At 41.8% G+C, this 126,678-nt stretch overlaps 4 protein-coding genes across 6 annotated transcripts; 2 read left to right on the top strand and 2 right to left on the bottom strand.

Annotated features, from left to right (window-relative positions):
• Positions 1–25,076: 25,076 nt before the first annotated feature.
• LOC139653221 (ral guanine nucleotide dissociation stimulator-like) lies at positions 25,077–69,666 on the top strand. The gene is given in 21 exon segments (XM_071530199.1): positions 25,077–25,167; positions 25,170–25,190; positions 25,193–25,263; positions 25,942–25,967; positions 45,283–45,585; positions 46,952–47,026; positions 48,007–48,200; positions 49,170–49,294; positions 50,502–50,717; positions 51,638–51,741; positions 52,735–52,819; positions 58,272–58,349; positions 60,880–60,966; positions 61,330–61,362; positions 61,697–61,818; positions 63,312–63,407; positions 64,441–64,645; positions 65,936–66,010; positions 66,937–67,221; positions 68,029–68,143; positions 69,491–69,666. Coding segments are annotated over 21 exon segments (2,583 nt in total).
• Positions 69,667–77,088: 7,422 nt separating this feature from the next.
• Positions 77,089–86,246, top strand: smarcb1a (SWI/SNF related BAF chromatin remodeling complex subunit B1a). 2 transcript variants are annotated; one of them, XM_071530195.1, is made up of 10 exons: positions 77,089–77,187; positions 77,700–77,811; positions 78,269–78,295; positions 78,680–78,809; positions 79,850–79,987; positions 80,496–80,623; positions 80,797–80,963; positions 81,688–81,878; positions 84,610–84,741; positions 85,733–86,246. In XM_071530195.1, exons 1-10 carry the CDS (start codon positions 77,104–77,106, stop codon positions 85,770–85,772), a joined length of 1,149 nt encoding a protein of 382 aa, XP_071386296.1. In that variant the 5' UTR covers positions 77,089–77,103; the 3' UTR covers positions 85,773–86,246. The 2 variants fall into 2 exon arrangements, with proteins under 2 accessions (XP_071386296.1, XP_071386295.1); XM_071530194.1 differs by lacking the exon at positions 78,269–78,295.
• Positions 86,247–87,649: 1,403 nt separating this feature from the next.
• derl3 (derlin 3) lies at positions 87,650–94,706 on the bottom strand. 2 transcript variants are annotated; one of them, XM_071530196.1, is made up of 7 exons: positions 94,586–94,706; positions 92,985–93,050; positions 92,715–92,788; positions 92,043–92,136; positions 90,385–90,580; positions 89,771–89,861; positions 87,650–88,537 (listed from the first exon to the last, which is right to left on the bottom strand). In XM_071530196.1, the coding sequence occupies exons 1-7, from the start codon at positions 94,673–94,675 to the stop codon at positions 88,429–88,431; spliced, it is 720 nt and encodes a 239-aa protein (XP_071386297.1). In that variant the 5' UTR covers positions 94,676–94,706; the 3' UTR covers positions 87,650–88,428. The 2 variants fall into 2 exon arrangements, with proteins under 2 accessions (XP_071386297.1, XP_071386298.1); XM_071530197.1 differs by having other exon boundaries at positions 94,589–94,675.
• A 1,113-nt stretch (positions 94,707–95,819) lies between these two features.
• Positions 95,820–122,042, bottom strand: mmp11a (matrix metallopeptidase 11a). Its single transcript, XM_071530193.1, has 8 exons — positions 121,943–122,042; positions 108,566–108,804; positions 105,644–105,787; positions 104,423–104,556; positions 103,158–103,384; positions 102,006–102,210; positions 100,430–100,690; positions 95,820–98,658 (listed from the first exon to the last, which is right to left on the bottom strand). Exons 1-8 carry the CDS (start codon positions 121,988–121,990, stop codon positions 98,540–98,542), a joined length of 1,377 nt encoding a protein of 458 aa, XP_071386294.1. The 5' UTR covers positions 121,991–122,042; the 3' UTR covers positions 95,820–98,539.
• Positions 122,043–126,678: the final 4,636 nt, after the last annotated feature.

Here is a 126,678-nt window from a genome sequence, read left to right as displayed (position 1 = left end):
GATGCAATTTATGAATTCCTTATGGCAAATACTAACTCCTAGAATTCCTTATTAATGTAATTATTATCCTATAGAAAGGTTTCTGAACGGTGCGCCCAACTTAAATGTTTTTTTTTTTTAAAACGTCAAAGAGATACGTCAAATCCCTTGCTTTAATAATAAAAAAAAACGTGTATTTTCAAAGGAAGGATGAAGGTTATAATTCCCTTAAATCCCTCTTTTATCCAAGATTATGTGTTATGACTCACACTTGATTTTCCCCTTTTCTTCTGTATTATTGTGTATGTATTTGTTTACTTTTTTCTTTCTTTACTTATACCACTTATTGCATATGGTGCCCAGCAAGCATTAATGATGTTTAACTGTTTATATTGTACACGATTGCCTTTTGACTGTACATTTACAAATTATTAAAATAAAAATAAAAAAATAACTCCACTCTCCGAGGCGTAGCGCCGCGTCGTGCTGCGTTCAAGGCCGTCGGTGTTCTGAGACGCTGTGGAGCTTTTCCGACCGCAGCAGCAGCAGCAGCAGCAGCAGCAGCAGCGTCTTGGTGAAGGCAGAGGATACCCAGCCAGCAGCATCCATTTAAGCATCAATGTTACAGCGATCAAATCTCCACATCCACCCCGACTGACCGGGACTCAACGGGATGTCGTGGAAAAACGGATTTTCCGGATTTTCCACGGAGAGCCCGCGCAAGACGACACCTTCCCGTTTTATCTCCCGACAGGAAGGGAGCGAGCCAATGATGAAGGCAGAAGACAAATAAAATTTTTGATAATCGCTGGATTGAGCTGGCTAACGCTAGCTAGCTGGCTAGCTCGCTCCCAGCTAGCCGTTGGTTGTTTTTTTCCTCCCCCTGCTCGGTGTTTCCGATGATTCCCCCCGAATAAACAACACTAATGCTTTTTTTTTTTTTTAAATATTGATGCCAAGACATGCTGGAGTCAGAGAGGACATTTCCCTCAAGGAGAAAGCACAATAGCTGCCTACTAGCCTCCCACCGTTGCCGTTAGCATCAGTGATTTTTTTTATTTATTTTTTTTTCTTGCTAATCCGTGAAGAAGATGCTGGCAGAGCAGGAGAGAGTCTAACCTGAACTCTGTGGATTCACACTCCATGAAGGTCATGATACTGAGAGAATGATCATGCTGGAAAAACAGGTAAGAGCATTTAAAAAAAATAAAATAAAAAATTAATCGCTTCATTTCAGCCTGGGTGATGCTGTGTGGGTGTAGGTTTGGGAAGGTGCTGATGGAGGACACCTGAGCCGGTTGTCTCATTAGCATATCGGTTAATTACACCGTTAATTAGGCCGTAATAGCATCCACACCAAATGCAATCAAGTGTGCCGACGTGCATCAGCGGTTATGTTTAATGCTGAGGCTGATTCCGCAGGTGATCAATACCTTTCTAATGATGAACCCTGCAGCAACACATTTCCGTGACACTAACCTTGCTGCCAGGTCTCTCTCTCTCTCTCTCTCTCTCTCTCTCTCTCTCTCCCTGTGTGTGTGTGTGTGTGTGTGTGTTGTTTCCTTCAGCATTGGGCTTCATTAACAATAGCCTCAGTGATATTCTTGGCTACAGAAGGGGAAACCCTCTAGGAAATGTCCTTCGCTCAATATCCTTCACAGCCTCCAGTGTCCAAGAACTATGGCTGGCTGTGTGTGTGTGTGTGTGTGTGTGTGTGTGTGTGTGCTGCTTCCCCTTGTTTACCTCCTTATCCATGTCGAAGGCCATAAACAAAGCCGAGACGCTCCCTCATCAGCTTCAAAGATCTGTTTTTATTACATGTTGAGGTAATATTTGTGTTTGGGGAGAGCAGGGCGGAGGGTTATGTGAGATTTTGAGAGGATGTTTCTGAGTCGATCCCCTCCAGGAGGTCATGAGGTGATTACGGGAAATGGTTGTAAGATGATTTATGGAATATATGACACAAGAAACATGTTTAAAGCTGCACTAGGCAAGATATTTCTGTAAAAACACGCCCGTTTTATCTGATTAAATCTGGAAGTGGAGCTACAGCAGAGAAGAGCGTGCTGTAGATTCTCGCTATTTGCCAAAATGAGATTCTGGCGTCCGGTATGAACACTTCTTGGCCCACCGGAAGTGACGAATCGAGGCTTCAGAGTGAAATCCACAGTGTCTCCTAAACCAGCGGTTCTCAACGTGGGGTCCGGGGACCACCAGGGGTCCTTGAGGGAGTTCCACGGGGGTCACTTACAAGAACTTAACACAATTAGAGAATGTAGAAGAATGACTATTTTGATCTTAGTTTCTCTGTTATCTCTCTACCTACAACACAGATATTCATGGAATTCTGGACAAAATCATATCTAGCAATAAAAATATTCTCAGATTTGGGTCTAAGAGACAAAATCTCATCAAATGGGGGTCCGTGGCTCTAATGTGGACTGAATTAGGGGCTTCTTTATATGAAAAAGGTTGAGAATCGCTGTCCTAACCAGCAGCAGAGAAAGCTGGACTCAGCAGCGTTAGACCTTCTCCTCTCTCAGCTCTTTGGTTTCCTTTGGTGTGAAGCATCACAGACCGGCCGGCTGGTGAACAGCTTACTGACGTCATGTGACAGGATGTCTGTGAATTGAAGTTCAAAGTTTTCTGATGTGCGAAGTTGCGTACTATCGCAGCTTTAACACGCAACTTTATTATCTTGCTTTTAATCTTGTGAAGGTTTGAGAATGTTTGTTGTGAGAATGTTTTTCTAGTGAAATATATTGGTTATTTCGCAAAAAGAAGGTTTATTCCAGTATAGCTGACCGAGTCTAAACACGGTTCGTTTTGGGTTCACCGTTCTGCGTGTCTTAGATGGCTGTGAGCCGAACAGGATGAGCGCCGGCTGGTTTAGGATGCAGGGCTTCCCCACTGAGTCCACACACACACACACACACACACACACACACACACACACACTCTCTCTCCCAACAGCACGGCCTAAACTTCCCAGTAAACAGTCTCTCCTTTGCTGTGTTGCTCCCTGCAGATCCCGTTTCCCCTCGGTCATATTCCTGATGTTTATCCTCTTTTTAAACATGTGTTGTGGGTCCGGTGTGTGTGTGTGTGTGTGTTGTGGGTCTGGTGTGTGTGTGTGTGTGTGTGTTGTGAGTCCGGTGTGTTGCAGATGAAGCTGTGAGTCTTTCTGGTTCGACCCGGCATTCCATTTTCCGCACAGCGCTCAGAGAAAGCTCTCCGTTCTTGAAGCTTGACTTCACTCCAAGCATATCTGACTTCTTTGTCTGATGGAATGTGACAAGAATCAGAGATTTTTTTTTTTTTTTTTTGTCCCGAGGGGGATTTTTTTTTTTATCGCGGGCATTAGTTTTGTGTGTGGAGGAAGGGATTGTCCTTGAAATTTCTCTTGTATCTCTCTTGTTTCGGTAGAATGAGCAGCAGTGTTTCACTATGGAGAGAGAGTATGAACTGTGCTGCAGAGTGCAAGAAATGTAACAGAACTAATATTTTGACTTGTTGCAAAGACTTTTTTTTTTTCCCCCTGCCTAGCCTGGCTTTGGGTATTTTCTCATTTGATTTTGATTCGTTTTTTAAAGTGTCAAACACACAAGCTGCCCGGCCCACATGGACTTACATGACACTACCACTTAGTTTTTAATTTTATTGACAAAAATAACAATACAACACAAAACACACAGAACTGACACAGAAACATAAACATGTGGAAACATCAGAAAAGAGAAGAACACTGTAAATAACTGCTTAACAAAGTATATTAACAGCAGAATGGAGATCACAGCCTGGTTAGAAACAAAATAAAAAAGGTAGAGAAAGTGTGGCCGATATATGCAAATGCAGGTACAATCATATATGCATATATAAACATACATAAAGTTACATAAAAGAACAGAAAATAGTAAAATATATTATATATTATACGCTCCTTTTACAATCTTTATAAATATAATAAAGGCCAATAAAAAAAGACAGAAAAAGTGGAAAAAACAGGAAAAGAAAAATACAAAAGCAAATATGAAGAAATATGAAATGACATTAGCGCTTAGTTACATGGGTGAACAACATCATAAAAACAAGAAAAGATTCAGCAAACTCACACACACACATATCACACAAACAGAATATCCTGCTATTCTTCCCTCATGCTTTAAAAAAAGAGGCGAGCAGTATGGAAGCTTCCCTTTCTAAAACATAATTCAGGTTTTCAAGACACAAGTCATTTTGCTATATAACACAATTCTTAGATCAACATATTTCAGACAGTAGAACATAGAGTGAATCTCGTTGTCAGTTTCTACCTGATCACAAAGTAGACATGTTTTTTCATCTTCTGTTTTCACTGTCAGACTTTGATGCTCTGATTCTGCTTTCTACCTTTCCTCTCCTCAGCTCTGTGTGTTCAGGCAGCAGGCCAGGCTCATTTGTTTTTCAGATCTGACTGTCCACACTGTAATTTACCAGTGACCGGATCAGATCTGTGTGTCAGACGGTATAATCGCTTGCTGGCTGAAGGTGCGCTTCCTGTCCGGTGACTCTGCCTGCTGTCAACAAGCCGCTAACATGGAAGTTTGCCCGTTGCTTATTCGTTCTGTTTTTATGAGGCGTTTTCTATTCGTGGAACGGAACGAGAAAACGTCAAGAGCAGAGGAGGCAGAGAGATCTGTTCTCCCCCTGCTTCTCCTCCATGTTTCTTCTTCTCTGCTCTTCTTGTTGCAACATGCGATGACAAATATGTGTGAAAAAAAAACACTTGAAATCTGATCTGAGTTGCATTTTCAGAGATGCGATTAGAATCATATAGGGCTGCAACAAACGATTATTTTCATTATTGATTAATCTATCAACTGTTTTTTCAATTAATCAATTAGTCACTAGTAGACTGCTTACTCAGTCTGACCAGCAGCCAAAAACACCTAAAGCATTCATTTTATAATAATATGAAAAGCAGCAAATCTTAGTGTTTGTGAGGCTGGTATTGGTATTTTTACTTGATAAAAAAAAAAAAAAAAAAATTCTTAAAAAACAAAATTATATACTGCTGGTTTAGAAAGTGTAAGGATAGTTTTAAACACAAATTACAGCATCTAAAATAAATAAAATGAAATCAAATCATGTCGAATGAGTCTCAAAAAAAGCCACCCAGCCAGCAACATGAAAATATCATTTTGAAGAAGTCATGGTAATAAAATGGTAATAATGGTAATAAATATCCCAGCAGATTGGAGGCTATAATGATGAAGAACAAAATAAGAATATTATTATTTAGGCTATGTTAGTAGGCGATGGAGTTATGGCTCGTAAAATCCTGCCACATTCTCAGCTCGCATTCTCATATTCTCATATCCGACTGAAACAACGTATCCAAACTCCAAAGGAAATGAAACAGGCCTGTTGTTGATCAAGTGGGTTAGGGTGGGAGGCATTTCTTTCAAGTAGCCCTCCACTTCCGTTTCATGGTCATTTGTGCGGTTGGACTAACCGGCTGTGATGACGCAGTTCAAAAAGTCGTTTAAGTCGTTAAGGTTAATCGACTTTTCGCGAACATCCCTGTGAGAGCAGAATGAGAAGAGAGTGAGAGCAGAGTGAGAGCAGAATGAGAAGAGAGTGAGAGCAGAATGAGAACAGAGTGAGAAGAGAGTGAGAGCAGAGAGAGAACAGAGTGAGAGCAGAGTGAGAAGAGAATGAGAAGAGAATGAGAGCAGAGTGAGAAGAGAATGAGAGCAGAGTGAGAGCAGAGTGAGAAGAGTGAGAAGAGAGTGAGAAGAGAGTGAGAGCAGAGTAAGAGCAGAGTGAGAACAGAGTGAGAGCAGAGGCAAAGTGAGAAGAGAGTGAGAGCAGAGTGAGAAGAGAGTGAGAGCAGAGTGAGAGCAGAGTGAGAAGAGAGTGAGAACAGAGTGAGAGCAGAGTAAGAGCAGAGTGAGAACAGAGTGAGAGCAGAGGCAAAGTGAGAAGAGAGTGAGAGCAGAGTGAGAAGAGAGTGAGAAGAGAGTGAGAACAAAGTGAGAGCAGAGTGAGAAGAGAGTGAGAAGAGAGTGAGAGCAGAGTGAGAACAGAGTGAGAACAAAGTGAGAGCAGAGTGAGAGCAGAGTGAGTGCAGAGTGAGAACAAAGTGAGAGCAGAGTGAGAGCAGAGTGAGAGCAGAGTGAGAACAAAGTGAGAGCAGAGTGAGAAGAGAGTGAGAGCAGAGTGAGAAGAGAATGAGAGCAGAGTGAGAGCAGAGTGAGAAGAGAGTGAGAACAAAGTGAGAGCAGAGTGAGAAGAGAGTGAGAGCAGAGTGAGAAGAGAATGAGAGCAGAGTGAGAGCAGAGTGAGAGCAGAGTGAGAACAAAGTGAGAGCAGAGTGAGAAGAGAGTGAGAGCAGAGTGAGAAGAGAATGAGAGCAGAGTGAGAGCAGAGTGAGAAGAGAGTGAGAACAGAGTGAGAGCAGAGTAAGAGCAGAGTGAGAACAGAGTGAGAGCAGAGGCAAAGTGAGAAGAGAGTGAGAGCAGAGTGAGAAGAGAGTGAGAAGAGAGTGAGAACAAAGTGAGAGCAGAGTGAGAAGAGAGTGAGAAGAGAGTGAGAGCAGAGTGAGAACAGAGTGAGAACAAAGTGAGAGCAGAGTGAGAGCAGAGTGAGTGCAGAGTGAGAACAGAATGAGAAGAGAGTGAGAGCAGAGTGAGAACAGAATGAGAGCAGAGTGAGAACAGTATTTCCAGGCTGATCTCTCTGTCATGGCTGGTGGATGCAGTGTGTGTGTGTGTGTGTGTGTGTGTGTGTGTGTGTGTGTGTGTGTGTACCTGCACCACCCTGTCCTGCCTTTGTCTGAGGCCACAGGAAGCCGACCTGCAGGTTGCAGTCTGGCTTCCTGTCCTGGCTGGGCGTCGGTGGGAGGAGGGGGGGTGGGGGTGGGGGGGGGATCTTCTGTAGCCCTGTAAGGAGATGGCTTTGCCTTCCAGTTTCCATGACAACTGCTCTTCTACAGTATTCAGCTGTGGGACGGCCTCTGCATCTGAAAGCAGTTCCCAGTGTGTTTTCAGCCCCTCTCTCTCTCTCTCTCTCTCTCTCTCTCTCTCTCTCTCTCTCTCTCTCTCTCTCTCTCTTTCTCCAGCAGACACACATTCTCTCCTACCATCTCTGTTTTTTTTAAAGCAGTAACGCTCCATCTTCACTCAGTCGCTGCTGTACTTTAAATCTTGACGTCGAGCGTTATTTGCATGTGAATCATGGAGGAATCCTGTGCTTGTTCTTGTTTAAATTCCCCCAAGGCCTTTGACTCAGAGCCAACACACACACACACACACACACACACACACACACACTGGTAAATATCTGGCCTAGACAAATATTAGCCATGTGAAAAAGAAGGAAAAGATTTTAAATGTGGAGTGAGCGAGTACGATGCGGTTTGCTCCAGGGCTGCAACTAACGATTATTTTCATTATCGATTAAGCTATAGATTATTTTTTCACTTAATCGATTAATCATTTAGTCTATAAAATGTCAAAAATAATAACAAATGCCTGTCACAAGTCACCAGAGCCCAAAGTGATTCTTCAAATGTCTTCCTCAGTCTGACCAGCAGACAAAAAACCCAAAGTATTCATTTTATAACGAGATGAAACAGAGAAAAGCAGCAAATCTTTGCATTTGTGAAGCTGTAACCAGCAAATGTTTGTTATTTTTACTTGATAAATGAGATTGGATTGTATGATGATGATGATAAAACGATTAATCAATTATCAAAATTATAATCGATTCATTTTCTGTCAATCAACTAATCGATTCACTAGTAGTTTGCTCACATTGCTGCATAGCGGATCAGATTTTTCTCAGAGGCAGGACTATTATACAGTATATTATTTTGCATTAGTATTTCCCAATAGTCATAGTTAATAGTTACATACTGTGGATGTTTACACTGAAATGAGGTCACTTGATGTGATAAAAGAAAGAGAGAAGAAGAAAAACCTCAGATTTGTGCAGGTGAGATAAAAAACCTCAAGGGGCTTTTAAGAGTAAAGATAAAACACAGCCATGTTGTCAGAGCGCTCCGTGGTTTTTACAAGCTGTTTTCAGGTCAGAGCAAACTTTCTGTCTGTCAGGCAGAAGAACAGCTTCAGCCATTTGGGGTAAAAGCTGTGTGACCTACATATGACGAGGTTCAACATCAGGTTGGCTCCAACCTGTTTTGGAACGTTTCGCGGCCACAGAGGGACGGACAGGAAGATGTTCGGTCCTGTAGTGTTTAGTTGATTGGGAAAAAAATATCAAAATGTCAATATGGACTCGGGCTGTTCAGAGGGAAAGCTGCTTCAGACTGAGATGCTGTGCTGCTGTGGGGAGTCCCTGACCTACAAACCAAGTTGCATGTCAGAGAAAATCTTTCACTTTATTCAGACTGAACAAATCCTTCTCATTATTATTTCATTTTCTCCCCACCCACGCAATTTTGTGAGCATTTTTACAAGTGTCCACATGTATCTCAATATTGCGGTAATGCTGGAAACGGGGTTCTTTACTGGGATTATTGGGACCACAGTGCTGCAGCTGAGTATCAGGTTACTAACATGTGTAGGAGAAAGACAGACAGGTCACTACTGGCTCCCTGCTTCAATATTCAACAATAAAATCACAAGATGACTTTTTGTCGATAGCCATATTTTTGGCAGGGACAATCTATTGACTAGCTTGTCATTTTATGAGGCGTTTAATATTTGTGTGATATTACACAGTGGACAGAGACAACACATGAAATTCAGCCCAGTCCACTCCTCCACCAGAACGCTGCGATCCGGTAAAGTAATAATCTGTAACATTTTCATGTGAATAAATATGTATTTTGCTATTCTCTATCACCGATTGCTCTGATACAACAGTGATCCAACCTATATCCAGTTCATAAATCTTCTCCACTGTCTGTTCTAAACAGCCGGTGTCTGGTAGCTCTTTCCTGGGAAAAATCCTCTGATGCGTTTTACGTTTCCCGTTTGTTTGGAATAAACAGCAGAAGAAGAACTGGGTAGTTAGCATGAGCAGCGATAGCCACCATGGCTGAACAGACAAAGAAAAGAGAAACTCAAACTGCAGCAACAGAAAATCCAAGCTCCGCCCACACTGTTTGATTGACAGGTGATCTGTGGGAAGTGCAGTGCAGAAACACCACAGTGAGGCTGAGCAACAAAGATGGTGACTAAATAAATAAATGAGGCTTTCACAGATTACTACTTTAAAGTTTTTTTTACATGCAGACTCCTCCTCTCTGCAGGACTCATCTTGACTCGTGAAGAGAAAAACCATAGAAACGGCTGCAGCACACAGCTGTGTAATCTATAAGATGTTGCTATAATGATAACTAGCTACCTAACGTTTGTGTTTCCGTAGCCACATATAACTATTAAATTGTAATGAATGTACCTGATGCACCTGCTCCTGCACCCACACTTTGCCATGCAAAGGCTCAGTAATGTCGCAGCTGATTAGAAAGCAGCCATGAAGTTTGAGGAAATCACAAAAGGCAAGAATTTACTGTTTCCTGTTTTTCAAGTGAGGCGTCCACTGTGCAAAAAAATTGATACAGCTGAGTATTGCAATATTTTTTTCTATGATACTGTATCGATTTTCCAGCCCCTCATATCGATACATTAAAAAAAATTATTAATGTTTTAAACGGATTTAACATGTCCTTAAATTTCCCTCAAATCCCTTTGAATTAAATAGTTTTGACTCAATTGAGTTATCAATATAATGTGATGTACATATTAGACTACCCAGGTGGTACACAGCAAGTTGTATTTTCAGCTCTATTTTAAAATTTTCAGTAAATTATGTAGAGTATTGCAATGTATCGTGATACAGTTGTATCGTGAGGTCCTTGCCAATACCCAGCCGTAGTTGTGTGGTGAATCTCCTCATCACCGTGTCAGAAAGTTGCAGACAGCTCAGCTCTGAGCAGGCGGCCGTGTGCGTGACACCAACACCAACACCAACACTGCCAGCCAATCCGCCGCTCCTCCGCCTCTCTCCGCACACCTCTCATTGAAAATGAACGAGGACCGGGCGACTGTCACGTCCCGAGTACAAAGCCCGGCCGCTTTCACCGTCTCACCAGATCATTAGAAGAGAAAACGATGTTCGGATGCAGGTTGGTAACCTGCCAAAGCGTCTGATCCAGCAGCAGTTTCTCCTCATTCGGCCGGTGGCTGGCAGTCCGCTCCTCTCCTGAGGCAGAGGCTGATTCATACATCAGACGCTTTCATGCTGCTTCATCTTTAATAAGTTTACACAGACAGTCTGGCACTGCAGGAGCAAATCAGACCATCTCTCTTTTATTTATATATATATATATATGCAGTATATATATATTAAGTCACTGCAGCATAATGAACCAGAAGGGAATCAGACAGCAAATCAGAAGCTTTCTGTGTACCTGCAGCAGTTCATTTGGCAATTTTTCCTCAGCCCCTCCTTGAGGCGGACTTATGCGGTGCTGTGGCGAGTCTGAGTGCTTCAGAGTGTTACAGAGAGGGGGGGGGGGGGGGGGAGGTGTGTGTGTGTGGGGGGGGGGGGGGGTGTTGTGGCATACAGCTGAGAGATTGGGCAATACCTACACTACATCTACTGAAGGGAACAGAAGACCGAAAGACAAGAGAGCAGCTGCTGACAGTTCAGACATTCCCTAGTGAGGGAGGCGCTGGAACAAAAAGAGAAGAAGGGGAGGAGGAGGGAGGGAGGGAGGGAGGGAGAAGGAAACGAGGGGAGTGGAGGGTTGTTGGTGTGGGGGGGGAGGAGTGAGGAGGGGAGGGAGGGTGTTCCTCTTTTTCTCTTTCTCCGAGACGGATTCCTCCCAGTCTTCGGCGGAGCGAGCGAGCGAGCGAGCGAACTGAGCACAGCCAGCCTGGAGTTCCTGGTTTAAGTGTGTCTGTGTGTGTGTGTGTGTGTGTGTGTGTGTGTGTGTGTGTGAGTGTGTGTGTGTTGCTGCTGTGTGTTTGATGCTGCAGCATGGAGGCCAAGTCTCTGTTCAGCCTGCACAAAGCGCTGGCTCAGCCCGTCAAGATGTGCATGTTCGATTTCCCCGTCACCATCCTGGACGACCTGGTGAGAACCCGACGCCTCGCTTTCATGACGCTGTCGCAGGGCAGTGTGTGTGTGTGTGTGTGTGTGTGTGTGTGTGTGTGTGTGCATGTATGCCAGTATATGTGGTGTGTCGGTATGTGTGTGTGAGTGCTTGCAAGTAGGTTTATATGTGTGCGTGTGTGTGTGTGTGCATTGGCAAATGTGCATATAGGCCAGTATGTGGTTGTGTGTGTGTGTGTGTGTGTGTGAGTGTGTATGTGCGAGAGTGTAGCCTACGTGTGTGTGTGTGTGTGTGTATACTGTATGCCAGTATATGTGGTGTGTGAGTGTGTGTGTGAGACTGAGTGCATGCAAGTAGGTTTATATGTGTGCATGTGTGTGTATTTGCAAGTGTATGCGCATATATGTATGTATATGTGTGTGTGTGTAAGAGTGTGAGTGTGTGTAAGCAGGTTTACATGTGTGTTACATGCGTGTTTGCATGTAGAACACACACATACACATACAGAGTGTATGTGTGTGTATGCATGTGTGTTTCTGCACACCCATGAATATGAGTGTGTGTGTGTCTGTGTGTGAGAGAGAGAGAGAGTATGATTCAAGGCAAGCAGGTTTATGAGTGTGTGTGTGTCTGTGTGTGAGAGAGAGAGAGAGAGTATGATTCAAGGCAAGCAGGTTTATGTGTGTGTGTGTGTATGTGTGTGTGTGTCCGCGTGTTCCACATGTGTGCATCTTTGTGCACGCATGCAAGTATGTTAATGTGTGTGTGTGTGTGTGTGTGTGTGTGTGCACGAATATGTGTGTGTGTGTACATGCCTTCAAGTATGTTTGTATGCGTGTGTGTGTGTGTACATGCCAGTGTGGTTATGTGTGTGTGTGTGTGTGTGTGTGTGTGTGTGCAGGCCTGCAACTGATATACTGCATAAACTTGTGAATGTGATCTGTGGTGTGGTTTGTTTTCTTTCTTTCTTTCTCTTTCTTCTTCTTGGTCTGAAACCAGAGTTGAAAAGTTCAATTACAAGGCAACCAGGGCTTCTAAACAAAAGTCACATGACTCACAGGTAGCTTGTTTATTGGACAGAATTTTGGAAACTTGAAAATCCTGCAGGTTAGAGATTTTGGCAGCAGGGGGAATCACTCTCTGTAATTTTATCTATCTTGTATGTCTCTTCTTCTGTGGTGTTCATACCAGTTAAGAACACATGAAGAAACAGCTGAATATGAGCGCCGGTCCAGACTGCGATTTGTCCTCGGTTCATTTTGTTATGCTAGGATTTCCAAGCATGAGGAACTGCTGGCTGATGTCAATATACCCATAAAACCTTGAATTTTATGATCATTTCCTGTATTTTGTTGGATTATATTCTCACTCCTAACAAACCGCATCGCAGTTCTCTCGTTAGAGGACTGAGACTCATAGTTTTGGTTATTTGGTGCCACCAGTTCAGAGTTCAGATGACATCGCTCTCACCTGGCCAAAACGAACTGAACTAAAGCAGTGAACACACAGAGTTAAAATAAACCGCTCAGATCATGCTTCCTCACTCCAGCTGTGTGTGTGTGTGTGTGTGTGTGTGTGTGTGTGTGTGTGTGTGTCAGGCTGCCACCGACCGACCGACACACACACACACCCAGGCAGCGGCTCCCTGTGGAGGACGCCATTCCTTTTGATGTTCTGACATGTTTGGTCATGCCTGGAATAATCCCACAGCGCCTGATGGATGTGTTGCTGCGTCTCTCTGTTGGCTTGGTTATAAATCTCCATAGAGAGGGATGATTTTTACTGTGTTTTGCTGTTGGGGGGGGGGGCATTTGATGGCTGTGTTGTTGAGGAGTGGAGGAGTTTTACGGTCCTGTAGTTTAGTGGCGGAGCAAGGCACTAACACTGCCATTTATTTATTTACTTACCTGCTTTGCTTTGGATGTGTTTTGGATAAAAGCGTCCATGTTAGGGTTAATAGAGACTCTTTGACCAGGGTCCAAAATTAAGTTTTTGGCCCATGTGGCAGGTAAACTCAGAAAATTTAGCAGCAAAAAATATTTTTTACCAGCCATAAATCTACATCATGCCAAATTTCTTAAAAAATTATTATCTTAAATTCTTAGTATGCAAATTCATGTTATCCTCACTTTAAGGAGACCATTATGAAAAGTTATATACAGAAATATACAGCTTTTATTCATATCTTTTTCAGTGAAAGATCAACAGGCATGTTGCACCTTTAACTCATAGTACTTTTGGTACTCTGGTACTCATAGTACCAGTGCTTGGCACAAAAGTACACACAGTGCCACACACACACACACACACACACACACGGGGCTCATGTATTGTTCTGACGCCACCTAGCTGAAATCCCCTCTGTGACTTTTCTCATTGTCTATCTCTTTATCTTCATTCTTTCTTTTGCTGATTTAACACTGGCGATGTGTCTGGGTCAGTGAGGGTCTTATCAGTCTCAACCGGTCTAAGCACATGGATACAGTGTTGTAAACCCGGCCGGTGATCCCATTTTATTTTTCCGCCAAACTTACCCGCATTTGGCGCTTGGCGGTGCATTTTGGACCCTGTGACTTTGACAATCTACTCCTCTGAATAAGTCAGCGTGTTCTTCTGTCCCTTTATGATCTTGGTTATCTCGGTTCTCTCCTTCATGACCCTGAACTATTTTTAACCCTGTCTGTAAAGCACTTGGGGTTACGTTGTTGTATGAAATGAGCTCTATAAATACAGTTTGATTTGATTTGATACTCCGCTCTGCTCTGCTGTCAGTGTGGGAGGTGGAGCTCTGCTGTCAGCTGTTTGCTGTTGGCTTTCCTTCTCTCTCTCTCTCTCTCTCTCTCTCTCTCTCTCTCTACCTGCTGTCAGTGGCACTCGGCCCCAGCAGGTGATTGTATTTCATGTAGCCTAAATACTTCTGGGGCCAACCGAAGCCGCTCTCCCTCCAGACACTTTGCTGTTGCCTTAAAGTAACAGTTCACCCAAAAATGAAAATCCTGTCATCATCTCCCCACCCTCATGCCAAATGAAACACAGGTGAAATTTGTTAGTCCATATAACACACAGGGAGGCTGCCAGCACAACTGGTAGCAAGTTACATACTGTAGGTCTTTTTAGAACTGAAGAACTGGTCCCCACTGACTTCAGTTGTTTTGGAGAAGGCTGCTATGGAGTTGTGCTGCAGCCTCCCTGTGTGTTATATGGACAAACTTCACCTGTGTTTCAACTGACATGAGGGTGAGTAGATGATGACAGGATTTTCATTTTTGGGTGAACTATTCTTTTAAGGCAGAATGTTTACGGTTAAAATGATAATTCTGGTTACAAAAAAAAAAATCAAAATTGCAATGTGATCTTTCCCCGATTTTCCTGCTTATATGAACATGCTCATGACTATTTTCTGTACTGCAGTGAACATTCCACATGAAATTCAGTATTTATGACATGACATAGTTTTACGATTGTACTCACGGAAACTAAAATAGCGGCATATACGATTATACTGCTGTCGTTACTCAACATTATTGCCAGATTGCTTCATGCCATTTATGCAATTTGGTGGGCAGTTCAGCTCCTAACAGTACCATAACTACACCAACTTTGCATAGGCAGTTTTGTTTGTTTTGTACAGTGATAAATCATAGAAGCAGTTTGATTTTAAAAAAAGCAACAACAGTAATGAAATACAATGATTTAGGTGAGATAAAAAAAAAAACATGGGACCTCAAGGGAAGCAAAACAAAGAAAGGAACAACCAAAAAAACAACCATAAAAATCAAGGCACAATGGAAAGAAAATTGGATTTGAGAACAGACTTTAAACAACATGATGGGAAATGGCAGAACAATCAGTAAGATCCATAAAACAATTTCTCTGACAAGATAATTTTCAGAGAGAGACGGGTCGCCGGAGAGACCGAGTGCTGCTCTCTCCCAGTTGGCTGCAGTTGGCATGAGAAAGCATTTCTAAATGCCAGGACCTTGCAGCTAGGAGGAGCACCTGAATGGGTCTGCGGCTGAAATAATGGCAGGGAATAAATCCAGAGAGTGTTCAGAGCGGCCAGCAGACAGGCAGGCCGGCCTCTCCGCTCTCAGGAGCCGCTTCACCGGCTGTGAATGGGAAGCTTCTTTCAGAGCCGCGTCTCCGCCTGTCACTGGGAAACTCGCTTATGGGGGGTTTTTTTTCCTCCCACTGCAGAAACAGGGGAATCCGCGGGGTCCTTAAAGGGGAAAATCCCCCCCCTGGGATCCTCTTACACTGTTAGACCTCATCAATCTGTGATGTTCAACAGTTGTTTTGTGATGAAGTGTTGCAATTTTCTGTTTCGGTGAACCGGCTTTCCCTGCAGATACTGTGAGAGACGTCCGGTGCCAAACCTTTAGCAGCACTATGTGGTGAGCTGTTCAGTATATTTGTTGTCCCAAAGGGAAATTGGTTAGACAGTCAGGTAAACACAAAGGTAAAAACAACATGGAACAAACACTGTCAATACAAACCGAACACATAAAAACAAAGAAGCAACAGAATCCCTAAAATAAGATAATTTATCAGTAGTGATGGACGATCTGCTTCTCACGATTTGATATGCGATAGTTCACAATTCAATACAAACGCGATACGATGTAATAAATAAAAGGTCAGCGACAACAAAGTCTGACTGTGCAGAATTGTGTTTGTTTCTGAGACACAAATCTTTCTAGCGATGCCATTGGCTGCTAGAATGTAAACAACAATTTAAAAATGTAGTAGCTCTCAGCAGGATGAGCTCTGCAGGCCTGTGTGTGTTATATCTTCAGTCCTTATAGACCGGCCAGGAGACTTTCATCTAACACCCAAAGTGAATCGAGGAGTCCAAAATTCACCAGACACTTTCTGCTAGTTTACCAGCCGAATGTGACTTTTTTTTTTGAGTCAATTTCCTGCTAAAGTTGACCTGTAGAGCAGGAGAACTTACCAGCCTCTGCCAAAATCTACCAGTATTTGTCTGGGGCTTGGTGGTAGTTTCCCACCCTGGATGTCAGAGTTCAGTTTGATTATATGATTATATACGTTAAAGAGTAGAGTTGTTGTTGTTTCCTCTGCTGGCTGTGAAAGTGTTTCAACTGATCTGGGAATTCCCTTTGAATTTCTTAGCTCGTGTGTTGCTTTCATTTTCTGTTCAACTGTCATAAAGTGTCCTAACGCCACAGATTCACACTATTGTTGTTGTTTAGGTTGTTTAGGAGCTATTACTGACAGCCCATCTCACTCTGGACAGACATGGACCCACCTACTGAGCCTCAGAACCTCTTTTTTTTTTTGTCTTCCAGTAAAAGTTAATTTTTTCTAGTGTTGTTCCTCGCGTGTTGACTCAGCTGGTAAAGTAAACATGTGTTGGGACAAACGTTTGAGTGGTTCGGCCAATCTGTGAGAGGGGAGTGGGAGAGCTCCGGCGGACCCGTGTTCTTGGGGGTTTTTTGTTGTTTTTTTTTTGCTCCAAGACCCATTTGCTCATCCTGGGTGCCGGTCCGGTTCTGAGCGAAGCCGCGATGTGGAGCTGGACCCAGTGGACCTGCGGACTGCTGGTCCGGCCGGGACGCTATTACGACGAGGGTTATTATCGTGTCAGGCTGACTGGCAGGAAGGCTCACAGACAGGTCGGCTTCACTGGCTTTTTCCTTATGTTTTTAGGCATTTAGCTGACACTCATATCCAAAGAGACTTACTGTAAAGTGATCAAGGAGGTAGGAGTTCAATAACTATGTTTACATGGACAGCAATAATCTCACTATTGGTCTTATTCTAAATAAGACAATATTCAGATTAAGCTGTTTCCATGTGTTGCTTATAGAACTATTCCATTCATATTCCTGTTTACAAAGTCCGATCAGACAGATAGATAGATAGATAGATAGATAGATAGATAGATAGATAGATAGATAGATAGATAGATAGAGTACTTTATTTATCCCCAAAGGGAAATTACAGTGTTGCAGCAACACACAATAAGGTAGGTAAAAAGTCAGAACACGGAATTACAAAATATATATTCAGTACTGTGCAAAAGTCTTAGGCATATGTCAAAGATATCCATAAAGCGAAGATGCTTTCAAAACTAATGAAATGAAAAGTTTCTGAATATCAAAAATTTACAATAAACAGCAGTCTAATGACACACTAAAGCAGCAAACAAATAAACATCTAAGACTTCTAAGAAATGTATATAAAAAATCTAGGTATTGTATATACACAAAATTACACTACAGCTACTATAAACTATACAACTACAACTACTATATACTATACAACTACTATACTACACTACACTACAACTACTATACTAGATAAACATAAATAGAATAGAAAGTAGAATCAACAGGACAAAGTAGTTTTTGGGTCATTGGACAGACAGGATTGAGATAAAACACATTATTACCCTTTTATAGAGATTTAGCTTATAAGAAAAAGGCAGAAAACCGAGTCACTCTGCTTTAAATTTCTGACATATTAGTATTTATAGCTACAGTATGTTCAGTATTGTGATACTTTGATGAAGTACTGTGTTTTAGCCTGGCATCGGCCTGATATCTGGTCCCCATATCGGTCTGGCACCTCTCTGTGTTCATGGTGCATCAAGTGTTAAAGCGTAGCTGAGCTTCATTAAGTGTGTTGATCCTTTCCCCTTCATCACGCTTAATCCGTGATGTGTTCATGTTGCTGAAAACTGTGCAGTAGTGTTAACACAAGGATCCCATGGCTGCTGGTGAAACCGATCCGCTGTCGTCCTTATTGATCGTCGTGTTACAACATACGTTTTTGTGGCGACTTTGATTCACTGGTGAAATATTTGCATCTCCAAAACATCACAGAGAGCTCGTAAAAAACCCAGAGGGAAACAACATCAGTTTATCTCCAGCATGCATAATCTGTGTGTGAAGTAGAATAAACACAACACACACAGCTCCTGCATCACAATACGACCCATCTGCAGCGGTAATGGATTCTCACATATTAAAATGAATGAGTGAATGTTCTCCAAACAACAGACCGGACGCATTAAGTGTCATTAAAGAGTTTTATTTAGCCAGGAGGCGCTGATTTCAGCATGACAGTCTTGTTGTTTTGCAGCAGACTGACCTCACCTGTCTTCTCCCGTTGACTCACACACCTGTCTGATGCAGAGCTGCCGGCCTGAGCTGAAGTGGGACAGGAAGACGACTCTTTCTGCCCACAGTGGCCGTCGGATTCTAAAAATTCAGGAGCCAGTTGAAATATTTTGCAAGTCAAATTAGTTTTTAAAATAGAAAACGAGCCCCAGGTGATAAGTCTGGCTCCATCTGGCTCCTGGCTACATCTCAGATCTGTTAACCCCGTCTGAGCTGGATGCAGACTGAGATCCTCGGGGTCCTCAGGTAGGGAGGGACCTGCTGCTCGTCCCAAAGGTCTGGACCAAAAGACCCGAGGTGGCTTCTGGGTTTTGGGACGACCTGCCTGAGGAGTTTAGCCTGGAAAAGTCAGTGGCATCTTTTAAAGGAGGGGCTTCCCAGGATGTGGCAATTCCTAATATTACTATAATAATAATAATATAACATGCTTTTCTCCTTGAGGCAGGAAGTGTGTTGTTAGTCCCGCCCTCCTCTACCCAGCTGGTCAAGTTTGAAGCTGAAACGATTAGTCGATCGACAGAAAATTAATTGTTTATAACTTTGAGAGTCAATTAATCGTTTTTAGTCATTAATCAAGTAAAAATACCAAACATTTTCTGGTGGCAGCTTCACAAATACTAAGATTTGCTGCTTTTCTCAGTTTCATATCAATATAAAATCAATACAGTTAGGGTTTTTTTGGCTGCTGGTCAGACTGAGGAAGAAATTTGAAGAGTCACTCTGGGCCCTGGTGACATTTTATAGACTAAATGATCAATCGATTAATCTGAAAAATGCTCATTAGATTAATCAATAATGAAAATAATAAACATAAATAAACAGGGAGTTGAAAACGTGTCAAAAAAGTTTATTGCATATATTGCAGCTTTAAATCACTTCTTAAAACACATTTTCACAGGCTGGCTTTTATAGAATTTTTTTTTCAAATTAGCTAATTGTGTTCTCCTTGTATTCGCCTGTTTTGTTCTCCTACGTAACCGTTTTGCTCAATCCACGTCTGGCACTCTTCTTTGTTTGTCTCGGTGGTTTTTATTTATGATGGGTTTAATGTTAGTGGAGTTCTGGGGAACAGAGTGCTCCTGGCAGCGGGCCCGTCCCGCCACAGACTGCTGCTGCTGGAGCGGTTCGTTCACTCCCCTGCCAAGGTTTCCCCCAGCCGGGAATCAAACCAGCAACTCTGCCCCAGCAAGCACAGTGAGGCTGAATAGATGTAGATCTGTCAGTCTGCACCAAAGTGGAAAACCAGTGTAGATATCGCATTGAAATGAAATAATAATAAGTAAGTAAGTAAAGCTTTATTTATATAGCGACTTTTTAAAACACACAGATTACAAAGCGCTTCACAACAAGAGGATAAAAGAAAAAGACACGAAAGACATAAGTTTAAGAGAAGACAGGCCCATAAAAGCATCATAAAATGACAATCATACACACATAAAAACACATGAAAACCTACACAATACACACATAAAATCATACAGAGAGGAGAGACAAATAACTTTATTTGTATAGTGCTTTTCTAAAAACAATGTTAACCAAGTGCTTTACATATGAAACACAAAGAGACACAGTGATGTAAAAGCAAAACAGTTAAATAAAATGGAGTTGGATTAAAAAACGTACATAGTCGCCCAAAGCTGCTGCCTGCTTCATTCTGTGATATCAGGACCTAAATATCCTCCTGGTGTCAGTTCCTAACAGTTTCCAAAGCGGATTTAATATGATTTTTTTTTACCGTGCTGTTATATCATATCATATTGTGTGTGTGTGTGTGTGTGTGTGTGTGTAAGCGGGCGGTTAACGTCACCCTCCCCAGAGAGCAGTAAAATGTGTGTGTGTGTGTCTGCCAGAGCCTCCGCAGCAGACCAGCTTCCTCTGCTATTGATTTCCAGCAGATGGAGGCAGCGCTTCTGTTAAATCACATAGCATCGGCAGTCCCTTCACGCTCTTAGAGAACTAATATGGGTTTTGGAAGGCCGATAATAACCAGTACTGATTTTTGTATTGAAGATATTGTGTGGCACTGATGTTTAATATCTTTAAATTTGACTGTTTTTATGGCAAAATATTCCAAATATTCTGTGTTTCCCCCAGAATTTTATTCTCGAAAAGCCTCAGAAACAGCACAGCAAAGATCCATATCGGTCAAAACGTAGTTCAGTCACCCCTCCCTCTATCACACACACACACACACACACACACACACACACACCCACACACACAAACAGGCTGTGTCTTATTCTCCAACAGCTGCAGATTTCTGAGTTATGAAGCATAGCAGCTCGGTGATGTGAAAGGCCAGTGAGGTCAGACACTCATCCTCCACTGGTGAAGCAGATGTGAATTTACTAAATCACTTTCACACCTGTTGTTCCTGTTATTTTTTGGAAGTTTTTTGTTGGTGTTTTCCTGCAGTGAACCGCTAGATTTCTCCTCCAAAAACGCAACATATCTATTTTGGAAATAAAAAATTACTCCCTGAAATTCATCATTCAGTATCTGTAAAATACAGAGGATCCAGTCTGTAGAAGAGTAAACTTTTTGTCTACTAAGCACTTACGTTGCCTGCTACCCATTAAAAGTACCAGGATTTGTTTTAGGTTTGGGTTTGCATCGTTTATAAGGCTAAATGTCACTTTACTCAAATGATAATGATAACCTGATGGTGGAGTGAGCCTGGTATTTGTTCCCAATAGTAACCAGTAGGAGGCAGTATAACATGACAAATCCACAGAGGCTCTATAGGCTTTTCTCCTCCAAGGCCCTTGGCTGTCTTTTACAGTAGAAGCCATTGGAAATCTCCCCCATCATAATAATACTTTATTTTACTTTATTTATATAGCACTTTTTCCAAACAAATGTTACAGAGTGCTTCACATAAACAGATCAAGACAAAAGATGATAAAAGCAATGTGAAGATAAAACATAAAACCATAGTCACACCAAATTCATCGGATAAAATGTCAGATAAAACAAGTTTACATGAAAATAAATAAATAAAATACAAATACAATGGATAAAAATAGGTTTTCAGAAGGAGCATCATGCATCTTAATGTCAAGTCTCAAGTCTAAATGTAGAACAGCAAGTCAAGTCAGAACAAATCAAGAGTCCAGTATCAATTTAATATCTTAAAGAAAACGAAATATCTAGGACTTTTCAATGCAATATGGTTTTAATAGGATAAAAACTTGGTAAGAGCATCATGAGTTTGATTTCTATAATCAGTTTCAACTTCAATAAATTCAATCATTCCATACAAATTCAGAAAACAGAATTTAAATTCAGTCGTCTGCTGGAACAAATCTCATCACTTTCAATCTGAGTCATTTACACAAACACAAGATCTCAAGTCAAGACTTTAGAAACCTTTTCAAGTCATCAGAGTACAAGTCAGAGTCGAGTCCCAAGTCACCAGAACCCAAGTCAAGTCAAGTCTCAAGCAATTGAAACTGTGACTCCAAGTCACTCGAGTCCCCACCTCTGGTTGGTGTACATCTGTAATGCAGTTTTACATGCAAATCACCATTCCCAACGTGTCTCTATAGTAGTCAGTACTCGTCAGTCGTCGTCTATAATTAACATTACTGCCTGAGCTCTAAGTGTTTAGGTGGCTTAACTGGTCTCACTGGGTGATTTCCCCCCACACACACACACACTCACACACACACACACACACACACACACACACACACACTTGTTACACTTGATCCTGGAAAGAGTTAAGCTTCACTGTAGTATAAGAATAGTTTAAACTCTTATGTCAGCAACTTAAACTTTTACTTAAGTACTCACTCAAGTTACTGTAACTGAGTAGCTTTTTGTGTACTTGTACTTTTTTTGAGTATTTTTCTTAGCTTGCACTTAGCTGCGTTTTAAATCACATCCATTACAGCAGTGATTCTCAACCTTTTTCATATGAAGGACCCCTAATTTAGCCCACATTAGAGCCAAGGACCCCCATCTATTTTGATTTTGTCTCTTGGACACAAATCTGAGTATACTTTTCTTGTCAGATATGATTTTGTCCAGAATTCCACGACTATCTGTATTGTAGGTAGAGAGATAACAGAGAAACTATGATCTTCTACATTTTCTAATTGTGTTAACTTCTTGTAAATGAAATAATAGTGAAGTTTAACAATTCATCAATTTGCATGGGGACCCCCTGGAACCCCCTCAAGGACCCCTGGTGGTCCCCGGACCCCACGTTGAGAACCACTGCATTACAGAACAGATTTTGTGTCTCCATCAGCGACAGAAACTGGAGAGAAATTGGCAAACTGTGGAGAATTTCAGATAGCGAACTATCAGTCAGCAGAACGATCTGACTTTACTTTGTTTCTGCACTTTATTTTGTCATTTCTAATGTTTCCAGTAAGTGAAAAGAATCTAGTTTGAACTCTGTCCTCTCTCCTTTTAGAATCACATGGGAAAGATCACAGCTGACAACGTTCTCTGTTCTAAAGAGGAACTCAGGAACTTTTACTCTGAGGACATTTTAAATCAGACACTTCTTACTTTTACTGAAGTAGATTTTTACACCAGTAGTTTTACTTCTAGTAGTAGTAGAACATCAGCAAAGTAACAGTACTTCTACTTGAGTAGGACTTTCTAGTACTCTTTCCACCACCACCACGGCCCTGACTTACATCAATTTACATCCTCCTTGACTTCCATCTGCTCCGGCTGACCTCAGATCTGCTGTCTGTTTCCACCAGTAGACAAACAGAAACAGAATATGGCCATGTATTTTTCCCCCATACCAGCCTGCCTGCTGCCATAGTGAGAAAATAGCAACAGACAACCATCATTTCCCAAAGGCATGACCTAAGGCCGTGGGAGGAGCAAGAAAAAAACCCTCCAGAGTTTAGCGCTGCCTTCAGGGTCTCCTCGTAAACTTGTACTTCTAGGATCGGAAGATGTAAACAGCACCTGTCACGCATTTGAGAGAGGTTTTGTTTGGAAATAAAAACAACATGGGCCCTGAAACAGAAATACTTACTTTGCTAGCTGTTTAATTTTAGTACAAATGAATGGTTGCCACACTCTCTCTACTGAACGTGTTTATTCATTTAGAGAATATTAAACACATGACGTTTCAGCCAAGGAGACTGTTGTCTGGTGAGTGTCTCCTTGGCTGAAACGTAATGCTTTTGCTATTTTCTAGATAAATAAACTTTACTTGTAATGGAGACAGTGTGGCGTGCGTCCATACTGCACTAGACAGTGTTTGTGGTTCCCCCTCTGCTCCTTGGTTTTTCCTTGTTGTTTTATTTTAGGTATTTTAGATCTTATTTTAGATTTAAATGAAGTGTATGTATAGGTATAGGATGTATAGGTGTATTTAGTATCGAAAAAACTAGATATAGACATTTAAGAAACAGAATTTGACTGTTATTTCACTCCCTAGAAGTGAGAAAAATCAGGATGACTCAGGTTTCACTCCACCTGCAGTACAGACAGTTATTCAGTTCAATACTGAATTTACAACAACAGAAATCCTCCCATGTTGAGGTTATTGTTATTATTATAAGACAGAATCTTATCCAGTGGGGGTCTGTCCAGTTAAAATGTTTGAGGATAGCTGGTCTGTTCAGCTTATTGCAGTTATGCTTCGCGTTGTGTTTAGGGACCCAGAGTTGTAAATAGCTTCTACATTATATTTCTAGATATTGTTGCTGGATATAGGCAACAAAAAAGAGATGTAGTGGAGGGTAAAGCCACCAAGACTTACTTTACCTTATTTTTTGGCTGACATTTAGATCTTATTTTAGATTTAAATGAAGTGACACAGAGCTGCTTTGAGCCACAGAGGCAGAATGAAAAGGAGAAAATGTGCATCGGACATGTAGTCAGATTTTGAATTCTAGGTGTTCACTAAAATGCATGACAGTGAAATGTTGAACAAAGAGTGAAAATAGAAACATACAGCAAAGGCAATTATTTACACATAATGTCAAACAGTAATTTATAACAGTAAAATACATCAGTTGTTAGCACGGCTTTCATGCTCTCCGCCTGTAAACACCACATCATTTTGTTGATCACTTATGACTTATTGATCACTTAGGATCACTGATGTAATGGGAAATAAAAAAGTGTGTAAGCTATGATCTCCAGTCAGTAATCATCATAAGGCAAAACAGCAACCAGTATTAACAAAATCCAACTGTTCAGAAAAGCACTTTTTGCGCTTTTTTCCAGCCTCAAAAGACCAGATCAGTTTGATGCAACTTACTATGATGAATACACTGATTTTATGTAATTTAAATTGATGTGGGTCTAATACAGGTGGGTCAACTATTCCGCAAACAAAAAGCTTGGTAAACCGAGGTTAGATGTTTCGTTTAACGGAAAAATAGAGTCCGCACACTAGATAATGCTCCCATGTATTGGTATACCACCATGTTAATCTAAAAAGGTGGTAATATTAAATGAAACAATACCACAGCAATGGAGAGATAGAGCAAAAAAAGTATATAACCCACAAGCTGAATATAATATATATAATATAATGTCAACATCAACATCAGAGCAATTGTAAAAAAACAGGGCATATCATAAATCCATACACACACCTGGTAAATAGAGGAGACTGGCCAGAGAGAGCCAGCTAGATGTTTCGTTTACCTTCCACGACAACGTGCGATTCCGATATTTCCTACAGCACTTGAATGCAGCACAGTCCCGGAGGCGGAGCGTAAAAAAAAAAAAAAACCCCAATCTGAGTCATGGTTCTCCAGCAGAGAGAGGAGGGATGACACACCAGAGCCGCTTCAGTAACCCACTCAACCTGTGACAGTGCGTTTAGTTTAGTCTCCAGAAACAACCGAACAAAATGTCTGTCCGGCGCTGTGACTGAACACCGGGCCCCGGCACCCATGGTCTATTCTTCGGGGACGCAATCCGAGGCGCACAGCCTCAAGCCGGGACCGCTGGATGAGATGTTCGACGCTTCGTGGAGGGTGCGGAACATTGGGACGGGGTGAGGCTGGAGCTGCGGAGGACCACAGCCCGGTGGTCCTGCACAGCTTCACCCATCTGGACCCCGACCTGCCGCTGCTGGAGGTGAGGAGGAGGAGGAGGAGGAGGAGGAGGCCGGGGGGGACGGGCGGGCGGCTGATCCGATAAAGGGTGAAGTGGAGGCGGGTGATGCGAGGCGACGGTTATCCCGGTCCACTGATGGGGTTGTGTTGTGATTACCGAGCCGCGCGCGTTGTAAACAGTCTGTAAGAGAGGTGAGGCAGGGGCGTACAGGCTGGATCCGGGGGTCCTTGGAGGGGGCTGGTTTCCAAGGGGCCCCCACCAAAATGATGAATTACAGATTTATAATAAGAATCACTTTTATTGGCTAAGAAAGGTTCCACATACAAGGGATTTAACTTGGTGGTTTGTTCCTATAAAACGACACAAAAATACAGTAAATTAACTGTTACATAAAAATTAGAAGTACTAACTGAGTGTTTATCTCTCATATCCCAGAATCCTTTTGGTCATGTATTGCCCACCTTTAGACCAAGCTGTTAATACATTATTATATACTTAAGCATTGCATAATCAGCTGTAAATATCCAAAATATGCACCAGAGAAGTCGATGTAATAGGTCTCGTTATATGGCAGTAAAGCACTAATATGTATAGGTGTAAGTAGTATGTAAAAAAAACTAGATATAGACATCTAAGAAACAGAATTTGACTGTTATTTCACTCTCTAGAAGTGAGGAAAAATGTATTAGGATGACTCAGGTTTCACTCTCATCACCCCACCTACAGTACAGATGCTTATTCAGTTCAATACTGAAGTTACAACAACAGAAATCCTCCCATATTGAGGTTATTGAGACAAAACCTTACCCATATCAGTCTGTGACAGGAAAATGTCTGAGAATAGCTGGTCTGTTCAGTTTATTACAGTTATGTTTAGCATTGTGTTTAGGGACCCAGAGTTTTAAATAGCTTCTACATTATATTTATAGATATTGTTGCTGGATATGGTCAACAGATGTAGTGGAGGGTAAACCCACCTAGACTCAGTTCACTTTTTTTCTTTTAGGCTGGCATAGATCTGTATCATGTAAATGAATAGTATACATACATAAATAGTATTTAACTGATGTAAGGTATATGAAGGTGGGGTCTTTTATGGGAAAAAGTATAAACCGATGCATTTCTGATAGTATAGTGGATTTTTGTTCATATTGGTGCCTGTTTGCCTTGTCGTCATCACCCACTTGAGGTCATTTTATGCCAATTTTTATACCCAACTTCTTATTTACTGCTACATCAACTCTAAAAGATCCTTTTTATATTCGTCTGTAAGGACCCGGTCATGGTTTGAGTGAAGGATTCTCCACACAACACGCTCCTTACATCTCGTACATTCGACCGGCTAGAGCAACAGGGATGAGTAATCATATGTAATGGTCTTATATAAAGCCTGGGATCAGACGAGGACGGAAGTGTAACTGATAGCACACGGAGATAGCCAGGGCCGGGCTGGGCCGGGCCGGGCTGGGCCGGGCCGGGCCGGGTCCACTCCAGCAGGAACACCGACCTTCTTTCTGTTGGTTTTTTTGTCGACGTTCCTAATGTAATCAAACCCGTGCGGATGGATATCACAAGCAGATTATTAAAGCCTGTATGTTTCTGAGCTTGAAGGGCAGCGCTGGTCTCTTCTCTCCCCCCCCTACACCTCCCTCTCTCTCTCTCTACCTCCGTCTCTCTCTACTCTAATCTAATCCTCTCCTCTAACACAATTACCTAATGCTTAATCCCTCTCCTTCAGAGGCGAGGGGTTTCCTCCACAATCGCCGCCTTTCTTTCCCTGCTGGCGTAAAAGCTGAGGTGAACGTTACATGATGCTTTGGTTGTGTTACAGTATGCCGAGTCACTAGGCCTGGCAATGCTGCTGATGGGGGGGGGGGGGGGGGGGTCATTTGTTGATCCCTCCGGCTCCCACAGCAACACTTAGCCTATATATATCATATAGCCGAGAGGATCGTATGGCTATGAAACAGGAGTTTGCCAAGAGATCGAGTAACTGCTGTGTTATATCACCGCTATAAAAATGATGATGTGTGGCCGTCCTTTCTTTTTCTTTCTTTCTTCCTTTCTTTCATTCTTTCTTTCTTTGGATGATAGAGAACGTCACCCAGGATGTGAAATTGATACCCAACAAGTATCAAATGGCAGTAAAATTTGTCATACGTGGATAAATCCATTAGGGTCACTGCCACACTGAGCTCTAACCTTTAGAGACGACAACATTTGAACGCCTCTGTTACGTACAGTCTTTGGTGTTTGTCTGTTGTCAAACTTTGTCCCTGCTGGCCACCGTACGCTCTCTCTGGTTGTAGCCAATCAGATATAAGCAAAACAATGGTTCTATATCAAACAGGCTCCTGATTGGCTGCCTGTTGCGCTGCTACACAAAGCAGTAGAACTAAACTTCTGTTTGTCTGCTGTCTGGACCGTTAACTAGCTTAAATAGCACAAAATAGCATAGAATTTTAATCATATTTCTATGAAAAAGTATCGCAGTTATTTTGGCAGATAATGTTTTTTATTTTATTTTTTAGAAGCTAGGTCAAACTCAATGTGAAAAACTGGCATTTATCTTTTATTTCGTCTTTGTTGCTCATCCTCATCACTGTGGTGCTTTTCCCACAGATCACCTGTCAATCAAACAGTGTGGGCGGAGCTTGGGTTTTCTGTTGATGCAGTTTGAGCTTCTCTTTTCTTTGTCTGTTCAGCCATGGCGGCTATCGCTGCTCATGCTAACTACCCAGTTCTTCTTCTTCTGTTGATTCCAAACAGTATTGAGACAGACATTAAAGCTGCAGCCAACCAACACACAACAAAGCAGCCTACAAAATTCACTATAAGCGGGCTCTGAAGGTGACAGTCCAGTAGCAGACCAGCAGGATCAGCCAAGTCTCTAGATCCCAGCCTGCTGCTTTGTTGAGCTCACCTCAAGAGGCTTCATAAGCAGTTTAAACTCACCAAGAGAGAGCAGCTCATTCACTTTCAAATCATTTTGTAATGCGCTCCAAGCAGAAAACATAAAGAATGTGTCCTGCTGAACCCACCGGACTGCCAGAGCGGTGAGGAGCGCTGAGGACCGGAGCTGCAACAGAGCTGCTGTTGTCTCCGTGGCTCCGTTCACACCACAGGCTGAACTGCTGCTCATATCTGATTGGTTTTGGATGACTGTTCTGATATCTATTCTGGGATGTGACCCATATTCCATTACCAATACGAAGTGACAGTGATGTAGGGCTGAACAATTAATCAAAATTTTATTGAATTCGCAATATGGCCTACTGCAATTTTCAAATGGCAGGAGGCGCAATATTTGTTAAAGGTGAAATGTGTCAAAATACCATTTTAAATTAAATATTGTGGTGCTGCAGAGATGTCCTGGCCTACACATCATATTCTACAGACTTAAGAAAACATCTTTGTTTGGTACAGATCCCCGCAAAAATCACACCATAATCATTTTAATATGTTTTTCAATGAAAATAATAATAATGATGTAAAAGTTATCATTCCCTCTAGTATCGCAAATCATATCGCAATTGCAATATCAGTCAAAATAATCGCAATTAGATATTTTTTCAAAATCGTTCGGCCCTAGCCCTCCCACTGATGTGGAAAAGACACGCGTGTACAGAGCAACAATACCAAAAAACGTCCCATCACATCAGAGATGTGATGATATATCGAAATTTAATTTATCACAATACAAAAATGTGACGATACGTGTCGTGGGTCAGAAAAATGAATCGCGATATCAGCTCCATGTTATTCTGCTGTAGTAATCACTAATGAGACGCTTGACCATCACAGTTTCACAAGCTCTCCATCCACATTATATTATTGTCACTTTGTAACGACATTTTTAAACTGTTGTTTACATTCTAGCAGCCAATGGCATCGCTAGAAAGATTTGTGTCTCAGAAATAAGCAGAATTCTGCACAGTCAGACTTTGTTGTCATTGAACTTTTACTTCTTACATCGTATCGTGGTTGTGTTGAATCATGAACCACATATCATGAATCATATCATGAGATAAGCAGATTGTCTCATCACTAGTAGCTACACTTCTCCTGCTTGTTTCCAACACATTTTATGGTATTTTCCTTTTGAGTTTTGATTGAATTGAGCCGTCAAGTTGCTATTTGTCTTTCTTTCCATAGCTGTGTCTTGTTGTCCTCCATGTTAACGCTGCTCAGCCAAGCTGGCAATATTCTGACAAGTTCTACTCCCACTATCCTACTATTTCGGGTGAATTATGTAAGTTTTCTTTTTACTGTCATGGCAATGCTGACAACTTGAACTGAACGTTCAAATACAAGTCGCATGTAAGTCTCATGCCTCTGGATCTGATTTTGCAGCACATATCCATGTGGTCCAGAGGGGAATTGAAAAAATGTGACTCCATGCAGCTTTGTGTTGTTCACGCTGATTAGAAAACCTCAGATCTGAGTCGTGTGTGAAGTCAGAACTGGGCCACTCTGCGCTGCGGTGTGAACGCAGCCGGTGTGCGTGGAGGTGAGCGGTGATGTGCTCTTACTTAAGAAGGGCATTGTGTTGTGGATCTTTATCCTGAGCAGCGCAGGCGGAAGCTTGGCCGAGCCGCGCGGTGAGAAACTGGAGCCGGACCGGCCGACTCGGCACAGAGAGGCTTTTGTTGCCGCAGCTCATTCGAATGGAGACGAGAGCCGGGTAGCCAAGGAGAGAGAGAGGGGGAGAGACGGAGAGTGAGAGAGACATAGAGAGAGAGAGGGAGAGACAGATAGAGAGAGAGAGAGAGAGGGCTGCCGGAGTTCACCGAGACAGAATGAGAGAAACAGACAGCGGTTGGAATGCGAAGGCCCGACGCCTGGAAAAATACTTAATTCAGAGAGTTCCCTTAAATCACCGGTTGTTGCCCCGCTTAGTCCGCACTCACTCTCTGTGCGTCTGCTCTGATTAACCCTACAAACAGTATTAGTCTTAGACAAGGCAACTCTACAGCACATATTAAATCAAGTCCAGTTTATTTATAGAGCGCTTTTGACAAGCAAGATTGTCTCTCTGCAGCTGAAAGTGTCCAAAGTCCGATTATTTCCCCTCTCATGTGATTCAGATCTGATGTCTAATCAGTGTGAACGATCGCAATTTTACAGTTCCCCTCTGAACCACATGGATATGAGCTATAAAATCAGATCTTGAGGCGTGACACCTTATGCGACTTGTGTTTGAACGCTCCAATCGGAGTTTGTCAACATTGCCATGACAATAACTAAATCTTACGTCATTGGCTGGAGACATTGTCATAGTTTTGGCAGCGTTAGCTTGGAGGACAACAACACACAATGGAAAGTAAGCCAATGCCTCAGTTCAGTCAAAACTGGAACACAGATAACGTAACCAAAATCTGTTGGAAAGATACGCAGATGTGACGTCTTTTGTTATTGTTACTCTGTGCACGTGTCTTCACAACAGCACTGTCAGTGCGTAATAGTATCAGATATGAATTAAATCCTACAATAAATGTGAATAGTCATCCGGAGAAATCAGATAGGAGCAGCAAATCTGTTTTACAGAAAACAAGGGAAACAAAAACAGATAAAAACAAAGATCATAAAAACAAGAGATAGAGCATCACAAAGTGCAAGAAATCATTTCTAGAACTTGTGTGTGTTATAGATGTGTGTGTGTGTGTGTGTGTGTTTGTGTGTTTGAGTGCCAATGCAGGCCCACATACATGTGTGGGAGTGGATTTGATTTTGTACCAGGGCAGCAGGAGGAGAAATAATCTATCATAAATGTTTATACCTTCTGTTAAACAATACTTCTGAATTTTACATGTTGTCGTGTTCTTATAGAAGCTATTTTGGTACGAGACAGGGAACTAACCCCACTGTGCCACCATGATGCCCCAGTCCAGTCATATTTCACTCTTTAATGCCGTTACGCTCGAAGCTAATTCACGGTAGAAGGCAGGACACCGGACTACAGTGGCTGGAAAGTCCCAAAATTCAGCTACTTTCATGATTTCACCCACCAATTCGATTTTTTAGAGTAGAATAGGAACGTCAAACCGGGGGCTGATCGCCTTAAAAATGTTTCTGGAAACTTGGAAAGTCCCATAATTCACCAGCCACATCCCAAATGTGCCAGTGTCTGGCTGGTGGCTGGTGATAAATTCCCATCCTGCCCGGGTCTGGAGTCAAAATAAGAAAGCGGGCCGGTGTTTGTTGGATCTCTGGTTTTGCACCGAGACGCCAGCTTGACCTTGATCATGAAGTTGCGGTCTGTTGTATTAAATAGCAGAATGTTTAATACCCAGTGTGGGATTTTTGTGAGTGTATTGGTTACACTTACTGATTCTTTAAAGTGGTAATCCTTGAGTTTCTTGGGTTTTATATTTTTATTTAGTCTCCATCTTTGTCCCTCAGCCTCACTGTGGTGTTTCTGCACTGCACTTCCCACAGATCACCTGTCAATCAAACAGTGTGGGCGGAGCTTGCCAAGAGATCGAGTAACTGCTGTGTTATATCACCGCTATAAAAATGATGCTGTGTGGCACTGATCCGTGCCGTCCTTTCTTTCTTTCTTTCTTTCTTTCTTTCTTTCTTTCTTTCTTGCTTTCTTTGGATGATAGAGAACGTCACCCAGGATGTGAAATTGATACCCAACAAGTATCAAATGGCAGTAAAATTTGTCTTACGTGGATAAATCCATTAGGGTCACTGCCACACTGAGCTCTAACCTTTAGAGACGACAACATTTGAACGCCTCTGTTACATACAGTCTTTGGTGTTTGTCTGTTGTCAAACTTTGTCCCTGCTGGCCACCGTACGCTCTCTCTGGTTGTAGCCAATCAGATATAAGCAAAACAATGGCTCTATATCAAACAGGCTCCTGATTGGCTGCCTGTTGAGCTGCTACACAAAGCAGTAGAACTAAACTTCTGTTTGTCCGCTGTCTGGACGGTTAACTAGCTTAAATAGCACAAATTAGCATAGAATTTTAATCATATTTCTATGAAAAAGTATCGCAGTTATATTGGCTGTTAATTTTTTTTATTTTATTTTTTAGAAGCTAGGTCAAACTCAATGCGAAAAACTGGCATTTATTTTTTATTTCGTCTTTGTTGCTCAGCCTCATCACTGTGGTGTTTCTGCACTGCTCTTCCCACAGATCACCTGTCAATCAAACAGCGTGTGGGCGGAGCTTGGATTTTCTGTTGATGCAGTTTGAGTTTCTCTTTTCTTTGTCTGTTCAGCCATGGTGGCTATCACTGCTCATGCTAACTACCCAGTTCTTCTTCTTCTGCTGTTTATTCAGAACAAACTGGAAACGTAAAACGCATCACTTCCTTTGCGGCAGCTAACCAACCATCATTTGGATCCCGCTCTATTCTAAAAACCCAGTTTGCTGGTATAAGACTGAAACCATTGGGTGAACTTTTTAATTGGGATTTATCTTCCTCTGTAGCCAGTGAACAAAAAAAGTCAGCAGAAAAGTTTCCTGCCCTGACTCCAACCTCAGACTGGGTCATGGATCTTAAAAGTCAACTACGAAAACAAGGCCTTGGCCAAATTCTTGTTTTATTAAAAAAGAGAGTGGGCAGACGTCTTCCTTCGTATTTTTCTTTACTGAGACCGACAGAAGGATGAGAGGGAGACGGAGCAGGAGAGACGCAGGAGAGAAGGAGTTTCTGGAGGATTTGATCTGAGGCCAGCAGGATTATGTGGCTCTTAACTGCTACTGGGCACAGCTGAGAGTTTCCAAGTTTTGGGATTAAATGTGAATTTGTCCAAATACTTATTGTAAACGGTGAAAAGGAAAACTGATCAAATATATGTCAACGCCTCAAACCAGTGTCTGACATTACATGAGTCATTATTTGATAGTTGTCAAGATAGAATCAAATGTAGTTTTAAAATAACTGATTAGTTTCAGGCAGGCGCTCCTACAGACTCAAATGAAAGATAAGAGGTTTATTTTTACAGTGATACTCCATACATGGATATTAGTGATTGATAATGGCTGACAAAGCCAGTTTGGCTGCAGGCGTGTTTTACCTGTCAGAAAGCTCTGTGACCCAGATTCAGGCAGAGCAAGAACAAGACGGCTTTTAGCCTCGGGTGAAGTCTGGACATTTGGTTTTCATGCAGATCTCAATGATAGAAAACGGAATAAACACAGAAGAAATACAAACTATATGGGTTAGACAAAGAAACCTCAAGGGGCTGATAAAAATGTCTTGAAAAAGAGGAAAAACAGATGATGAGAAACAGAGACACTGGTGAACTGGACGGCAGAAACCAAACGACACCAAGACTCCAAAAGGCAGAGAACAACGTGAACAACAAAATACATAAATCAGTGGTTCTCAACGTGGGGTCCAGGGACCACCAGGGGTCCTTGAGGGAGTTCCAGGGGGTCCCCAGCAAATTGATGAATTGTTAAACTCCAGCATTTCATTTACAAGAAGTTAGAGAATGTAGAAGAATGACTGTTTTGATCATAGTTTCACTGTTATCTCTCTACCTACAATAAATTGTCATGGAGTTCTGGACAAAATCATATCTAACAGTAAAAATATTCTCAAATTTGGGTCAGAGAGACAAAATCCCATCAGAAAGGGGTCCGTGGCCCTAATGTGAACTAAACTAGGGGTCCTTGATATGAAAAAGGTTGAGAATCACTGACATAAATAACTAGAAGGCAATCTGAACGCTTCAACTTGCTGTTAAAAATAAAAAACAGAACCTTTCAGCTCTAAAACACAAACATATGCAAGAGGCTACGTTGCATAATAACAGGAGTGACTCAGGAAAAATAGACACAAAGATGACTTGAGACACGAGGCTAAGTAATGTCCCTTAAATTTTAAGTGAAATTGATTTCTTGACCCTGCAGACAGACCCTTTGGATTCGATATGAAGTCACTATCTCTGTCAGTGTAATTGTTCTGTCTAAAAAACAATAACGGTCTAATGGCAGAAATCCCAGATCTGAATCACCGGCTAAATCTAATCAGTTGTTCCTTGGGCCAAGGCCGAGCTGTCCACCAAATGTCATGGAAATCTGTTTAGAAGTTTTTGAGATATCCTGCTAACAGACAGACACACAAGGTAACTAACTAACTAACAGGGACAGAAACCTCCTGCGTGGAGGGACACAAGTTCCCAAATCATTTAAAATGGTCCAGATGCAGAGGGGGAGAGAGGGAGGATGAGAACAAGGAGGAGAGAAAGTTTGTTCTGCAGAATCCAAACTAGACATTTAAAAAGCCCTATTGACCTTATTGACACGGCGGCCATTTTGAACACTCAGGGTGGGGAAACTACCTGGAAGACCGATTCCAGCTCTGCTCTGTTCTACTCTATACACACATTTATCATTTCACAGGTTCTCCACTGAAAAACATATTAGAAACAACATCTCAAGTATCCAGAGGGTGATTGGTTCACATTTTACTGTATTTGGCTCACTATCACTAGCTACCAGAGTCTAGTCTAGGTAGCTAGCATCAGAGTATCCAATTCCGGACAGCATATGACCAAAAAATCAAATTCAAATACCAATATATTTCATCCTGTACTGTTTTCGCTGAAATTTCTCATGAATTAACAATCCTCCATCTGTCTTTTTTAAAGTTTAATATCGCTTTTACCTTAACTTGTAATTGATTTTCTTCCAGTCGCTCCTGGATATGGTTATGTACTCAAAGCTCTTATTTTTACATTTATCAGCCAATACTGATTCTCTACATGAAGTAACTGTCGCCCAAAGTGGGATTTAAGGCTTCCGGCTTCTTGTTCGTGACTAAGTTTGTAACTTAGTGTTTTATATGCTTAAATGTGTATAGATATTTATGAAATTTGATACCTAGCTTCTGAAATGTGTATGAATTTACGTGACTTAGCTTTCAGTTGGGAACTCTGTATAAAAATGCCGGTAAACACCGGAAATTATGCGAGTAATCGAGTGTCCGGAATTGGATACAATTCCGTTAGTAGCTTACTAACTAGTAAGCTAGCTAACTGACTTCCCTGCGAAATTCAAGCAGTTGTTGTGGTCGTTGTTCCCGAGATTGCTAGGTCTCTTTGCTTATGTGTTAAAGTAATGCTACTTTTATATATTTATGCAAATCTTCTGGGTAGTTTCTCACCCTGAGAGTTCAAAATGGCTGCTTGAATGGCCGTTTGAATAATCAGTAATCAGTAGCTAAGTCATTAGCTATTAGCCGTTCAGTGCCTTGCTCAAGGACAGTTCAACAGGACAAACAAGCTGCTGCTGGGATCGGACTGTATAACTTTTCAGCGATTGGACGGTCTTTCTACCTGCCGAGGCCTCCCTGCCTCAATACTTAGACCAGTGGTTCTCAACCTGGGGGTCCAGTCCCCCCAGAGGGTCATGAGATAATTTTAGGGGGTCGTGAGATGATTTACATGTAAGGAAAAAATCATATTTCTACTGTACAAAGTTCTTATCATGTCTGTTTTTTCTTAAATTTTTGCCTTTTTTTCTTGTGAAATACTGACTATTTTCCAGCCTTCTCTGATAATGAACCAAATGAATCAGCCTGGAAAGGGAAAATCATTCTTTGGTTGAACCTGCATGCTTTGTGACGGGTCTCATGAGCAGACATGGCTTCGTTTTAAGGAGTCCTGAGCCAAAAAAGGTTGAGAACCCCTGATTTAGACCATGTGAAAGTCATCTGAACTTTCAGTTACAGATCCCCCCCCCCCCTCCGCCTCCCCTTTCCCTTCTCGCTCCAAGTCCAGATGATCTCACCGACTTTCAGCGCTCATTGTTAGCGGGGGGGAAGTGGCTGGCTTGTGCTGCGGGGTTGTAATGGACGCACACTATTGTCAGCTTTGTTTAGCTGTTGACTGTTTGGGGGCCGGTTTCTCTCTCCGGTGGGAGTTTCCCCAGCACTAGAATTAGAACATCGCTCTGAGGGGCTTTCTAAGGGGTTTTTTTTTTTTTTTTTCCTCAACAGCTGGGGGATAGTGATCACATCAGGTGTGTTTTCTGTGGGTGAACATCATAATCTGGCACACACCTACGAACACGCTCCCAAAACACTGTATGGCCTTGGGGGGGAGTTTGGCTGGGACTCAGGGGTTTACTTTAGTCCATATGTGTTTGTTTTAGTCTGTTCCTGTGCCAGGTGGCTGTTTATACAGACCACACACTGTCCAGAGTCACATGGGAGATTTCTTATGCAAGATATAGATGCTCTTTTATTTCTAAGTGAAGAAAAATTGCAAATACAGTTCAGTTTCTGTACGGTTGAGCTTCATCCGTCTCCTCAGCCTGTTGTTGTTGAGGGTGAGGTTGGAAATTTGTGAGTTGTTCTCATTTTGCATCTCATTTTTCACTTTTTCTAAACATTTTGGCACTGAAAAATTAATTATGTAAAACAATCATATGCCTACATGTATCACAATTCATATCACAACCTAAATATTCAGCAAGAAATACCACAAAATGATTTTTTTTTTGCCCACCATGCAGCTGTACTTGTTTCTTTACTATCTGCGGACAATTATTCAGAATTATTAAACAAAGATTAACTTGCTTGGTATTGTTAGGATACCAGAATTTGGACTTTGGTGCGAATACCAGCCAAGGTATCACAGATTAGAGTCTTAAAGCAGTGATTCTCTACCTTTTTCATATCAAGGATTTGATACCCAAATCTAAGAATATGTTTATTGTTGGATATGATTTTGTCCAGAATCCCATGACTGTCTGTACTGTAGGCAGAGAGATAACAGAGAAACCCTACGATAACAGAGATAACCCTAACCCTAACTAACACCAAAACAGTAATTCTTCTACATTCTCTAATTGTATTAACTTCTTGTAAATGAAATAATGCTGAAGTTTAACAATTCATCAATTTGCGTGGGGACCCCCTAGGACCCCCTCAAGGACCCCTGGTGGTCCCCGGACCCCACGTTGAGAACCACTGTCTTAAAAGGATGCCACGACACGCTTAAGCCTAATTGCGCAAGTGTGTTACGTAAGCGAAATATTCGATGAAATGCCACAATCAGACAGTAGTTTCTGGAAAAGCTCAAGTATCATACAGTTTGTCAGGTTGGTCACTGCGGTCCTTTTTTTAGTACTGATAATTCACAAAACACTGATGTGTCCGGAGAGCCTCTTCTTTCCCCTTTTCTCTCTGGGGAAAACCCTGTGAAAGTGTGTCAGTAGTGTGATGACGTATCGCTGATGTGGTTACACCTCGTCGGTTTGTGAACCACATTCAGGAGTCTCATTCGTCCCAGATAAGGCTTTGTGATAAATTAGGTTAGAGCAACACGATATTGATGAAAAAAAAAAAAAAAAATGTTTTCCAAGCAGCTTCATTTGTAGGTCAGGGATCCTGCTGAGGGATTCCTCAGGGTGGAAAAGCCTCTGAAACAGCATTCAGAGCATCATGGGACACTAAAACTCTCCACTGAAACCCAGACTGATTATTTTAGTGTCATATTTTAGTGTTTTTTAGTGTCTCTATAAGGCAGAGTGACCCACCACACCTATTCAACGGTAGAGAAACTCTGGGGAATTTTACTGCCTTTAAATGAAGAAGTAGGCTGATTTACAGAAGGGACGAAGGAACCTGACGACACTGGCTGATATTTAATAAGAGATCAATATCAGCAAATTCTTTCTATATCTTTCTGAGTTTCTAGTAGAAACTGGCCTGTGCTGAGGCTCATGTGAGTTGATTTTCCCTTTTCCTTCCTCCTGAAAACTTTCCTTTTCTCTTCCAGTTTCCCCCCTCTCTCTTCCTCATCATTCTTTCCTGACACCTTTTATCCGCTTCACATTCCTGCAGCCTCAGTGTAGATTCAGTGTCAGGAGACTGATGGTGAATATAGATCTGATGGGTGTGTGTGTGTGTGTGTGTGTCGGGGGGGGGGGGGGGAGGAGGGGGGGGGGTGCTGGATGCCAGAAATTTCTGTGGACCCTTCTGGAGTTTTATGATGGGAGGAACTCACTTGATAAACCTGATGACATACCCGCTCCCCCCTTTTCTTCTAACATCCATGCCTGGTCTCTACATGCGCTCACCCTTAACAGCACAAGGCAGGTTTACATCAGATCCTGCAGATTGGTAAAGTACGGAGCCCGGGAGTGGCCATCGGGAGAAAAATAATTTATGTTGTGGTCACGATTTACTGTAACATGCGCACGATATGCAATTCGAGCTCTCGTTTTCTTTTTTCGTACCCTCGATTTCCTCTTTACGTGCACAAATTGCCAAAACATGCCCTAGAAACAGTGATATGGTCTATAAAGAGTCAGTGCACATATTGGTGATTATGTTTAAATGTGGCCTGTCCTGGGTGTGTTGCAGCACCTGATTGTGTTTACATGGCCTGAAGGTTAAGTGGCTCAATATGTTGCAATATTTGTGGGATTTGCCTATTCAGTGTAAACAGACAATGGATATTAGCATACCAAATCCTTACTAGGCCTATCTGCAATACCTAAAAGGTTCCTTTTAAGTTGCATTTTTTCCTAAACTGCACAGTTTAACAAACTCGAGGGAACGATTTGTATCTCGTGCGCATGTTACGGTAAATCGTGGACTCAATATAACTTTTTTTCTCTCCCAATGGCCACTCCTGGGCTCCGTAGTAAATACACGTGAGCAGTCCAGCAGCCTGTTTCTGTGACTGCACACTGAACATCATCATCATCTGTAAGGTGTTGGATTGTAAACCCGCTGCTTTCCTGTCAAACACAACAGTGTGACTGATAGATCTGTTAATAATTCTTGCCATTGGTTTTAAACTGCTTGGAGTAGCAGATTGGTGGCGTTGGCTGCATATAGAAATAAAATAAATAAAAAGTAATACAATTCTGCAGGAAACACTGAATATTTTTTGTTTTGGCAAATTCAAAGATCTTGAATAATGTTGGTGTAAAATATTGGCTAACGAGAGCTTCAATCCAAAAATATCAGTATTGATATTGAGTGTCGGTCTTGAAAAATCCACATTGGTTGAACCGTAGTGCTGACAAGGCTGCCCTTCTTTGGTAGCCTGTTTCTGTCTGTTTATAGCCAGGATCCAGTTGACTAAGCAGTGAGTCAGGCTGAGGGAATCTGTGACAAACCTAACTTTAAGGTGGGGGGGGGGGGGTGCATGTAAGTTCAGCTTCCTGTCTGTTGTTCCTGGAGCTCAGAGGGAGTTCCCTCTCCCTCTCCCTCTCCCTCTCCCTCTCCCTCTCCCTCATTTCCATAGAAGCGTTTTCCCCGGAGCTCCCTGTCATTACTGCAGTAAGTTTAGCCTGCATGCTGCCTGGACCACAGACACACCACAGACAGACCTTTACCCCCCTCACCATGAAGATCCTGTATGTTTCTGTTCTGTCCTCACTAGTGTTGTCACAGCCCCAGATGTTTGACTTCAGTACCAATACTGAGTTTAACATCTAAAGATTTGACACTACTACAATACCACAGCTGAGAAGAATAACAAAGTAATGTGACAGACAGACGGTCACTGAGATGCTCCCAGTGTTCCCGCATCGTGTTGGACAGCTCTGCAGCAGCTGGTTCCCAGGGGTTTTGATGTCAGCTGGGTGTTTGTCTTTGTCGGCTCTGTAAGTAAATGGAAAAAGGAAATAGTTCCATCTTTCGCTCCTGGCACCAGTTTGTCGACCAGTTCAGTCGGACTGGGATCCAGTTCAAGACTGTGTGGTCTGGTTTGAGGCTGTTTTCATGTTTTCAGCTGTTGGACTGCTGCAGTCCGCTGTCAGACTGAGACTCTGGTCCAGATTCACTCTTTTTTTTGCACCTCAGTTGCTTGAGCTAAGAGCCAAGACGAAAACTAAGACAGTTTTCGTCTTGTTCACTAAGAAATGTATGCAGGTCAAGGCCATCTGCACAAGCAAATAGCCTTCATCAAATTGCATGCTTCAGGTTTAAGACTAATCCACCAAGGCTGTCACCCTTGCACCTTAAAGCCCCTTTATAACTGGAGTGCTGTCTGATCTGATCTGAGGTCTGGGATGAAAACCCTCTCTCTTGCCTCCTGACTCGCTGCTGACGATGCTGCGTCTAGCAGCGATGATAACAGCCAGTCTGGATGGACAGACTCTTCGTCTTTATGTCTCCTTTCAAAGGATCTCATATAAGCTAGAGCAGTGATTCTCAACCTTTTTCATATCAAGGAGCCCTAACTCAGTCCACATTAGGGCCACAGACCCCCATTTGATGAGATTTTGTCTCTTGGACCCAAATCTGAGAATATGTTTACTGTCAGATATGATTTTGTCCAGAATCCCATGACTATCTGTACTGTAGGTAAAGAGATAACAGTGCAACTATGATCAAAACAGTCATTTGTCTACATTCTCTAATTGTGTTAACGTCTTATACATGAAATAATGCTGAAGTTTAACAATTGATCAATTTGCTGGGGACCCCCTGAAACCCCTTCAAGGACCGCTGGTGGTCCCCGGATCCCACGTTGAGAACCACAGCGCTAGAGTAACGTGGGGCAGTTGGTGTTGCCAAGTGTTAGTGAACTGGGTGCAGTTTCAATTGGCATAGGTTTGCCTACAAATAAATATTGTACGGGTGAAAGAATGACATTTGCATATAATTTACATATGCATGGCCATAACATGGACAGGCTTGATTTTTTTGACCAGCACTACTTACACTTGCTGCACACAGTTAGTGAATAGCATGGCGTTTTCTGATTTTGTCATTTTAATGATATAGGCACACACTCTTCCCTGCAGAAAGCTTTAGTAAATCTGGGCCTTTGTCTATTCCAATCTTCCTTCTTTTATCTATTCACTCTGCATGTATAAAACCTGGAGGTGACGCTGTAACGGAGTTTCAGCCTGCAGAAAACATTTGGCGAAAGTGTCGGAACGTACAGTCTTTTGCAACGGTATTGAAGTAGTGTGAACATTTTTGCTTGTCCTCCCTCGAACAACACAGAGCCGATGAATAGCAGCATTATGGTGGGGACCGGCTGTGCGGACGGAGAGAGAGAGAGAGACGCTGCCCTTGAGCTCTCTCAGCGTCTCTCAGGCTGAGCAGCGATAGCAGCGGCTCTTATCTGTGGTTTGGCTGATAAGAGCCTCTCTCTCTCTCTCTCTCTCTCTCTCTCTGTCAAGGCCTGTCACTGAGCTGCAGCTGGCTCTCACCATTATCCTGCACAATCCAGGGGTTTCTCTTCTCTTCTCTGCCTGTCTATCTGTCTTTGAACACACACACACACACACACACACACACACACACACACACACACGCCCCCTCTCTAACATTCCCTGCATCGGGGTTATTGAAGTTCACGGCTGGTTCAAGCCTGAGATCACACCTGCAGTTGGTTTTCTTTGGTCTGAACCAGAGTGGAAAAGTTGACTTTGTTGCATTTTTTATATTTGGTTCATTGGTAACACTTTACAATAAGGGTCACTAAGTTAAGGGTTAGTTAATGCTTAATAAGGGTTAATTAATGCTTAATAAGCATTATCTAACCCTTAATTAACAGTTAACGTATGTGTAATTTACTAATGGTGTTCATGTTAACTAAGGTATTAATTTATACATTATTTGATAGTTTATAAAGATGACTATTAAATAATGTATAAATTAATACCTTAGTTAACATGAACACCATGAGTAAATGATTACCAGACACATTAGTTAACCGTTAATTAAGGGTTAGTTAATGCTTATGAAGCATTGACTAATTTTCAGCTGTAGTCCTTTTGACGAGATGTTTTAAAACCTATAAAGTGATCAAAATTTACAGAACAAAGACAACAAGACGCCATAGAGACAGCAACAGCAACAGCAACAAAACAAGAACTGTCAAGACAGAACACAAGCCATGCAGAGCAACAGGAAGCAGCAAAACATCAGCACAACAACAACAAACACCATTTCAGCACATATAGTCATGTAAGCAACGCGAAGCAACAACACACAGCCAAGCAATACTGACCACAACCAACTTATGATACATGCAGAGCAGCAATAACCAGTAAACATAAATAAAATACAGCAATCATTATTTGGATCTTATTAAAGTGTTACCAAATTGTTTATAAAATACTAGTAGATATTCCATACATACTTAAGCCATGCAAAGCTAGCCGCCTGGCAACGGGCAAAGGACATGGGACAAGTTAGCAGCAGGTTATTCAGATTCAGATTCAGAAAACTTTATTTATCCCATACGGGCAATTCAGTTTACAGCTCCCAGTTCACAAAAAGAAAAAAACAACAATCATTCATTAGACATACACTCTAACACTCAACCTTCAATTGTCAGTGAATCAGTTTAGCTAATGGTTTCCCAGCAGCGATATCTTGTACATGTCTCATGTGAAAATAGGTTAGCCAATAAAGTGTAAAGTGTTATCGGTTCATTTAAGTTCACACTGCCTAATAACAAGTGAACCAGGGCTTCTAAACAAAAGTGACATGGAGTCACAAGTAGCTCATTTATTGGACAGAGTTCTGGTTGGAGATTTTGGCGGAGAGGCAGGGAGTCGAAACAAATCTGATTTCAGTCGCTGTAACTTGAGCTAAGCATGCTGGACTTGTCGTTATACCCATGAAGCCTTGTGTTTTTAGGTGGTTTTCCGTAGTTGTGTCAGATTACGCTCACCGCGCCGCACTTCTCTAGTTAGAGGACTGAGACTCGCATTTTCAGGCCGTTGTTTGGTGAAACGAGAGTTTAAAGGTCATCGTTCTCACCTGGACAAACCGACTGAACCAAAGGAGGAAACACAGGCATTTTGTTGTGTTGATACCGTTCTCTGCGTCAACTTATGACGTAATTTTGTTGCTCTTGTCCAATTCACCTGTATCCCGGACATCTTTTTGATACTGTGTTCTCTTTTAAATCTCTCTTAAAAACTCACTCATTCAGGATTGCTTTTTATAATTTTTTTCTAGCAGTACGGATTTTATATTTTCTTGTGAAGCACTTTGTAGCCTTGTTTTGAAAAGTGCTTTATAAATAAACTTTGTTCCTCTTTTGTAGTGACATGTTTTCATAAACCCGATAGTGTTTCTTTATCTCACCCACGAAGGTTGCACTTCTTTATCTCTGTATCTGTTTGTGCGTCCAAAGCACTGAACCAAAACAGCAACAGCAGTAGTGAAGACACTGCATCACTTGTTGCTGAAATTCACAGCCATCCTCGTCTGTGCGCCGCTGCCATGGAAACCGATCACAACAGACCCGGCGGTGACTGAGAGGTTAGCGAATAGATCACGACCAAAAGCGGGGAGGCACATCGAGCCTTGGAATTAGACTGTGATGACTCACGCTCCCAGGAGGCGCAGCGGGGGCCATGACGGATGACTGTGGCTTGCCAGATTACATACCATTCCATCATCAAGGCCTCCACTTAATGATTCAAACCACTGTTGCCGTGCTATTTAGGATAAATGTGTGCAGGAGGCTCAGAGCTGGGGCAGTGGGAGTTTGTTTTTCTACACCAGAGCACTTCAGATTTGATTTCGGTTCTCAAACAATACTCTCTCCAGAAACTGTTGAATGGAAGCACATGGCTTTACGTGGTAAATTGTTTCTACGTTACACTTGAAGAGACTTTTTGATTACACAGAAGAATTAGAATAAGCTATGGTGCTTCTTCTATGACAGCAGGTAGCTTTGGTTTACAGAGCAAACTCTTTATTTTGGAGATATTGAATGAACTTGGAAGTGCTTGTGTATTTTTTCCAAAATGAATATGCAACATTTTTGAATAGAATTATTTATTTCTGTGAGTGATCTCTATTTCTAAATTGAATCAGACTACACTCAGTTGATTTCCTCAGTACAAATTCCAGTGAGAAAGAAGACAACTTGAGTTCCTGTTGTAAGAATCCAACATTTTGAAGCTTTCTAATAATTTTGATGCCCTCACATTTATACAGATGGCAAAAAAACAGTACAGTACAGACCTAAATAAGCTATTTCACACTTGAAAAAACTATTCATTTGCATATATAATACTGTTGGAAGTCACAATGGTTTGCCAACTAGTTATATGAGAGCCTTGTGTGTTCTGTTGTGTAACAACACAGGAGTGTTTTCAGCAGTGTTAATGTAGGATAAATGCACGAAAGGGGACTTCTCCAATCGCTGTGACTGTTCTGGACGAGCTGTGATGGATGAAACTACCGCCTTCGACATCATTGTGTTCTTTTGTTGTTGGTTTGCTCTTTGTTTTTCATGTCGAGGGGGAAAAACAACAACAACAACAACAACAACAAACGCTGGCATGGTGGAGCGCCCCTGCCTGCGGAGCGTCATCCAGCCAGCGAGCGGCTTCTGTTAATTCTCTGTTTGCTATAGACAGGCTTTAGCTTGTATTGTAGTGCCAGTTATCCAGTAAGCTCTGTTTGGTAACAAAGCTATTGTGTGTTTGTCCGCGGCCGCGCACGTGTGTCCACAAAGTATGACTCAGAGAGAGAGATGGACGACAGAGAAGACTGTGTCTCTGTGCGGGTGCCAGGTCTCACAGACGCTCGTAATTGAAGGGTGTTGTTCCAAAATGAGATGTCCGCCATTTTTAGCTCGACTTGCCACATGGTAAAGATGGCATCTCTTCTCCGTCTTAATTCAGCTAGAACTCCCTCTAATCTGCTCAAGACGGACATTTTGAAAGAGCTCCGTTCCAAACATGAGAAATCTTTCGCTCTCACAACATGACTGATAGCACGAAATTAAAAGGATATTTCAGTACTGCTCAAAGGATAGCTGGTGGCTGAAGTTCTTTGGTGGCAGAATGATGGGGCTTTTGCAGACTGGGTGCTCCATATTTTAGAAATTTTGCATGATAAACTTCAGGTGCTGAATTTTTCTTTCCCAAAATGGATATAAAGTGAGCTCTTCAAATGCTCCAGACCGATGCTGGTGTCCTGGAAGTGTTTGCGCTCTTTGTGTGTGTTATATCGGAGAAATACTGAATGGTGAAGTACTTGTAATGATTTTTTTTTTCACCGCCAAAATGGATCCGGTGTGTGGTCTGGAGTCAAACTCTTCATTTCCCTCTCGTCCCGTCTCTCAGAGCTCGACGCAGGAGATCGGCGAGGAGGCCGAGGAGGGCGCCGTCTTCACCATCACGCTGAGGAAGGTGCAGCTCCACCAGTCCGCCAGTAAAGGGCAGCGGTGGCTGGGCGTGGACACGGACTCCGCCCTCAGCCTCTACGAGACCTGCAAGGTGCGGACCATCAAGGCCGGCACACTGGAGCGGCTGGTGGAGTACATGGTGTCGGCCTTCAGGGGCAAAGACTCCACCTACGTCACCATCTTCCTCTGCACCTACCGCTCCTTCGCCACCACCAAGCAGGTGCTGGACCTCCTGCTCAACAGGTACAAACATTATTATATTTAATTAATTAATATAATTATTATTATTGTCACAGCCACGTTACTGTAATTGAGTATTTGTGTACTTATACTTTTTGGAGTATCTTTAAAGTCAGTAATTTTACTTTTACTTAAGTAAATTTTTGCTAGGGCTGAACGATATTGCAATTGCAATATGATTTGCAATATTAGAGGGAATGATAATTTTTACATCATTATTCTCATTTTCATTGAAAAACGTATTAAAATGATTATGGTGTGATTTTTGCGGGGATCTGGACCAAACAAAGATGCTTTCTTAAGTCTGTAGAATATGATGTGTAGGCCAGGACATCTCTGCAGCACCACAATATTTAATTTAAAATGCTATTTTGACACACATTTCGCCTTTAACAAATATTGCGCCTCCTGCGATTTGAAAATTGCAGTAGGCCATATTGCGATTTCGATAAAATTTCGATTAATTGTTCAGCCCTAATTTTTGCTGAAGTATTGCACTTTACCACATTTTAAATCCCATCCATTAAAGAGCACAGATTGTGTGTCTCTCCATCAACAACAGAAACTGGATCAACGTAAACTGACAAACTGTGGATCCATTCACAGTGAGAAGAGGAATCTGACTTTACTTTGTTTCTGCACTTTATTTTGTCGTTTCTAATGTTTCCAGTTAAAGGAATCTAGTGTGAACTCTGTCCTCTCTCCTGTTAGAATCACATCGAAAAGATCACAGCTGACAACGTTCTCTGTTCTAAAGAGGAACTCAGGAACTTTCACTCTGAGGACATTTTAAATCAGACACTTCTTACTTTTACTGAAGTAGATTTTTACACCAGTAGTTTTACTTCTAGTAGTAGTAGAACATCAGCAAAGTAACAGTACTTCTACTTGAGTAGGACTTTCTAGTACTCTTTCCACCACCACCACGGCCCTGACTTACATTAATTTACATCCTCCTTGACTTCCATCCGCTCCGGCTGACCTCAGATCTGCTGTCTGTTTCCACCAGTAGACAAACAGAAACAGAAACAGAATATGGCCATGTATTTTTCCCCCATACCAGCCTGCCTGCTGCCATAGTGAGAACTCTGTCCTCTCTCCTGTTAGAATCACATGGAAAAGATCACAGCTGACAACGTTCTCTGTTCTAAAGAGGAACTCAGGAACTTTCACTCTGAGGACATTTGAAATCAGACACTTTTTACTTCTACATGAGTAGGACATATTAGTACTCTTTCCACCACTGATTCCGACCAGTTGTGGGCGGTGTGAAAGGCTCCAGCTGCATCTGTGTAGAGGTCTGCAAAGGTTTGAACAGGCAAATCATGTATTTGAATTGGTTGACTGTAAACTTGTGATCATCCTGTAGGTATGCCAGGCTCCAGAATCTGCCCATGACCGCTGCACACCGAGTCTCCCAGGACGACTGCACCGAGCTCAGAAAGTAAGCCGCCGACCTCGCTGTCGACCCGGAGACATGAATCACATCCCACTCTCAGGTTAAAGGGAAACTCTGACAGTCTGAAGGTTTTGGGTGTTTTTCTTCACTGGACGCCTGTCAGATTTGGGGAAAAGTTTCTACAGGAATTTGCACAGTGATAAAACGCAGTTCATGAACTGATAAAGTGCTGTAATAATTCACGGGAAAAACACTTACAGCTGTTGCTGCCCTTTTGCCTTCATTTTCACTAAAACAGCCTGTTAGCGTTGTTAGCATTGCTCACTGAAACCAAGGAGAACAGATAGTTCAAGCTTGACATCAGTGTGTTCCTTCAATATTTCCTTTTATTTGTTAAATGGCTTGTTAGCATGCCTCAGTGAAACCCAGGGATACAGGCAGCTGTTGTCATGTTAGCATTGTTAGCATGCCTCAATGAAACCAAAGGGCACAGCTAGTTGCAAGCTAGACATTGTAGTATTCCTTTAATATTTCTGAATACTTTTTTAAAAATAGCATGTTAGCATTCCTAATTAAGATGAATGAGCACAGCTAGCTCGAGCTTGACGCCAAAGTACATTTCTTAGTATTTTCCTTTTGAATGGCTAGCATAGCACTGTTAGCATTCCACATTTAAGCCAAAAGAGCACAGCTAGCTGAAGATTGACACTAATACTTTTTGAAATTGGCCTGTTAGCATTGTTAGCATTGCTCATTGAAACCGAGGAGCAGTTCAAAGTTCAAGCTCACTGTCACAGTCTCCCTGTAATAATTACTTTTTAAATGGCTTGTAAAACAAGGTTAGCATTCCTCATGGAAACCAACAGGAACAGCTAGCTTAAGCATGATGTCAAAGTATTCCTTCAATATGAGCATTTACAGTTCAGGCATTTAGCTGAGCGACTTGTAATGGGTGCAAGAATAAACTTAAATCCCTACATCACTAAATTTCTAAGCAACGTTTCTTATATTTCTGTCTTGTGAAGCACTGTGTCGTCCATCCTGGGCGCCTGGCTGGACCAATACTCGGAGGACTTCTGGAGTCCTCCAGACTACGGCTGTCTGCGCCAGCTGCTGTCCTACCTGCAGCTCCACTTCCCCGGCTCCGACCTGGAGCGCCGCGCCCGCAACCTGCTGGCCCACTTCCACCGCCGACAGCAGTGTGAGCCTGATCCTGATGGTATGGAGACGGAGAGGGACAGGAGAGGGACAGAGGGGCAGGGACTCGGATGGATGCTGAGGAGGGGTGGGGGGTCTGAGTAGAGACCAGACTTTTGGTTAATGTAAACACACACATAGGCCAGTATATCAGCTCATTACTGTCTTGCAGTCTGGGGGAAAAACTGGAAAAAATGTTTTGATCTGGAAAATGTATTTAATCATTTGCAGAGTGAAGAAAATTATGCAAAAATCAGTCCACGCATGATGCACGTATGACTACACATTTTATGTAGCTGTAGACACACTGTATCTGTTGTTGTAAAAATCAATTGATAGATCATATGGCTTAGTTGACAGTCACCATCAGTGTGCATCACATTGAATATCAAGCAAAATCTTCAAATGTCAGGGTTCCCACGCAGGTCTGGAAAAGTATTAAAAATGAATTTGATCATTTCCAGGTCTTGAATATTTTGGGAATTTGAAAAAATGTCTGGAAACGTATGGAAAATGTTGTGGTTCAGGTCCGATACACACATGATTCTAGCTTTTTATGTTGTTGTAGAGCCACTTTGAGTCCACAGTTTTTGTTGATGTGAAGAATAATGTTCAGATAGAGGGACGCTCTTATTACCCAGCCGCTGTCAGCATGCATTATATCAAATACAGACCAAAATCAAATCCGGTCAAGAACATAGGGTCTGGGAAAAATATGGAATTTTAAAATGGAAACCGTGTAGGAACCCTGCCAATCATCTCACATATTCTGATGTTTGTCTCTGTGAAGAACAATCTTCATCTATACAGTGATATGACCTAGTTAGCAGGGGCAAGATGTCTATCTGCGTAAATCATATTGAACACCAGACAAAATCTTCAAAACAAATCAAGGTCTGGAAAAAGTATGGAATTTTTTAATTGAAAATGTGTAGGAACCCTGAAACGTGGTGAAAAGGATTACATGTGTTTTTGTCTTCTGTCTCTGCAGTGGAACACATCGGCTGCCCTTTTGCTACGCAGGAAGAGAGCGGCTTTGAGGACGAGCTTCCTGCCTTTAGCTTCCTGTCCTTTGACCCCATCATGGTGGCGGAGCAGTTCACTCTCATGGACGCTGTAAGTTATGTTTCCTTTTGTCTTATCCCCAAATTTAGTCTCTTTCAGCCTCTTGTTGTTTATCCAGGAAAGGTTCCATGAGCATGTGTATGGCCCAAGGAACTATGAAGAAGGAAAAGTCAGATTATAACAAATTACTATCTACTAGTGTTTTTGCCAAGGTAGAACGCTTCAAAAACTAAGATATAGACTTCCCACCTGCTACAATACAAATTTACATCAGTGATTCTCAACCTTTTTCATATCAAGGACCCCTAATTTAGTCCACATTAGAGCCACGGACCCCCATTTGATAAGATTTTGTGTTTCGGACCCAAATCTGAGAATATTTTTATTGTTAGATATGATTTTGTCCAGAATCCCATGACTATCTGTATTGTAGGTAGACAGAGAAATTATCAAAACAGTCATTCTCCTATATTATCTAATTATGTTAACTTGTTGTAAATTAAATAATGGTGAAGTTTAACAATTCATCAATTTGCTGGGGACCCCCTGGAACCCCCTCAAGGACCCCTGGTGGTCCCCGGACCCCACGTTGAGAACCACTGGTTTACATGACATGCTGTTTTTCCTCACCCAGATGTTTCAGACAGTTGAACATTCAAATCCATGACATTCCAGTCAGCATTGTTCTGACTGAACTATAGATAGATAGAACTATATTTACTGCTGTCACAAAAGAGCCATAACACCAGTTTTGGTGATTTTGGTGAAGTTTTATGACCCAAAGACCTGCAATTTGCAATAATAATAGCAACGATAATTTGAGGATACAAGGTTTTAACTTGAAAACAGCAGTTTGCTGGTCTGAAATATTTATTACACTGATCTTTCTTTCTTTCTTTCTTTCTTTCTTTCTTACTCTCTCTCTCCTGCTCTCTCTCTCCCTCCCTCTCTCTCCCTCTCTTGCTCTCTCTCCCTCCCTCTCTCTCCTCTCTCGCTCCCTATACCCCTCTCTCTCTCTCACTCTCTCGCTCTCTCTGTCTCCCCCCCTCTCTCTGTGTCTCTCTCCCTCTCGCCCTCTCTCGCTCTCTCTCTCTCGCTCTCTCTCCCTCCCTCCCTCTCTCTCCTCCTCTCTCTCTCCCTCTCCCCCTCTCTCTCTCTCTGTCTCTCTCTCTCTCTCTCTGTGTCTCCGCCCTCTCTCTCTCCCTCTCTCCCTCTCTCTCTCTCTCTCTCCCTCTCTATCTCTCTCTCTCTCTCTCAGGATCTGTTTAAGAAGGTGGTGCCGTACCACTGTCTGGGTGGGATCTGGTCTCAGCGGGACAAGAAGGGGAAGGAGCACCTGGCCCCGACCATCAGAGCCACGGTGGCTCAGTTCAACTCCGTCACCAACTGCGTCATCACCACCTGCCTGAGCAACCCCAACCTGAAGCCCAACCAGAGGGCCCGGCTGCTGGAGCGCTGGATAGAGGTGGCCAGGGTGAGCGGCACAGCTTTGGATTTTACATGCACCTAAGCCCTGTTCGCACGGGATTGGTTTTACCTGGGGACCTCATTGTGATTTAGAAATTACCCCCCCACGTCTGTGTTTAGTGTGCTGCATTCGCACGGGATAAACAAAGTCTGTATTTTACTCCAATTTACTGACATTATCCCACGGATATGATGTCAAGGCTTTACTTACTATTACCGTTACTATTATCCGGGTACGTTACTATTATCCGGGTACGTTACTATTAATAGGCTACCACATAGTAACTGTTGAGCCTGTTGAAAAATAGAAAAATGTTCCTTACCGCATGCTGCCATGAATGTCAGCCACAATTTCACAATGAGCCTCCTGAATTTGCACCCAAAATGTTGTCAAAACTTTCATTTCTAATTGCCTACGCAGCCTCCATAATTCTCGACCGGAAAAGAGGCGGAAAAAGGCGCGGAGAAAACAAAAACCCTTGGGGAAAACAAAATACAACCCCAAATCACCGAGATGCCGATTCGCACCGGACTACTGAAACAGAAAAATGAAAAAATTATCAACATGAGTGCAATATTTTAAAATATACATTTTTTGCACTTAAATGCAAAATTCAGAGTGTTTTTTTTTATTTTCTAATTTTCGTTTGGTAAAAATGACAATAGTTGTCTCAAACACAAAAGTGGGGTATCTTTCATTTCCTCAGCAGTTGATTAGCATGGGGGAGAGCCAAGCGAAGGCTGGGCTTGCTTCTCATTGGTCAGTGGGACCCTTCGTCCCGCCCAACCTCCCATGACTCCAATAATTCAAATTACTGCAACCTTACAGGAGGAAGAAATATCGGATTGAAGTAATACGTTCTATTTAAACTGATTTCTTACTGACTTGTCTTTCACTGACCGGCTCGTTGTTCCTGTTGCGTTCAGGAGTGTCGGATCCTGAAGAACTTCTCGTCGCTGCGAGCGATCCTGTCCGCTCTGCAGTGTAACGCCATCCACCGCCTGAAGAGGACCTGGGAGGAGGTGTCCAGGTAGGGACTGACACAGGTCACATCCTGTCTGTACATGGGGAAACTGTGTTGGATTCAAGGTACGAAGCGAGTGAGAAGCCCTGTTGAACATCTCTACCTGTTTCACACAAAAGGGGCGGGTCACATGACCCCACTGCTTAAGACATTGCACTGGCTACCTGTATCTTTTAGAATTGATTTTAAAGTTCTTTTACTTGTTTATAAAGCTTTAAATGACCTTGCTCCTCCCCACATCAGAGATGTTCTTTCATTTTATGTTCCAGCCAGATCACTGAGGTCCTCCACCGCTTTTCTTTTAAATGTTCCTTATGTGTCCCATAAAAGTACCGGTGAGAGTGCCTACTGTGGAACTCAGTGATATTAGAATGGCAAGCCCTCTGTGTATTTTTAAAAGGAAATTAAAGACCTATCTTTTTAATCTGGCTTTTAATTTGGAGTAATGTTATAGCCTTAGTTTTTAAGTTCTAATCAATGGTTTTTACTTTATTTTTATTCCTGGTGTTTATTTTATTGTATTTTTATTTTATTTTTTTGACTCTTATTTATAGATTTTTTAACATTTTGAGAGTTGAGTTGAGAAAGCAAAGGAAACGGACGACCAATCAGAATCGAGCAAAGAAGCTTTTTCCGCAGCCTGTTAGCAACATGCTAACACATCTGACTTCTCAGCTTCTGTAAATTACATTCTGTGTATTTTTATTGGCTACACATTCTGTGTAGCCAATAAAAATAGAATCACAGGAGCCTCATGGTCAAAAAGGGGAAGGTATTTCCCAGAACCAAAAGCAAAGACTTAGGTAAAATGGTGGATTTGGGTCTGGCCTTGGGAGACGAGGTACTAAACACCTTAAAAGTTAACAACACAGGTTCTCTACATCTTGTTGGGGTTGAGTTTGAGAATTGTAGCAGACACACGGACGTTTGGCTTTGTATTAAGTTAAATGTTGTCTTTCTTTCTGTGTTTTTCTCATGCGCCGACCTCCGGATGAACAGGGAGAATTTCCGCACCTTCCGCGAGCTTTCGGAGATTTTCTCAGACGACAACAACTACTCTCTGAGCCGGGAGCTGCTGGTGAAGGTGGGTCCGCTTCCCGACAGGACGCAGTGTGCAGGGATGACATGGGGTCAGGGAGTTAATGATTTATAAAGGCCATCGGTGGGGCGTCCTGGGTTTGAATCCGGCCTGGGACCTTTGTTGTGTGACACCCCCCCCCCCCTCTCTCTCTCTCCCAATCTTTCCTGTCTCTCTCTACTGTGTACTGTCTAATAAAACCTCTAAAATAATAATATTAATCCAAATAAAAATATTACGATGACAATACTCAGCGGAGAATAAAATCAGACTGCAAGTAATTATTGGCTTACATCCTCTGTTCTACAGTGCTATACAAATAATAATAATGATAAGTGTTTAACCCACAAACATTTTGGGTATCTGGCTCTTATCCAGAGTGACTTAAAATGAATACAACAGTAGAATAATAATAATAATAATACATTTTATTTGTATAGCACCTTTCAAAACATAATTACAAAGTGCTTCACAGCAGCAAAAATAAAAACAGAATCCAACGAAATGACAATAAAATAAAAGCATTATAAAAAGAACATGAAAGCAAGAATAAACTAAAATAAAGTATACAATAAGATATTAAAATGATAAAACAATAGAATTGATTATTAGACATACACAGCAATTAAGTAAAAGCGCATCTAAAAAAGTGTGTTTTTAAAAGAGATTTAAAAGAGGACAAAGATGTGGAAATGACCTGAACTGCCTCACCAACATTACAAGCAGCCAGGTGTAAGGAGAGCAAGGATCAGAGTCGTTATAACAGGTGTAAAAATAAATACCTGTGTCCCTGGAATGATCACGTATGACAGAGAAGTGCCAGGAAAAGAAATATAACCTAAAGAGAGAGTTAGAGGGGATTTTTTTAACCTTAAAATGTGGGTCTTGGCTCAACCGAAGGAGAGTGATATGAGAGAGAGAGAGAGAGAGAGGAGGGAGGGGGGTAGAGTATTAGCTTCTCACAGCTCTAATCGGCTCTGATAAATCAGACAAGCCAATTAATCAATCCCGGTGTGTTGTGTAATGCCTGCCTCTGAACTGGCAGCTGAACAGATGAGAGGAAACGTGGCTCGGTGACCCGGTCCGGCTGGACTTCCTCATGCCCGTCTGTCTCCCCGCTGGGTTAGACCACAGGATCCATCTCTCTCTCATCGCGTCCTGGGTGGTTTCATCACAGCTGACAGATTGTTGTCCTCTCAAATCGCCCAGAATAATAAAGTATCATGAAGGATGCTGGAAGTTAACACATAGACTTGTTGACAGCCTGCAGTGTTTTGCAGTACAAACGGACACACACACACACATGATACAAGGACACGCACATACTGTACAGTGTGATGGTTTGACTGGATAACTGGGGAGCCGGTCAGGTCTTCAAGTCATTTGAAGTCAATTGTCAAACCGAGTCAAACCACACGAAGGATACTATACACGCACAATAACAATACATTTGTGATGTTGTTGTTTCTTGTGCAGTGTGACCGCACAAGAAATTACACAGTAGACTATACATAACTCTACATACAGTATATAGGAGCGTTGTCATTATAAGTGAAATGTCAATACTACTTCGATACTGTCGCAAAAGATTGAATTCTAGAGGAAAAGGAGCGCCGCTGGGTGTCTCTGGTACCTTCTACTGCTGCTCTGGTGACAGGGATCAGAGTCTTCAATGGTAAAAAAAAAGGGAGGTCCAAGGCACTCAAGTGGATTTGGTAACCTTTAAGTTTGGGCTAAAACGTTAAAATAGCTGGTGACCTACAGGCTGCGGCCACAGAGGCCTTCATCATGGTCAAATTGAAGTGAATTCTATATTGAGTTTTATAAACCTTGGATACTTTCTTTTTTTTTTTTGGCCTTTCTGCTTTATCAGTGACAGTAGAGAGAGAGAGACAGGAAAAACAGGACAGAGGGACGACGTGCAGTAAAGGGCGATAAGGACTTGGCCTTAAAGGAATAGTTCACCCAAAAATGAAAATTCTGTCATCATCTACTCACCCTCATGCCAAATGAAACACAGGTGAAATTTGTTAGTCCAACTTGGTAGCAGCCTTCTCCAAAACAACTGAAGTCAATGGGGACCTGTTCTTTAGAGCTCCAAAACAAAAACAGCCAAACAATCACACTGTGAATAGAAAGACCTATACACCATTATTTGTTGCAAATCAATCAGCTGTAGTTCAGATTTGCACTAAATGATGGTGTAAATATACTGTAGGTCTTTTTGGAACTCTGAAGAACTGGTCCCCACTGACTTCAGTTGTTTTGGAGAAGGCTGCTATGGAGTTGTGCTGCAGCCTCCCTGTGTGTTATATGGACAAACTTCACCTGTGTTTCAACTGGCATGGGGGGGAGGAGATGAAGACAGGATTTTCACTTTTGGGTGAACTATTCCTTTAATGGAACACATCCCAAACCTTGGAGACTTTCACCAAGTGTTTTTTCTGCAAGCTGAAATTCCTTTTCAGTGTCGCCTCCGCAGGGTGAATAACACGATCCTCCCACACGCTCTCTGGGGGAGGCGGCATGAATCTCCACGCGTGTTTCACTCTCCAGGAAAAACTCCTCGCTGTCAGGTGAAAAGAGGCAGCCGGTGACTCAGCTAGTCGCCTGTTCGTCTGCACAGGGAGCACGGAGCACATCGGGAACTGGCACCGAGAAAAATTGGGAGAAAATACAGGGGGGGGGGAGGGACAAAGAAGCAGCAGTTGGAGTCAAACAGCTGAAAACATTTGACAGTCAAACAGTCCACCATATCTCAAACTGGATCCCAGTCCAACTGAACTGGTTGACAAACTGGTTCCAAACTGGAGCCAAATAGATTCAGAGATTCAAAGATTCAAAAGCTTTATTTGTCACATGCTCATCCAAAAGGTGTGGCATAAAGCCCCAAGGCTGTGCTAAAACAAATTAAGACGAAATATAATAAATGTAATCTAATCTAAATTCAACAAAATATTCAGATAGAGAATAGAATTTGTTTAAAAAAAAAGATAAAGATATATAAAATGTAAAATTTGAATAAAAGACAAACATATAAAATAGAATACAAGAAATAGAAAAAGCATATTAATGGCATATAGCAAATATGTAACTATTTTGTGACGATACTTGATGGTTTTTCTTGTTTGCTGTGGCATCGATTTTTTAGTGACTAAACTTGGCGTTGAAGTCAAAATTCTACTGTGAAATTATACATACATCCGTTATTCAATGTCCAGCCATGTGTGATCAAACAGCTGCAGAGGGAGTCACAGACACCCTGCTGCACCACAGTAGGTTCTGTATACTGAAGACAGTGAGATGCAGGAGGAGAATAACCAGCATTGGAGAGTCTTACATTCCTGAGACTCTTTGAGGAGATCCTTTGTCCAGTTAGTAAGGAATCTGAACTCTCTGTGCGTGTGTGTGTGTGTGTGTGTGTGTGTGTGTGTGTGTGTGTGTGTGTGTATGTGTAGCGCTGTGCTTGATGGGAGTGTGTGACCACCAGCGATGTAGACCAGGCCACCAGGCTTTAATATTTGAACTGCTTTTGAAACAAGACAGGCCGGGCACTTCCATCAAGACGAGAGCCAGATCAGATTCTCTTTATATATATATATAGGTAACCTTTATTTAAACAGGGGGGGCCATTGAGAGCAAGCTCTCTTTTACAAGGACGCCCTGATTACAGTACATGTAAAAACAATAAAAACACACGAAAGTTACAGTATATATCAACAACAAATCATATATAAGAACAATAAAAACAATAAAAGCACACAAAAGTTACAGTATACAACAACAGATTATACAACAAACAGGACAAAGACATCAACATATGGGACAACATCAATTCAAAGAAAACACATGCATTCACACTGCTCTGTCAGTCAAAAGAGATTTAAATTGATTCAAAGGGATTAGCTTGTCTAATTTTGCAAGTTTCTGCAGGTTGTTCCACTTGTGTGGAGCAGAGTATTTAAAAGCCAGTTTCCCAGTCTCAGTACGAACATGATGATTTTCGAGGACCAAATAGTCTTGGGACCTAGTGCAGTGTGACCATGATCTATAGTTAAAAAGACATGTGATAAAGACATTTGATAAAGTCGAGAGGGAATTCAGTTCAGAGAGACAGATATTCTTACTTTCAACACAACGTCCCTGCGCAGAAACAGCCCGTTTTTTAATCTCTGGATAATATTTTTTATCAACAGCAGGATTTGTTCTTTAACTTGAGTTGATTTTAAAAGCCTTGAGCGGTATGATTCTCTGAAAAGTCTGGAAAAAAAATTTGACAGGTCTTGTAAAAGGTCTTTGGGAATTGCACAAAACAATGTGTAAAAGTATGGGAAAATATTGTTGTGCTGTCCCAATATACTTGAAAAACTTGAAAAAATGTAGGAAAATGGGAAGAAACCCTGAAACCAAGTCATAAAGTGCTATAATCAAATAGGAAAAAACTTCTTCTTACATTCCTTAAACGGCAAAGTGTCAAAAAAAAGATCCTGATGGAAACCAGTCCAGGACTTTTTTGTTTTTCCTCAAATGCATGATACACAATATGCATCTTTGAATTTGTCAAAATACAGATTGGAAGTGTAAAAAGCGTGGGAACCCTTTCTCTAAGCAGGCCTCTGTTTGTAAAAGCTGACGTTCTTAATGATGTAGGAAACCCAGGTCTTTCTCTAAGGGATTCCCTGTTGACGTCAATGGGTGGAAACCTTTGGCAGGTGAAGATAAGAGCCCCGCCCCGACTGCGCTCGCTGCTTATGTAAAGTGCAACGGGACTCTCTCCCCCCCACCCCCCACCCCCCTCCGCCAGCTCTATCTGCCCCGGCCAGGCAGAGCGAGTCGTCCGGCTCGAGTTACACGGCCCCTCTGCGTTACATCATCCTGAGGAATTTAGCTGGGAACGCTCAGCGGAGGATTTTCTTTCCCTCACTTTTCTCTTCTGAACAAGCTCAGCTCTTTTCTTTTGTTTCCTCTGAAGCGCAGGAACAACCAGAGCCGCCTCTACGTATATGAAAAACATGAAAAAGTGAAACGCTCACAGTGCATCGCCATCAGAGGAATCAATTTACTTCCCAGACAACTAACAAACTCCTTTTTTTACAGTGGTGTTTGAAAGACTTTCACGCACCTTTAGGGCCATAAAATGTATTTAGAGTATAAAAAGTGGTGCAGGATATGATCAAAATAAAGGGACTGGAAGCAGCTTACTTGAACAACATAAATGAACAACAGGTGAACATACTGTATATCAAGTTCAAGGCTATAAACATGCAAAACTCCAAATAGTACAAAGGATCTCAACATCAGATCCTGTGTATTGGTAAAAAAGAAATAGCTGCAGTTTTGTGCAGCTTCCTTGTCTTTGGGGATGCTTCAGTCATGGGAAAATGTTTCACAAGGTTTGGAGAACACGTGTTGATTTCTATACATATTTAACATGAAGTGTCTGTCTGTCTTTCTGCAGGAGGGCACTTCCAAGTTCGCCACTTTGGAAATCAACCCCAAACGAGCTCAGAGGAGACACCAGCAGCAGAGAGACCTGGTGAGTTCAGAGAGAGAAACAACACAGACTCATGGGTTTTTTTTTGTTTTTTTTTAAAACCTTTTATCTATGGAAGGACACATGCTCTTCTCTTCAGCACTGCCCTGCTTCACATTCAGAGAGTTACAGACATTTTCCCCTGGGAGATACTTAGCTCTCCACCGCTGATACACTCTGCAGCTGCACTGCAGCAGGTGGAGGATAAGTGCCTTGCTGCAGGGCTCCTCAGCAGGAGGTTCTGACTGAGAGAGGAGAGTGTGTCTGATTGGCTTTTACCATCCAGTCCTGGAGTCAGGCCGACGACCGTCCGTCCAATCATGAGTCCAAGTTGACTGAAGTTTCTATTCAGACTGAATGAATATAAAGGGAATGAAACCTCTGACTGTGTCAGTGTGCCATGCTTCACAGGAACAACCTTCCTCTAGTCTAAAGCAGCCCAGTCTCTGTATCAGGACCTTCATCTTGTAGTTTGCTGTTTGGACTGAAGTGTGCAGTGGAGCGGTCTAGTGAGCGAGGCTGGAAAGCTCTAGAAACCTAATCAGCGGCTCTGGGGAGAAATTCTGTAACACCTGGGGACTGTTTTTGACATACTTTCATAACACCCAAACAACAAAGTGTGACATGCATTCTAGCCCTGCCCTTGACACAAAAGTAACACCTGACTTCATGGAAATAGTTTTATTATTATTATTACCTATTCTTGGTAATCAAGGGGGTGGGGGGGTGGGGACGTCTTACTTTATTACTGTCACTATTGTCACTGTTTTTATTATATTATATGATACTACATTGGTGTATACTTTACTGGTGTATATTTTTTTAACGCACTGGTATCGGATCGGTACTCGGTATCGGCCAATATGCAAGTTCCGGTATCGGAATCGGTATCGGGAAGGAAAAAATGGTATCGGAACATCTCTAAACTGAATCAGCTGTTAACACCCACACCTGTTGAGATCTGCTGTCAACAACTTTTTAACTTTCAACTTTCAGCTGTATTTGTGTAACACTTTTCTAAAAAACAATGTTTACAAGGTGCTTTACATGCAATAAAACCCAAAGAGACAGTAATGTAAAGTGAAGTTTAATAAAAAAAAGAATAAATAAATAAAAAGTGGGAATAAAAGGTAATACAAGAGATGCACAGATAGAACCAGAAAACAGAGATACAACTAAAAAACATTATTTTGCATAAAAGTGTGTTCCTAACCACATGAACACCCAGATAATACAAGTTGTCCCCTAAAGAGACAGTAATAAATCGAGAAACACCAAACACCCGCCTCCTCAATAGTGACGCTGTTTCTGTAGGAAACATCAGAGAAAATCCCCAGAGGGCTGAAGGTGGCTCTTGGACTGAAATGATTGCTGCAATTAGGTATAAAATGGAGTTATCTCTCGCCAAAGAAACCTCCCACTATCTTCTCAGTAGTGAGTGGGTTTCCTCCCACCTACCTTCCCCACAGAAAGAATCAGGACGTCAGAATCTCGTTCCGGTCTGGTACAGCGCCGTCTTTGTGTCAGCAGCCCCATCTAGTGGCAGGTCAAGTCACTGCGGACTGTGTCAGCGGAGGGAAACAGTCTATATCTGAAATAACTTTTGAGAGAAATTGCTTTCATTTACAGTTTTGGTAATTAACTGTTTTCTCACAGTGATGGCAACAGTAGACTAAGCTAAAATCCCTAGATCGCCAAAGCTGCTGTCTGTAGAATGATCATCATGTGTGATAGAGAAGAGTCAGGAAAGGAAATTAAAGCTGAGTGGAGAAAATAGAAAGTTTTTTTTAACACTACATATTAGCCTCCTGGTGATGTCAGACAGGAAGTTGTTTGTTCTATGTAACATTTCGGCCCTCGATACATGGGAGGAAATTAGTTTTCGTCCTCCAGCCACAGAGGATGATTGAGTCTAAAATCCATCAGTCGCTTTCATTTTACCTGCCAGATATGATTTTTTTTTTTTTTTTTTTGTAATGAACATTTTTATTAAGTTTTCAAGCAAAAAACAGGACATGACAACTAGAAACGTAACCGACAATGACCACTAAAATGTTAGAATGAAAACCAGACAAGACAGAAAAAAAAATACAGTACAATCATACAGCAACACCACATCAAAAATCAATGAAACAATTCACTACAGTAAATTGACCACTAAGTTCTATTCGACCAGTCAATAAATGGGCCCATGGTAAACACAAAATGGTCAAGCTTATCCAAAAGTATGTATGATACCTTCTCATAACTAGTCAGCTGAGCCTATCTGGCGGATCGTCTTAAATTCTGCCAGATATGATTTTTAAAATAGAACAGGACATCTGAACAATTGATAGTTACCTGCAGAAGTGGCTGGAAAAGTAAACAAACCAGCTAAAATTCTAACTTTGAGATTCCTATTTTCTAACTCTTACACCCCTGAAAACAGCACCATATTAATTCCCTTAAGAAAACAATCTGTTTCTCTAGTAAGTGTTTATTGTAAGCATATCTGTGACTCATCCATTCATCATGACTCTCTCCTCTGACACAGGGGGTGATGCAGGGGACGATTCCCTACCTGGGAACCTTCCTGACCGACCTGGTGATGATGGACACCGCCATGAAGGACTACACCGAGGTCAGAGCTTCTGTCGAGGACAACATGGTCATACCGTGTTATATTTAGAAAGTCCTTGAATTTTAACTTTTCAGAATTGAAGTACTTGAATACCTGGAAAATCAGCCTGTTATGTGTGGGGAAGTGCCCAAAAAGATAGATAGTCAAAACAGAAAAGAAGAAAAAGATGACTCAAACGCATGTGAACTTATACTTAAAAGCATTGATGGTTGCAGTAAGGTTTACGGAAATGTTTCTTGCTTCCTTATGAACAGAAAAATTGTGCTGGGAAAAGTGATTGAAAGTCCTTGAATTTGATTTAATACTGTCTGTATGAAGCATGCTTTACAACAGTCACTCATGGTTTTTTATTCCATTTTGCAGGGAGGTCTGATCAACTTCGAGAAGAGAAGAAAGGTGAATAAAACAGTTCTCGTTTGGGTTTGATGATCTGACAGACTTCAGTAGAATAATAAAAAAACAGAATTATTTGCATAATTTGATAAAACACAAGAAACGAAGCCATTAAACACATAAACAAGGAAAAAAAAAATACAAATTTGTGCAGGTGAGATTTAACAATTCCCAAGAGAGGAAAGCATCTCATCTCAGAACAGAGAAGCAAACAAACGAAAACAAATAAAGGGAATCACAATCTAACAGTTACATTCCTTCTTCTCCTCCCGTCTCTCCTCCTGTCTCTCCTCCCGTCTCTCCTCCTGTCTCTCCTCCTCTGTCTGTCTGTCTGCAGGAGTTTGAGGTGATCGCTCAGATCAAGCTGCTCCAGTTGGCCTCCAACAACTACAGCTTCACTCAGGACAGCCACTTCAGAGAGTGGTTCGCAGGAGTGGAGAAACTCAGCGAGGCCGAGAGGTCAGTCAGTCATTCAGTCTGTCAGTCAGTCAGCCTGTCAGTCAGTCAGTCATTCATTCAGTCAGATAGTCAGTCAGTCAGATAGTCAGTCATTCAGCCCATCAGTCAGTCAGTCAGTCAGTCAGCCTGTCAGTCAGTCAGTCAGTCAGTCATTCAGCCCATCAGTCAGTCAGTCAGTTAATCAGTCAGATTGATCTGTTTCCCTTCTGCTGTCAGGGAGAAATCCTCTGAAAGTGGAGTGGAGAGTGTTTTCAGTGTCGGAACACACACTGAAAGCCTTAAAGCTGAACTGGTTTAAAGGTTTTAATGACCTTTTTACCTTTTTGCTGATGTTACTGGACTTGGTGTTCACCTGTTCACCTTACCTTGCGAGGCAGCTGGATTCGCGAGATCACGATCACACGAGAATCCATCTTACCAGGCTTCAAGTTCTGCGTTTGTGGCCGAACCACATGTGGTGCGGACCAATCAGCGTCCTGTGAGGGCAGCTGGGGGCGGGGCTTAGGTGTGACGACAGCGAGAAGCGACTGTTTCATTAACAACAACGGCGGCTCCTAAAGAGGCTAGCCTAGATGCTGCTATAACATCAGTTATTTCTGAACTGGAGAGTAAGAGTTTGCCCTTTATGCGCAAATTTTCCTTACAAAGACAAAAAGGCAAGAATCGTCTACCGACATGCTAACTACATGGTTTGTTGTTGTCTTTCCTCTTCGGCGCTGTCCTACTACGTCATATGGTTCGTTGATCTGATTGGTTGAAGTTAGCCCGTGATAGACGGTGATAGACAGATGGTTCATCCAATCACCTGCCAAGTATCTTTTGAAAGTGCCTGCCCTTTTCCAAACAGTTTCCAAGGACGACTTCCCAGATGGTTCTGTGTAACAAACCATCTGGCAAGTCAGGTTACTGTTCACCAATACAGGCCAAAAAAAACAAAACCCAAAATGTTGATTTCTAGAAATGTTATATCAAACTGAAGAAAAGACACCGCTCACCTGGTATAAGGCTTGGTTGAGGTGCTGGAGCTGTAAAAATTATAGACTTGAAAAATGCATCAGCACACTCACAATCTGTGCAAAAATCATTTATTAGATAGACTTTTTCAGGTCTAGAAATTTTATATAAAAATGAACAGAGCGTCTCTTTCCGATAAACAGCACATTTCTGTTGACTCATCCTGCACTCATCCAATTAAATTTTGATAACCATTGGAATTATTCCCCCTGTTTGCTCCGTTTGCCCCAAATATTGTCTGGTGTCGGTTTCCAAAGTGACAAATGGAAACTTCAGAGTGAAATCCAAACTGTGTCCTAAACAGCAGCAGAGAAGCTAGACTCAGCAGCATTAGATCTTCTCCTCTCTCATCTCTTTAGTATCTTTTGGCTTACTGACATCATGTGACAGGATTTCTGGGTATTGAATGGGCAGTGTGGCTTCCAGATGAGTTCAAATGCAGATCCTCATAAAGCCGTCTTGTTGTCTTGTTCCCACAGCTACAATCTGTCCTGTGAGATCGAGCCTCTGTCTGAGTCGGCCAGCAACACGCTCAGAGCCAAGAAGAACGGAGGCATCATGAAGCGCTGGAGCGAGTAAGTACCATGCTCTCTACACCAGTGGTTCTCAACGTGGGGTCCGTCCTTGAGGGGGTTCCACAGGGTCCCCAGCAAATCGATGAACTTCACCATTATTTCATTTACAAGAAGTTAACACAGTTAGAGAATGTAGAAGAATGACTGTTTTGATCATAGTTTACAGATAGTCTTGTAATTCTGAACAAAATCATATCTGACAATACTCTCAGATTTGGGTTTGAGAGACAAAATCTCATCAGACGGGGGTCCGTGGCTCTAATGTGGACTAAATTAGGGTCCTAGGGTCCTACAGAACCCTCTCACCTCCGCTCTGAGGCAGACACACACACAGGTTTTACTGCACACAAGCTGTTTCCACACGTATCACAGTTAATATTGAAATTATGACCTTCAGCAAAATAATTGTAAGACGAGCTTTTTCCAATATCGTGTCTGTTTTGAGCTCAAACAGCAAACACAAGCTGAACACTCACAAAAGGCTGTGGGTTTTTTTCAAATCATATGTAATATACATATACTATCTTTACTATTTTTCTTTGTGGCCTTTTGCTAAATAATCTGTATGTAGATGTAACAGGTGTTATTTTTTTTTTATTTTTTTTTTTTATTACTGTTTTATTATTATCCTTACTTACCTATTTGTCATTTTACAAGTTTTATGTGAAGCACATTGAATTTGCCTTGTGTATGAAATGTGCTTTATAAATAAAGTTTACCTTGCCTTGCTATAGTGCATGTTATTTTGTAGATATCACTCCTAGGTCTAACCTGTCACCTCTCCCTCTCTCTCCCTCTCTCTCTTCCTCTCTCCCTGTCTCTCTCTCTCTCCCCCTCTCTCCCCCCTCCCTCTCTCTCTCCCCCTCCCTCTCTCTCCCTCTATCTCCCCCCCTCTCTCCCTCTCCCTCTCTCTCTCTCCCTGTCTCTCTCTCTCCCCCTCCCTCTCTCTCCCTCTCTCTCTCTCTCTCCCTCTCTCTCCCCCCCCCCCTCTCTCTCTCTCTCCTCTCTCTCTCCCTCATCCCTCCTCCTCCAGCCGCCAGCTGACGGAGGCCGGCTGCAGCAGCGCTCCTGGTTCTCATTCCAAGTCCTTCGACCACTCCCACTACCGGCCGTACCAGGGGGGCGGGGGGGACAGCGGCGACGCCCTCAGCGTCACGTCCGTCAGCTCCAGCGGGTCGGACCTGGAGGACGTCAACGCCAGCTTCCTGTCCGACTCCCCCGAGGGACACGAGAGGAAGGTGAGGAGGAGGAGGAGGAGGAGGAAACCCCAAGCAGAGTGAAACACTTCGGTTTAGATTCATCCTTTCTCTTACCTGGGAAGCTTTTTCTTTTCCTTGTGAGTGTAAACAGACTTTGGAAGAGCCGCGGTCTGTCCGCTTACTAGGCTTGGGCCGATATTCTAGGGCTGGGCGATATGGTTGAAATCAATATCATGATAATCATAAGGATTTTTCTTGATATCAGTATATATCACGATATGGTTCATGTATGCAAAATCACGTTAAATAGTCAAATTCATGTTCATCTCATTGAACCGAATGGTAATGTTAGGTGTGATGTCAAACAAAACAGAAATATTCAAATAATATTCCTACCATACCTCATTTTATCAGAGTGTTTAAGTAAAATTTGCTTGTCATCATCAATTTAGACAGCAGAAATGTGTCACAATATCAAAATATCTTCATATCATCACAATATGATTCCACTGAAAGACGATAAACGATAATATTGAATTATCGCCCAGCCCTATCGCCCAGCCCATATTTTGTGAATATCGGGATATTCCCACAATATCGAATATCGCCCACCCACATCCAAAAAAAAAAAAAATGGTTACCCACCCCTCCCAGCCATGGCACCATGTGTTGCTTAGATCACAATTGTGCAAACTTTTAAACTTATAAACCCATAATCTACTTGTGGTTGGATAAAAAACTAAAATAATCATACTTTAAGTAAAAATTTGTCCTTTTTAATTCAGGTGGGTTCCCTTTTCCACAATCAGCCCATTTTTCTGGAAATGGCAGGAATGAGCAAATTACACCTAATGGCCATCGTTTCCTCCAATGCTTGAATAGTAAGATCAAATTTCTAGGCTGTTGGTAATAATTGTTATTATCATTATTATTATCATTATTATTATTATTAACAGCATAGAAATTTGATTTGATTTGGAAGAAATAAAATAAAATACCCCCACAAAAAAAATGCGACAAAAAAAATGACCCCTTTTTGATAAGATTGTATATCGCGATATTTTGGTGGGACAATATTGTGATATACAATTTTGGATATCGCCCAAGCCTTCCTCTTACAGATGCTTTCAGACAACAAGCAACTCCAGAAACCAGTTGCAGGAAGTTCCTCCATTTTCCACAAAAAAGAGAAAACCTCGGCTCTGATGTTAACTGGTTTCCAGCTGCTCTGTTTCCCCGGTTTATCGGTGTGGAAAAGCCGGCAGCAGCTTGTCGTTGCTTCTCCTGTGCGTCTCTTGGCTGACTATCTGTCTTTTCCTCTCTTTCTAGACTTCGACACCTTCAGTAAAACATTCTGTCTCTGCTTTGGGGAGAGAAGCTCCGGCAGCAGACACCACCTCTACGGTAGATTTCTTTTTCTTTCACCTCTGCTCTCTCATCCTCCAATCACACTTCAGTATCTCACATGTGTTGCTTTCTGATGCGAGCTTTGTTTCCGCCGAGTTCCACACAAGCATCCTGTGACTCAGGGCCAAATCACTGTGTGTGTCGGTGGCACGTAAAGTGTTAAAATTCTGTTTTCCCAGCACAAAGCGGTTCCATGAAGGAGACACGGCTATAAACAGGCAGTAGAGTCACAGTGAAGCGGCTCAGTGGACAGTCGGGGTGTTGTGGTCGGGTGCTGGATATGGGCAGAAATATGTGTCACCAGAAACTGAAATTGCATTATTTATATTTGAATTTGAATTGCTCAACTTGAATAATTGCATTAAAAAACTGAATTTGAATCACATAATTTGAATTTGTATTGTTTACCCTGAATAATTGCATTGAAAAACTGAATCTGAATAGCATAATTTGAAATTGAATTTATTCGTTTGAAACTGAATTCCAACAAACCTGAAACTGAATGTAATATTATGAAATTGAATTCATTTGCTCTGAAACTGTATTCAGTTCTCAACAATTCAAATTCAGTTCTCGTCATTCAAATTCAGCTCTTGCAATTCAATTTCAGTTTACTGAGACACACATCCTGGTCGTTGAGGAAGAGCAATCGAGTGCTGATTCAATAATAATTCAATAAATAATGCAGATAATTCAATTTCAGTTTCTAGTGACTCATATTTCTGCCCATAATTTTCACGTGATTCGTGTCCGCAGCACATAAATCTGTGTTTCAGAGTTTGTGCTCATTTCACAACTTTTCATAAGATCATTTTGTTATAATATAATTCTGCATTGCAGCATTTATTGATGAAAAGTTTCATTGCTGAGATTCAGAGAGACTGAGAACAGCTTCATGTTTTCCTGTCCTGTGTTCCTGTCAGTTCTGGGAGTGCACCTCTCTGTCGTCCCTGGACACCTCCGGCATGGGTTCGGGTTCGGGTTCGGGTTCGGGCTCCGGCTCCGGCTCCGGGTCCAGCAGCGCCTCCTCCTCCTCCGTCTCCTCCTCCACCCCGCTGTCCGCCTCCCGGTCCCACAAGCGCTCGGTGTCGGCGGTGTCCAACTACTCCACCCTGTCCCTGCCGCTGTACAACCAGCAGGTGGACGACTGCTGCATCATCCGGGTCAGCCTGGACGTCGAGAACGGGAACATGTACAAGAGCATCCTGGTGAGGAAACGGGGAAAGAGAAGAAGAAGAAGGGCTGGGATGAGTGGAGTGTAGCGGGTAAAATGTACAGCAGAATAAATGAAGAGTTTGCTCTCTATTGAAATGCTATATATCCATTTAAAGAAAAAAAAATCAACTAAATATTAAATATATTCTTTGATATTCTTTCTTTACATCACATATGGTTTGGCATAATTTTTTTTAATTTTTTTTATTTACTTGTTACAAAAATAACAATACAACATAAAACACAAAGAAAAACACTGTAAACATAACAAATGTAAAACAAAATATATTAACTAGAGAGAATGGAGGTAGAGAAAGTCTAACTGATATAAACAAATGCAGGTAGGGTCATATAGGCTTGTATATAAATAAGACATATAAAATTATATAAAAGAACAGAACATAATATAATATTATATATTACAGTTTTATAAATAAAACCATCACACAAGGCAAAAAATAAATAAAAAAAAACAACAACAATAAAATGGTTTGGCATAATTGTTCAAATGACTTCCATTCCCAAACAATGTATATCCAATTTGGAAAAATCAAGGAATTTTACAAATGGGTCACTTTACAGGAATATACCAGAATATATTTTACACATCATAAAGTGCTTTTCAGCTGTTTCTGTTTCTCCAACTGTTGGGGAAACTAGACTGTTTACCTCTTTAGAACTTTTCTGAGCTGGAAAAAACAACTTTAATAGACTTTAGTTTGACCCGAGAAAAGATTCCGGTTTTATCGTGTGAGAAACCGAACTGAAAACGCTCTGAAACGTTTCTCTCCCCGGTCCAGGTGACGAGTCAGGACAAGACGCCGGCCGTCATCAGGAAGGCCATGATCAAACACAACCTGGAGCGAGAGAAGACGGAGGAGTATGAGCTGATGCAGAAAATCTCTGAGGAAAAAGGTAAAGACTGAAACACACCGAGGGGTTTCAGTGATCTGCCTCAGATTGTTTGTGTGTTTGGAGAGCGGTTTACCAGCTGGGGTTCAACCGATACCGATATCTTTTTGGTATTGCTTTGTCTCTGATAAGATGATATTTTGTGCAGGTAGACAATTTTGTGCAGGTTTAGACAATTAAATGAATGAATTTAATTTAATTGCAGGTTTTTTCAGACTGTTTTTCTGTAGCTGTGGTCAGGGAAGAACCTCCACCTAGGGCTGAACGATTTTGAAAAAATATCTAATTGCGATTATTTTGACTGATATTGCAATTGCGATATGATTTGCGATATTAGAGGGAATGATAATTTTTACATCATTATTCTCATTTTCATTGAAAAACGTATTAAAATGATTATGGTGTGATGTGTAGGCCAGGACATCTCTGCAGCACCACAATATTTAATTTAAAATGGTATTTTGACACATTTCACCTTTAACAAATATTGCACCTCTTGCGATTTTAAAATTGCAGTAGGCCATATTGTGATTTCGATAAAATTTTGATTAATTGTTCAGCCCTACCTCCACCTGATATCCAGTATTTCTTAAAAGGCCAGATTTGTCTTGATATACTGATACATATAGGTCTAACCCTGTTACCAGTGGTTATGAGGGACTTGCCTCCATAATGGAAGATTGACAACAAACTGAAAGACTGTAATCACTTCTTCCTCCCTGATGAATTTCTGTGTGGTTTTATGCTTGAAATAGGGCTGGGCAATAATTCAATATTATCGTTTATCGTCTTTCAGTGGAATCATATTGTGATGATATGAAGATATTTTAATATCGTAACACACATTTCTGCTGTCTGAATTGATGATGACAAGCAAATTTTACTTAAAAACTCTCATAAAATGAGGTATGGTAGGAATATTATTTGAAAATTTAAGTTTTGTTTGACATCACACCTAACATTACCATTCGGTTCAATGAGATGAAGATTCATTTCATTATTTAACGTGATTTTGCATATGTGAGCTATATCGTGATATATATTGATATCGAGAAAAATCCTTATGATTATCATGATATTGATTTCAACCATATCGCCCAGCCCTAGCTTGAAAATTATATTTTTTTTCACCTTTTGTAGCATAACAGTAACACTCAGAAATTGGACATTTTTGTTATTTTGTCCAGTAAACAATTGTTTTCCTCTCCTCCATCATGGTGGCATGTTCCTCCAAAACAAAACGGTAACCGCTCTGCCAAACATCATGTGACTGGTGTCTCTGTTATCGTGTTACCGAAGTTGTCTTTACTCCTTAATCACTCCGTGTCTCTCCTCCTCTTCGCTCCGCAGAGCTGCGGATCCCGGACAACGCCAACGTCTTCTACGCCATGAACTCCACTGCCAACTACGACTTTGTGCTGAAGAAGCGCGGCTTGGCTCGGCCGCTGCGGGCCAAGAACGTGACGAGCTCCACGCTGCCTCGCATGAAACAGAAGGGGCTGAAAATCGCTAAAGGGATTTTCTGAGGACTAAAGCGCCCCGTCGCCCCGACCCGTCGCCCCCCCCCCGCCCTTTCTCAAATAAAACAGACATTTCCGTTCGGGTCTGTTGGCGACGCCGCAGGCCCCTCCGAGTCTGACTAAACCTGAAGAAGTATCCGAGTTTTGATAGAAGCTGCTGGAGAAAGACTGACAGCCCAGAGGAGATATAAAAAAAAAAAAAAGAAAACGACTAAGAAACCTTTCTGTGGATTAGCTGGAAGCAGAGGAGCACCCTAGCACTTACTAACAGCCGTTGCGTCATCAGGACCCTCCAGAAACTTTAGAACCGGCTCGAGTCCGGACAGAAGCTGCCTCCTTCAGGCCGCGGTATACCTGCTGCGGAGACGGATTTCGGCCGGTTCATCGGGAAACACAAAAGGACGAAGCTTGCGGGAAAAAAAAAAAAAAGACCCGCGTCGGCTTCCCTCGGCGTCCCGCAGGGGATTTTCTCGCCGGCCGAACCGATCGAAGCCTCCGCACACCACCAGCCCCCCCCCCCACTGTGACCGTCTGCGATTGGTCTGAAATGTCACGTGATCGGTTGTGTTGCCTTGTGGAAAAAGCATGTCCCGTTTCCTTCTCCGGTTCGTTGCCTTTGTTTACATCTCTGTTTACATCTTAACATCTCTTCAAAGTGGTTTTTTTCTTTCCGTTCCGAGCTCGTTGGAGGATTTCCGCGCCTTTTTACGATCGATCAAACGGCTTCGAGATTCCCTCAGATTCCCTCAGATTCCCTCAGATTCCCTCAGATTCCGCCTTTTATTATCGCTCTTTCACCGCAGCCGTTGTTGTTGTTGTTGTTGTTTTTGTCACCACTATTTCCGGTTTCCCTGGGTTACGGTTACCTCTTTAATCTTCATGCCCCCCCCCCGCTGGCATGGAGTGTAAATAAAGGAACAATACGAAGCCGCAGCAGGTGTACGCGGATTCGTGTGCGGCTGCGTGTTCGAATGTTGCTTCTGTTTCAGGGAAGTTAGACTTCGTTTTGCGAGCGTACCGCCGGCCGCCTTCACCCTCTCACCTGGGGGGATCCTGGTCTCACCTGGGGGGATCCTGGTCTCACCTGGGGGGATCCTGGTCTCACCCGTGTCGATGGGACTGCAACACTGAACATTCGCCCTCCACTCTTCTTTTCACATCGGGACTTCTTTTGACGTTGTGAGAACGCAGCGGAGACGATCCGCTCTGGAGCTCGAACACTTCCGAAAAGCTGCCATGTTCAAAGAAAAAAAAAAAAAAAAAAGAAAAAAAAAAAATAGGTCAGTTGTCTGTTTTAAGTGTGAGGAAACCTGAGTGTGAAATGAAATGGAGACATGGTGTCAAAATCCATTCGACATGCCACTGTTTTTTTTTTATTGAATCATAACCACTACACCGTAAAAAGGATGAGGCAGTCCTTTGATCTCACTTGACCCGGGCCGAGCGGATCAGCTGAAGACCCGCCAGACGAGGAACTGACTGTATATAATCATTTCAATTAACAACCGACTTTACAGTGTATTCTTTTGCAACGGACCATTGAGATTTTTGTTAATAGAACCATCGTAAGATATCGACTCCTTTTTTTTTTTTTTTTTTTTTTCTTCTTCGCTTTGTACATTTGTTTTTGCAACTCTCTTTGCTCTGATATGGTGCTGCTAATTAATCTTTCTGAAGAGGTCGTACAAACTGCACTTCTGTACCGTCACCGCTTCCTCTCGTTTTCCCCGACGAGGACAGGGCGCCGCCGTGAGCCGCCATGTTGGAAGAGAGCGGCGACAAAAACATCAGCAATTTAAATGCTACGCTTCCATGAAATTATCTTTTTCAAGCATATTTTAAACGGCGTGTCAGGCTGCGACCGAAATGGGTTCTTCCAAAGCCGATACTGACGCTGATATTTTTTGGGTTAACAATATTCAATATCATTTAAATTTGATAGTTTTCATGGCAAATAAATACACTTATAAATACATATTCTCATCAGGGTGGGAAAAGCCTCTGAATCAACATTTAGAGCATTTTGGGACACTAGAACTCTCCACTGAAACACAGACTAATTACTGCCTTTAAATGAAGAATATACTTTACAAACATTATCAAACAATTAAATGAGAAAATTAAATTCTGTTGCAGTTTTTTTCCAGACGTTCACTTTGTGTTGAAGCTTTAAGAAGCTGTGGTTTTGGTGCCACTCCTCCAACATGGCGGCTCGTCCCTTAATAACCATCAACCGCCGCTCTCCAAATGTGTCCTGATGATGATGATGATGATGATGATGATGATGATGATGATGATGGCAGGTCCTGCTGTTTTATCCAGCGGGACGTTTTTCATGTGATGTTGTGATTTTTACACGCCGTTAGTCTTCGCTGTCAGGGTTCCTACGCAGGTGTGTGAGGAGAGGAGAGTGATTTTGATCGAAAAAAAAATGTCTTGGGGAAAGTATGGAAAATGTCGGTCGGTTGGATCAGATTTCGCATATGGTTACTAATTCTGCAGTACGTCATTGTGGGCTCGCTGTCCTGTCACGCGTTGATGTGATGTTGTCGTGAAAGAATCATTTTAATCTGTAGGTAGATATCGTTTACAGCCACTATGAACTTACGGCGTTATCACGTTTGAACACTGAGAAAACTCTTCGAATCTGATCCGAAAAACTGAAGTCAGGGAGAAAGTATGGGATTTTTGAAATGTGGGGAAATGTGTAGGAGCCCTGATGAAAACACATACGGCTGCCAAACTGCACACGAGAGGAGCGAACTCTTCTCATCCATGACGGGATGTTAAAGCATTGTGCTGTCCTGGGTCAGTGTCTTCTAAAAAAGGAAAAATCCACCCTCTAAACACCTTAAACACTTGCATTCCTGGGTCCATTTTGTTGTTTTGTGGTTTATTCCGACGGTGCGTTTTTTGGGGGTTTGATAGCGGAAAATGTTTCAGCGATCCGAAACATCCAACGGCAATCGCAAGGGCTTCTTTCTAGACATCTAGCATTCTCCACCAACTCAGCCTCAGCCTCAAAAGACCAGAATGCATTGCAGCCAGAAGACTTTTGCTCTCTCTGTCCAGGTCTCTCTCCAGCTCCAGACATATCACACCCTCAGCGGAATGATCTTCTCTTTAAAGCTGTTTTCTGCGCCCCGGACGTACGCACCTCCTTTTGATTTGAACGCGACAAGTTCCCGCCCCTTTCTCTGGGGTGGGGGGGGGGTTGTCGAAAGGCATTCTGGGAAATGTAGGAAATCTCTAATTGAAGTAGAAGTAGACGCGGCAGGTTGAGGGAAAAGTGGGTTCACCAAAAAAAGTAAATCACAGAATAACTCGTGGAATGCATCGATGAGATCTAACAGTGTAAAAGGATCCGAAGGTGGATTTTTCCTTTTTCATGCTAATTTTCATATCATCGTTAACAAAACACTAGATTTGCCTAGATTGCACTGCAACCATATATTGCCTTTTTTGTTATTTTAACCTGCATGAAGTTCATTTTCCAACTCTGTTATTGTCAACTGAATGAACCACTGCGACTGGACCGGGAGGAAAAAAAAAAAAAAAAAAAACCCTGCGAAAGCAATATGGTGATGAACGGCGGGGAGGGGGGGGGGGGGCGGTTGAACACTGTGACCTTTGACCCATTCACTCTGCCCGTCGTTTTTTTGATTGGCGCGTCATGTTGAGCACTGTGAACAATACTCGTCTCGTTCCCCTCGGTGGTGTCAGTAGTGAAAACGTGAAACCCCGCCCCCCCCCCCCCCCCCCCCGCCTTCGCTCACGTAGATGCGTCATTTGTTGTGGACTCGCTGTTTACAGGCAGGAGGGGGAGGAGGGAGGAGGGGGGGGGGTGAAGGTGAAGGCAAATGGGCTTAACCCGACATGTGCCAAAAATAAAGAGAAGGGGAGAGGGAGGGGGGGGGGGGCGTTGCTTTTAATGGATGTGTCCTCTGCCTTTCACACTGAGAAAAAAATATCAATTTGTATGTTTACTGTTTTGTCGCATTTTTCTGAAAAAAAAAAAAAAAAGGTGAGAACACTATGACAAAAAAAAAAGTCTGGACCCGTCGATACAGAGTCAGAAGCCGGGGGAAGAAACCTCCGAGATGAGGAAGGAGCTGCTGTGGAAACCCGCTGTGGCCTGAATTCATCTGCATCAGTCGGACTCTGCTCTCAGTGTGTCGGAGGAGAAGCAAGGAGCTCCTGGTTCAGAACATTTATGACACAGAGCCGGAGTCTCTGAGCTGTCGAGGCCCCAGGAGTCTGCAGGTTTCACTCCACACACTTTGGAGGAAAAAACGGCCACGTCAGGACATGTAGGGAATGTTTTTCTAGGCTCCGATCTCTCCCGCCGAGGGCTGCAACTAACGACTATTTTCATTGTCGATTAATCTGTCGATTATTTTCTCGATTAACCGATTAGTTGTTTGGTCTATAAAATGTCAGAAAATGGTGAAAAATGTGGATCAGTGTTTCCCAAAGCCCAAGATGACGTCCTCAAATGTCTTGTTGTGTCCACAACCCAAAGATATTCAGTTTACTGTCATAGAGGAGGAAAGAAACCAGAAAATATTCACATTTAAGAAGCTGGAATCAGAGAATTTTGACTCATTTTTCTTAAAACATTACTCAAACCGATTAATCGATTATCAAAATAGTTGGCGATTAATTTAATAGTTGACAACTAATCGATTAATCGTTGCAGCTCTATTGTAGTGTTTGGTTGAGAAGAAAACCTGCAGACTGGCTCAGTTAACAGTCATTCCATGTACGTTCCTGTGGATGAAAACCAAGAAAAACTGGATTTTTTTTTTTTTTTTCTCCCCCTGGAACTCCTCTTGTGGGCGGAGCCAAAAGCGCAGCAGTAGTAGAAGTTGGGTGTTTCTGCAGCAGCTCCATCTCTTCCTTCTCTGCTTCTCTCTACATCGGGTTTTTGGAGCGTACGAGTTGAAACTTAAGTGAATTTCATTACCATGCAGGCTTTTCTTTCCCGTCGGGGGGTCGCGTGGGACCGGTCCGTGCTGAGCTTGTCCGTCGTGGCGCGTGTTGACGTCTGAAGTACCGCGGCGTCTGAAACGAAGAGGCTGCGTTTACGAGAAAAAAAAAAAACTGACTGGGAAGCAGCTCGCTTGGTGTTTTCCTGAACTGTGCTCTGGTGCCATTTTCCATTTTAACAAGAACTTTTTTCTAACTGCAGTCTCTCTCTCTCTCTTTGTTTTACTTTTCCTACTTCTCTCCCAAGAACACAAAACTCTGTAGTATACAAAACTGTCCTTGATTATGTCTTTGTTTATTTATTGATTTGTATATAGAGATTTTGTTTTGCATTGTACATTCTCTCCTTTCTTGGTTATAGATTAATATATTCATGTATATACGAATAAACATTAAGTTTATAAAAGTAAAACGCCTCTTTTTGTTTCTCTTGACCAGCGATTGAATGAGAAGATATTTTCTGTGAAGAAAGATTGGTGCTTCTTCTGTTAAGAGCAGAGGTGGGGACTCGAGTCACATGACTTGGACTTGAGTCACATGACTTGATGCATGAAGAGAAGACTTGAGACTTGACTTGTACTCTGATGACTTGAAAAGGTTTCTAAAGTCTTGACTTGAGATCTTGTGTTTGTGTAAATGACTTATATTGAAAGTGATGAGATTTGTTCCAGCAGACGACTGAATTTAAATTCTGTTTTCTGAATTTGTATGGAATGATTGAATTTATTGAAGTTGAAACTGATTACAGAAATCAAACTCATGATGCTCTTACCAAGTTTTTATCCTATTAAAACCATATTGCATTGAAAAGTCCTAGATATTCAGTTTTCTTTAAGATATTAAATTGATACAGGACTCTTGATTTGTTCTGACTTGACTTGCTGTTCTACATTTAGACTTGAGACTCGACATTAATGACATGGACTTGACTTAATCTACATTTGGACTTGGGACTTGACTTGAGACTTGTACCTCAAGACTTGAGACTGACTTGGGACTCGAGCAAAGTTGACTTGGTCACATCTCTGCATCAAATACCAGCTGAAAGGTTCCTCTAACATGATATTCAGTATTGGTAATCTATAACACTGTGTGTAATCTCAAACATGCGGTAAGAAAAAAACAAAAAAACATGGACTATCGTAGAATTTCACTGAATTAAATTCAACCTCCTGAAATTCCAATTCAATTCCAATTTTGTTTCCTGTAGGCTTTTCTAATTCCAATTCTAGTTCCTCAGTTGAATTTAATGTAATTGGAATGTAATTACTTATTACATAAATTATTAATTATAGATCATAATTAGGGCTGGGCGATATGGTTGAAATCAATATCATGATAATCATAAGGATTTTTCTCGATATCAGTATATATCACGATATGGTTCATATATGCAAAATCATGTTAAATAATCAAATTAATGTTCATCTCATTGAACCGAATGGTAATGTTAGGTGTGATGTCAAACAAAACTGAAATTTTCAAATAATATTCCTACCATACCTCATTTTATGAAAGTTTTTAAGTAAAATTAGCTTGTCATCATCAATTCAGACAGCAGAAATGTGTGTCACGATATTAAAATATCTTCACATCATCACGATATGATTCCACTGAAAGACGATAAACGATAATATTGAATTATCGCCCAGCCCTAACCATAATCAGCATTTTCAAAACCTAAACATAATTCTTCAAAGCTCACACACACTGAGGAAGTTTCCCTGACTGGTTTCACAGGTTTAATGTAAAACTCCCCATAAGTGATTGGAACGAAACAAGTTGTATGAATTTACTGGTTGTATATAAACACGTGCTGATGAAGTGCCAGTTATTAGAGATATTATCAGTGGAAATCATCGGTGTACCAGTGTGTTTGTTGGCCGCAAATAGACGCTGCCATGTTGTCTTATTATCTAATGTAAGATTCTTTTAGTCTCACTTGTATAATTAACTGTTTTGATTTATCTTATAGGCAAAACAAACTAAACTCAACTAATAGATAGATAGATAGATTTTCAGTTGTAAAAATGACTGTACAACTACTCAGGCATACAAGTTCAGTTCAGAACAATTCCTAAAAAAGTTAAAGAAAAACGAAATGACAGACTTCAGCAAAGAATTTCAAAATACCTTTTACAATAGACGCGCACATCTCATTGTTTTTATTAGTTTAAGAGAAGAACAAAGTAGTTTTCAGTTTCATTAAGAACATGGGATGGAATTAAGGGATTTGGACTTGCAGATATGACAAGATATAGGACAATGTGTGATCATGACATTCAAAATAAGTAGTAATTTTGATTAGATATACAGCATATTGTGCAAAATACTGAAGTGGATTTTTGAGATGCAGATTGACAGATGGCTATCGTTGACGTCATCTCGCAGCGACACGTCGCTTTCTCATTTGCGCCTGCGCAGTGGCACAGAGCTTTGTTATTGCATTTCAGTATGGCGCTTAGCAAGACGTTTGGACAAAAACCTGTCAAATTTCAGCTCGAGGAGGATGGAGATTTTTATATGATTGGATCGGAGGTTAGCATTTTATCTTTTTAACAACCCGTTACTTTTATACTTCACTTATTTATCAGAAATACACCGTCTGACTGCCGCCGGGCAGCCGGGTCGCTAGCCTGCCAGCTAATGATGCTAGCAGAAGTGGGACAGAGCGCGTGAAGACTCATTCATTGTTTTTGGATTTAAATTGAAATAAAAAAACGAACTTAAAAACTACATTAACCGTATTTAGTGGTGTTGTGTGGTACATTTAGACCCGGAAAAACGTATGCTTTTCGTTTTTGAGAGGTTTTCCTTCACTGTGTCCTCGTTTCGTTCACGTTAGCTTACAACTAACGTTAGCTAACGGTGTTTAGCCGGGAGAGACAGAACTGAACTTATTCAGCTGTTTGGTTTTGGATAATTTTGTTTGTTTAGCCGAACTTGTTTTTGTTTAGCCGAACTGAAGTTTGTCTCTATGCTTTTTGACCCTCTCTCTCTCTCTCTCTCTCCCCCTCCCTCTCTCTCTCTATGTGTGTGTGTGTGTTCAGGTTGGGAATTACCTCCGTATGTTCAGAGGCTCCCTCTATAAGAGATACCCGTCGTTATGGAGGAAACTGGCATCAGTAGAGGAGCGGAAGAAGATAGTAGAATCATCACACGGTGAGTAGAAGACAAGACAGTCCTCCATCAGCCCGTTGGTTCACTGTCTCAGCTGCCGTGTGTGTGTTGACATATATATATATATATATAACCTTTATTTAAGTAGGAAGTCACATTGAGATTAAAACCTCTTTTACAAGTAAGACCTAGCCAAGACAGGGTCAAATAGCAGCAACAAACACATACCAGGACAACAACATCAAATCACAACAGCAACAATAGGTATGACAAGAATACATTACATAATACAGTGCATAAACAAAAACAAGGCATCAATATTTAATCAAATGTTTGTTAGTGGAAGCAACTGCAGCTAACAGTGACCACTTCCATTATTCTAAGTTTAAAATCATTTAAAGAGATAAGGGTCTCAAGTTTGAGATTGGCCTGCAGATCGTTCCAGGACCAAGGACCGTATAGAACAGGCTTGATTTGCCAACCTCTGTTCTGCTAGAAGGCTTTAAACTGAAGCCATTTGTGCGAAGTAAGATTATGACTGCTTTGCAAAGGTAAAAACTTCTGTCTTAAGTAAGTAGGTAATTTGCCTGCAATAATCTTATAAACTAAAATGCACCAGAGTTGAAGCCTATGCAAAGTGAGGGATGACCATCCTACCATGCTGTATAAGGTACAGTGATGGGTCCTGAAGCTGGAGTTAGTGACAAACCTCAAGGCTGAGTGATACAGGGGGTCGAGTTTGGACAAGGTGGACGATGAGGCAAACCTATAGATACCAGTATCACCAAAATCCATCTGAGTCAGAAAAAGGCCAGCAACTAAGCGTTTTCTTGATACCATGGAAAAACAGGACTTTAGCCTGTACAGAAAGCCCAGTGACATGTTGTTGTTGTTGTTGTTGTTGTTTCAGATCACGGCTACACCACGCTGGCCACCAGTGTGACGCTGCTGAAGGCTTCGGAGGTCGAGGAGATCTTTGAGGGAAACGATGAGAAGTACAAAGCTGTTTCCATCAGCACAGAGCCGCCCGCCTACCTCAGGTACAGGACCTCCACACACTCACGTCTGAGCTGTAGTTCTGTAAACTGAGCTTTGTGTTGGTGAGATTAGAAATATGTTTGTGCGTTGATGTGCTATTGGATACAGGAAAAACAACTTTCCGACTTGGAAATTTTGCTACCTGAGTTTCCAAGTTATGACGTAACGATGACCTTTAAACTTCTCAACAAGGCGAAAAAATGTTTTGTGTCCGTAAACAGTAAGAAAACACATACACCTTTTTTTTTTTTTTTTTTACAATATATTTATTCATCTTCAGTTTAAACACATACACCTTTACTGCAAGTTTGTAGTTCAGACTGTCAGATTAGCTTGTTAAGCTGCAGGATGTTTGTCTTCCTGGCTTCATATTCCGACAAAACAACACTTGAATGCAGCGCTGTGTAGCAGCCGACTTGGAAGCCCTTGAATTCCCACCAGCACATGAACCAGGGTTCCTACACAGGTCTGGAAAGTCTGGAAAAGTATTAAAAATGAATTCGATCATTTCCAGGTCTTGAATAGTTTGGGAATTTAAAAAAATCTCTGGAAAAGTATGGAAAATGTTGTGGTTAATTCTAGCTTTTATGTTGTTGTAGAGCCACTTTGAGTCCACAGTTTTTGTTTATGTGAAGAATAATGTTCAGATAGAGAGACGCTCTTATTACCCAGCCGCTGTCAGCATGCATTATATCAAATACCCACCAAAATCAAATCCAGTCAAGAACATAGGGTCTGGGAAAAATATGGAATTTTAAAATGGAAACCGTGTAGGAACCCTGCCAACCATCTCACATATTCTGATATTTGTGGCTGTGAAGAACAATCTTCATCTATACAGTGATGTGACCTAGTTAGCAGGGGCAAGATGTCTATCTGCGTAAATCATATTGAACACCAGACAACATCTTCAAAACAAATCAAGGTCTGGAAAAAGTATGGAATTTTTTAATTGAAATTGTGTAGGAACCCTGATAAACGCACTATATGTCTAAACAATTTTAGTATGATTTTTACATCATATATCTTGGTCCACCAACAGGGAACAGAAGGCGAAGAGGAACAGCCAGTGGGTTCCCACCCTGCCCAACAGTTCCCACCACCTGGACGCGGTTCCCTGCTCCACCACCATCAACCGCAGCCGGCTGGGCCGGGACAAGAAGAGGACCTTCCCCCTGTGGTGAGCACACACACACACTGCTGGGACTGAGACGCTGCCATTTATTCAGGTTACAGGGCCAGAGCAGAGTAACAGTACACATCACGTGCAGCAGTGGAGACCAGAAAAACACACTGAAAAATTCACCCACTGAAGCTGGCAAGTCCCTTTGTTACGTGGGTTTTTATTATCTATCCGATCGAGTTTTGGGCATTTTTGTGTGACATTATTTACCTGTAAATATTTTGGGTGCACTGTGTCTCTGCATTTACCAGTTAACAAAAACAAATGGTGTGTACAAGATGAAAGAATATTTCAAAACTTAATTGAACAAAACTCATATGTGCTCATGCCCAAATTTGTTGAGCAGGAAACTTAACTCTTCACACGGAAAGCCCAGTGGGAATAGAACTTGTCACCCTGGTTGTATTAGTTTTGAGTTATTAATTAATTTATGTGGTGTTTGTCAGTAATTTCCTGCCCTGTGTGTGTGTGTGTGTGTGTGTGTGTGTGTGTTTGTCTCGCTCAGCTTCGACGATCACGACCCGGCGGTGATCCATGAGAACGCCACCCAGTCTGAAGTGCTGGTTCCCATCCGCCTGGACATGGAGATCGAGGGACAGAAGCTCCGAGACGCTTTCACCTGGAACATGAACGGTAAAGTCCCATCATCCCCCTCTCTCTCTCTCTCTTTTAGAATGAAATGTGCTTTCACGTGACAAAGAAAAGCATCAAACCATAATCATTTCAGAGCTGATATTGAATTTGAAGCAGGAGCAGGTGTCGGTGTTGAATAATTTCTGCTCATCTTTCCTCCTCGAACCCTCCAGAGAAGCTGATGACGCCGGAGATGTTCGCTGAGATCCTGTGTGACGACCTGGACCTGAACCCGCTGGCCTTCGTCCCCGCCATCGCCTCCGCCATCCGACAGCAGATCGAGTCTTATCCGACGGACAGCATCCTGGAGGAGCAGACGGACCAGAGGGTTATCATCAAGGTGACGCTCCATATTCAGTATCTTTTAAATTTGAACATTTCAGTGCCAAAAATGAAAAGGATCCAGTTTTTCCCCCAGAATTTACAGCATTTAAACCATCACTAAACCTCTCCACTGAAACCCAGACTAACTAGGGGAAACTCTTGGATGCATTAGGCCTTAAATGAAGAATTAATTTACAAAAACATTACTGAACATTTAAACAAATTACAAAAGAAAACAAAATATCAATGCAGGCATACTGACTGTTTTTCTGTAGCTGTGTTCAGGAGGAACCTCCATCAGAGATGGACGACATAACTGGCCGATCTCTGATATTTAATAAAAGACCAATATTGGCCTGATATATTGATCCCTACTCTAAACACCACTGCTTTGAATTGTCAGTTTGTAGACTAACTTTTACTATGATTAAAAAAATTGAAGCCTCAAGTTGCAGAGTAATCAGTATTGTCTTTTTTGAGTGGTTTCAATTAACTTTTAGTCCTGTTTCCAGTTGGTGGTACATCCCAGAATGCATCAGACACTTTCACTATTTTACCAGCTAGCTAGATTTGTAGAATAGCATTGGACCTCCAAGTGATGGTTGGTTATGTGTCGAAATGTCTGCTAGAGTAGAGTAACTTGCCAGACAAGGCCAGAATTCACCACCATTCGGCTGTTTGGTGGTGGAAGTTTCCCAACATAACCGTGTCCTGTTTCTCCTGTTTATTAAATGTTCCAGTTGAACATCCACGTTGGGAACATCTCCCTGGTGGACCAGTTCGAGTGGGACATGTCGGAGAGGGAGAACTCTCCGGAGAAGTTCGCCCTGAAGCTGTGCTCCGAGCTCGGCCTGGGCGGCGAGTTCGTCACCACCATCGCCTACAGCATCCGGGGCCAACTGAGCTGGCACCAGAGGACTTACGCCTTCAGGTAGCAGCTGCAGGCTGAGACACACACACACACACACACACACACACACACACACACACACACTCACTGAGAAAACATACGTGATAGGAAATGCACCTGCTTACTTCCTGCATCCTAGTTACATTTTTAGGACAAGAGGCACCCAGTAACACACCTACACTCACTCATCATGCCCTAACATGTAAGTAGTGATGGGTGGGATGTTATCCCGGTAGAAATGATACACTGGTAGAAATTTGTGTCAAGGTTTAGTTTTGCCCGTACGGTTTCTACCAGATGAGCCAGAAACCTGGAGTCGGCCAATCTTTGCATATTTACTTCTATAGACTTACAGTCAAGCTGTTTGTCATTCATCGCAAAATTGCTGAAAACTTGTTTTTCAGGGCGACACCTTTGTGACTTTGTTTATGTAAGTGGAGGCATGAACCTTGAAGGAAGTGAAACAGAACAAAGATGAGGAACTCCTTGTCTAAAAAAAAAGGACGTTCTCCATCATGTTCACACGGTGCCGTTCTAAAAACAGAAAACTATCATCTGCAACCTGCTGCATGGCCGTTGCCGGGGATTGAAACACCAGCAACCTAGTTCAGTGAATTTTTCAGTATTCAGTGAATACTGTAAGCTTATTAAGTATTGTAAGCAATATTTAAAAAAAAAAAATGTGTTTTTATAAAAAAGTTTACGTCTAAATACTTCAGTGTGATAGCGGCTCTTCAATGAACAAAATGTAAATGTCACTGTTGAAACTCCAGGCAAAAAACAGGCATTTCTATGTTTTTTTTTCTAATGACATTACCAGAAAAGCAGCTATATACCTTTACCATCCAAACTGACAAATATATACATTGTGATATAAAATTCAGGCCATATCGCCCACTGCTACATCCACAACAGGTTACTACAGGTAGCCTACTCATCCAAAAATGGCACAAGAGACTCTGACATGATGTCACATACTGATTTAATTATGGCATCTTGAAACGGCTTCAAAATACTTTGGGATTCATTTATCATCATCGGGACGTTTCATCAGATCCTGGTTATTTGTGGCTTCAATATACTTTCAGCATTTGATATTTGTTTGTTGGGCCTGTAGCAACTGATAATGTAATGGCTATTGGATAATGTAATAACTTCTCCTTTTAATGAGTCAAAAATAAAAAAAAATGGCATTGTAATATTTTTTCCCCAATAATGTAATATAGTGCATTACTTTAACCTGTAGTTTTTGCAGTGTATGAGGTGTAACTTCTATATTACAATATCAGTCAAAGATGTTATCTGACATTTTATTGTAACAGCAGATTTTATTACATGTTAAACTCAATTAGAGGGACATTTTATTACATTTTGACAAAATATGAAAGTTTTATAGTCTGTCTCTTTCCAACAAGAGATGTGAGCCAGATTTCCTTTGCAAGTCCGGAAAAGGAATTTGATTTGATTGAAAGGAATTTCCAGGTCTTGACAATTTTGGGAATTGCACCAGAAAAGTCTGGATATGTCTGTCCTGTTCGGTCTGTTGTTGTACGTCTGTTGTCAGGATGCTGTGGCTTTGACCCTTGACCTCCTGGCTGCTTGCCATGTTCATAATCTATAAACTGAAGCTTCTTCTATTGTTAGTCTCTCTGATTAAGAGCATCAGATAAATTCCTGAAATGTAAATTGACCGATACACAGGATCCCTCTTTCCTGACTTGTTCTCCTTAACGTACGAAGCCAGATTGATTCATAGCAAGAAGTTAAGTCTTAGTTGCAGTTTTCTGTTTGCTGCTGTGCTGCTGATGGCTCTCTGGGTGAAATGTAGCAGACAGTCTGAGTTTGTTTCCCAGGTTGTGAAGTAATGTGGAATTTAGAAACCCAGACAGACGGCGATCTCTATCACAGTTGGAAACTCAGCATCTAACATCTGCTGTTTATGGTTTCAAACAGTTGGAGGTGGATCAAATATTTTAGACGGCGTTGTGTTTTCCCACTTGTTAGATGACAATTTGGTGATTTGTAATATGTTTTTGTTATAAACAATGTCTGCAAAGAAATTTCCCTTCAGTGAAGAATTGAATTGAACTGAGTTGAACCTGAGTTGAACCTGGTTCATGCAGAAGCCGTGGGTTTAAAGCCTTTGAGGGCAGGCTCTCACCCAGCTGAATTGCCGTTGAGCAAGACACTGAGGGGGAAATCCACTAAAGGACTGCAACACTGCTGCAACCGAGAGAGAAAAGACAGACTAACAATAACAAAAGACGCTACGCTTCTCTCACTTGTTTCCAACACGTTTCAGTTACAGTATGTGTCTTTGAGTTTTGACTGAATTGAGACGTTAAGTCACTATTTGTCTTTCTTTCCATTCTCATTGTCCTCTATATTAACACTGCTCCGACAAGCTGACACAATTCTGACAAGTGTCTCAGGTGACTGACGTGAGATTTAAATATTGTCATGGCAACGCTGATTGGCAAGTCACATGGAGGTCGCATGCCTCGGATCTGATTTTATACCACATATCCATGTGATCCAGATCATAATTGAAAAACTGCGACTCCATGCAGCTTTTTGCTTTTCACGCTCGTTAGAAAACATCGGAGCTGACTCACATGTGAGGGGAAAGAAAATCAGAATTGGGACTCGTTCAGCTGCGGTGAAAATGGAGCCAAAGTGTATGAAAAAACATCGTATTATGAGCGAAAAAACAACTGAATTAAATTTTTGTCTTGTCTGTGGTGTTTTGCAGTGAGAACCCCCTGCCGACAGTGGAGATAGCCATCAGGAACACAGGTGATGCGGACCAGTGGTGCCCCCTGCTGGAGACACTAACAGACGCAGAGATGGAGAAGAAGATCAGAGACCAGGACAGAAACACAAGGTGAGCGTCTGCTTGGTCTGCTTCCTGCAGAGGAAAACCTTCTATAGCATGTTCACATTAACATCAGTGTGTTTGCTGGCTAGTTAGCTAGCTAACAGTTTGTTCAGGTTAACTGAGCTGACTCTTCTCAAGCTACAACTCTTCATGTTTTGGAGTAGAGACTAGGGCTAAAGACAAGACAGTTTACTGTGTCACAGTAACCTACATTTGGAAACAAATCCACCTTATCACACTATTCACTTTTACTGAGAATGTTACTGAATGGATCTACAGCCACACCACAACAAGCTGACTCAGCTGCTCTCTGCTTCTAGCTGCTTGGTAGAGAGTTAGATTTTATTTGCGCAAAGCGTCTACTGGTTGTACGGCAGAATAATGTTCAGCTTTTATGGCCTAGTTGACAATAGGGCTGAACAATTAATTGAAATTTTATCGAAATCGCAATATGACCTACTGCAACTTTCAAATCGCAGGAGGCGCAATATTTGTTAAAGGTGAAATGTGTCAAAATACCATTTTAAATGAAATATTGTGGTGCTGCAGAGATGTCCTGGCCTACACATCATATTCTACAGACTTAAGAAAACATCTTTGTTTGGTACAGATCCCCGCAAAAATCACACCATAATCATTTTAATATGTTTTTCAATGAAAATGAGAATAATGATGTAAAAAGTTATCATTCCCTCTAATATCGCAAATCATATTGCAATTGCAATATCAGTCAAAATAATCGAAATTAGATATTTTTTCAAAGTCGTTCAGCCCTAGTTGACAGTCCTACTGCCCAACCGCTATGATCAACATAAATCAAAATCTTCACACCCAATCACAATATTAAGATCTGCAAAAAGTCTGTCATTTTGAAATGGAAAATGTGTAGGAACCCTGGAGCTTTCAGTCAACAAACTGCAGTAGGCAGGCATTTAGTGAGTTGCTCTCCCTGATTGTTGTCATGGTTACTGATACTCCGCTTCCGTTTGCTTCACAGGCGAATGAGGCGACTGGCGAACACGGCGCCTGCATGGTAGACGCAGCAGCAGCATCATCATCATCATCATCATCATCATCAGCGCCCCCTGCAGGAACGGCGTCCGACTTGATGAGGTATGAGGCTGTCGAGGCCAACAGCAGCAACAGCGAAGACGTTCCTCCCGTGAGCTGCCTCCTTTTCTGACTGCGTCCTCAGCCAGCCGTGCCCCCCCACCCCCCACCCCCACCCCCCACCCCCCCTCTCCAAACTCCCCACGTTTTTTTTTTATCATTATTATTATTCTGTTCTATTTGGCGAAGCCCCGCTAGAAAATATCCCTCCTTTTGTGCTCCTTTCCATCCCTCAGTGTGGAGAAGAAGCTGTTCTCTCACTTTGACCACTGACTCTCTTCACCCGACCACAGAGGGGAAAAACACACAGCCAGTCTCAGATAATATATTGTTATGTTGTATTTGTTGTCTTTTTGTACATTTTAATAATTCTTACAAAAATAAAAAGTGAACGAGCTTGATTTGCGTTCTTGTTATATTGTGTATCGTAAAAAAAAACCCCAACAAAAACAAGTGGTGATTGAATAATTTTTGGTACCTAGGTTTTTAGACCAATGTTTTGGTTTGCCAGTATTGGCCTTATATTAAATATCGGTTATTGATCAGTCAGTATCGCTCACCTCTGATATGATGGAGGTTCCTCTCTGAACGCAGCTACAGAAAAACAGTCTGGAAAACCTGCAGTGACATTTAGTTGCTTTGCTCATTTTATTTACTCATTTAATTGTATTTTTTGTAAATTAATTCCTCATTTTAAAGGCCTGAATGTATCCTGGAGTTTCCCTACCATTGAATAGATGTGGTGGAGAGTTTTAGTCTCCCATGATGCTCTAAATCAGTGGTTCTCAACATGGGGTCCGGGGACCACCAGGGGCCCTTGAGGGAGTTCTAGCGGGTCCCCAGGAAATGTATGAATTGTAAAACTAATTTACAAGAAGCACAGTTACAGAATGTAGAACAAATATAGACTATTTTGATCATAGTTTCACTGTTAACTCTTTACCTACAACAGATTGTCATGGGATTCTGGATAAAATCATATCTAACAATAAAAATCTTCTCAGATTTGGGTCAGAGAGACAAAATCTCATCAACTGGGGGTCCATGGCCCTAATGTGGACTAAGTTAGGGGTCCTTGATATGGAAAAGGTTGAGAATCACTGCTCTAAATGCTGTTTCAGAGACCTTTCCACCCTGGGAAATTCTGAATACTAGCTATTTTCTGTCAAGGAAATGGTCAAATTTAAAGCTACTGAATATCGGCACAAAACGTTGGCTATCAGCAACTTCCGTCTAAAAGATCGGCATCGTTATCGGCCTTTTAAAAACCCGTATCAGTCGAACCCTCGCTGTGACTAACGCTCCTCGTCACTGAAGCCGTATTATGAGCGACGTCGAATTATGTGTTTTGTTGTCCGGGTCCCACAGAGACTCGGTTGCGTGTTGTTGTGTACTAAGCAATTTCTATTTTGCCACCGGTGTTTCACCCACAAAGGCAGCGGGTGAAAGTGCAGACGGTGCAGACGGGCCTGATGGGATTTCAGGCAGTCGGCAGTTCTGTGAATGAGTCCGGCGGCAGTCACACAACAGCAGTGAGGAGAGCTGGCATTCTGTCTTGCTCCTTTTTGCTTTTCCCCCCCAAGCAAAATACAAAAACGGGTAAACCGCTTCAGTTTTTAACACTAGAAAGGCAAAGTTATGGTGAATTTAAACACTTTAGCTTTCAAAATGTCCCTAAATGTGACTTTCCCTAGACTAGTTTCTGTACAAACCAGTGTTGTTGGGTTTTCCAAAATCACACAATGGAATAGCAGAGTTATATTTAGCACAGTGGAAAAGTTTACTTGGTTACTTTTTTGTTTGGATTGTTAACATTCACACTGCCCACTTACAAGTGAAACAGGGTTTATAAACAAAAGTCACATAACTCACAAGTAGCTTGTTTATTGGACAGAGTTTTGGAAACCTGTCATCCTGCAGGTTAGAGATTTTGGCAGCAAAGGGAATCAGTCTCTGTAACTATCAAACATGATGGTCTCGTCTGTCTCTTCTTCTGTGGTGTTCATACCAGTTAAGAACACATGAAGAAGTAGCTGAATACGAGCATCAGTCCAGACTTTGTTTTGTTCTGCTCAGCTTTCCAAGCATGAGGAACCCCGCATCCGTCTCCTTCTACCCATAATCCCTTGCGTTTTGGGGTGGTTTCCTGTAGTTGGTTGGATTAACAAACCGCACAGCAGTTCTCATGTTGGAGGACTGAGACTCTCGGTGCCGTTACTTGGTGCCACCAGAGTTCAAAGGTCATCGTTCTCACCTGGACAAAAGATCCTAACTAAAGGGTGAAACGCTGCAGAGTTTGATTAAACCTCTCTGAACAGACTCGGTGTGAACGCACCCTTAGACTCCCAAAATCCATCGGCCTTCGTAGCGCTAAGCAAAACAAAGCAAAACAAGATATACAGTGGAACATGAGAAGTAGTTTCATTTTGCGTAACTGAAAATTTGATGATGCATATTGATGACTCAGTTCAGTCTCTGTGCGCCTTGAGTTTTCTCTGCGAGGTCTCAGGCATAAATCCACATCTCCTGTTTGTCCCTGTGTGTTTTGCCTGGTGATGTCTCTGGATGTCGGGTGTGTCGGTGCTACTGGTCCGGCTCCTCCTCTCCCTCCTGGTCCGGCTGCCAATCCCCCACCTGCTGCTCCGGGACGGGACGGTAGTCTGGCTCCTCTGGCCGGTCAAATATGGCCCGTCTGGAAGGAGAGAACAGGGTCGCATGATAGTGACACAAAGTCATAGTGTATTTACTGAATATTGCAATATGAATCGTCACAACAGCCACGTGTCCCGTTGAACTTTTAACCTAACCTGAAGACGCTGCACCCCCACCTGCTCTATCATGTTATTTTAAGCACTGAAAGATAAAGTCTGTAGAAAATTCTGTGTCCCCATGTACTACTGAACCTGGCCACTGCTGAGCAAGGCACTGTAAGATTCACTATGTAAAATTTTCATGAAAATTATTGCCTTATTTTCAATCTAATGTGTTTGGTCTAAACAAGAGAAATCCTATGGAAGCCCATTTCCGCCAGTGTGATGAAAAAAAAACGGTCCTGTAAGTCATGAGAAACTTTCTCATTATTTTGAGAAATTTTCTCATTATTTTGAGAAAGTTTCTCATTTTGAGATACTAACTCATTATTTTGAGAAGGTTTCTCATTATTTTGAGATACTAAGTCATTATTTTGAGATACTAAGTCATTATTTTGAGAAGGTTTCTCATTATTTTGAGATACTAAGTCATTATTTTGAGAAGGTTTCTCATTATTTTGAGATACTAAGTCATTATTTTGAGATACTAAGTCATTATTTTGAGATACTAAGTCATTATTTTGAGATACTAAGTCATTATTTTGAGATACTAAGTCATTATTTTGAGAAGGTTTCTCATTATTTTGAGATACTAAGTCATTATTTTGAGATACTAAGTCATTATTTTGAGAAAGTTTCTCATTATAATGACTTACAGGATCTTTTTTCATCACACTGGTGGAAATGGGCTTCCATAGAAATCCAACCATCAGCGATGTACGAAACTTCCTGGTTTTGCCGAGGTGGAACGACCACCAGCGGGAAAACTTCTCGAATTCACATTTTATGAACATCTTTTAAAAAAAGGTTACTTCAAAGGCAGACATTTCACCTTTTTTGTGGAAACCATTAGATCTTTGGTCTAAAGCATCACAGAGCGGCCGGGTTGGTAAACATGAGCGAGCCGTGTGACCTCACCTTACAGTAACCCCTCGCTGCCATTTGGGGTCACCAACGTGCAAAACATGCATAATGCAGCTTTAACCCCCAACTGCTCCAGTGCAAGGAGGTTCTGTATGAACAGTGGAGCTGCTCAGTGACCAACAGAAGACTGTGGTTGTACTGGGCAGCTCCCAGTACAACCACAGAACAGGGAGAATCTGTCTGGTTCTTACAGAAGTTCTGGTGTCGTCAGCAGCTTCCTGCCTCCTGGCTGGTTTGGAAACACGTCTTCTAGGAAGTAGTAGATGTGACCGACTCCAATACCTGAAGGAGGGGAGGAGGGAGGGAGGGAGGGAGGGAGGAGCCGTCAGTGCAGCTGGCAGCAGTGTGTCTGTTGTTGCAGAAATCAATATGACAGTATGGGACTTAACCTTTGTTCTGACTCCTCCTTTAAAGTATTCAGGCAAATGCATCATGGTGCTGTAGCTGTTTCAGCCTCTCTTAGAGGGTGATTCCACAGACTCTGACCTTCAGCAGGATGTTGTTGGGCAACAAGACATTTCCCAACATGTGTTTAGTAGTTTTGAGTTATAACTTGCTAAGATCATGCCATTTTCCCTTTTTATGCAACTGCCACTCTGATAAGTAATTGCAGCCTGCTGTGATTTGGAAATTGAAGTAGTTCTTATTGCGATTTTTGTTTTGTTTTTCAATAAATTGGGCAGCCCTACTACCTAGACAGTCAACAGTATATAAGCCAGGTTTCTGAGTAGATGCTCATCCTAGTTTAATAGAAGAAGGTACAGTTATATCAAATCTTGTGGGTTTTTCAGTAAAGTGTCTCTACCTAGAAGATCAACCACGATGGAGTTGCCGAGCAGCAGCGAAAACCCCATGAGCACCCAGGGGAGAAACGGAGCCTGGAAGTTCAGCAGGCCGAAGAAGTTCATGCGTACGAAGGGGTTCCTTCTACTCCACACGTACACCAGCATGATGGTGAAGGCCTGGCCCAGGAAGAACAGGTTGGAGAACAGACCGAACAGCTGGAGCCTTCAGGTTAAATCCAACCAACACAGACAGCCGGCTGCCTGTTGCTTCTGAATGTAAAATCTACATGATGAGCCCAGTCAAACAGATGGAGTGTCTCCAATGCAGACTGGAGTTTTACATTTTTCAGAGGCAGAGCTGCTCTGGAGGCAGAAATAATCTGATTGGTTGAGTTAAGCCTCAGTGAGCGGAGCCAAAGAACAACAGTTTTTCAGCGCTTAGTTAGCTAACTGCAAACTTGAATGGCAAAGAAGGAACTCTGGTCAAAAATATAAATAAAAACTATTCGTTCATGATGTTGAAAGGTCAGCAGCTAGCTAACTATCTTACCTAGCTAGCTATTGGCTAGTATGGCTAGTTTGAACTTGAAGGTCAGCTAGCTAACTAGCTAACCTAGATAACTTGGATAACTATGGATAGATTGTATTTTTCAGTTAGCAGCAGAGCGCTAGGCTTCATAATATTAGCTTCCGCCTCTCTTGCCTTTTTCACTGGACTTCAGTCTAATGTTACTTAGCCAGACAAACTGTGGTTCTTTGGCTCCGCCCACTGAGGTTTAACTCAACCAAGGAGATTATGTCTGCCTCCATGAAACGTTTGTATAAGTAAAGCTCCAATCTGCATTTAAAATGCTACACGTTTTTAGAGAAATAATGTACTTGACCGACAGTACATGACCCCATGCTCAAAAATATGAGTATGTTTATCCAAAATGAGCTCTACTTTAATATCAGCAGACATTTTGTCACTTTTTATGAAATGCTGGATATGTCAGTTTGGAACCCTTCACATACTGTACACAGAAAAACAAACTTCCTACAGAATAACAGCTAATTGTGGCATTCCATTCATTTCAGACAAGAACTTAACACGGAGCAAATGATCCCAGTAACATAATAACACAGCCTTGTTGAAACGCAACACCGTGCCAGCCTGATATTACAGCAGTATTAGTCCTTATACACCTATAGTTAGCACCGTCTATGAACATAACACGGCTCCAAAAAGACTCTTTAAACAGCACAGTGACCGATTCACAACAGCCCACAGGAGTTCTGTGCAAAACAAGCCCAGGACTGTATCATTAACCTGGAATGTGTCCTAGAGCTTCTGGCTACAGATACAAACTGCTGAGCATCATCAGAAAGAGACAGGCAGCATGCTGTTATCCTGCATCAGGACTGTATACAGTGGCAGCTACTGTACTAAGTCCTAAATCATGCATTTATCCTGCATCTATCCTGCTTTACCACTGCAGAAAATCATGTTTCAGCATAATACAGAACAACTAAAGTACCTGTTATAACATAAAACTCCACTGTCTCTCAACCAACTAGTTAGCAGACTGTCCTGGTAACTTCCAAAAACTCCAAACAATTTATCCTGGGGGTGGAGCCACAGAGCAGCAGGATTACAGTAAAAACCAAGACTTGGTATTGGTGACTCGTAAAAGGATACGGTCATCAGGACGCCTCCAAACAGGAACATGACCACAAAATCCGCCGTCCGGCCCCGGAAACAGCCTTCCTCCAGCATCCGGCAATATCGATACCTGCTTTGGTCAAGGATCAAGCTCCAGTTCACTCCCAGTAAACAGAGGTGTGGAATCAAGTCAGACTCGAGTCACGGTTTTAATTGCTTGAGACTTGACTTGGGTTCTGGTGACTTGGGACTTGACTTTGACTTATACTCTGATGACTTGAAAAGGTTTCTAAAGTCTTGACAAAAGTATGGATTGATTAAATTTACTGAAGTTGAAACTAATTATAGAAATCAAACTCATGATGCTCTTACCAAGTTTTTATCCTATTAAAACCATATTGCATTGAAAAGTCCTAGATATTTAGTTTTCTTTAAGATATTAAATTGATACTGGACTCTTGATTTGTTCTGACTTGACTTGCTGTTCTACATTTAGACTTGAGACTTGACATTAATGACATGGACTTGACTTGGTGATCTACATTTAGACTTGAGACTTGACTTGAGACTGACTTGGGACTCGAGCGAACTTGGTCACACCTCTGGCATTGGTCGATGTAAAGCTAACTGTTTCATACATGAACAAAGCAGCTCAGATATTTTGAGGTGTTTTGTTTCAGTCAGAGGAAATACGGCGACAAAAGATACAGAAAGACGATGTTGAATAAAAAACTGAATCCAAGAGAGCCAAAAAATAGGAAGTTGGTGATCAGGCGCCATATCTAGGACAGAGAGAGAGAGAGAGAGAGAGAGAGAGAGAGAGAGAGAGAGAGAGAGAGGGGGGGGGGGGACAGAGAGAGAGAGAGAGAGAGAGAGAGAGAGAGAGAGAGAGAGAGAGAGAGATATTAAAACCATAACAATGCATGCTCAGGACATAAATGGTAACTATAGTGTGAGTTTCTGCCTCCTAACTCCTACCTGGTATCTTCTGATGATCAGGTCTGGGTTAAAGTAAAGCTGAAAAGGGGTGATGAGCTCCAGTTGCTGAAAAATAAGACACAGATTAATATTGATCAATTAGTAAGCTAGTTCTCAAACATACATGGATTATTTTTAGTGTTATGATCATATTTTACAATGTCAAATATGTTCCCATAATGAGGAAAAAGACAATTGTGGAGCGCTTCAACAGTCAGCCAAAAACCAAAAGCTGGTCAGTGTTTCATTCATTCAATGTTTATTTGAATAGGGACAGAGAACATTTTGCTTCTGGTAAGTTTATCCGATCTACCATCATTTGACATCCTATCCTTAAAAAAAGAGAAACCTCATACTTGGCAGGTAAACAAGTGGTTGGTAAGTTAGTTCAATGAAAAATAGAGTATATCTACATCCCTGAAGATCCCTGAACATACATATAAACATATAAAGGCAAAAGGTGCCCGCACACAGGATATTAATTTACTGTGCTTTTATTATTCCACACTGAACAACTTTTTGCCCACAATATGGTAAGTTAGTTTCTTCTTTGGCAGTTAACCAGCCACCATGTAGGAGCTTTTGTACAGTCATATTTACATAGGAAAATAGTGTGGCTAGAGTGGCTGATAAGTTTGTCTACTCCAGCAGACACTGAGCAGATAACCAACCGTCATTTTAAGTCTTATTCTGTTCTGTAAAATGTCATTCTTGGCTAGTGGGCTAGTGAACCAGTGAAAGTGGCTGGTAAGTTGGTCTACTCTGCAGGTAACCAGCCATCATTTTGCAGTCCTATTTGAAAAATCATATGTGGCTCATAAAATAGAGCAAATGGCAGGTGAACTTCTTGCTCTGCCTACAGACAGTAACAGATGCTGTATCACCTGACTGGGGTGCAGTGGAGGGTAAAACCACCTAAAATCTGGTTACTTTCTAAATGTTTAATAGAGTTTATCCTGCTTTTTTAGGCTTAGACATAAATCTTTATAAGATAAGATGAAACTTTAGTGATGTATAATAATGGCTTGAAAAACTTTGTAAAAGTCCAAATGAAATTGGTCCGGAAATTGGAATCGGACAAAGCAAAGAAAAATAGAATATAAGTAAGAATTTTGCAAAAGAGTGTTGCATAAACATGCAGCTGACTATTCCAACAGTAGAACATGTTAAGTAGAAATATATTAATGAAAGCATGCAAAGGTATGGATTACATTATTAAGAGGGTGTGCAATATAGCAGCAGTAGTAGCAGTGGAACTTATTGAGACATATGCATGCATACTACCAGAATATACCAAACAATATAGCATATAAAGGACATAAGTTCATAAACAAAAAGTAAATCCATGGCAAGTATCATCCAACTGATTGAAGTTATATGAGGTTTGCTTCTTCTAAAGGAAAAGAAAAAGCATAAATCAATACTTTTCTGAGAGTATAACTGAATTTTTGTTAATAGTAGTAGATGCTTCCCTAATGTTGAGGTCACAGTTCACTCAGCTTTCTGTTTACACACTGCATCACCTGACTACAAGACCACAAGCTCTCCCTCTCTCAGTATTATTAATAAATAATAAGTAATATGAATGTTGAGTGTCTCACCACGGCAGCAGTGGTGAGCACGCAGGCGGTGGTGTAAGCTCTCGTCACCACGGGGATCTGGAAGTATTCCTGGGTGAAGCTGTGAGCCATAGCTGTCTGCTGCCTCGCATGTCAACCATTCTACCCACTGAAGCCTGGTCCCGCCCCCGCTCACAGCATCAGCCAATCACACGCACCCTCACCGCACCAGCCAATCAAACTCGCTTCTCAATTAATTCATCTTCCTCCACCCACTGACAGTGAGTATGAACCCTCCATTCTAAACTTTTAACTCATTATAGTCATGGATATAATGAATAAATATGTGTGTGTATGTAGAAATGTGATTTATGAGTTTGGATTTTGACTGTTTTCAGACTCTACACTGTTGTTGTCTGCAAATTATATAATTGTCAACAATAGTGCTTTCCTGGCCGGGTCTTGCTTGGATTCTTAATCTCAGTATGACCAATTTGGTGAAATAAAACTTGAATAAATGATAATACTAAAAAAAAACAATAACAGAAGGGTAATTGTAATTACTTTAAAGATCTTACTTTTAAACAATTGTAAAACAAGGAGATAAGGAAAAAAACAAAACAAAATCTTTTTCAACTATTTGATGTAGTAGCAGATCCTGAGTCGATGTAAGATTTAATTTGTCAAATGCTATGTATCTGTTTTGGAAAGACATCAGTTAAAGTTCATCATTCAGGATCCAATCTGTGAAAGAGGAATTGTTTCATCAAACAAAGACTTAATTAACCTGCTGTCCTTATCCTGTTTAGTGCTGTACATCATTCTGTAAGAACAGGATTCACTTTTTTCTTCCAAATGGTTCAATAAGTTCAATAACTATTTCTTTATCGAAGAATTTTCATTTTTGAGTAATGCTATCACATCAGTAAAGCTATCATATTCAGTTACCAGATTATACTGTATGGAACTTTGTGCATTTGTAAAAAAAAAAAAAATAAAAAAAAATAAAAATAAAAAAGTTAAGAAAAGAAGTGAAAAAAAGGTTGTTTTTTTTGCAAATTTTGTCACACCGAAATGTCAAAAGTGTGTGTGTTCCTGATTATATATTATTCAATTATTCAACATCTGATTCTATAGATGATTTGAAAATTAAAATAATCAACGGTCGCTGTCTTAATAGTTTCAAATTGAATATTGGCCTTGTGTCAGTTTAAATTAAATAAATGGTAAATTAGCTTTAATCTCTCTAAGTCCCAACAGAGGAACAGCGACCCGGTCAGAGGTTAGGATTTTATTAGAAAGAAACCATAATACGCAGTTCATACATTTCAATGTACAGGGTATGGGCTACATATGAGTAAAAAAAATGGAAGACATGTATGTACAAATGTTTGCTTAATTGTTTGCATATAAATACAATGTTTTTTTAACCAGTCAGAGTTAAAATGATCAACAACACTTAAAGAGTTGCAGGAAAAACACAAAAAAACAAAAACAAAAAAAGCAACAGACTGCAGACCAATAATGAAGACTGGGTGATTACTGGACTGACATGTCAGTGTCCTGCACTGGCAAACTGTCATCTGTACTGAGGGGATCCACTGCCTCCACATACTCACATAACAACAGCGTAGAACATTTCACAGACACAGCAGAGGCAACTTCAGGTCACCTGCAGCAGTGGTTCTCAACCTGGGTGTCGGGACCCTCCAGGAGGTCACAAGATGAGATTTGGGGTTCATTATCATGCTTTTACATCATTATAATGCTTGTAATCTTTGTGATGCATATATGAATACTTGCAGCCTCTTGGCTTCTTTCAGTAATTAGTCCAGTAAAATAGCCTGAAAAGTGAAAATAAACTTTGGGGTCAGAGTTCATCACTCTGCAGGTTTATGCTTGTAACATGGAGTTTTTTGGGAGTCACAAGCTGAAAAGGTTGAGAAGCACCAATGTATACTGTAGTTGCTGTCCCTGAATATGCTCTACTGACGGACCTGAATAGAGCACCATGTTATTGATAAGCAATGACTTCATCAGGACAAGAAACAATATGAGGACATTCTCTGAGAAAGTAAAAAAAATCATAATTCCCCTGCAGTGTAACGGGGTTGCGCTCTAGATGGCACCATAGAGCTTTTTCTACACACTGCTGCTTTCCTGCAGCAGAGGCCTGATGCAGACTGGAGAGAGGTTACCATACTGAACCTCCTTGGTTACCAATACTTAAGAGATTCATGTCGCCATGTTGGAAGAGTGACATCAAAACTTCACTTTATGATGTTATCGCCTCTTCCTCCCAGATAAAATAAAGAAAACACCTGATTTCTTTGGGGTTCTATGCTTGGTATTCTATAAAATGATCCTGTTTTTTCCCTTTTACAGCCTGATTTGAACAGGCAGCCTATCACCGTACAGAAATTAGGCATTTATTTTGTTTTGTCAGGGATGAAAAGGCAACATTACAGTCTTAAAGGTCCCATATTCTCCACTTTCCAATGTCTTGAGGTCCATTCAAAGCTGTGTGTGGTGTCATTTACCAAAAACACTCTCAATCCATTTTTACACGTTCATTTTCCAGCATCTCTCTGAGCCTTACCAAGAACAGGCTGTTTCTGTCGCTCATTAATATTAACGACCCTCTGTTCCGATTGGCTAACCGTTTCAAGAGTGAAACGTGAGACACTGCGGCCCGGCAGCTACAGGTAGGGAAAACTCTCCGGTAATAAACAATGACAACCGCTCAACCGCTTTGAAAAAAACACTTTGTTATTATTCCTTACAAAAATGATAATGAGCAAACCTTTGTGACGCCACAAAGCTTTTCTAATATGGATTGTGTGGATTTAGTTGGCGACCGTGCGTTTTGATACTTTCACCATGTTTAGATAGACCATCCAACTCCTTTATCATCACAGAGGCAAGGGGAGTCCTGTTTTACACCATATGGGACCTTTAAGCGACCCGTCCTCACTAACTGAAACCCTGGACATTCACTCTATTCACCCAAATGAAATTCTGGAAAGCTGGACTCTGATGCTGAAAATGATGCTCATGTTCAGCTATTTCTTCATGTGTTCTCAACTGGTATGAACACCAGAGAAGAAGAGACAGACAAGTCCATCATGCTTAGTTAAAGATAGAGGAGCTGGAATCAGATTTGCTTTAACTCTCTAACCTGCAGGATGACAGGTCACCACAATTCTGTCCAATAAACGAGCTACTTGTGAGTCATGTGACTTTTGTTTACACACCCTGGTTCACTTGTAATTGGTCAGTTTCAACCTAAACAAACAAAATACAAAAATGTAACAAAGTAAACTTTTCCACTCTGGCTCAGACCAAACTGAACTAAATGAACTGCAGGTGTGATCGCTCTCTTAAAAGAAGAAATTTCGTTTTCTGACCTTACATGATTTCTGCATTTATGAAGTCCCAAAATGAAAACAGTTGCCTCTCGCTGCCAGTTGGAGCCGCCAACGCGCGAAGCTGCATAGTGCAGCTTTAAGTTTTGATGTCACTCTTCGAACACGTAAGGACCAGCAAGTCCATCCATGATGACAGAACAAAACAGCTGAAATGGAAAGCATCCGCTACATGGAATAAAACAGTCTACACTGGTTCCCTCTGTGAACCAAATCAAACACAAATCTCCTTTTCCAACTCAAACAAAGGAGGTGAGAAGGATGCAGTTCACAACATCATAACTGGGCCCAGATCTCAGCCTTACGGCAACAAAATGTGCAAAATAAACATGAATATAGCTGCACAGGAGGTGCCAAGTCTGAGGAAACATAACTTGGTTTTCCTGAGAAGACGGTGTAATTGATCTGAGTATCAATACAGGGAGTAAAGCGTGAACAGACTTTAAGGAGGTGATTCATCGTCCGGTCCGCTTGAACCCACAGTGTCAACATACAAAAAGCTCTGTTCCAAAAACTCCTCTTCATCACCAAAAATCTGTTATTCCGATTCTCCGCAGTTAAACAAAGAGATTCACACATTTTTACAGCCGAAAAAATCCACGCCAATGTAGCGGGGGTAGCCTTCCAGAGAGTTCATGCCGACAGGATCGAATTTCCAGTACTGTCTTCCTCGGATAAAGTGAGCGTAGCCTGAAAAACAGAGAACTCAGTTAATTTATCTGAACAGTAAAATCCACAGTGACTAAAATCATCAGAGATATATTGGTGCATTCAGAGCAATGCAAGTTCAGATGCTCAAATATCAGGTTGGAGATCGAAAAAAAAAAAATAGCAGATCCAGATACTTTTAGGGCAGAAGAGAAAATGGAGGAAGCAAAAATAATTGCCAATATAGGTGCAAGCGGCAATTGTAGGGTCCAAGCACAATATGGTAATTTGTCAAAAAATTAGAAACTTAAGACATTATGATCAGTTATGAGCACATGGCTTGAAAAGCTGATGCATTTTAGAGATATTTGTTGGTCTAATGTCGAAGAATATCATTTTGTCAAAAACAACCTGAAATACTATTCTCTGCTAACTGATTTAGAACAATCTACTGCAAACACAGGGCGAACTTACAAACTCCACAAAGAGAAGACAAGGGAAAACTTCCCAAACCTCAAGCTTGGTGGTGTGAGGAGACAGTGTTACCCTCAGGATTTGAACCCGTAATCTTTTGCATTGCAGACCTTTTCACAAACCACTAGGCCAGTGGTTATCAACATGGGGTCCGGGGACCACCAGTGGTCCTTGAGGGGGTTCCAGGGGATCCCCAGCAAATTGATGAATTGTTAAACTTCACCATCATTTCATTTACACAAAGTTAACACAATTAGAGAATGTAGAAGAATGACTGTTTTGATCATAGTTTCACTGTTATCTCTCTGCCTACTATAGCCTACAGATAGTCATGGAATTCTGGACAAAATCATATCTAACAATACCAGGCTTTGCAGATATGATCTTGAGAGTCCAAACATAATTTCTCTTTAGTTTGATAAGGATTGATCAAAATATGTTGAACATGTCACATTATCAATTTATCAAACTATTTGCAGTAGTTGAATTAATAAAATGGTAGCAGTATTAGTAACAGTAGAACTTGTTAGTTGGAGTACTACTTGCAGAACTAACTATTACAGTAGTTACCCACAGGATTTGAACCCACTATATTTTGCATTGCAGGCCTTTTTTTTGTTTTGAAAGTGGAATACTCTGAAACAAATGTCCATAGCTCAAAAACTACAAATGCTATCACTTAGATATTTACATTGTCAGAGACAGAAGAAGTAGGAGAACATTTTGGTGTGTAATGTGTCTATGTAGTGTTAAATTTGTGGAAACAACTACAGTTAAAAGGAAAAAATCTGTTGAAAGTAGACACAAATAGTATTGCACTAGTGTTGAAAAAACATTTCTAACTCCAAAACTACATATCCCATCACTTAGATATTTACATTGTGAGATAGAGAAGAAGTATGTGAACATTTTTGATGTGTAATATGTGTATGTAGTGTGAATATTGTGGGAACTATTACAGATCAAATATTGTATGTGCAAAATGAAAAAGCTGCTTGCTGAAGCAAGCACAACTAAAAAGTAAAACATCCAATAAAAATATAATTTCTTTCATTTCTTTTAAGGAGCTGCAACTACCTAAAAGAATTTCCTTAGTATGGGTTTTAATGGTATAAATGCTGTTTCCACCATTTAACATTTTTTTAGTTCTTGGCGATGACAACAGTCAAAAGGTAAGATTTTGAATATTGGCACAAAATATAGGCTATCTGCAGCTTCAGTGTGAAAATATCGGTATCAGAATCACCCTTCAAAAACCCCTATTGATTGAACTTTTTTTTTTTTTCCAAAATACATTTTGCAACAGAACTCAGGTGCGTTCACTGGATGCTTTTCGTACCGTAAATGTCCTTGAAAGCGGCGTCCACGTCATCAGGGATGCCGCTCCAGTCCTGCATGCTGCGAGGATAGACGGAGTCGACTCGGTTCTCCCGGGGGCTGAACCTCCAGTAGCTGCCTGATTTAAAGAAGTAGGTGTTGTAGTTGGTGTCCTGGCCCCAGCGAAGTGCCGCCTGCACGCCGGACACCGACAGACCCAGACTCCTGACCGACTCCGGCCCTCTGATCTGCTTCTCAGCATCAAACACCCAGTAGTTTTCACCTGCCGACGCACAGAGACAGAGTGATCGTCATTTCATTCCTGTGGTATATTTGACATGTTTCTCATTCGTTTTTTCACCTCGGTAAGTACCATTACTGAAAGATTGTTGTGCTGTGGGTGTAAGTCAATTCAGTGATGTTGTAAGTAAAAGTGAATAGTGTGATGAGGTGGATTTGTTTCCAAATGTAGGTTACTGTGACACAGTAAACTGTCTTGTCTTTAGCCCTAGTCTCTACTCCAAAACATGAAGAGTTGTAGCTTGAGAAGAGTCAGCTCAGTTAACCTGAACAAACTGTTAGCTAGCTAACTAGCCAGCAAACACACTGATGTTAATGTGAACATGCTAACGCTAGCTGCTACTAGATATGTTAGCTAGTGTGCTAATCAGATGTGTTAACAACAAGACAGTGATGGTTAGCTGACCAGATGCTATGGTTAGCTAGCTAACAAGCTGACATTATCTAAACACTAAATCAATCAGATGGATCAGTGATGAAATGATCAGTTCAGTCAGAAACAGACAGAAACCGTTTGTTTAATTCTGTTGAGACAGACAAGTTGCGCATTTAGAAATGCAACCAGGCGTTCACAGCTACTGTTGCCCATGAGCAAAGGACCTCCAATATGGCCGCCAGAGGATACATGACATCACCTGACAATCTCTATTAATATTTGCTGCTACAGTGGCACAATTTGCCCATGGGGAGCAATGTTTTGTCTCATCCCTTCTCATCTCATATCTCATATCTCTATATTTCAGAATAACTTGATGGATGGAAATTAGGCTTGGGTCAAATTGTATTTGAAAATACAGATTCAAGAAATCAAGATGGTGCTGTGCCTATGGAATCCTAGTAGCAGTAAATGTAAAAGTGTTTGTTTTCAAGTTCTTGGCATCCCAGATAGGTGGGTTTAACCACATTAAGACAATTAAGCCACTGCAAAATAAGCTGTCAATCACAAAAATTATAGTAAATTCATCTTAAATACCTTCCAGTGGTTGTCTAAACTTTGTGGCATTCCATGAATGTCCCTATGTGGCAAAATCCCCCCATATGTCACTCAAAGGTGGTTAAAACAAACACTAATCATTATACCCACGTCTGATGGAAATATTCACATGAAAGACTTAACTGCGATAATTTCACAGCCCTGTGTTAATTAACATTCTTATACCTATTTATCCTTGCCTAAAATGGTAAGATGCTTGACTTATGTTGTTTCGTCAGACTGTGTAATTACCTCGAGGCTTCCCTGATCCTACACATGAAACCATAAACCACATAACAGCAACGCAAGCGTCTCCACTGCCCACCTTGAAAGAACCAGATATTCCCTGACTGGTCTTCAAAGGCGGCGTCGATGCTGTCTGGAATCCCCCTCCAGTGACGGGACGCCAGCGCCGGGTAACCCCTCTCCAGATGCCCCTCCCTGATCCGCCAAACGTAGCCCGACTTAAAGAAGAACAGCTCCCCTCGGATCATAGACACGGCATCAAAGTCCGTCTGGCAGGCGTCAGGCTGGAATGAAGATAGATCACTTGTTCATTTTCCACATGCTGTGATACACGCAAATGTAAGGTTTCTAAGAAGGGGGCTTTTATGGCGGTGGTACGTTCTGTTTAGGAGCCTTTTTGTTGCATGAAAGGAACCCAAAAGAAAGCTAAGAGAGGGTTCTTGAGCTTCTGAAGTTCAAGTGCAAGACCCCTTTTATTGCCACAAAGCCAGGCCCGAGGAATTTGTGAAAGTGAAAAATCGCTCGTATACAAGATTTACGGCACGAAATAAACTTCAGCGGTACCTTTTCCCACTACTTTTCTCTGAGAAATACATTGAGATTAAGAGGTGACATTTTCCTTTGACATTCATTCTTCTGTTATATTTTAGTGGCTCAAAGGTTTGTGATACAACATAGACTATCACTACTACCACTACTACTACTCTATGTGAACTGATGCAAGACAGAAAAATTTGGGGGGCAGCAATAGCTTAAAGGTTAAAGAAGCAGGCTCGTACCAGAAGGTTGAACGGTAAAACCTCCAAACTGACTCTCCCCATTCTCAGTAACTACTATCAAGGTACCATTGAGCAAGGCACTTAACCCCCTACTGCTCCAGTGGAGCTGCTTTGGCCAACAGGAGACAATTTGTACTGGTTGTACAAGTTGTCTCCTGTTGTCTATGGATGTTTGTTGAGCAAATAAAAAAAGTTCTAGAAGGAGCTATGCATGCAATACCTTTCAATATGAAGACTCTGACAGGGATAAAGGTGTTACATGTTTCATAAGAGTCTTGTTCCAAAACAATATAATGTACAATGTTGGATTTTGTCACCAAGGACTTCGCTTCCCAACTACCCTTTTCAAAGCATCTATCAGTTGTTTTGTAAGAGAAGGTGTCACTATTCAAACAGTGGATATCTCATCTTCCTCTGATTGGTCCTTTCTAATTTAGGAGGGTGCCACTCACTGTGCTGATGATCTCATTGTTCTCTGGGTTGGCTGGAGGCGGGGGCGGGGGCAGGACTTGCGGGCGGGCGCCGTACAGGTACTGGATGCCTTGCTTGTCGTCCTCGCTCAGCCTCAGAGGGTAGGAGAAGGTGTAGTAGGCGGACATGACGGCTCCCGGCTCGCGGGAGTGCTGCAGGCCCAGGACATGCCCGAACTCATGGGCGGCGACCTGGAGAAGGTCTGTACCTGCAGCGGAGCGGGGAGACGGACACGCCTCAGAGGATGCACAGCCACACCTGGGGCAAGTAGTGTCTGAAAATAGTTCTCAGCGTTTGTTTTGACCTGCTGGGAGTGCCTGACGGGTGGGGTTTGCCACGTAAGACAATACAATGAGTGTCGGAAACAACACCACTATCCAAACTTCCTTCAAAAAGTACCTCACCCCTCCTTCTCCCTGCTGAGTCATATCCACTCGCAATTATCTATCTTCCTCTTTGCTCTAATATACTCTTGTCTTGAAGTAAAAAAAATCCTTTCTACCTCTCTCCTTAGCTTATTTTGCTCATTTCTTTTCCTTGCACTTGTCTGTTACATGATAAAGGAATGTTTGTTGCATCTTTTATCTATGGCTTTGATCCCCTGGACTCCTTGCTATCGGTTGCTTGTAATTTTGTTCCAAGAAATTCAACCATTGCAGTCTCTGTAAATCACTCTGCATAAGAGCATAATCTAAATACTTAAGATGCAGTAAACCCCACCCATCTGGTGTTCCAAGTGGCATAAATCAATCAAAGTTGTTTCTCCAAAGTCTGTACACAATAACATGGCTGGCAGCTAGCTCGTGCATTGGCTCACAGATTGGAGTTTTAGTTCTACAAACATTTCTCTGAGGCAGAAATAATGATTGGTTGAGTTAAACCTCAGTGGGTGGAGCCAAAGAACCTTTACAACTAATAACATTAGACATTAGATTAATGTTAGAAGCCCATTGATACTAGCCTATAGCTATCTAGGTAAGCTAGTTAGCTAGCTGCTGACCTTCAACATCATGAATGCCATGGTCATGACTGAACGAAAAAAATAAGTCATTGACATTTACATTTTTATTTATACTTTCACCAGAGTTCCTTCTTTGCTCTAACCTGAGCTCTGAAAAACTGTGGTTCTTTGGCTCCGCCCACTGAGGTTTAACTCAATCAGATTATCTCTGCCTCCACAGCAGCTCTGCCTCTGAGAAATGTCTGTAGAACTAAAACTCCAATCCACTTCTAGTCAGACGCTCACCCATGTTGTTGCCCAGGGTCCAGGACTCGTCGTAGTCGAAGTGGATGTCGCCCTGCCGGTGTGTTTTGGGGAAGAAGGCGTGAGCGAGGATCCCCCCCGGGCCGTCGAAGGGAAGGCTGTCTCCATGCCAGTACCTACAGGTGTATAATAATAATGTAATAAACTTTCTTTTTTATTGCACTTTTCAAAAAAGAGTTATTAAGTGCATTACAGAAGATATAACAGTTACAAATAGCACATGAATTAACAAGGCATCAGTAAACATGTTGCTGGTCAGCTTTATTTTGATTGTTAATGTAGCGTTCCCCCTTGGGCTAATCAGTGTAATTTTGAAAATATTATTACACAACCATGAGATGCATCATTCCCCCCGAGTGTCATCAAAATCCAATCAGCACTGTCTGAGAAATGCTCATGACACAAAGAGAATGGATGGAGACCGATCCATAGTCTCCCCCACCCTCAATATAATTTGGGGACAACAAAAACAAAAATGTGGAAAACAAAAAAAGCTGATATGATAAACAATAAAGGCATGAATCAAAAACAGGGCTAACAAGAGACGAAACAGGCAAATGCTGCAGGAATAAATAAACAAAATACCTAGCTGCATAAAAAGCCTGTCTGTAAAATGTTTGAAGAAGTGATTTCAGAGATGACAGTGATCCTAAAGAAAGTTCAGAGCTTGGTCCCATATCTTGGAGAGTTTGTCATCTGCTTGTTCTTTCTTGCTTCACTATCTCTTGTTTTTATTTGCGTTCGTGCCCTTTGATCCTCTGTAAAGCACTTTGTGACGAACCTGTGTCAGAAGCACTTCAGAATTAAATTTGACTTGACCTGACCTGATTCTGCCAGCCTAGACTCATAGAAATATAATGAAAGTAGGAATAAAAAAACGCTTGATACTGTGCCAGTGTTGACTGCGGCACTAGTGATTACTTGGGATGTGCTGGCTCAAAAGCAGAGTTCAAAAACACCATCAAGCCTAAGAAGGACATTAAGAAGCTGAGATAGTAAAAAAAAAAAAAAAAGTAAGCATTTTTGCACCATGTCAAATTAAAAGAAACGTTTTTTTCTCACTTTCTCAGCTTCTCAATGTCCTTTTTTGAGGTTTTGATGCTCTAACTGGCAGGTGTGCAGGCTCCTTTTCCCTTTTTTTTTTATCGTGTTTGATGATGTTTTTAAGGTGTTTTTTTTTTCCACATCTATAAATATCCCCACCTGGTGAAGTCGATGACGATGTCTGCTTTTCCGCTGCGGACCTCGGTGAAGGTGAGCGGCGTGACGTCGCTCCAAACTCTCAGCGCTTCCTGCAAGACGCGCCGAACCTTGTCCTCACTCATCTGCCAAGGAAACCGAACGATCCTGCAGGGAGACATATGCAGGTGTCACACACACACACACACACACACACACACACACACACACACACACAGAAACTGTAGAGGCAGATCGGGGACCACCAGCCTTGCACGCCTCCCTCTAATCTGATATCTCCAGCCATCTCATTAGCAGACGGGTGTGCTGTTACCAACGCCCTCAGGCTCTCCAACATGACGGTGCATCACAGTCTCAGCCCATTTCCTCTCAGGTAAAACCACCCAGTATGATAATTGCAAAAAAAAAAGAAAAGAAATCGCCTTGTGTTACCAGATACATTCACCGGCCACTTTATTAGATACACCTATCTAGTAGTGGCTGGTCATCTGTTGCTGAAGCCCATTTATCATAAGGACAAACAGTTTGTGTTCAGATGTCCTTCTGCACATCACTGTTGTCCAGACTGTTATTGGAGCGTTTGTGTCCTTTCTGTTAGCTTGACCCAGTCTGTCCGTTCTCCTCTGACCTCTGACCTCTAACAACTTGAACTCTTGACTATGTTGCACACAGATATTACGCCCCTCTGGAATATATCCATAGACTCTGAATCAAGGTTATTATAGTTTTGCATTTTTCATTAGTTTTTATTTTGTTTTGACTTTTTGTTTTCAATTTCAGTTTAGTTTTAATTCGTTTTTAAAGCGGGTTTGCAAGTTTAGTTTAGTTTTTATTTTTTGAAAATGCTTAGTTTTAGTTTAGTTTTTATTAGTTTCAGTGTTAGTTTTAGTCTTTTTTTGTAATATGGGGTATTTGTCAGGGGCGAGATTCAAAAAGTTAAAAAAAAAAAAAAAAAAAAAATGGAAGATAGATTTCATATCCACCCAAAATACTAGGCTGTATGAAATAAATTGACAAAGACGAAAACTGAAGACATTTTCTCTATAATTTTAGTTTATTTTAGTTCGTTTTGTAAACACACAATATAGATTCAGTTAGTTATCTTTTTTTGTAAAGCCTCATTTTTCTTTTTATTTCCGTTAACGAAAATGTTTTTTCACACCTAGTTTTCGTTATTTCGTTAGTTTTCGTTAACGATAATATCCTCTGAATCTGCATTTACTATTTGCATATATTATTTGCATTATTTGCATTTATTTGCACTGTCTCTATTGTTGTATATTATGTACATTACCTTTATTTTACAATTCTATTGTAGTACCTATTGCTTCTATTACCTTCCTGTACTTGAAACATACTTGACTTCCTTGGCATTGTCAGCCAATTGCTGCTGTGGCACCTGAAAGATCATGCATCTCGCCCGTTCTAATGTTTGGTCGAACAGAAGACTAAACCACTTCAGGAGGAGGAGGAGGAGCTTGTATCTTTTCTTTAACCTTTATTTGCAGAAGGAAGATTTATTAAGCGTGCAAGCTCTTTATCAGCAACACCCTACTTCTCACTTCATTCATTTACAGACATTCATACCTGGGAGCTGACCAGTAAAACCATAATCTTCCACTGGCCCAGTAGGTCATGCAGAAGTATATTGAGGGGAACATACAGAGTGCTGCCATGATCCAGACTAACCACATCCCTCTGTCAGGTGTCACTGTGACAGCTTTATTACCCAGATCCAGCAGAATCTTATTAGTCTACAGCCAGCGGTGTTATTAAAAGCTCTTGGCCGCCCCTTTGTTGCTCTCTCTCTCTCTCTCCCTCTCTATCTCGCTCTCTCCCTCTCTCCGTCTGTCTTTATATACTGTTGCGTTAAAGTGAAGAATAGCTACAATGAAAGAGACCCCAGGAGACACAGACAGCAGACGGCTGCCAGACACTCGACGGTGCCAAGGCCTCAGATGAAAGAAACGCAACACCTTATTTGGTTGCCCCCCTTTTTCAGAAGGTCTACCCATTTTTGAAAAAAAAAAATGAAAAAACGATTTCCTGAAGTTAATCATTCAATATCTCTAAAATCTAGCAGATCCCATCTGTAACAGAGTCATCATTTTGCCAGCCAAGAGCTTACATTACCTATTATCCTTTAGTAGATGTCACTTTTTTCATGGTGGATATCTCATTTTGGAGCAAAACTCTTTATTTCTATTCTCAGCTTTGAAAATATAAGAATGCAGAGTTGAAATTTGGCTCAGGTGTTTTGACAAGTAAGTTGCCAAATAACACAGACATCATGGAATTTTTTGACTGGATAGGATTCTTACAAATCCTATGCCAATCAATTTTTTGGGCAAATATTTAACTTAATATGATAATATCATCTGACACAAAATATTGTATTACTTGCTAAAAAAAATAGTTGCAGGACTGTAACCATAGAAATGTCTGTAGCTAGCATCCATGCTACACTGTAGCAGAACGGTAACCATAGAAACGTCTGTAGCTAGCATCCATGCTACACTGTAGCAGAACGGTAACCATAGAAACATCTGTAGCTAGCATCCATGCTACACTGTAGCAGAACGGTAACCATAGAAACGTCTGTAGCTAGCATCAGCCTCTAACCAGCAATCAAAAGTTTGTTGCTCTCTGAATGAATTCAATCTTCTCTGTTTCTGACCTCGGTCAGCTGAGTGTTTGTCTGCAGTAACCAAACAGTAATGTCTTTTTGCCACAAATAATTTGATTTGATTAATTTGATTAGAAGTCAAGCAAAATGAACCGTATGTTTTGACTGCAGAGTGATATGATCAGATCAGCGGCTAACCCTAACCCTTCAGAAATAACAGACCTCAGAATGTGTTCATTGGCAGAACTGCATGTTCAACAAAGCGACAAAGTGTGATAATATAACAGAGCTCTACGTACTTGTAGGTGAGGTCGGTCTTCTCCCAGCGGCCTCCGTACAGGACGAAGCGTCTCTGCCGGTGCCGGCCCCGGTAGTGGACCTCCTTCTGGGCGGGGTAGTCCGGGACGCCGCAGCGAGGCCGGTTCCACGCGTCGGTGGTGTTGGTCGGCAAACCGGCCTCCTTCACCAAGTCCTGAGCGTGGGGAACTCGACCTTTCTTCTTCAGGTCGTGGAACTTTTCAGACACCTGGAACAAACCCTGAGAGAACAACAGGGGTCATGAGCTTAGGATGGTTTATTCATTTAAACAGTGATAAAACATAGAAATCTGTTTGGTTGGTCGGGTCAGATCAGTCTTACCCAAGTCTTACCCAAGTCTTACCCAATGCTCATCTCTTTTTACATTGGTTTATATACTGTATAATGGTATGTAATGTGTAATGTAATCTAATGTGGGGGAAGCCAATTTTATGGACTGACATGAAAATAAACAAAATATGTTCATGCAAAAGAAGAAAAATGAGTGGATGAACAAGAGGGAGAGCAAACAAGAGCAAAATGAAAAAGGGAGATGAAGGATAAGAGGGAGGAGTAAGGAGAAGAAAAAGAAGATGAAGAGGGAAAAGAAAGAGGAATAAGAACTAAAAGGGATGAAGAACAAGATGAAAGAAGGGGGAGGAAATAGAGGAAGAAGAAAGAAGATCCAGAGTAAAATTAAGAAAAAGAAGTAGAGGCAGAATAAGAGGGAGAAGAGGAGGCAGAAAACAAAAAGGAAGAAGAAAAATGAGGAGAAAGACGAAGAGAAAGACCTGAGGCAAACGTATTTCAGATACAGAGAGCAGAGTCATTTCAGTTTAATCTGAATTTTGAGGTTAATGACGACAGAGAGTCATAATCAGGTCACCGAGCCACGTTGTTTACCCAGTGAACACACAGCCGGCCCCACACTGACGCTGCTGTCCGTTATCGTTTCTGGGGAACCTTTGGGTGTTCTCTCCCAATTTTACAAAATGACCTGCATTTCCTTTTCCTCCTCTGCTGAAGAATCCTGTGGGAAACAGTTTGAGGGAACGCTATCAACGCATCAACGTGTCGAAATGAAAAAAATAAAATAAATAAATAAACCTCCTTCCTCAGCTCTTACTTCTGTTTCTAGGACTATAATCGTTCTAGGGCTGCAGGAATATTATCAGGCCACTCTGACCCTTGACCTCCTTGGTATTGGTTGCTAGCAGTGTTGGTGCTCTAGGACAGTGGTTCTCAACCTGGGGGTCAGGATCCTCTGGGGGTCTCTAAGATAATTCTGGGAGGTCGCGAGATGATTTATGGGATAAGAGCATATTTTTACTATACACATTTGTTATCATGTCTAGTTTCTGTCTAGATTTTTGGCAAATTTGAGCTTTTTTTCTTTGCCTCTCAGCCTCCCCTGATAATTATTTAAATGAAACAACCACAAAAGGGAAAATCATTGGATTATTTATTGTTATTATTGGATATCGGATTACTGGATCGGCCTGTCAGTGTCGTCCACCTCTGGTGTGATGGATGTTCCTCCCTGAGCACAGCTACAGAGAAACAGTCTGTAAAACCCGAAATGAAAATGTAGTTTCTTTGCACATTTAGTCAATTGTTCAAAATGTTTTTGTTAAGTAATTCTTTGTTTAAAGGCAGTAATGTATCCCAGAGTTCCCCTACCACTACATGAATAGATGTGTCACCTTGCTTTAAAGAGCTGCTAACCCTAAAAGAATGCCATCAGTTTGGGTTTCAGTGGAGAGTTTTAGTGTCCCATGATGGTCTGAATGCTGTTTCAGAGGCTCTTCCACCCTGACGAGAATATAATTCAGCGGGAAAATACTGAATACCTGTCACTTTTTGGCATGAAAATGGTCAAAGATTACCAGTCGAACCCAACTACAAATGGAACTTATTCAACAGTTGCATTCGTTGTATGTCACTCTGGATAAGAGTGTCAGCTTGATCCGTAAAATGCAAAATATGAATGCAAACAACACGCTGTTTAAAGCAGTTTAAGCAGGTTCATGTGAACAAAGTGGTGATTGTGTTTTGGTTGTCTGAAGCGAGCCTGCCTCCCTCGCTCTGCGGGACTCGATTGTTGTTCTGTTGTAGGTTATGGGGAACAAAGCCCAGCAGGATTCGTGGAATGTGCTCCAGACTGCAGAAACATAGAGACTGATGAGTCTTGATCAAGGAAGAAACACCAGACACACCTCTCTGATCCCCCGCCTCCTGGGTTTTCACTGTGGTCTAGGGATTCTCTGAATTTTATTTGGCTGTTTTCCCCGCAAGACACTTGTTCTCATTACATTAGGGGGGAAAGTTTCTACCCCTGTGCTTCAGTTTCCCTTAATGGCTTGTTAGCATTGTTAGCATTCCTAATTAAACAAAACTGTTACTAGTTGTTTCCTTTGGTTGTAATGTGGGACATTAACAATGCTAACAGTACAGACGTCAGATTAGTACTGTGTCAGAGTATTGGTCATTCCTCATGGCACTAACACTGCCAGGGTTGGGGGTTTACTTCCCACCAGGACCACCCTTTGGATAAAAGTGAAAGCATTTGTTAGGCGTTTCAAATTCACCTGTTTTTAGGTTTTTTGTAAAAAACTACAATAGTTTAATCCATCTCAGTTGCACAGACAATGGTTTTGCCATTTTGATCTGATGACCAACAGTTGATAGATGTGTCCATGATCATGCACATGGCATTTTCTTGAGTGTACATTTCTTAAAGTACATTGCAAATCAGTTTCATGGGCAAATATGACAACTTTTTCCCTGACATTCTAAAGGACAAAACTGTACTTTTGTTTACGGCCGCTCCACAGAGAGGTCAGAGGTCAGGGGTCAGGGTCAGCTGCAGAAAACCAAGCCTGGGGTTGGTAGAGATTCAGTGCCTTGCTCAAAGACACTTCAGCAAAGCGGATGCTTACTGTCTTCCTATTAAAGGGCAGTCCAATCTCGGAACCCATCGTCGATCGGTCTGACGACGATTAGACTCTGGGGGCGACAGCCAATATTTCGGGGTTTCCGGTGCAGCCAGCGGACATCCGGGCCAAGACTTCCTCTTCCGTGCGCCGGTCATTGTTTACAGTCCGATTAGCAACTTGAGACGCGAGAATGGAGTTCAGAGATGATGTTTCATATGCAGATATCTGTTTATAGAGATTAGCCGAAATGTCGTCCGGACCTAAAACACCTACAAAAAGTATTGATGTTTGTGTATTGTGTGGAGAAACGTTCGACTCTCGCGTCTCAAGTTGCTAATCGGACTGTAAACAATGACCGGCGCACGGAAGAGGAAGTCTTGGCCCGGATGTCCGCTGGCTACACCGGAAACCCCCAAATATTGGCCGTCGCCCCCAGAGTCTAATCGTCATCAGACCGATAGACGATGGGTTCCAAGATTGAGAGCAGTCTTACTTATCTCTCTTACTTATCTACTGTATGCCATGCTGCTTTTGAATGCACATAGACTGGAGGAGAACCTTTGTACATTTATCCTTCCATTTCCCTTAAATGGCTTCTTAGCATCGTCAGCGTCGTCCACATTACAACCAAGTGACACAAAGGTTTCAGTGAGGAACGCTAACAACCTAATGAGACATTTTAAGGTAGTGGCTCCCAAACTGGGGTCCAATGATCCTAACGGGTCCTTAAGAAGGTTCCAGTGGGTCCCCAACAAAAGCCTTTAGCCTTTAGTTCAGTTTCACTGTTACGTCATTTACTAGAAGTTTGCACAATGACAGAATGTGTAAGAGTAACGGTTCTGATCTGAGGTTTCGCTCCACTGTTATCTCCCCTCCTGCAGTAGAGACAGACAACAAAAAATGTCAGATAAGCGACAAAACCCTTATCAAGGTGTAAAGCGGGTCTGAAGCGTATCGATCTGCTGGTTGTTGACATGAAACTTATTTTCTGGACCTGGAATGAGAAATGATATAGAGCCAATGTGACAGCAGCTGGAATTCAACGTCCATTTATTTGTTTTATTTAAAGGTTTATTTATCCAGGGAAAGGTGACTGAGCTCTTTTTCAGTGCCGCCCTGCTTCACATTCACACAGTTCCACACATTCACACTGGGAGCTGCCCAGTACAACCACAGTCTGCTACTAGTGGCCATTGAGCATATTGGGAGTAATCAGGGGGATAGTGCTCAAGAGCCTCAGTAGCCCTCTTAACACTGAAGGCCAAAAGCCCAAGAACTTGCTGTCAAATTTACAGTCTATATGTAAATGTTACTTTTAATTTCTTAGTGGGAAGTTTTGAAATGTAGAAGAAGGTTGCAGGACAAAGATTTAAACACCTAGTAAAGGCACACAGGCAAAGGCAGCTGGTAAATTTGTTTAACGTAAGTCCAGAGGTGTGACCAAGTCAACTTTACTCGAGTCCCGAGTCAGTCTCAAGTCTTCAGGTACAAGTCTCAAGTCAAGTCCCAAGTCTAAATGTACATTAATAAGTCAAGTCCATGTCATTAATGTCGAGTCTCAAGTCTAAATGTAGAACAGCAAGTCAAGTCAGAACAAATCAAGAGTCCAGTATCAATTTAATATCTTAAAGAAAACTAAATATCTAGGACTTTTCAATGCAATATGGTTTTAATAGGATAAAAACTTGGTAAGAGCATCATGAGTTTGATTTCTATAATCAGTTTCAACTTCAATAAATTCAATCATTCCATACAAATTCAGAAAACATTTTAGAAAACAATTTAAATTCAGACGTCTGCTGGAACAAATCTCATCACTTTCAATCTAAGTCATTTACACAAACACAAGATCTCAAGTCAAGACTTTAGAAACCTTTTCAAGTCGTCAAAGTACAAGTCAGAGTCAAGTCCCAAGTCACCAGAACCCAAGTCAAGTCAAGTCTCAAGTCTTCTCTTCATGCATCAAGTCAAGTCTCAAGCAATTAAAATTGTGACTCGAGTCCAAGACGTGACTCGAGTCTTCACCTCTGCGTTAGTCCTTTACTGCTGTGTGATCTAAACTTGCAAAGTAGGGATCGAACTGGCAACCTCCTGTCCACGAGCCTACTTCTCTAACCTCATGGCGACCTCCACCCCCCTCCCCCCCAAAAAGGAAGGTTTTGACTGGAGCTGCCCACTGCCTGATCCCAATCAGCGAGGCGAGGGGCGTATTGGTTTTCAGGGTCGTAAAACACGGCTAATTCTAAGCAGTGGGTGCGCGGGGCCGCCCCTGTCATTTCAAAACAGGAGATGAAAAGAGTGTGTGGTTAAAGGTCTAACCCCACCCCCTACCCCCCTAACCCCCCACCCACCCCCACCCATGTGTCAAATGGATCGGCTGACCTCTCCGACCCCATAACTGAGTGAAACGCCGGCTAAACCTCCTTGATTCCCAACAGGTTTTGGATCAAAGTTCAAGTTCAAAACCCAAACAAGACCATTAGCTGAAAATGTTGGTCAATGGGTAGAACAAGGCACTAACACTGCTAGGGTTAGGGGTTCAATTCCCTGTGTAGCTCAATGGGTAGAGCAAGGCAGCAGTAGGAGTTTTATATCTAGTAGAGCCATCCACACTGAGAAATATGTACTCATGCTACTGTCGGATGCTTTGGACGAATGTGTCCACCAAATGTTTATTCATATGTCTTTGTTAAGTGCTTTAAATTCAATTCAAATGGGATTTATTGGCATGAAATACGAAGGTACTTATTGCCAAAGCAACAATACAGATACAAATCAAAATTATAATGACAGAACTAACAGTAAAAGTGAAATAAGAAATTAGTTCTCAAAACAATTAACAAATCATTCTATTACCAAGTAATCATTAAAACATAATTTATCTGATGACAGCTGTGTTTTTAGGCTTCCATTGTCTCTGGTCTTGAATTTTAAAGTCATTTGTATCTGTTTGTGGGGGGTTTTTTTTTGGTAATAAACCACTCAAAGTCAGGCTCAGTTGTACAGGATCGGCAAAGAAGTTTGGTTTTGCCACCCGGAGTCTCTCAGCAGTCGACTCAGCAGTTGGTAGAAGCTCTGCGGCCATGCTTGCGTGTTTGAGTGTAATTTTAGAGCAGACAATGGGAGTCTGTAGCATGACGTTTGAGGAAAAAAAAAAAAAAAAAACACTCTTGGGACAATTAGTCCGTCACTTTCTGCTGAGTGTGCAAGAAGAAGCCAGTGATGAGACACAAACCCCAACAGCCAGCCTGAAGGCCTCGCTGGATGCTTTTGTCATTATGGGAACATGTGAGGGAGTTTGGTGGTGGGGGTAGGGGGGGAGGGGAGAGGGGGAAGGGGGAAGGGGGTAGGGGGAGGGGGGGGTCCATTACATGTATGGACACATCTAGCTTCTGGTTACAGCGATGACAAGTGAGTAACAGCGGAGGGGATCTGCAGTGGTATTCAAAGAGCCCAGGGAACAAGTCTGAACACGGAGCCTCTGAAAAGTGTCTTTATTCTAACAACAAGCCCCCGCCCCCCCCCCTCAATCCCCCCACGCTGTAAAGTGCTTCTTGTCTCTCAGGTCAGTGTCTTTCAGCTCGATCTGACCATGGCAAGAACCTGGAGCCAGAAGGCAATTAGTATACATTCACTACAGGTTTGACCAGATACCTCCGACCAACTCAAGCTTCAAGTCTACCTTAAACCTTTTATCCTTAATTAGGCATCTATAGGCTTGCTCCAAACGACATTTCATTCTACTCGTATAGTGACAATAAAGGTATCTGTCTATCTGTCTATCTACGTATCTATCTATCTATCTATCTATCTATCTATCTATCTATCTAAGTTGAACTCTGGTAGAGTCTTGGGTTGTGTATCTTCCTCCATGATAAACCCCCCAAATCAGTGACTCTGTGATCTGTTGCTCTGGTAGAGGAGACTGGAGAATTGTGTTTTTTTCTCTCTCCATTCACTGCCATTGTATGGAGGAACACTCTGAAAATCACTTCTAGCACATAAAGGAACGGCAACAAAGCAGATTCTCAAGCAGAATATATATATAAAACTAGTTATTTTCCTGAAATGTTTCTGTAAATCAACTTTTTTACTGCGTTGTTCCGTTTCGGTTATTTCGGCGATGTGTTTTTGGTACAAGGTACACGCTTAAAAAAGGATGCACGATTTTCAACTCACTATAACACTTAAAACACTTTTCCATCAACGAATACCTTAGTATCTTCCTCCTTATTCTCCCAACCCAATACATCAACTAAAAATCAGAAACAGCAGGCAGTGGAAGGTGTAATCAATCCTCTGGACATCTACTTTATTTTCTTATCTTTCCTGGCACGAAAAACTCAACAGCTATTGGCCCATTTATTTTGTTGTATTTCTCTTCTTGGTGAATAACTGGCCAATCGTAGACGACGTGACATCACCTCCAGATGTTTCCAGCAGCTACAATGGAGTTTGATATGAGAAAAAGTTTCAGGATGTAAAACATCAGCGGTAAACATCAGGTTTTGGTGTCAGTCCCTCAGAATCAAAGAGCGAGGGCTTCTTTCTAGAGCTGCCATTTTGCACCGAGAGATGTTCAACAATCATACCGGACCAGAATGCAATGAAGCAGAGAGACAGGTTGGTCAGGTTTGAGTGAGGGTCAATGGGCATTCTGGGAAATGTAATGAAACCACTAACTGAGGTAGAAGTAAACGAGGCAGATTGAGGCAAAGTGGGTTCACCAAAAAAGTAAATTACAACACTTCATCACAAATTAATGAGATGAATTGAACGTCACAAATTGATATCTAACATCTGACAGTGTACAAGTACCTGAGGGTGAATTCTAACTTTAAGCAACAGAGAGATGTGCTTCAAACTGGAGTTTAATGGGTTCATAGCAACAGGAGACACGACCGGCGCTTCCCACGAGAATCCGTTCAGCGCTGGCAGCTGAAAGTAGAGTCGGACGCTGCGGGCAGATTTTTCATTAAGATGATGTCTAACTGTCCAAAACGTATAAACCTAAATCCAGTGAATCCTGGATGATGGGAAGTAAGTCATAAGTGAGTGTTTACGTGAGCGGTCTGGGTTTGCAGGGTGTGCTCCCGCTGAGCGGACGGGGACAAAGGCTTGCGTCCAGTGAAAGAGGATGTATCGGACCAGATAGGGGAGAGATAAATGATTTTCCATCCACAAATACCTTGGTATCTTCCTCCTTCTTTCTCCTAATCCAGTATATCAACTAAAAATCAGAAACAGCAGGCGGTGGAAGGTGATGTAAATCCTCTGGGCATCTACTTAAATCTCTTATCTTTCCTGGCACAGAAACGCTCTTCCGCTGAGACCTCAGACTTCCAGATCTCATGTCAGTCTGGCGGCAGGATGATCCGCTAACCACAGTGTCACCAGTTCGATTCCTGCAGCACCTAATGTGTCTGTCATCAGCTATGCTTGCTGCTGAAGTGTCTTTGAGCAAGACACTCAACTCCTACCTGCTCAGTCATTGTAAAGCCCAGTTCACATGCTAGGATTATATGATTACCATGTGTAACTAATGAATTACCCCAAACTTCATGGGTAGATGACAAGTTGTCTTTTAAAATGCATGTGGTTGAACTTACTAAGAAATTGAAAACAAAATTAGCATTATTTTATAGAACTAAAGCATGCTTTACTCAGAACTGTAGAAAACAGATTGTTCAAGAATCATTTTTATCAACTTTAGATTATGGGGACGTCATTTATATGCATACTGCTGCCTCTACACTAAAGCCTCTTGATGCAGTTTATCATTCTGCCCTTAGATTTATAACTGGGGATGGATTCAGAACACATCACTGCAATTTATATCAGAAAGTAGGTTGGCCTTCATTGGCTTTGAGTTGTTTTAAGCTGTGTGTAGTTATATCCTATATGTTCTTGTAATCAGGGCGTCATTGAAAAAGAGAGCTTGCTCTCAACTGGCCCTCCCTGAATAAATAAAGGTGAAATGAAAAAAATGAAACTTCTGCATTTCATAAAAAGCATTTGCATGTTTGCCTGCGCTGCTTTAAGCCTTGTTTTTATGAATCATCCTGTTTTTATTTGCTCTCTGTGCTCCTTTTACCAACTGAATTTTGGTCTGCCTGCTTACATTTTAGTAGGATTTTACCCATGTAGTGGTTGCACTTAAGGTCTTTGCACACCAAGTCCGTATTTTTCGTATGCGTTTTTTTAATCCGTCATCCGATAAAAATCGTTACGCACAGAAACCTTGCACACTGAATCCGATGCGTTTTATTATTCTATTCGTTGCGAAAATTTGCAATACGAGAGAAAATGGAGTCATCATTAAAAAGAAGACCACCGATTTCCGCGATCCAATTGATCCTGAACAGCGGCTGGCAGTATGTCTAAGGAGGGACACACACACACACACACACTTCATGATTTGGCTATCCAAATTGTGCCATCGGAAAAGTGCGCATAGGGGATCAGCCTTTCGACTGGATCCGCAGATATTCAGGGCACAGCCTCAAAACGCTGCAACATACAGACAAGATCATGGTCAACAGTCCTGTGATCAGTCTGTTTATCACACTTTTCTGCCAGAGCTGATAGTATCAGTGTTTCGAGGCTGTGCCGGAGATCCCAGTAGATCCAGTCGTGCGTAATGGCTAATAACAACAGTACGGTGGCTCTGAGTGGTCAAACAACTCTCTAAAGGCTTTTGACGGATGCGAAAAAACGCAGAAAATCGAACCTGTTCCGAAAACTTTAATGACGGACCAAAGTTTCGGAGTCGGTGTGTAAACGTGATTGACACAACGTGAGGTCGTATTTATTTTTAAACGTGCGACAATTTCGGACGAAAAATACGGACTTGGTGTGCAAAGGCCTTTACTGTTGCTGCTCTAATTAGCATTTAAGTACCTGTTAGCTGGCAGTGGATTGCATCACCTGAATTCTGTATGCTCTTTCACCTATTTTATTTATAATGTTTGTTTTTATCATGTGAAGCGCTTTGTGACTTCTCGCCTGAAAAGTGCTATAAAAGTAAAGTTTTACTTACTTTGGGAAATTTCAAAAATCCTAGACACAACTGTTTGAGGTCAAGAATTTACACCTCATCACTTCCTGATTTAGCAAAGCAAAAAGTAAAGTTTGCCTTCAAAACCTTCCTCCATAGATTCCACTGCTGCCTAGAAATTGCGCGTCTCGAAGAAGAAGCAGAAGCAGAAATTGCCAAAAACATTCGTATTATAACTTCTGTCTTCACCAAAATACGGAAGGTAATTTATGCTGGAATTTCCACTTCACAAATTACAGACATGGCAGATTCGCACTGAATAAAAATCACAGATGTTGTAACAGTCACAAATATGCCTACTATGCTTTTGGGACATTGTTTGGTTGCAGTAACAGATTAAGTCACTGGGTGGCGCTCCTTGTTTTTACTGAGACTGAGTTGTAGCGGCAGGTTGAGTAACTACTCCCAGTCTGTCTCCCGACGAGTAGCTTGTCTCTTCAGTAACGATTTGGTACGTGTTAAACTATATTAATCTACATGTATGTTGAGAGATTATAGTGCCGTAGAGACCAGGCATTGTATGGTTGACAAGTGTAGGTGAAGTTGACAAGTGTAGGTGAATAAAGTGGTACATGTGTGAAATCCCAATACTGACGTCATCTGGCTCTGTCACGCTATCTTGGAGCAGCCTACTTCCCTAAAGCTAATATAAGATGAGACCAAGCGCGTTACAATCTTCTCCACAATGATTACAAATCACTGGACGTCTCCAGGTACTGACCCCTGTCCAGATCCCGTGCTCTGGTCAAATATTTTTTTTCGGAGTGATTCAGTGATTTTAATCCCATGCGGATCAGTATTACTTGTGATTATTAGTAAGAAGTAACAGCTGCAAATAAGCGAACTGAACCCAGGCTCTCTGTCAGTTCTGGTACCGTTTTGTGATTCATAAAGTACAAATACTTTGCTGAGTGGACGCATTCCGGAAACTGACGGTAATAATACACCACTTCGGTGATTTATGGGATTAATAAAGTAATACATGCCGGATCATTCATTAAAATCACTGACGCGCGATATACACCTGAAATGTAAATGTGTTGCGTGTGTTCAGCTGACAGCGTGTTGCTGCCGCTTCCCCCCCCCCCCCCCCCCGCCCGCATGACCTGACCCTGTTAACGAGGGATTCATAACGAGGCAGCAGGCCCCTCCCCCCCGCTAACGAACCAAACAGTCTGATTAACTTTTAGGAGGAGGGGCGCATGTGCCTTTTAACTGCATACCCACGAGCGTCTTTTATCGGCCGCTCGCTGCTCGCCCGCCGCAGCTGTGACCTAGATCTGGGCGCTGGGAACCCGGACCGCTCTCTGATGTCACCTGTGCTCTCACGGTTTCCCCACCAATCGCTTCGCCCCAAAGACACAGACATGACGGGGCAAAACAGGAAGGAAAAGCGAGGGACTTTGGGTTTTATTGACAATAGAGATTTCAGTTAGCCGCCGCTTCCCTCCATTTTCCCCACGAGAGAGAAAACAGGCGCTGTGTGTATCCCGCTGCCCTGGATGCCACAGACAGAGGCCTGTCCAGGCTTGTGTAATCACTCACTCTTTTGTCAACAATGGGGAACAAATTGGCAAAACTACAGATTAGACTTTCCAGTTAAATGAGTGAGAGACATAACAAAGTTGTCAGCGCAGGTGCAACATATTTCTGTTAAAGTGTTGGAAAAGAGGCATTTTCCATCCATTCAGTCCAGGGTTTGTTATAGCTGTGGTAGGTAAACACACTGTTGATAAAAATGTGTGCTAACACACTGTGTGCTCACGCCTGATTCCTGTGTTTTAACCTATGAAAAACATTTACAAGTACACAGTAATATAGTGTGAATACTTAATGGATCTCTTCCTAATGCATAGTGTAATTGCATGGGTGTAACAACACAATTTTAATACAAAGTGTGTAGATGTAGGCTTTTTGTTACACCCTTGTTGAGACCTGATGTCTTCATGAGATTTTCATTAAAATGACATGAGAGGAACGTTTTTGTATTGTCACTGTGTGGCTGTATGTTTTGTATACTTTTTGAAAAAACAAAATAAAATACTCTAAAAAAAAAAAAAAAAATGACACGAGAGAGGCTGAAACGTTAATCAGTTCCCTGTGGGGAAATTGGGTCGTTTCTGCAGGAAACAGTCATAGGATACAACCTGCAACTGTAAAACTAGAATGTATCGAGTAAAATATAAGAATGAAAAGACAAATAAGTGAATGAAACCTACGTGTGATATGACAATAAGTACTTTCACAGTGCTGTTGTGTAGTTTCAGACTCTCCCATGTGTTAGCAGACAGGTTAACACACTGGGAAAAGGCCGTTGTCACGTTGTATGCTGCTAACAGCATGGCCAAACTAAAACGAGACTATCTGACTTGATGTAGAAGTGTAACGTGTGCCACTGACGCCGTCATGCCGGGTCCTATGGAGGACCCCTCTCTTCTTTTATGGTGTTGTTGACAAAATGCCTTTAAGACCTGTTATTACTGCTTCCTGCCCTGCAGACAGGGGAACTCAGCAACCTCTCTCCACACACCAGACCCGGCTGCACCAACACAAAGCCCAGAAAAATAGAAATAAAACCCTCTCTGGTGTCATCACATATCTAGAAGACATAGATATATGATGCAAAGTCATGACTGCTCCAATGCTGAGCAGACAAAAAAAATTGTGATGATAGTAATTTATTCCAAGTAAAAGCAGGTCCCAGTCTAATTACAGTGACAGGTCAGCTGCTGCTCCCGTGTAAAACAGCCATTTTCTTAATTATAATATCATAAGTGTCATTGATCATCCTGAGGGAAGAGGTGCGTGTGTGTGTATGTGTGTGTGTGTGTGTGTGTGTGTGTGTTAGGGTTGGGGGGGGGGGGGGGGGGGGCGGCACTTGCAGCATGAAGAATGAAAAGTGAAGAGTGCAAATTAATTTAAATGTAAAAAGAATAAAAATTGGTCATGCATGCAAGTGAAAGTTAATTCAATTTGGAGCAAACGACCCATTCTGCGCCAATGCCACAACAATAAAACTTTTCCAAACCTCTTCTGATGTGCGTGTGTGTATGTGTGTATGCGTGCGTGTGTGTTTGTGTGTGTGTGTGTGTGAGAGAGAGAGAGAGAGAGAGAGAGAGGGGAGGGGGTGGGGGAGCGCCACTTGCAGCAACAGAAAGAATAAAACGTGCAGATTCCTTTAAACAGCAGATGAATAAAACATTTCTCATGCGTGCAAGTGCAGCTTCATTCAGATTGGATCAGAGCGACTCGCTGCACGCTTCTGCCAAAACAACAAACCGCTTCCAAACTCCTGCACAGACACACTTTGACTTTTTTTTGTTCTTTTTCCTCAACTTTCCAACAAGAAAGAGACAGAAAAGAAAAAAAGTTTTCCTCCAACTCACCGGTGCCACTTTGTACCTGCTCGGCCCCCGGACTGGAAGACAAAGCATGCTGGGGAAGCATTGCAGCGCAAAGACGCAGGACACAAGCAGAGAAGTCCGCATCCTCACCACCGTCAGCGCCGTCGGGAGCGAGCCGTGCACAGGCAGCGGGGTTTGGCGCAGTGTGCGGTGCGCAGTGCGGAGAGTGACGCTCACGGTCCGGGCCGACTTCTCTTTAAATAGACTCTGATTTCTTTGTTCTCCTCTTTTTCTTTTTTTTTCCCCCCCCTCCGCATACTCTCTTTCTTTATAGCCCGGGGCTGATAATACCACCCGCCACCATGTGACTCTTAACCCTTTCTCTGCCGCCCGGCAGCAATTCAAAACAGATGATGGCTTTTCATTTTTCTTTTCACCCACCTGTGGCTTCAGGTTTTATCCTGGGATAAGAGCTATAGTAATCCGATAGTAAATTTTATAAGGAAAAAATGATACATCAGTATCCTATGGAAAATATACCATAAAGCATGATGAGGTCATTAAGTACCACAGACACATTGCATTAATAACTTTTCAACTTTTCAAAACAAAGTTACAAAGTGCTTTACAAGAAAATATATAATCTGTAGGCTACAGCTAGATTTTTTTTTAACATAACAGAAACATAAGACGATCATCAAAAGTAGTACAATCAAAATTACATTGCTTTTATTATAGGCTTATTATAAGAGAGAAAGGTACCATACAAGTAGCCTATTATAAGGTCACAACTACCACAAAAATACTATAAGTTCCTATAGGAATACTATGAGAATATAGTGATACCATAGGAGACAAAAAAAAAATACCATTAGCCTAATTATGATACGGTCACTATGCACACCCTATACAAATATTAGAGGAATATTATAATGATAACATAGTACATAAAAAGAAAAAATACCATAAGGTCACTATAAGTTATTTAGTACCACAAACACACTTAAATCCCTATAGGAATATATGTGAATATTAACATTATCAGGAAAACTTTGGATGACAACAGACATCAAACATCAAGGGGGAGAAAAGTACAAAAACAACAAAAGTCTTAAACAGCAAGTGAGGGAAATAAACTAAATGAGGATAATCCTGATGCAGATAATGAAACACAGAGGAAGTGAGAGTGTGTGTGGAGTGTTAGCAGGAGGGTGTGTGTGTTTTTATCAGGGTGGAGGAAGGGAGGGTGTGTGTGTGTGTGTGTGTGTGTGTCGCAAGAGCGAAAGAATGAAAAATATAAATTATGGGGATGGGAAGAATCTGCTGATTTATTTTGCAGCTTCGAGACTTATGGATGTGTTATTCAATTAGATAGCAGTCTGTTTTCTCCATCAGGCACACACAACGTTTCTGACCTAACTTTTTTGTTTTTTTTCCCCCACAAGAAAAGCACTGCCTGAGTCAGTGTGAGTTCATTTCTGTAATTACGGCACTAATAGCAGTGAAGAATTTAGCAGTGCTATTCTGTGTAATGGCTGTCAGGTTTCTGAAGGCTATTTGGACAGGAAAGGCCTCTAATAAAATCTCATTTGCCTGAAAAGGGATTGCATGTTCCAAACCACAGCGGGTCTGGTGTCTAAAAGTATAGTGAGAGAGAAGGGAGAGGCTTTATAAGATAGAGGCACTACTAATTTTGGACAGGAGACTGTAATTAATGTTACTGGATGCAGATCTGTTACTTACAGAAGTCAGTTAAATCCTGAGCTGACACTGGATTGGTCAGGTAGTAATGGATTCTGACCCAGCCTCCTTCAGCTTCTTCATTTACATTCATACTAGCTGCTAGAGAACCAGCAGACTGGAGTTAAAGAAACATTTCTCTGTTCTGGAGGCAGAAATAATCTGATTGGTTGATTTAAACTTCGGTGGGCAGAGCTAAAGAACCACCGTTTAGCTAACTGGCAACTATAGCACTATGTCGTAATGGTTAACTTGTTTTGCAAACTAGCCTAACGTTGGACTAAAACCCAGTGAAAAATGCAAACATTATGAAGCCTAGTGCTCTAACTAAAAATAACAAGACGAGGTCAAAACCTAGTATATGGCTGGACCGTGTATGGATGTGCCGCGTGCCACGGGCCGACCAATCGACCAATGGTGTAACTACCTCGAATAATAGTCCATACATCCATACTGATCTCCGTTCCACTCTCTCTCTCCGCCGCTGTCGTCTCCACCTCGCCCACGGCCCGCATTGATCCTCCCGATCCAAGCCCCGGTCCCTCTGGTACCCATCGGTGCCGAAAATGCGGTTCGGCATCGGGACCCCCGCCGAAATCTCGGCCGGATCACCGGGAACAAATCAGCGCCCGGCTATCGGCACTGGCTGGAACCGTGGCCCCGGGAAACTCTGGGAAGCGTCAGCAGGAAGCCCTCGGCGTGATGAAACCTCCATGCTTGTCTGTGTCTCTCTCTCCGCCGACAGAACAGAGGGGCTTCAGGTGGACTGAGCTCGCGCATATGCATCGAAATAAATGGCGATATGATATAATTGTATAGATTCTACTTTAGCTTCAGTTAGCTTCATCTTACTTGCATGATATTGGTCAGCCTGCTTACTGTGTGGGGGTAACAGGCTCCCGATCTCAGCGGAGAAACAAGATGGCGGAGAAAACGAAACTTAAATTTCTGGCTCTGTGATCCTATGATGTGCCACGTGCCACGGCCGACCAATGGTGTAACTTGATCACTCAGTGACAGACATTTGCGTTTATAGGGCTGACCCCGCTGTTGCGGTCCAGCCAAAAAATACAATCTAGCTAGTTAGCTAGCTGACCTTCCAAGATCAAACTAGCCATACTAATAGCTAGCTAGGTAAGCTAGTTAGCTAGCTGCTGACCTTCCAACATAATGAATGCCAGAGTTCCTTTTTTGCCACTTAGCCATTTATTTTGCCAGTTAGCTAACTTGCGCTCTCATCCTCCATCAGTGTGATCAGATTCAACATGATAACTGGATTCTCTCTGTCCACTTCCTTCAGCACCAGAGGGGCCAGTTGATAAACATTTCCCAAATCCAGTAGGGAGAACTCCAAAAACATCTTTCCCCTCAAGAAAGGCTTTTAACACAATGTTGTTCTGATGTTAGAGGCTTTCCCTCCATAAATCAAAGTATTTTCAAAACAACTTCTGTTGCAACATCGATATCCACCACAGCAGCCACTGTGGGTTTGAACAAGGAGAGATTTGTGCGTTGGTGCTTTGTATTGTACCATACCAGACTATTGTTTATGAATGGTAGAAATCCGTCTACTAATGGACACTTGAATAGCACCCTGTTTACTGAAATCACCAATGAGGGAAGCAGATCCAAACCTTGAATAGAAAAATAATTCCTGAGTAGGCGGGACTAGAGGTTCAGAGGCTGGATCCAGGCAAAGTGAGCTGCTCTGCTGGAGCAAACTGGTGTGAAACTGCCTTGCTCAAAGGCGCCTCAGCGGACGTTGCTGAGGGAGGAGAGTGTTTTTAATTGTGTTTACCCATCCAGATTCTCCCAGCAGGTCTGGGATTGGACCCAGCAACCTTCCTGTCACATGTCCACCTCTTTAATCTCTACAGCCTGCAGACTTGTGACTGTCTTATAACTAAAGTAACCACTGCATTGGCCGTTGTCATCACATGAATTACATCAGCATGTTATCAAATGTTCCCCACAGATGGTGTTAATACGTTTTGCTCCTCTGTATTCTTTACAATAGGTGGCAATGTTCCAATATATGACAGCAGCTCTCAATTAGAAAAGAAATGCGTTTCAGAATCCTGACAATTGCCAAAACCAATAAATAATGAAGGAATTTCCCTTGGTGACATTGGTGCAGAGTTTCACAGCACACAGTGGTACACAAGGTACAGCAGGGACAGCAGGACCTCACATAGAGTCCAAGACTGACTACAGACAGTAGACTGCAGTGGCAGCCATTAAAGTCCCCCTTCATGCATTTATCCTGCATTAATGCTGCAGACGATTCTTTAAAAAGTAATTTATTGTAACACAAACCTCTCTCAGCCCGCTAGTTACCAGATCATTCACTGTTACTTCAAACAGCTGAGAAGAGAGCAACAGCAACATCTGATTTTTCCAAACATTTCCTCTTGGGGAGGGAGAAGTTCAGCAAGCATGCAGTTAATTCTGGGACTTATGCAACATCTGTACATACTGTATCACTCCATATATTAAGAGTTTCATTCGACAACTTCAACAAAGTGACTGCTACACAAAAAGCCCTCAAAACCCACCTATTCACTCTTGCTTTTGACCTCTAATCTTCTTCTCCTCCCCCCTCCCCTGTTCCTCCCTATGTATACGTCCTTTTCTCATCTATTTCTATCTTTTATATATATCTCTATTAAATTTGTTTTATCCTGTGTTTGTAAAGCGTCTTTGAGCACCGAGAAAAGCACTATATAAATGTCATATATTATTATTATTATTATTATTACACTTGACAGCACAAAATTAAAGCAAAGTATGGTCATTTTTAAAGGCTAGTAGGTAACTTAAAGGAAAATTCCACCATAAAACAGCTATTAATGATCTGTGGGTCCATTTTGTTGTTTGGAGGTGTATTTTTCTTATTCCCATAAGATAACTGGCCGAACAAAAATAGAAGGGCTTCTTTCTAGAGCCGCCATTTTGCACCAAGAGATGTTCAACAATCATACAGGGAGAAATCCATCGTAGAAGAGGAGAGAGACCAGTTTCTCCACCCACAGGAGCAG

This window comes from Centroberyx affinis, unplaced genomic scaffold (assembly GCF_046629955.1).
Source record: "Centroberyx affinis isolate AG114_WGS23_722 - 3 ecotype Tasmania unplaced genomic scaffold, CSIRO-AGI_Caff_v1 ptg001898l_1, whole genome shotgun sequence".
Lineage (NCBI taxonomy): Eukaryota > Metazoa > Chordata > Actinopteri > Beryciformes > Berycidae > Centroberyx > Centroberyx affinis.
This window is presented reverse-complemented; position numbering and strand designations above follow the sequence as displayed.

Coding starts and splice junctions, on each gene's coding strand:
- derl3 (XM_071530196.1), bottom strand. CDS start 94,675: ATGGCTCACAGCTTCACCCAGGAATACTTCCAGATCCCCGTGGTGACG. Junction 90,581..92,042: donor TTGGAGGCGTCCTGATGACC/GTATCCTTTTAC, acceptor TGAAGGCTCCAG/CTGTTCGGTCTGTTCTCCAA. Junction 88,538..89,770: donor CTGACGACACCAGAACTTCT/GTAAGAACCAGA, acceptor CTCTCCTTCCAG/ACGGGCCATATTTGACCGGC.
- smarcb1a (XM_071530195.1), top strand. CDS start 77,104: ATGGCGCTTAGCAAGACGTTTGGACAAAAACCTGTCAAATTTCAGCTC. Junction 79,988..80,495: donor AAGAGGACCTTCCCCCTGTG/GTGAGCACACAC, acceptor TGTCTCGCTCAG/CTTCGACGATCACGACCCGG. Junction 84,742..85,732: donor GACCAGGACAGAAACACAAG/GTGAGCGTCTGC, acceptor TTTGCTTCACAG/GCGAATGAGGCGACTGGCGA.
- mmp11a (XM_071530193.1), bottom strand. CDS start 121,990: ATGCTTTGTCTTCCAGTCCGGGGGCCGAGCAGGTACAAAGTGGCACCG. Junction 108,805..121,942: donor GCAGGTACAAAGTGGCACCG/GTGAGTTGGAGG, acceptor TTGTTCTCTCAG/GGTTTGTTCCAGGTGTCTGA. Junction 100,691..102,005: donor GAATATCTGGTTCTTTCAAG/GTGGGCAGTGGA, acceptor GTGCGTCGGCAG/GTGAAAACTACTGGGTGTTT.